At 41.9% G+C, this 144,179-nt stretch overlaps 6 protein-coding genes and 1 pseudogene across 6 annotated transcripts; 1 reads left to right on the top strand and 6 right to left on the bottom strand.

Annotated features, from left to right (window-relative positions):
• Positions 1–12,165: 12,165 nt before the first annotated feature.
• LOC139455495 (uncharacterized) lies at positions 12,166–53,486 on the bottom strand. The gene is made up of 3 exons (XM_071237045.1): positions 53,380–53,486; positions 31,172–31,265; positions 12,166–14,061 (listed from the first exon to the last, which is right to left on the bottom strand). Exons 1-3 carry the CDS (start codon positions 53,440–53,442, stop codon positions 13,409–13,411), a joined length of 810 nt encoding a protein of 269 aa, XP_071093146.1. The 5' UTR covers positions 53,443–53,486; the 3' UTR covers positions 12,166–13,408.
• Positions 53,487–93,948: 40,462 nt separating this feature from the next.
• Positions 93,949–95,827, bottom strand: LOC139454899 (uncharacterized). Its single transcript, XM_071236509.1, has 3 exons — positions 95,811–95,827; positions 94,803–95,567; positions 93,949–94,429 (listed from the first exon to the last, which is right to left on the bottom strand). The coding sequence occupies exons 1-3, from the start codon at positions 95,825–95,827 to the stop codon at positions 93,949–93,951; spliced, it is 1,263 nt and encodes a 420-aa protein (XP_071092610.1).
• A 2,358-nt stretch (positions 95,828–98,185) lies between these two features.
• LOC139455494 (uncharacterized) lies at positions 98,186–99,649 on the bottom strand. The gene has a single exon (XM_071237044.1). The coding sequence runs from the start codon at positions 99,647–99,649 to the stop codon at positions 98,186–98,188; it is 1,464 nt and encodes a 487-aa protein (XP_071093145.1).
• A 10,710-nt stretch (positions 99,650–110,359) lies between these two features.
• On the bottom strand, positions 110,360–112,756 carry LOC139455493 (uncharacterized). The gene has a single exon (XM_071237043.1). It carries the CDS (start codon positions 112,725–112,727, stop codon positions 111,264–111,266), a length of 1,464 nt encoding a protein of 487 aa, XP_071093144.1. The 5' UTR covers positions 112,728–112,756; the 3' UTR covers positions 110,360–111,263.
• Positions 112,757–120,782: 8,026 nt separating this feature from the next.
• Positions 120,783–121,490, bottom strand: LOC139454898 (uncharacterized). The gene has a single exon (XM_071236508.1). The coding sequence runs from the start codon at positions 121,488–121,490 to the stop codon at positions 120,783–120,785; it is 708 nt and encodes a 235-aa protein (XP_071092609.1).
• Positions 121,491–122,636: 1,146 nt separating this feature from the next.
• On the bottom strand, positions 122,637–125,481 carry LOC139455492 (uncharacterized). Its single transcript, XM_071237042.1, has one exon. The coding sequence runs from the start codon at positions 125,405–125,407 to the stop codon at positions 123,944–123,946; it is 1,464 nt and encodes a 487-aa protein (XP_071093143.1). The 5' UTR covers positions 125,408–125,481; the 3' UTR covers positions 122,637–123,943.
• Positions 125,482–138,684: 13,203 nt separating this feature from the next.
• Positions 138,685–142,846, top strand: LOC139455491 (macrophage migration inhibitory factor-like; annotated as a pseudogene).
• The last annotated feature ends 1,333 nt before the right edge of the window (positions 142,847–144,179 follow it).

The raw sequence follows: 144,179 nt of genomic DNA, 5'->3' as shown, positions 1-144,179 counted from the left end.
CTACCCGTTACCACAGCCGAACTGGGCCAGGGTCTGCAAAAGGAGTGGACAACAGTCTATCAAAGTGTCATTGGGAGATTAATTCGGACCATGCCACACCGTATAAATGAATGACTGACCAATCTTGGAAGCTTGACCCATAACTGACCAAGTCATTTTCTACGTCATATGTTGACTACATCACTGTCGTCTTTCTTAGTTGTTTGCACCCGTACGATATACCGCCCAAATCGACACTACTTTGTATTTCTGTAATCATCTGTTATTTTCGAATATCCACTACTTTATTTGAGTGAGTATAGGTAAATATATTAATGGCAGTGTGTCCTGCGCCATCAATTCCGACCGCGTCATACCAACATACGTTAAAAGATGGGAGGGGGCACGGGTGGCCCAGTCGTCTAAGGCGCCGCGATTCGCTGTGCAGAATTGCGTCCCTTGAACCCGCCAGAAACCTATGATTGTGGGTTCGAATCCCGGTTCGCCCCGATTATGTTTCTAGGTTTGTCAGCACCATACCCGTGCTCGTGGGTTTCAGCGAAGTGGTAAACGTCTGAGACCTGCATCACTTCGGGCTTTCCTCCCACATTAAGCTGACACGCCGTGATATATCTGGAATACTTTTTGTCAGACCGCCCGGCGCTGGGCATTAAGGGGATACAACAAGGACGTCGGCTAGGACTAAGTTTATCTGAGTGGGTTGTTAAACTGTGGCATGGTATCTCAGTGGGCATTAGTCTGGACTAGTACACGCAGTCACACACACACGCACATACGTCCATGCACGTCACTGTATGAATATAATAATCCTGAACGCGACGTTAAACCCCATTTGGACTCACTTCACCTAAAAGATCCCCAGAACAGGACAAGCATCGAACGACACTCAATTCCCATTTGGCTCTTGTCATATTATTGCACCGGCCATTATTGTTTTAGGTCATAGTTTACTTGAACTAGACCAGGTATCAAATATTGCTTAACTCTTTATATGTGACTTTTTTAATTCTATGGCAGTTTTGGATCTGACATATTTTTTAAAGAGGTAGTTGATCACGATATAAACATGTTAATACCAAGTTTTAAAAGAAGGTAAGTGTTGACGTCAATCATTCTATGACAGAACACTTACGTCTGTAAGCACGGGTGGCCCAGTCGTCTAAGGCGCCGCGATTCGCTGTGCAGAGTTGCGTCCCTTGGGCACGCCAGAAACCTATGATTGTGGGTTCGAATCACGGTTCGCCCCGATTATGTTTCTTGGTTTGTCAGCACCATACCCGTGCTCGTGGGTTTCACCGAAGTGGTAAACGTCTGAGACCTGCATCACTTCGGGCTTTCCTCCCACATTAAGCTGACACTCCCTGATATAACTGGAATAATGTTAAAAGCGGCGATAAACCCAACTCACTCACTCACTCACTGTAAAACGTAACACCAAAACACATCCTCGAGTTTGTACGTGTCTCGCGCAGTAGCGCCATTCATGGGCGTAGGCTGCCATTCCTGATTTTGACACTTTCAAGGAAGGTCGATTAATCTCTGTGGATCTTTTCGTCTGTCAGTCTTATTGATTCTTCGTATCATAAGTTGTGATTTACTTGTTATCATTCCCTGTTTGTATGAACTAGGGATGCAGTGTCTGCAACACACGTAGCGTCTACGGGCTATTGGCTTGCTGGAAACTGACACTCACAGTGCAGTGGCCAATACGTTCAATGTTTCACTGTCTGTGACTACCAGACTATGGTAGAGGTACCAACGAAACCAAAATGTTGAGGATTGAACCCATTTATGGCGTCCCAGGTCAACGACAAGAGTACAGGATCGACTGATCCGAAACCAGGCTCCACGAAATCGAGGTTAAACGGCAACGGGTTCATCAGACTACGGGTTACGGGTCACGGATCAGACGATTAGAAATCATCAACATGCAGCTTATTATCTTACTCGACGGCTACGTGTTGTCTCGCCCCTTACAAATTTCCATATTGCCAACAGTCATCAGTTGTGTACCCAAGCTAACACACGAAGTTGTGGTAAGGTTGTGGATTGGCAAGGTCGTGATATAACGTTGTCACAACGTTATAATAACGTCAACGTGCAACGTTATAACAACGTTGCACATTTACGTTGTGAAAACGCTGTGCATCGGACATCACACACCGTTTTGTAACTACGTTTCTGAAACGTCGGTGAGACGTTATAGAGTTTGCTTCTTGATAGTCATAAAGGAATAGAAGTGCATTATCAAAATCAACCTGAATTTGTCAGAATACCAAGGCAGTAATTACACAACGTCGAAACTGGGCTAATCGTCGCTGATCACGTACCATGTTTTCAGATGAATCTCGATTCACTTTGCACTTCCTTGATGGGCGTGGTCGTGTCTGGCGACGCCGAAATGAGCGTCAAGCCAATGTCAACACGAGACCTCATGATAGATTTGGCGGTCGGTCGGTTATGGTGTGGGCTGGCATCAATAATATGACTGAGCTAACTCCTCTTCATATTGCGCAAGAAAAGGTCACTGGATAGTACGATCGGGACAACACAACTTGTTGTCCCGCTTGCAAAGCGTGTGGGTCGACGTTTCCCCCATTGGACACCTCTGACTCCTCTGGACACCTCTGGACCATGGGAGACGTGTACGACAACGTGGTAGGCCGCTGACCAGGTTGGCTGAACTCTGCAAGGCGCAGCAAAAGAAGCGGGACATACTCCGTCTAATCGCCACTGGGATACTCATACGCGCTATGCCTCGTCGACTGAATGAATGTTTTTACAAATCGTGTCGGTATATGCCCTACTCATCCAAAAACGTCAACTTTGAAGTTTCCCATCTTACCCCTTTCGTCCTTCAAGATCGTCGGGGGGCGGTCGGGGAGCCTAGTGGTTAAAGCGTTCGCTCGTCACGCCGAAGACCCTGGTTCGATTCCCGCCATGGGTACAATGTGTGAAGCCCATTTCTGGTGTCCCTCGCCGTGATATTGCTGGAATATTGCTAAAAGCGGTGTAAAACCATACTCACTCACTCAAGATCGTCGGCGGTCACAACATATATTGTCATACTTCACTACCATTGTAATGTGTTCCAAAGTCGATCATTATTATAACTACTACTAGAAACTAATATCTCTTACAGTTTTGGAAATTTTAAATTATTTCCAAGTATCCCCTACTTTTTTTTAAGAGTATATGATCCAAAAGATGACCTAATCATTATTCTTTAAATACACATTGCACAGTGGACATCAGCATACTCTATGGTCGAAGAGGGAATGGATCGAGTTGCTTCCTATTGACGTGCCAGGATCCGATGCAAATGCGTAATATTTCCAGATACGCCCCGATTATGATCTTTGAGTTATTAGTACCTACCCATCTCGTTGGTTTTAGACCCGTGAAGATCCGGGGTAGAAGATTCCGGGGTAGAATAGGTCTTCAGCAACCCATGCTTGCCGTAAAAGGTGACTATGCTTGTCGTAAAAGGCGACTAATGGGATCGGGTGGTCAGGCTCGCTGACTTGGTTGATACATGTCATCGATCCCAATTGCGTGGATTAATGTTCATGATATTGATCACTGGATTGTCTGGTCCCGACTCGATTATTTACAGACCGCCGTCATATAGCTGGAATATTGCTGAGTGCGGCGTAAAACAACAAACCAACCAACCAACCAAATCGTTGGTTTTACCAGGGAGACAAAGAAACAAAGAAACAAAGCCTCCCTGGTTTCAAAGTCGTTTGGTTTGCCTCCCACTTTCAGCTAACACGCCCAAACAGCTCGCCATGATACCCTTATATCTAACATGTATATTGTTGCATAGAGGATACACTCTGTTAGAAGATCATGTTTATGCATGTAAAATGATAAATGTTTTAGTTTTCTGGAACTTAAAACCACTTTGACAATTACTTGGCCTTGAATGTATTAAACTAGTGCCTTTATGGATGAGTGTTATAAGACGTTGAATTTTCTTTCAATTTTCCTGATGACATTTTCTCGGTAATCAAATTACTCTCCTTGATGACGTCGTAATGCCTTGATTATTCAGTTACCTATTTATGACATGCATAACTCTGTTGATCAATGTTAAACATCAAGTTTTTGGCATGTAACGACACTAGTTAATAGGTCAAAGCGCCAAACCTGAACATTTATGAGGTAAATCCCGCATTACCTCTTTTTCATATCAACGTGTCGGGTATTAGGTTTATGTAACTATCGGCGATGACAGTGACTGTAAGAGTAACACCGTCCCGCGACGCGGACGCCAGGGACAAGCGTTGGACTTACAGCTCTATAAACGTCATCAATAATTCAAAGGAAAGTCTCCTAGTCCTTATGCGCTGTCAGATTCCAAGTTTTTATGTGGCTTAGATAACGGTCATTTGAATACCATGGCCGCATACCATTGTGTGGTTATACTTATTCTGTTATCTGTGTGTTGTGAGGTGAGGTGAGGTGAAATGGGGTTTAACGTCGCGTCCAAGATTATTGCACTTATATAGCGACGTGCATGTACGTGTGTGTGTTTGTGTGGCTGCTTGTACTAGTCCGGACTGATACCGATTTATAGTGCTAGCTCACTGAGATACCATGCTGCAGTTTAACATGAATACCCCACTCAGACACAGTATACTGACTCCGAGCCGAACAGTCCTTGTTTTAGGGTAACAACAAGTACCATCTTTTAACGTCTCTTGGTATGACGCTGCCGGGGATCGAACCTCGGACCTTCCGCTCTCCGGGCGGACGCTCTACCACTAGACCACGGAGGCGGTCTGGAATATGTTGTAAGGTGAAAGGTTCTTGGTTGCGTTCGAAATGTACGCCTCCTTTGTGAATATTTGCACGAAATTCTTTCACGTCTCGACCTCACCTGTTGTTACGGCTGTGGCTATTCCAGGAGGGAATTACGTCCTCTGTACCGGATGCCTTGGTGAGTGAGTATGGTTTTATGCCGCCTTTAGCAATATTCCAGCAATATCAAGGCGGGGGACACCAGAAATGAGCTTCACACATAGTACCCATGTCGGGAATCGAACCCTGATCTACGGCGTGACGAGCGACACTAGGCTACCTCACGCGCGTGCACCTCACCTCACCTCGACCGCCCCCGTGGTCCAGTGGTAGAACGTCTGCTTGGAGAGCGGAAGGTCGTGTTTTCGATCCCCGGCCGCGTCAAACCAAAAGGGGTCGAAAGATGGTACTTTTTGTTACCCTGTCTGGCGCTCGGCATTAAGGGTCTAAAACAAAGACTAGTCGGCTTGGAGTCAATATACTGTGTCTGAGTAGGGTACTCCGAGTAGACAGGTCCCTGGTACATGTCCTTGTTTGACAGTGCGTATTTCCAGTACACAGAGCCATTGTGCCCTTGTTTCCTCGTGGATCAACCAGGGGCGGTCGGGTAGCCTAGTGGTTAAAGCGTTCGCTCGTCACGCCGAAGACCCTGGTTCGATTCCCGCCATGGGTACAATGTGTGAAGCCCATTTCTGGTGTCCCCCGCCGTGATATTGCTGGAAAATTGCTAAAATCGGCGTAAAACCATACCCACTCACTCGTGGATCATCCGAATAGAATAGACCCCTCGCCGCTAGACAAAGCTATGTATTGTGTAGTTTAGTGATCAAATACCATATATATCTCCAAACATACAATCTATATTTCACTTGAATAAATTGATTTGTTTTTTAACTCAAGTGAACTAACTCTGAATGCCGAAACTACATTCAGTCTATGCAACGTCACTATTGCTTTCATGGTAAGACCATGTTAGAAATTACATATTACATAGAACATTGTCTTGTCTTGCATAGTCAACGAGGGACCTGTTAAAGTTTATATTTTCATGAGAGGCACACCCGAGGGGATTCCATTAGCATTAGCATTGGCCACTAGTAACCTAAAAAGGTCGTAAGAGACGACCAAAGGGAACGGCTGGCCAGCATTGATGACTTGAACCCTGTTCCACAAAGCGACTTCAGCGCTACGTCGCTCGTAAGCCTGTGTTAAAGTATGGTAGTTACGATCACCTTAACGTTAAAATTGCCTTGTGGAACGGGGCCCTGGATGATAGTCATTGCACCAAGACGTCGTGGTTGTTGTTCATAATATCAATCACTAGATGGCTTTGACGAGACTCGTCCACAGTCCGCCACCATATAGCTGAAATAATGCTGGGCGCGGCGTTATCAAACTACACGTAAATATGTCTCATGAGATCTCGTCCCAGTGCTGAAATCTCGTTTGAAGTTTATCATGGCAGCCTGAACGTTCCTATCTGATTTAGCCGTGTATTTCCGTCAATTGGTGTTTGTCGTTTCACAGCAGGATAGAGGAAGCCAACATGTACTCAATGTTTGTTTGCGCTAAATCAGGAAACAGTTTTCTGGGCCTATACTCTGATTTGTATAATCGAGCGCTACATACTAACCCCAGTACGAGATCGGAAACACAACGGAGAAGGTATAATTAGCCACCGCCGAATGCTGTGTTGGTTGTACATGCCATTTTCTATTGCCAACGGTAAGGGCAAATTGATTAACCTTGTCAAACAGTATTTATTTAAAGACTGACGGTGCACTTGTACTTCATCAGTTGATGAAAACACGGGCCCAAGCAAACAAATTCCGTGCAGCACGACTTAATGGTTACGTCTCCGCTACCACGAAACAGTTCCTGCTCTGATGGACACGTACATCAGCCATTATGATGAGCTGCGGGAGGTGCGTTTTGTACAGTGGAATGGTTGATTCTACTTCCTTCAGCACAATCAAAAGTTAATCAATCAATAATTATATTTACACGATTCCGCAGCCATGTCACCTGTCTAATTAATCGGTATTACATTTTCTTGTCATCAGAACACAGTGAATATTGTACTACTAAATGACTCCGCGAATAGCGAGCTGTATACGTCTCTGTGAATAGTGAGTAGTATACGTCTCCGGTAAATAGCAAGCACTTCGTCCCTGTGAATAATGTGCAGTGTATATCTCTGTGAATAGTGTTCAGTATATGTCTCTGTGAAAATGGAACTGTATACGTATCTGTGAATAGTGAGTAGTATACGTCCCTCGTGAATAGTGAGTAGTATATGTCCCTCGTGAATAGTGAGTAGTATATGTCCCTCCTGAATAGTGAGTAGTATACGTCCCTCGTGAATAGTGAACAGTATACGTCCCTCGTGAATAGTGAATAGTATACGCCTAATGTAAATAGCACACACTACGTCTCTGGTGAATAACGAGCTGTATACGTCTCTGTGAATAGTGTGCAGTATATGTCTCTGTGAAAGTGAGCAGTATACGTCCCTCGTGAGTAGTGAGTAGTATACGTCTCCGGCAAATAGCAAACACTACGTCTCTGTGAATAGTGTGCAGTATGTGTCTCTGTGAAAGTGAGCAGTATACGTCCCTCGTGAGTAGTGAGTAGTATACGTCTCCGGTAAATAGCAAGCACTGCGTCTCTGTGAATAGTGTGCAGTATATGTCTCTGTAAATTGTGTGCAGTATACGTCTCTGTGAAAGTGAGCAGTATACGTCTCTGTGAATAGTGAGTAGTATACGTCCCTCGTGAATAGTGAGTAGTATACGTCCCTCGTGAATAGTGAGTAGTATACCTCCCTCGTGAATAGTGAGTAGTATACGTCCCTCGTGAATAGTGAGTAGTATACGTCCCTCGTGAATAGTGAGTAGTATACGTCCCTCGTGAATAGTGAGTAGTATACGTCCCTCGTTAATAGTGAGTAGTATACGACTCATGTAAATAGCAAACACTACGTCTCTGTGAATAGTGTGCCTTATATGTCTCTGTGAAAGTGAGTAGTATACGTCCCTCGTGAATAGTGAGCAGTATACGTCCCTCGTGAATAGTGAGTAGTATACGTCCCTCGAGAATAGTGAGTAGTATACGCACCTCGTGAATAGTGAGTGGTTTACGCCTCATGTAAATAGCAAACACTACGTCTCTGTGAATAGTGTGCAGTATATGTATCTGTGAGTAGTGTGCAGTTTATGTCTCTGTGAAAGTGAGCAGTATACGTCCCTCGTGAATAGTGAGTAGTATACGTCCCTCGTGAATAGTGAGTAGTATACGTCCCTCGTGAATAGGGAGTGGTATACGCCTCATGTAAATAGCAAACACTACGTCTCTGTGAATAGTGTGCAGTATATGTATATGTGAGTAGTGTGCAGTATATGTCTCTGTGAAAGTGAGAAGAATACGTCCCTCGTGAATAGTGAGTAGTATACGTCTCCGGTAAATAGCAAGCACTGCGTCTCTGTGAATAGTGCGCAGTATATGTGTCTGTGAATAGTGTGCAGTATATGTCTCTGTGAAAGTGAGAAGTATACGTCCCTCGTGAATAGTGAGTAGTATACGTCTCCGGTAAATAGCAAGCACTGCGTCTCTGTGAATAGTGTGCAGTGTATGTCTCTGTGAATAGTGTTCAGTATACGTCTCTGTGAAAGTGAGCAGTATACGTCTCTGTGAATAGTGAGTAATATATGTCTCTGGTGAATAACAAGCAGTATATGTTTCTGGTGAAAAGCGAATGATACGTGTCTGGTGAATAGCGAGTGGTATATATATCTGGTGAAAAGTGAATGGTACGTCTCTGGTGAATAGCGAGTGGTATATGTATCTGGCGAAAAGCGAATGACAGTATCTGGTGAATATCGAGCAGTACACGTATCTCGTGAATAGCGAGTAGTATATGACACTGGGAATAGCGAACAGTACATGTCTCTGTGAATAGCAAACAGTACATGTCTCTGTGAATAGCAAACAGTACATGTATCTGTGAATAGCAAGCAGTATATGTCTCTGTGAATATCGAGCAGTACATGTCTCTGTGAATAGCAAGCAGTATATGTCTCTGTGAATAGCGAGTAGTATATGACACTGGGAATAGCGAATAGTACATGTCTCTGTGAATAGCGAGTAGTACATGTCTCTGTGAATGGCCAGTAGTATATGACACTGGGAATAGCGAACAGTACATGTCTGTGAATAGCGAGTAGTACATGTCTCTGTGAATAGCGAACAGTGCATGTCTCTGTGAATAGCGAGTAGTATATCGCACTGTGAATAGCGAGTAGTACATGTCTCTGTGAATAGCGAACAGTACATGTCTCTGTGAATAGCGAGTAGTACATGTCTCTGTGAATAGCGAACAGTACATGTCTCTGTGAAAAGCGAGCAGTACATGTCTCTGTGAATAGCGAGTAGTACATGTCTCTGTGAATAGCGAGTAGTACATGTCTCTGTGAATGGCCAGTAGTATATGACACTGGGAAGAGCGAGTGGTACATGTCTGTGAATAGCGAGTAGTACATGTCTCTGTGAATAGCGAGTAGTACATGTCTCTGTGAATGGCCAGTAGTATATGACACTGGGAATAGCGAACAGTACATGTCTGTGAATAGCGAGTAGTACATGTCTCTGTGAATAGCGAGTGGTACATGTCTCTGTGAATAGCGAGTAGTACATGTCTCTGTGAATGGCCAGTAGTATATGACACTGGGAAGAGCGAGTGGTACATGTCTGTGAATAGCGAGTAGTACATGTCTCTGTGAATAGCGAGTAGTACATGTCTCTGTGAATGGCCAGTAGTATATGACACTGGGAATAGCGAACAGTACATGTCTGTGAATAGCGAGTAGTACATGTCTCTGTGAATAGCGAGTGGTACATGTCTCTGTGAATAGCGAGTAGTACATGTCTCTGTGAATAGCGAGTGGTACATGTCTCTGTGAATAGCGAACAGTACATGTCTCTGTGAATAGCGAGTGGTACATGTCTCTGTGAATAGCGAGTAGTACATGTCTCTGTGAATAACGAGTGGTACATGTCTCTGTGAATAGCGAGTAGTACATGTCTCTGTGAATAGCGAGTGGTACATGTCTCTGTGAATAGCGAACAGTACATGTCTCTGTGAATAGCGAACAGTACATGTCTCTGTGAATAGCGAACAGTACATGTCTCTGTGAATAACGAGTAGTATATGGCACTGGGAATAGCGAACAGTACATGTCTCTGTGAATAGCGAGTAATACATGTCTCTGTGAATGGCGAGCAGTATATGTATCTGTGAATAGCGAACAGTACATGTCTCTGTGAATGGCGAACAGTACATGTCTGTGAATAGCGAGAAGTACATGACACTGTGAATAGCGAACAGTACATGTCTCTGTGAATAGCGAACAGTACATGTCTCTGTGAATAGCGAACAGTACATGTCTCTGTGAATAGCGAGCAGTACATGTCTCTGTGAATAGCGAACAGTACATATCTCTGTGAATAGCGAACAGTACATGTCTCTGTGAATAGCGAGTAGTATATGACACTGTGAATAGCGAGTAGTACATATTTCTGTGAATAGCGAGTTGTACATATCTCTGTGAATAGCGAACAGTACATGTCTCTGTGAATAGCGAACAGTACATGTCTCTGTGAATAGCGAGTAGTATATGACACTGGGAATAGCGAACAGTACATGTCTCTGTGAATAGCGAGTAGTATATGACACTGTGAATAGCGAACAGTACATGTCTCTGTGAATAGCGAGTAGTATATGACACTGGGAATAGCGAACAGTACATGTCTCTGTGAATAGCGAGTAGTATATGACACTGTGAATAGCGAACAGTACATGTCTCTGTGAATAGCGAGTGGTATATGTCTCTGTGAATAGCGAGTAGTATATGACACTGTGAATAGCGAGTAGTACATGTCTCTGTGAATAGCGAACAGTACATGTCTCTGTGAATAGCGCGTAGTACATGTCTCTGTGAATAGCGAACAGTACATGTCTCTGTGAATAGCGAACCGTACATGTCTCTGTGAATAGCGAACAGTACATGTCTCTGTGAATAGCGAGCAGTACATGTCTCTGATGAATAGCGAGAGATACTTTTCTCAGATGAATAGTGAGTACTACGTGTCTCTGTGAATAGCGAACAGTACATGTCTCTGTGATTAGCGAACAGTACATGTCTCTGTCAATAGCAAGCAGTATATGGCTCCGAGAATAGCGAGCAGTACATGTCTCTGATGAAAAGCGAACAGTATATGTCTCTGGTGAATAGGGGGTTGGGTCGGGGGTGGAGGGGGACTCAAAGTTTCGCAGTGCAAGGGTGTCCAGCACGGATATTGTGCTGACAAACTAAGATCTAATCAGATCTAACTTATCCTGATAGAACGCAAGGACACACAACTGCACAGCGAATTTGGCACATTAGACGGTCCGGTTTCGAAAATCATGTAAAACCATACACAATCACACAGTCTCACTCACGTACCCTTTCAACAGATCTAACTTGGCCTTCGGAACAAGAATTAGCGTATCCTGATATAACGTAAGGACGCAACTCTGCACTGCGAATTGCGGCACATTAGGCGATACGGTTTCGATTTTCACGTAAGATCGCACTCAATCACGCAGTCTTACTCACGCACTCGCGTGCCCTTACGATAGACCATACGAAGTTAAATGGCATATCCATTTATTTACAGTAATTTCACATCATTTACATAAACACAGTTTCACAGCATTGATTACACATCAGCTTTTCATTGAGCATTACATTCTTAACAACACCATATCAGTTTGATAGTGAAGTCTTACGATCCACGTTTAGATCATCCTCCCCACCCTGGGGTTATTTATCTCTACCAATCCACTACGTAACCGTGGGAAGAACCCGTTATTCCAGATAAACGGTTTTCATTAAAATCATGGGAAATAAACACACACACTGTGAATACAAATAATGGCAAATGTTGAACATCCTCGATTACCAAGGGCATTATAGCTCCATTCTATTGTGATAAAAACCCTGGACCCATTCGCGACCATAGCTTCGTATCAGTGACGTCACATCTCCATCTCTCCATAGCACAGAATTCCTTTCATACCTGAGCTCCCATGAGTTCGATTCGATTGACGCGACGCTGCATCCGCGAAAATCCGAATTAGAATTGGACTTAAGCAACCCATGCTTGTCGTAAGAGCGACTAACGGGATCGGGTTGTCAGGCTGCTGACTTTGTTAAAGCATGTCATCGTAACCCATGTCGTAACTGCGACATGGACCGCCTCCGTGGTCTTGTGGTAGAGCCTCCGCCCGGAGAGCGGAAGGTTCGGGATTTGGCTGCGTCAAACCAAAAGACGTTAAAAGATGGTACTTGTTGTTACCCTGTCTGGCGCTCGGCTTTAAGGGCTAAAACAAGGACTGGTCGGCTCGGAGTCAGTATACTGTGTCTGAGTTGGGTATTCATGTTAAACTGCGGCATGGTATCTCGGTGAGCTAGCACTATAAATCGGCATCAGTCCGGACTAGTACAAGCACACACACATACACACACACACGTTCATGCACGTCGCTATATAAGTGCAATAATCTTGGACGCGACGTTAAACCCAATTTCACCTCACCTTAACTGCGACATGGTATCTCGGTGGGCTGGCACTATAAAACCGGCATTAGTCCGGTCCAGTGCAAGCAGCCACACACACCTAACCTAACCTGCGCCAAATTTGTGAAACATCAGTCCAGGGTATATAGCATAAAATAAAATGGAAACAAACCCCGGACAATGGAGGATGATCGTTCTGTAGACTTCCTTGTTTCAAGCCATAGGCCCCATAGTAACTGCGTCTATAGGGAAATGTTAAAACGCCCACAAAAAACCGAGCCCTTATGTATACAAGAGCGAGGGTCGATAAAGAACAAGAGTGGCGATGTTTTTAGATTAGGTGTCGAATGTTTGTGTGATCGATGCAGCCAGTGAACAGAAACATATCCCTTAATACCATGTAGCTGGAAAAGTGTGTCCTTCTGATTGAAAATGCTAAATCAATGTAACGTTTGCGTGCCAGCTGTCCCACGGGTACTACATATTAATAGATGGATAATACCCTGTAACACGAGAAGTTTTCGGGAATAATCGAGGGACGCTGACATATTTAGAAACAAGAACACGAAAACTGGCGCCCAACGGATACTCGATCCTTACAAGAATGAATAAATCTGTCAAATTCAGTATCAATACCGATAAACACAATGAAATTAAAAGACCTCTGTGGTGAATTATCCTCTTTAGACCGCCTGGGCCCACTTGCACAAAGCGACCGTAATGTTTTACACATAAGTCAAGGTTAATGTGAGTCACAGTCAGGCTGAGATCGCTTTATGGAACCGGGCTTGGGGTCGTTTGGTTCAACTAGGCCCAGATGGCAAACACAAGCTTAACCAAAACCAATGTCCCTTTCAAATGTGTTTTTGATTGACTGTTTCGAATTTACGACAAATGAGAAAAGAAATATTCAATCCATGTATCTATGCTTTTACTTTAATCCCTGAATTCTGATGATTTTTAACATTGGGTATTCGACCAGATCATGCGGAGTCCCTTTGCACATTGTCGTAAACACTTCGATAGGACGGGTGTGGATACCACACCCGTCTCACACGGTGGCCGTTTAGAAGATTCCGTTTCCCCATCTTGTAACCCCCGAGGACTCCCCCAAACACTCGTTTCCTTTCACGGGGGTCCTCCCTGTAGTTGTCGTAAATTTGTCCGCCTGTCACGTAGTTTTCCGGCAGCTCTTCCGGCACACGTTTACCGAACTTGTAGTTGTTGAGCACGCTACCAAATAGACGCTTCTGGTATTCATTCATGAACTCGTACGGAATGAACTCTCTCTTGCCGAGCTTGTATCCACCGAGGACGTTTCCATACAAACCTCGCTTTGATTTTGCAGCCAAAACGAGTCGAGCGTACATACTTCGTAATGCTTCCTCCCTGTTGATGTCCGTATCGGGAACCTCGGGAGTTTCTTGGGTCTGTGGTCGAGACACTTTATTGGGAACATACCTGTTCCCAATAACCTTCCCGATCTCGTGTTGGACGGCATCCCACGTGCTTCCTGGTTGTGCCGGTGAATTACTGTACCCTTCATTTTGAAAAGTTGCAAGGTCAAGGTCAGGTTTGACATCATTTAGCTCGCTGTCCCCGTTGCTGTTTGGATCTTCGAAGGTGTATTGTAAATCTGAAAGAAGGAAGAACACGTCACCATTTGCATAAAGAGAAATTCGGAAATTGCTTTTCAAATATACACGTGTGCCTGCGTGGGTGCGTGTGTTTGTGCGCGGGCATCTGGATGTGTACCTGCCTGTGTCGGTTTGTATTAACACTTTAGACTTTCCCATACATTTGCGGCCTTCTTGCTGATCTGTTTCTTTATGTATATGAATCGGAATTGTTTTGGATTGGCACAGTAAAACAAGGTAATTTGGAAAAGAAGTTTAACATCGGCTTCAGGTATATCGATTATCTGATAGCGTTCAATAACCATCAATTAGCCAACTCCCTTCCACTGATTTATCCATCTGAACTAGAAATAAAGGAGACCAATGAGATCGCCTCGCCTGTTACATATTTAGAATTATGCATAAAGATTCAGAGCCACTAAAACCTCTCCACGAGACTGTATGACAAGAGAGATGGCTTCAACTTTCCAATAGTCATCTTTCCCTTCATGTCGAGCAATATTCCAGCAGCCCCAGCCTTTGGTGTCTAAACTGCACAACGTTTCCGGTACAATCAGCATGCTCTTACTACGCAGATGTCAAAGAGCTTCATACAACTCTTGCTCAGAAGTTGTTTGATCAAGGCTACAACATTCAACCATTTTTTATTTAGTAGAAAGGCCTTAGCCCCACTTACATTAAATGCCAATTTTAAAAAAGACAAAAAGCAGCAAAATAACAATGTTAATATAGAAAGGAGCTGCGTAAAATTAAAGCATTGCTAATATAATCTTAGTGAGACAATAAACGGGACAGATTACTGCATTGTAAGAAATGAATTCGGAAGTTTTTGTTGATTTTATAAATGTTTTGGACGAAGATCTTGATATACTGAACATTTACAGAGAAAGTGAAGTTCACCTTCTACGTTATATTTGAATTACATATTTAACCAAATACGACACTGGCTTGGAATACTATCACGTCAACCAATGTGTTTTGGTAAATGGGTAGTTTGCCAATCGGTAATAGAATGATGGTACATCGTGCATTCAAGGCCTCAGTAAAGCTTTCGAAACATTTTACGGTAGACATGTGGGGGACGAGTGATCACGCCTCCTGAAATCATTCATCTTTCGAATTCCTCATTGAGACTCTAAACATTAGAACTTGAGTGAAAGGTCTTTTACTTTTAACAAATCGTGCCTATTTTGTAAAGATTCGAACCCGAACCCCGTATGAGAACCGCAAGCACTCTAAGATCTTGCCTATCCAACCCCTGGCAAACATTGGGGTGGTACATCCGAGAGTAAACTGTTCATGATATGGCATGAGGCTTAGCTAATGTAATAAATTTGCACTCACAGACAGTCAACAGCATAAAACATCTTTTCCATGCTGTATAATCGATTCCGTCGGATTACAAGGATCTGTGTTTGGCGTCCACGTTCGCAAGGCGCAGTGACATAAATCAGCCCTCTCATAAAGGGAACTGTTCCGCTGTTATTGAGGTCAGTGTGTGTATCGTGCGTCTAAATATGTACTCGGAACTACGGGCGCTGGCACACCCGAAGGATCAATCATTAAGTTTATGTTTGATGCGCGAGGGTGGTTCTATTTCCATAGCCTATACTACAAGAATAACCAACTCTGTCACAGTACTTAAGGATTTAAGATAATCACTTCCTCCTCGGTTTGATATGGCGTAGACACTCAAACATAATTACGATGAGTCGTCAGTCTTATTAACTGAGGTGGAAAAGAAAGCACAGTAAACTACGGTTATAACGAACTCAACTATTTTTAGTTCGTTGTAACCGTAGTTCGTTATAAGCATATATACAGCATTACTACATCAAATAGTCGGGACTTAAAAGTAAGTTCGTTATATCCGTCAGTTCGTTATAAAGTTGTTCGTTATAAACGTAGTTTACTGTACAGTAAACTACGGTTATAACGAACTCAAAGGGACTACTATTTTTAGTTCGTTATAACCGTAGTTCGTTATAAGCACATATACAGCACAACTACAGCAAATTGTCGGGACCAAAAAAATAAGTTCGTTATATCCGTCTTTTCCTTATAAGCGTGTTCGTTATAACCGTAGTTTACTGTATACATGTTTGATGTTGGCTGAAAGTGAAAACCAACAAGAAATGTACACAGTAAGGAGTGAAGCAGGTATTTCAAGTGCACTCTTTTGTTTTTGCCTGTTTGGTTGTTTTATGTGTAAATGGCTTACAAGTGACCCCCGGGATCGTTACATACTGCTATATGAGCACCGGGGACCAAATGAGCTGAGGCCCACAATTTGCTTTGCAGAGTTACGTCCCTTACCCGAACCAGGATCCAATCGTAATTGTGCGGGGCTTGTATTCGACTCGATTGTGGTCCTTGTCTGCTAGCATCATACTCGTGCTCATGGCTTACACCAATATGGTAAACATCTACGATCTAGATGAAAACAATTCGCATTTTTTTTACACACGGTGATAATGTTTAATGCAGCGTTAAACTCCCTCGCGCACTTTCATTTATAAGAGGGTGGAGGGGGTAGCCTTGTGGTTAAAGCGTTCGCTCGTCATGCCGAAGCCCATGGTTCGAGTCGATGCTAAGCCTTGATCTCCCCCGCCGGGATACTGCTTGAACATTGCTAATGGCGGCATAGAACCATAACCACTCACACACATAGTGAGTGAGAGAGTATGGTTGTACGCCGCTTTTAGCAATATTCCACCAATCTCACTGTCGGGGACACCGGAAATGGGCTTCACACATTGTACCCATGTCGGGAATCGAACCCGGGTCTTCTGCGTGACGAGCGAACGCTTTAACCACTGGGCTACCCGACCGCCCCCTCACACACAGGCCTGAATCATAACGTGGAATGTAGTCTGCTTAAGGATATAGGAAGGTCATTAAAATGTTAGTTTTGTGTTTACCAACACCAAGATATGACTGGTGGTCAAATGCCAGCACATACGTATTCCGCACTTATTGACACAATGTAGAATTATAGTCCCTTGGCATCGAACGCAGCTGTAAATCCAACAGCAATGCCCCAATGGCAACCTATGGTGAAACTATCGGGATCAGTGAATAGCATCTTCTATGGCTTATTGGGTTCGCGCTGAAACCATCAAAACTGGCCCATGCCTGAATCCCGAAGCCATACGCATGTCCGTTGCTTATTGTGTTAATTCAAACTACCGATGGATCATTGTCGGAGATAGAGAATTTCGTGATCTGTGGTTTGGTGCTAACAGTTTTTGAAACCACAAGGGGTTCCTCTGCGAGTGATAAAAGTGGTTTTATCTGTTTAAAGAGCTCTGCGTGGGAGGCAGTTACCGGGAGACCTGAATTCAATCAGCATGTAGGCAGTCACAGTGAATGATTCAAGTCATCTTCTACAAACGATTGCGCCTGTGGGTAACTCTAACGGGATGCTGACATTCTGACTCTTAGTTCATTATTTTCGTCAGGAGGGAAAGCGATTCGTTTGAGTAATTGTCTTTCCAAAGACTCTTTTTAAATCAAATTTGAAAACTGTCGTAGTGGGTATATATTCAAGTAAAGAAGTGAGGGGGCGGGTAAGCACATCCTCGGTTATCCAGGGTGTTATATCTCCATTCTATATATGATATATACCCTTGACACATTCGCCCCATAGCAGGTTCCGGAGTTAGTGAATAAAGTTGAACGCTGCTTTGAACAGTATTCCAGTTACATCAGTGCGTGTCGGCTTAATGTGGTGAAACAAACGAGCACGGGTATGGTGCTGACAAACCTAGAAACATAATCGGGGCGAACCGGGATTCGAACCCGCGATCATAGGTTTCTGGCGTGCCCAAGGGGCGCAACTCTGCACAGCGAATTTCGGTGCCTCAGACGACATGGCCACATTTGCCATCTTATTTTGGAAATGACTAATGTAGCACTTCATTTCTGCCGCGTTTGAGTGTTATTTGATTGGATTGTAATTGTTGTCTCTTTTCCATTTGAATATGGATCAAAATGAAGCTATGATAGCGAAAGTGCCAGGGTATTTATTATAACAGAGTGGAGATATTGTACACTGTATAATCGAGGATGGGTTAAACAATGCATTAGACACCAGGGCCAAGATTTTCGAAACGATCTTAGCCCTAAAATTATCGTCAACGTGTCGTAAGGAAATCGTGGATTGTCGTAGCTTAATTTTGAAACTATCGTAGGCCAAAGATATCGTAAGAATGTCGTAAATCTAAGATAGCCCCATACCTGTCGTAAGTTTATATTTTATCTTTATCCAAGAAGGTGGCATACTTTGCCATATATATTTTTTCAAATAATCTGCTGCACGATCAAACACTGACATTTCGTTTTGTTAAACTGTGTGATTCAAATTGACACTTCGAAAACACGAAGAACGCATCAAAGATTTCATGTCAGAAAAGTTGTTAATCGCGATAGCGATCCACATAACTGTAGAGTCGACAGCTTACAACATATTTCTATCCAAGTCTATGGTATTGAACTAGCCTACGTGTGTTGTAGATAAGCGGTATTTTTACCGTATATACTCCGCAACGTACCCAGGATAATCCAGTGTATAATATAAATATCCATTCTATTCTGATAACATAACAACCCTGGGACCAGTTGCCACAACAGCTTCGTTTAGGGAGTGGTGACATATGTATCCCTCTTATCCCTAACCTAGCACAGAACGTTACGCGTAATCATTAGTTCGGAAATTACAGTTATTAAAACTAAAATTGGAAATTCAAACAAAATATTCATTTCTCTCACCACTGCCAACAAACTATTCATTTTGGGTATATTTCTGAACAAACTGGTCATTTACAAATTCTCACCTCCCTACTCCAATAGAAACCAAATGGAACGCGGTGACACTGCCACTACAGCTTGAAATAGCCACTTGTATCTATAGAATTTCGAGCGAAAAAAAACAAAAATATCTCGAAGCTTGATTAAGGACACCCACAATCTAATTCCTTGAGCATCCATTTCCAATTCTTGTAACATCATACAAGCACCAGCTACTCTCGTCTTTTGTAGCTAAAACAAGTTTTGATTTGTTTCGCAACACAGAATTCGAAATCAAATAACAAGCATCTGCGATTGACGTATCTGTGAAGTAAGCCAAAATAGCTTACGATAAAAGTAAATTTTCCCCGTTGAGTTTATATTCAGATACTTGTCGCGTTTACTTGCAGTGACCGCAAATATCTTAAGTTCAGGAATATCACCTTTCTGAATCGCTATTTAGAGAATATGTTATTATATGCTTATAGGTCCATTAAAGACGTATTAACGTACTTGTCATTGAAGATGAAATATATATTAAACGAAAAATGTGAAACGTAAAATAGGATCTAATATTGCACGTATCACTGATGCTGTTTTTAATAGTCCGTGAATCTTGCAATGGTCGAAACGGTAAAGTGAGCATCTTCCCGAGGCAAGAGAGTTAACTGGCTTTAAAAGTCCAGTTTCCCGAGGCAAGAGAGTTAACTGGCTTTAAAAGTCGAGTTTCCACCGAGGCAAGAGAGTTAACTGGCTTTAAAAGTCCAGTTTCCACTGGAGGCAAGAGAGTTAACTGGCTTTAAAAGTCCAGTTTCCCGAGGCAAGAGAGTTAACTGGCTTTAAAAGTCCAGTTTTCCACCGAGGCAAGAGAGTTAACTGGCTTTAAAGGTCCAGTTTCCACTGGAGGCAAGAGAGTTAACTGACTTTAAAAGTCCAGTTTCCACCGAGCTAAGAGAGTTAACTGGCTTTAAAAGTCCAGTTTCCACTGGAGGCAAGAGAGTTAACTGGCTTTAAAAGTCCAGTTTCCACTGGAGGCAAGAGAGTTAACTGGCTTTAAAGGTCCAGTTTCCACTGTAGGCAAGAGAGTTAACTGGCTTTAAAAGTCCAGTTTCCACTGGACTTTTAAAGCCAGTTAACTCTCTTGCCTCGGGAAGATGTAAAGTGAGTGAATGGGTAAGCATGATAGCCGGTGTGACAGACTCACGAGGGGTACTTGGGGTTTTATGCGTCCCGCGTTTGTTTTTATACCACGAGCCAACATGTTTTGATATGACATTGTAAAAGAATTCAAACAAATTCAAAACTGATAGAAAACATCTGTTCGATTGAGCTGAGGTTAGCTTGCGCTATGTCACGTGACTCCCATTGTCTAGGATAAAGCGTGCGGCTTTTTGCTCTGAAGCGGGTATAAGGGCTTTATTCTGCCGCTCAGAAATCCACGTGGAGCCCGACTTGCTTGTGGCGGGGTATTAGAGATTTACTCCCCTCCAAAGCGGTAGACACAATATTTTATCAAGATCACGTGAACCAATCAGATCTCATCATTCTGACATGGAGTTATGATAATAATGTTTCATTTTGAGCGTGCATCCTTTTTATACAAATATGTCATGAAAGTGTTTCTCCTGGTGTTGTGTGAGCACAGTCGTGTTTGTGTTTTGAGTGTACATCCTTGTATTATATTACCTTGATATAAGGGGCGGTCGGGTAGCCTCGTGGTTAAAGCGTTCGCTCGTCACGCCGAAGACCCGGGTTCGATTCCTGACATGGGTTCCAATGTGTGAAGCCCATTTCTGGTGCCACCCGCCGTGATATTGGTGGAATATTGCTAAAAGCGGCGTTAAACCATATTCACTCATTGATATAAAAAGATTATATGTGTACATATAACGTACATCCTGTGTATGAAAAAATAAATAATTGATAAAAATCATTTCCACTGGCTGTGTGGTATATCAGTTAGATGCACCACGGTGTTTGAAGGCATTTGCTCTTTACTATGTTTGTATCAAGGCAGTTCACGTAATCGATGTAAAAGGATCTGATATTTCATTCTGGACAATGACACAAATCAGGGTCTCAGGAGTTGTATTTAATTCAAAGGTTTCCTTACATGTCCAAGGTCTGTTTGTGTTGCCATCAAATTACCAACATATGTTTGTCTTTGTTCCCTATAATCTTTTATGAATACAGTAGGACTGCGGACAAACAACTTCTTTGGATTCAACAACGTCATCACAAATCACTTCCTGCTTGGGACAGCTCGAATTTGATTGACGTCAAATAAGATAGACTCACGTGCCAACAGATTTGTCATTGACCTTCATGTTGTTTTGAACACGTTATTGTTTACTGGATGTCCTGAAAGAATATGTGGCGTGTTTACAAAAGGTGAGGTGAGGTGAGGTGAGGTGTGGCGAGGTGAGGTGAGGTGAGGTGAGGTGAGGTGAGGTGAGGTGAGGTGAGGTGAGGTAGAAACAGTGACATCTGATAATTTTGTGCTAAGGTGTGTCTTTCTTATAATTGGTGTACAGGGGCGGTCGGGTAGCCTAGTGATAAACGTTCGCTCGTCACGCTGAAGACCCGGGTTCGATTCCCAACATGGGTACACTATGTAAAGCCCATTTCTGGTGTCCCCCGCTGTGATATTGCTGGAATATTGCTAAAAGCGGCGTCAAACCATACTCACGCACTAATTGGTGAACAGAAATGCTGACAAACATTTGGAAAACATTTACAACAGTCTTCTTTTTATCCCGACGAAGAATTCAGAAATAAAAACGAAAACGCCCAAGTAGATCACACGGAAAATCGCCAAAGCGGCTTGTTTTTTGTATATTGTAACTTATCCATACGGACTGAAGAGTGGAAGAGTTTCGCGACAAAATATGTTTTTGCATTTTGATTTGAAAAAAAGAGACACTTGATTTCACTATCATAGATGTGCTGTAGGTGAAAGAGACTGACACAAACTGGTTAAAGGTTATATAGGTTTAAATATATCGCGATCTTTATCTTCAAACACATATGATGATAATAGCCACAGCCTTTGTACAAAGGCTTGCAGCGTGAGACGTATTCAGTGACATAGTCATCACTAAGATCCTGATTAGAAATCGTATTACGTTCACAGAGATATGTCTCGAGGGCCGATCCGAATATGGCTCTAGCATGGAACTGATTAACTGTCTGATATGAGGAATCAGGTCGTCGTGAGCACGACAGACGCCTTTAAGAATATAAAGAGATTTTAAGCTTGTGGGTTTAGTTTTTAAAACTGACTGAAAGATAATTAAATATGAAAGTGATGTCAAAGAAAGTTCGCTCTTTGACCAAAGAAAACTCCTGTATAAATACTCTTGGATATGGGTAATGCAAGGTATTTAGGACTCTGAGAACTTTAAACCATTTTCAAGAGACCAATATGGGTGGAATATAATTCTATGCGTGGTAATCGTTTTTAAACGTCGACATTAAATGTGAACACAATGCAGAGTCCTTTACAGTAAACTACGGTTATAACGAACTCAAAGGGACTACTAATTTTAGTTCGTTATAACCGTAATTCGTTATAAGCATATATACAGTATAACTACAGCAAATAGTCGGGACTAAAAAGTTAGTTCGTTTTATCCGTTAGTTCGTTATAAGCGTGTTCGTATTAACCGTAGTTTACTGTATATAAAAAGGCCAGTAGATGATATGGGCCCTTGAAGTACACCCATCTCTAGAACACGCGTGGTTCCGAGCCAATTCTATGTTTAAAATATCTGTTTATTTAAGACTAAATTTGATTGAATCTTTTAAACGGTCGTATATCTTCCATGGGCCATGAGACTTTTTTTCACAAGGTGATCGAAATTAGTTTCGTTTGTTGAAACTAATAACATGTTATATATTTTCTGCTAATAATCACTACAGCTATTTCACTTCAAAGCGGGGAGAGTTTGTTGTTAACATTAAATTTGCTTTTTCAATATGGCTAATAGGAAGCCTTTTTTATTTTCTGAAAAGCATATTCTGATCTCTTGGTATGCGAGAAATAGAATAGAAGATAAACCTTTTTCATGTTCAATTAAACAAGCTTTGTGATGTAACTGTTTTTGTATCTGCTGCCAGGATCTGGATCCAGAAAACAGCCTTGTAGGGAAAAAACAATTATTCACACTGCCAAATCGCAAACACATGACACGTTCCGTCTTCCAACGCCTACAAATCCTACAATTCAGATTCGCTTGACCCGTGAAGATTCGGGTTAGAATAGGTTTTCAGCAACCCATGTTTGTCGTAAGATGCGACTAACGGGGCCGGGTGGTCGGGGTTGATGACTTGGTTGATGCATGTCATCGTATCCCAGTTTGTGTAGATCGATGCTCATGATGTCAATCCCTGGATTGTCTGGTCCAGACGCGATTATTGGCAGAGCGCCATCATATATTTGAAACTGAGTGCGGACTACAACAACACACAAACAAATCAGATTTGCGGAAACAGCTGGAGTCGTATTCAAGATAGTCATCGAGTCATACCTAAAGGCTGGAGGACCTCAAGTAACACGTGGTCTGATTCTCAATGGAATTTCATTCTGTACAACAGCTGTGCCACAACTTCATTGAACTTATCTAAAAAAAGAAACCATTAATTCTTGTAAACTTTGTCCTATCCGGTTGTATTATTACGCAAACCTGCATCGATGCCGCTGGTGAAGCAAGCGTTCGATGTCTATATCTAATTATTAAGCTGAAGGGTCCCACAATTTCACAAATTTAGAATTAAATGAATCAATCCTGTTGAGTCTTCTAACTAATTTCAGTGACGAAACCTTTCTTTTTTCGTGTTTAATACCACACCCAGTAATATTACAGCTGCATGACGCAGGCCTGTAAGTATTCGAGACCAGATAATACAGTGGTTGGGTGGGTGAGTTGGGTTTTAACGCCGCTTTTAACAGTATTCCAGTTATATCACGGCGTGTCAGCTTAATGTGGGAGGAAAGCCCCAAGTGATGCAAGTTTCAGACGTTTACCACTTCGGTGAAACCCACGAGCACGGGTATGGTGCTGACGAACCTAGAAACATAATCGGGGAGAACCGGGATTCGAACCCACAATCATAGGTTTCTGGTGTTCCCAAGGGACGCAACTCTGCACAGCGAATCGCGGCGCCGTTGACGACTGGGCCACCCGTGCCCCCAGATAATACAGTCATTGATACCATTACCAACGGCCCATGCCATCGGGATACGATGACACGCAATCAGCCAAGTCACCTGACCGTCCGATCTATTTAGTCGCCTCTTACAACCAGCACAGGTAGCTGGGGTACCATTCTACCCCGGAAGCACAACTGGGTCTGTAAGGAGGGACGGAAAACAACCGTTTGTCTTGACATTTTAGAAAAGCCCATTTCCCCCTTGTTATGCAGAATCTATTTACTGGACAATCTCTAATAAAAAAAATCCTGCTTTTATAAGAAAAAAAAATGGTTATAAATTTATTATATTTTATCTTTTTCTACCACCAACCCTAACATTTCGGAAAACAATCAGTAAAGAAATATTATAAGAAAAGAAAGACTTCTAACTAAAATAACAGCCAGGTCAAGTTTGAATGAACTTCAGATCCGCTTTTAAGCACAGATTCTATTGTCTTCACATATAAAGAATCATGGCGGCCTCACCGTCACAAGGAGCCGACAAGCCTCGTTCTGACGTCACGTATTCAATTGATTGACTTTCCCCGTATACTTTCACTCTCACTCAAACGAAACAAAAGCTATTATTAATGTACTCAATTATTTTCCGCAAATGCAGACGCCTTTTAAACAGTTGACGTAAGTCCAAGAATAATATAGTGCACTCTACTGGGTCCAGATATAATTTCAACAAGGCGTTGTGTTTAAATGGGCTCGTTAAGCTAAGCATATCAAAGAACTAGGATCATCAACACGTGATGTTTGGGAACCGTTCAAGTATTCCCGTCGAAGGAGGCTATGTTTAGCACAGGACCTGGGTCAAGCATTGTATCTACTCGTTTGGATGTGTATTAAGTCTGATCAATGTTCTCTAAATGCAGAGTTTCTTTGACAGACGCTTGGAATTGTCTATTCACTGATAAAGCGATGCTTTGTTATCCTGGTGCTATTGAGAGTTATTCTGGAAGGTTTCGTCAGCCGAGTATGTATACTGGTCATATTTTTGCTTTTTGTATTTCATGTTTAAAGGTTACCCGGACTCGAGCATAATGGTATTGACAAAAATCGTGTAATCTCGTTAATCTTGACGGTGACGGATTACAGTAAACTACGGTTATAACGAACACACTTATAACGAAATGACAGATATAACGAACTTACTTTTTTGATCCCGACAATTTGCTGTAGTTATGCTGTATATGTGTTTATAACGAACTACGGTTATAACGAACTAAAAATAGTAGTTCCTTTGAGTTCGTTATAACCGTAGTTTACTGTAATGTTTATTTGTTGTTTAACGCCGCACTCCCAAATATTCTACAGTAAACTACGGTTATAACGAACACGCTTATAACGAAATGACGGATATAACGAACTTACTTTTTAATCCCAACTATTTGCTGTAGTTATGCTGTATATATACTTATAACGAACTACGGCTATAACGAACTAAAAACAGTAATCCCTTTGAGTTCGTTATAACCGTAGTTTACTGTAGTTATATGACGGCGGCCTGTATAAAATCGAATCTGGACCAGACAATCCAGTGATTGACATCATGAACAAAGATCCACTCCGTTGGGATACAGCACCCTTTAACGGCTACAACTGTTTACACCTGTCAAGCCACGAGAAGCTATATTTTACTGGTGGGGCCCTGAGATTTTGTTTTTCCTGCAAAAGCTGCAAAACTAAATTTAGATATTTAAAAAAAATCAAAACTATGATCCTGAATGTACTTTTTAAGAAAACGAACTTGCAACAATGTATTTTTTGTGGTAGGCAATTTTTTTGTTTTGGTCAAAAGTGTGAAGCGTAAGTATTTTTTTGGGACAATTCATATTATATATGTTATGTTACAATATATTACTTTTTATGTATGTTTAATATAATGTACAGCGGCTAGGTTTAATAAAATACCTGTCTGCCTGAGGAGCGGAAAACACAAGTCAATGAGATCGGAGACGTTTATCGCGTTCGTGAAACACGTGCATGGCTATGTTTCTAAAAAAATAACTTAAGCAGAAATGATTTTGAACTCAAACACAATGTCAGCGGATCCTGGCGCGATCAGACGCCTTGGACTCATTACGAACATGTTACAAAATAAAATAAAAAGAGATTTAATTACAGTAAACTACGGTTATACCGAACTCAAAGGGACAACTATTTTTAGTTCGTTATAACCGTAGTTCGTTATAAGCATATATACACCATAACTACAGCAAATAGTCGGGACTAAAAAGTAAGTTCGTTATATCCGTCAGTTCGTTATAAGCGTGTTCGTTATAACCGTAGTTTACTGTATACAAATTTGACAAAATATCAATTTATAATGTATTCATACTTACAATCACTGACGAAGTCCGAGAAGTAGTCATTACAAAACTACAAAACGATCCCGGAGAATGAAACTGTATCACGAATCACGAACAAACCTTCATAAAAGACCTTTTTATATCAAAGACATTTTCAGATATCAAATCTCGCCCAACAGTTTGTATGTCGGTATAGAGTATCATCAATATGCATGGTTATCATTGACCTTTTTGTTCAGGAATAGATTATAATGTGCAGATTTCGTTTCAGTTTACAGACAGCCTTCAACGGTTTGGCATCATAAGATTATAATTGTTCAGTCGTAACACAGGAAGATTAGCTGTTAACGGTGAACCATGAAAAATGAAATTCATGTATCATTTCATATTTATCTTGAAGAGTTCTATGACGGCAATCAACTCATTGTAAATAACTCCAGTGCACTATGTTTCCATATCTTCTCTGCCAGTTAAATCTTATATCTAGCTTCAAACACCTCTGTTGATCAACCTTTAAAAGCCTTTTAAAGAAGCTCAATTCACATCGCCTTGAAATTAAAAAATGTTCACGTGCTTGTTAAGGTCTTCTCCCATTAGTAAGACATCCCAGTTGTGAGACACCTTAAAACAACAATGTCATACCTGGTTGCACATGTTAATCAGGTAATTAACCCCTATCATGAAAAAATGGACTTGTCTTATTATAGGCAAAAGAAATGACTCAAGATGCTTGATACCCTCTTTTTCTTTATTTCATTCAACATTTTAATTCACCCATCCCTTAAATCCATTGTTTTAACATATTCGCCACTTAGAGTTCAGTTAAAGTTAATATCGCAGTTCACATCACAGTTCACATCGAGGTTGTCACACTGACACAACCTTAATCCATCTTCAGAAGTTTGCCAACAGCATCCAAGGACTGGAGTGGTGTCTTGACAAGATGAATTAATTGTTGTTACGTGACAGATTTAGGTCTTTCAAAACACCCCCAGCTTTTACACTGTGCAGACACACAGGCGAACGAACACATGGGACCTGAAATTCACTTTACTGATTAAATCTGAGTAAAACATGTTGACGCTAGAACTTAACGTAATCGCCAGTTTGTGTCTTTTTTTAAGCAGATACTTCTTTGCCATGACATGATCAATTTATCTAATGTAATCTGTACCTTTTCCCCCAACAGTGATTGTCATATATCTCTCAGTTTTGGAAGCGACCGTTCGGCCATCTACGTTTCTCAGTTACATCTATGGAGAACATCTCATTTGACACTTCCCTCTCAAAAATAACGTTGTCCGACGTCATCAAATTGCGAGCGCATGTCCGAATCACCAGCAATGGCGTCATGATAGAACAATGTTTTATCGTGAAATAAATAGAGGGCGAAGAACCTAAACCCTAACCTAACCTAAACCCTAACCTAACCTAAACCCTAACCTAACCTAAACCCTAACCCTAACCCTAACCCTAACCCTAACCCTCGAGTGAAATATCATGTTTCTCTCATCGAGTGACGGACGAATGGAGATATCTCCTATTCCCCCGTCACATGGAATATCCTATTCATTATACACTCTTTGTGTAGTTGTCTACCGGAAAATTAAATTATTTCGTTTCAAATGTAAAACCTTGAAACGCACATTCTCCATACCTAACACACACGGACGGTTCACTACCTCTTGTTTGCAAAATCTTAAAACATATACACAAAAGTGTCCAAAAATATTTAGCTAACACGTGGTGACTGTTTAAAGCGGCGTTAGACACATCTCCGTCAATCTTATTACATCGGGATATGTTGCTGAAGATTAATACACAAAGCAACATTGATCATATATTTTCAAAATCGATCGATTTCTCAACAATTATATATCATGGCCCACATCAAACACACGTCGAACACGCATCAGTGAGTGAGTGAGTGAGTTGAACGCCGCTTTGAACAGTATTCCAATTATATCACGGCGTGTCAGATTAATGTGGGAGGAAAGCCCGAAGTGATGCAGGCATTAGACGTTTGCCACCTTGGTGAAACCCATGAGCAGGGTTGTGCTGACAAACCCAGGACATAATGGGGCTAACCAGGATTCGAACCGACAATACAGGTGTCTGGCGTGTCCAAGGGACGCAACTCTGCACGGCGAATTGCGGCGCCTTAGACAACTTGGTCACTCGTGCCCCCAGTTCATAAGTGCTTCAGTTAAACCAACAACTATAATTTACTGTTACACTTGATATGAGGATAAGTTGTTATCATACCAGCACGTGCAAGAGACGACAGGAAGATTGACAGAGCGGTAGGATTGTCACATTAATCAGTGAGTGAGTGAGTTGGGTTTTAACGCCGCTTTTAACAGTATTCCAGTTATATCACGGCGTGTCAGCTTAATGTGGGAGGAAAGCCCGAAGTGATGCAGGTCTCAGACGTTTACTACTTCGGTGAAACCCACGAGCACGGGTATGGTGCTGACAAACCTAGGAACATAATCGGGGCGAACCGGGATTCGAACCCACAATCATAGGTTTCTGGCGTGCCCCAGAGACGCAACTCTGCACAGCGAATCGCGGCGCCTTAGACGACTGGCATTAATCAGTGATATTTTGTGCCGTTCTGAAATGTCGGAATGTCCCACTTCTGTTTTCTCGTCTCGTGTTATCGTCTGAAACTGAAGGCGAGAAAGCGATGTCCCCTCTCGGCCTCCATAGATATCGGCATTTTTTTCAGTCACGAAACTACAGCGTAATTTGATTGGATCTCTTGTTTTAGCTTCGTGTCATTTTAACCGGCTTCAAAACAAACGTGGTGTTTGTCGATCTATCTTGGTTTGCAGTGAATATCTCGTGTTCACAACATGAACAATGCCGCTAGTACTTTGCTGAATGCAAACCCACACCACCGAACAACAGAAATGGTGGACAAAAGTAGATTGTGTAAGTGGAAGGTAAATACATTTCCTGAAGCAGAGAAGACCGTCTATGGTTTAAAATTGATTATTTCAAATTCCTGGCGATTAAACATGAGCAAGATTAACAATTGTTGCTAGGTAACAGCCTTTGTGCACGTTATTCAGTTTCATGAAGGGACCAATGCGGGGCTGTTCTGTCGGGAAAATATATGACAAATTACAGTATAGTAAACTACGGTTATAACGAACACGCTTATAACGAACTGACTGATATAACGAACTTACTTTTTAGTCCAGAATATTTGCTGTGGTTATGGTGTATATATGCTTATAACGAACTACGGTTATAACGAACTAAAATTAGTAGTCCCTTTGAGTTCGTTATAACCGTAGTTTACTTCTATGAACAAATGGACAAACTAAGATTGTAATAGGAGTACCGTATTCGACGTAATAAGCGCCACGGCGATATTTGCTAATATATTGGCTAGTGAACAATCCCAATTATAGCACCCCTTCCGATTGATCAATGTACACAAGACTTATTTATTCGTGTATAATACGTGTGTTATATGCATCCTTATTTATGGGAAATTAAATGCTGGAAAAATATATCTCTCGTATATAAACATTTCAGGCTGTCGGCATAAACCACGAAATTTACGATCTTTCAACTCTGTTGTATTTCACCAAAATAATATTCTAATTAGAGCTCCCTATTTCAAATTTTGAGAGCGCCCTTGGAGCTTATTATATTATGTCGAATACGGTATATGTTCAACGGACCGCCTTTTCTGAAGTTTGGCAGGTAATGACGTGCAACCCAAGCATACTAGCGCAAACACTTGTCGACCATATTATCTAGAAGTTTGCATGGATACTTTTGAATACTCACCCTAGCCTGATTAAACCCCTGTATTCTTTTTATTTCTCAAATAAACCACCAACGGTGGTAAATGTCTATATACAAACTAAAACAAGTTGGCTTATAAATATTTCAGAAAACTTGACATTTTTTTCAGGACATGTATCTTATTATTATATTTTGAAATGTTATGCCATTTATAATAATAATTACTGATAAAAGAAAAACGTCCATTCGCCAGTGCTTTACATCTGAATAAATAATGAAACTCGTCGCCAATTTTTGTGTGAATTACACAATGTACAAAATCTCTCTTCGTGAGGAATGTTCAACCAGCCACGCTTTTCAATTTTAATGAGGAAAAAATATTTTTGAAAACATGGTGAATCTTTAATGAAGGAATAGTAGAAAACTTTAGCAGAATATCGAATATCAGTTCTCCGGGGCTGCAGAAGATGGTCCTTTAAAATTAGAACTGAGATGTACCATTTTTGCTGTACCTAACAGTAACAAAAATAGACAGTCGCTAAAGCCTCGGTGAGGGCTGATGGGCAGTTACGTGGACCGTCAGGTCAAGGACCGTGAAACGGCTTGGTCACGAGATTAAGTCCATGTCGACGCTTTTATAACACTCGTATTGCATAGGGGGCACGGGTGGCCCAGTCGTCTGAGGCGCCGCGACTCGCTGTGCAGAGTTGCCTCCCTTGGGCACGTCAGAAACCTATGATTGTGGGTTCGAGTCCCGGTTCGCCCCCATTATGTTTCTAGGTTCGTCAGCACCATACCCGAGCTCGTGGTTTTCACCGAAGTGGTAAACGTCTGAGACCTGCATCACTTCGGGCTTTCCTCCTACATTAAGCTGACACGCCGTGATATAACTGGAATAGTGTTAAAAGCGGCGTTAAACCCAACTCACTAACACTCGTATTGCATATGTGTGATGATTATCAGACAACTATACTTTTGATATAGTTTATACTCATTCTAGTCCATCTGTGCTTGAATAAGATGCTAACAATATTCTGAAACTTACCATTGGTATTTTCGGAGAAGACAGCAGACGATAAAGCCGTAACCACGAGCAGCACATGCGTGTACGTATTCCATTTTCCCGCCATATTTATAATCTGAAATAAAATGAAACATGGTATTACTCTGCCAGGTAGCATTGCTGATTTGCATAACTCAACCCAACACCGTTATAGGGAGACAGTTGTTTGTTTATTTGTTGTTTAACGTCTGGACCAGTCAATCAAAAGCTTGACATCATGAGCCTCGATCTTAGCGATTGCGATACGATGACATTCATCAACCAAGTCAGCGAGCCTGACCACCCGATACCGTTAGTCGCCTCTTACGACAATCATAGTCGTCTTTCACGGCAAGCATGGGATTTGTATCTGCCCAAGGCGTTACACGGGGGCACAGGTGGCCCAGTCGTCTAATGTATCTTAGGCGTTCCAGAATTTATGATCGTGGGTTCGAATCCTAGACACGCCCTGAGTATGCTTCTAGGTTTGTTAAAACCTAAAACTTATAATACCTCAGTGATAAGCGATATGGAGATGGTCACGTCACTTCTGAAACAAAGCATTGGGGTTTCATGGTATGTATCATAATCGAATAGCGATATAATACCCTGGATACACGAGGATGATACCATGTAAACATACAACTAAAGCATATTGCTCCATGCCAACTTACATCTAATTAACATCGTATTTTTATGAAAATATTAATTCTACAACCCGTTTCATGGATATTGAAAAAATAAATGCATTTTGTGAAAGATTGATAAAGGATATATCTGCCATTAAATCTTATATACTGAACCCAAAAAGTTAAGGATCATAAATATTTGTGTTGTGAAGACTGTGTACACAATTTCATAATAAATAATCCCAAAATATTCATGATACCAAACTTTCTTAGTTCAGTATATAAGATTCAATGGCATCTGTAAAGAGATGTCGCTTCTTTAATATTTCATACATACATTCATAATTTATACATACATTCCAAGGCATATCGACGTGCAAGTAATTATTTATGGCATCCTAAAGAGTTGAGCGAGAGTTAATTTCACCGAACAATGCAATTGCGAAATGTCAGGTCTTACTATTGATTATAACACCAACTTTAACTCGCATTTCTCAGGTGAGATGATGGTTGCAAGCTAACAGTGAGAGAGATCGCATAGATCGCAGCATTTAATTAGCTTTCAGTCAAACTGGTGTAATAAAAGTATCTATTCCCTAGTTTTGTCTCCGTCGGCTTTCAGAACTGTTTGCATGCCTTTCTTATATACAGAGTCTACCGGCCTTCTGGTCAGGGTAGGGGTAGTCGGGTAGCCTAGTGGTTAAAGCGAAGACCCGGGTTCGATTCCCGACATGGGTACAATGTGTGAAGCCCATTTCTGGAATATTGCTAAAAGCGGCGTAAAACCATACTCACTCACTCACTCACTCTGATCAGGGTAGATATAGGGATATAGTGATGGTGATAAGCTTAGGGGACTTTACGCGTTAGGGCATCGACAGTCTCGCCCGGATCCCGAGTGAGTGAGTGAGTGAGTTAGTGACATTAATGTTTTCGATCTAGTTGGCAATCAGTTACTTATTTGGGGTATGGCAAGCGATGCGGTGTGATTAAAATATATTACATGGGGAAATGCACATATGTAATAAATATTGAATGAAATTTGCCCTTTTCAGCAAATGCCAGCAATATCACTGTGGGTGACCAAGAATGAATTTCCTAACCCGTTTCGTGGGAATCGAACCTAGATCTACGGCGTGATGAGCTAACGCTTTAACCTCCAAACGAGTTAGTTGTACACTGCTTTAAGGCGTGACGAGCACTGCTTTAACCTCCCGTCTAGTTAGTTATACAACGCTTTACGACGTGACAAGCCGACGCTTTAACTTCTAGTCTAGTTAGTTATGCAACGCGTTACGACGTGACAAGCCGACGCTTTAACTTCTAGTCTAGTTAGTTATAAACCGCGTTACGACGTGACAAGCCGACGCTTTAACTTCTAGTCTAGTTAGTTATGCAACGCGTTACGACGTGACAAGCCGACGCTTTAACTTCTAGTCTAGTTAGTTATAAACCGCGTTACGACGTGACAAGCCGACGCTTCAACTTCTAGTCTAGTTAGTTATGAACCGCGTTACGGCATGACAAGCCGACGCTTTAACTTATAGTCTAGTTAGTTATGAACCGCGTTACGACGTGACAAGCCGACGCTTTAACTTCTAGTCTAGTTAGTTATGAACCGCGTTACGACGTGACAAGCCGACGCTTTAACTTCTAGTCTAGTTAGTTATGAACCGCATTACGACGTGACAAGCCGACGCTTTAACTTCAAGTCTAGTTAGTTTTGAATCGCGTTACGACGTGACAAGCCGACGCTTTAACTCCTAGTCTAGTTAGTTATGAACCGCTTTACGGCGTGATGAGCCAACACTTTAGCCTTTAAGCTAGTTAGTTTAACTAACTTATAACTAGTCGACTCATATAACCAGGTATGGGTGTTCCCTTATATGGAATCGAATCTGGTCTTCGGCGGAAAGAACCGACAATTTAGTCACGCGGCTACCTATCATCTCTTGTCGTTCGAAGTAAGTGATGAAACATGGCCTCAGTTGTTGAAAGAAATCCAATATCCTGGAACAAGGAATACCAGTTAAAGTTCACATGGCTGTGTCTTGGATTGATCCAGCTTAAAAATGCAACCTGCCGACAACACAAGGGCTCACACTGTTAATTATTAACGCTTGTCACTAAGAAGCGATCTCTCAATTTCGTGATCAGGTTGTGTAGGAGGCATCTTAGTCGTTGGTTTGCGTGGCATGACGTCTATTTATCAGTATTCGTGCTTTTGTTCCGTCGTTGTTTTAAAGCTGCACTCGTCTATATTCAGTAAGTGTACTGTGTCTGAGTGGGGTATCCATGTTGAAGTGGGATAACAGTGGGATAACATTATAAAACAAGCATAGGTCAGGACTAGTACAAGCACACACACACACACACACACACACACACACACACACACACACACACGCACGCACGCACGCGCGCGTGCGCACGCACGCACGCACGCACGCGCGAGACTAAGTCCATGTCGACGCTTTTATAACACTCGTATTGCATAGGGGGCACGGGTGGCCCAGCCGTCTAAGACGCCTCGATTCGCTGTGCAAAGTTGCGTCCCTTGGGCAAGCCAGAAACCTATGATTGTGGGATCGAATCACGGTTCGCCCCGATTATGTTTCTAGGTTTGTCAGCACCGTACCAGTGTTCGTGGATTTGACTGAATCACTTAGGGCTTTCCTCTCACATTAAGCTGACAGGCCGCGATATAACGGAATACTGTTAAAAGCTCAACCCACTCAATCATTTGCCAACTGGGCACGGTGCGACAAACACTATGACTGTTTAACGTTGAAAGTATTGTTTCAAATCTCATTTACAAACCTGTTTCCGTGTTACCTCCAATGTAACCGATGCTCATGTCATCGACCAGCCAGTTGGTTGACGGCTTAGCCTTTTTGCAAACTTAAGGATTAACACGGTTGAAATTTCCAAATATATCGATTTTAAAATCTCGATTTTTTTCAGAAAGTCTTTTTTTTCATAAAATAAGGAAAAGAACAAGTGGAATATTATCCGTTTCTGATTTAGGGGAATATGTCATTATATGAAATATGTCAATGAAATAAAAAGAGCATCCGAAAGAAAAATGCCTTTTGAATGAATCGGGCCGAACATTATGCAGTGAGAAGGTTGCTTTGACGTAACAGTGACAAACATGATGTCCGATGCAATTCCCTTTTTTGACTTAAACCATATGTTCCCATGTTTTGTTCAGATGAACAAGGGGGCACGGGTGGCCCAGTCGTCATCTTCCCGAGGCAAGGGAGTTAACTGACCAGTTGGAAGCCGAACAAGGCTGGAATTCCTGGGCGCGATCGTAGCGCCACTAGTGGTCATTACGAGTTATGTCCCTTCTGAGCCTCGCCAATGGACCAATGAGATTCCATCACTTGCATTTGTTTTAATCAAAATGGCGGCGCCCTGTCAAGACGATCTGATCGATAATCAAGATCTATATTGTGATAAAACGGGTCTTACATCGCGAAGTCATCAAATCAAATCACGCGACCTTGATTAAAAACATGAACAGGTTTGAAAAATATCTGTTAACAACGAGTTGGCGGTGCACATGCTTTGCAAATCCTGCAATGGACTGAAATCTGCACGACAGTTTACGAACCGAATTTCGATTTCGTTGCGCGATTTGGATTGGACTATGCATAGACTCGTTAGTCCAGCTAAAATTTATGTCCATAATACCAGCCTAGTTCGGCAAGGGTGGAAACTGGACTCTTAAAGTCAGTTCACTCTCCTTCCTCGGGAAGATGCCCAGTCTTCTAAGGCGCCGCGATTCGCTGTCCAGAGTTGCGTCCCTTGGGCACGCCAGAAACCTATGATTGTGGGTTCGAATCCCGGTTCGTCCCGATTACTTTTCTATGTTTGTCAGCACCGCACCCGTGCTCGTGGGTTTCACCGAAGTGTAAAACGTCTGAGACCTGCATCACATCGGGTTTTCTTCCCACATCAAGCTAACACGCCGTGATATAACTACAATAATTTTTAAAAAGCGGCGTTAAACCCAACTCACTCACTCACTCACTCAGATGAACAATTGATTTGCCTTTCTTTACAACGGATGCCACCATTGGAGCAACATGTGCATCGCTAGTGATTCGTAAACACATGCTTGTTATATAGATGGAATCGTACAGCTGACTAAGAATTTAGTTTTTTTTATGGTTATTGAAAGGTTGTGTCGCTTTTATTCAAACTTTCATTAAGTACAGATCATCCTGTAAAGTCTTCTTGACGAGGGGGGTGATACTTTGTGAACACCACGCTTCAAGGCTAATACGTCTCTAAAACAATAGTGAACATGCACAGTGAAACGTTTCTGAACCGGAGCTCCCGCTCCAATGTAATCGCCCAGATTGACAAATATTGGGTAGGTTGGATTCATTCATTAAAGAAGGTGAGGTGAGGCGAGGCGAGGTGAGGTGAGGTGAGGTGAGGAGAGGTGAGATGAGGTGAGGTGAGGTTTGGTATGGTGAGGTGAGGTGAGCTGAGATTGGGTGAGGTGAGGTGAGGTCTAAACCACAGAATGCATATCAAGTGTTGTTACTAAGGTGACATAAGTTGTGGAAACGGTAATTAAATGGATGAGCACACAGAGAGGCAGAAGCGGGCAGACTGGGCGTCAGCGCGATCATCATTATCGCCATGATCGTTGAAACTACGCAGCACGTCAAACACCGGGAACCCGTTTTAATTTTTCGTTTCGTCTATTTTACGCTTTTCCGTTTTTCAAATTTAATTTTGGTCACGCATTTGCTATGTTGACTTAACATGTCCTTTAATGCAGAGCGCCAGGCAGGGTAACAACAAGTACCATCTATTAGCTTCTTTTGGTATGACGGGGCCAGGGATCGAACCACCGACCTTCTGATCTCGTGACAGACACTCTATCCTCTCGACCACTATTAAATAAGTACGTTCCCAACAGGAAATGCCTGGAATGCCTGATTTAACCCATGCACAGTACGGTTGTCACATAAAATATGTTTTAATCCGCACAAAAACATGTGTTCGGTATCCAGCTTACTTATTTCAGTAGTGATTCTGATTCTATCACACCATAAGATATCATAGCTACAAATACATTTTTGTCCCTACCTTCTGCACTTCGTTTTCGGCTCTTCCATAAATCGAATTTTCGGACATTCTGAGCACATTTTCTCCAAATAATTCCAGACTAGAAAGTGCGCGTGTACGTGCGTGCGTGCGTGCGCGTGCGTGTGTGTTTTATTTCATAAAGAGGTGATAAATAGGGTCTTTGTACATCGATTCATCCTTCATGACTATCGACTCAGAAAAGTATTTCCCACACCGTTGATAAACCACATCCGAACGGGGCGTCAACAATCGTTTATTTCTGTAGCGCCAAGCGTCAGATTATTTCATAATAACTACCAGTTCCTAAGAAAAGGGTGCAACTAAAATATGGATCAAAGGACGGAACGGACCAAAATAAGTGTGCGGTATTTATAACTCCATTCAACTAAAACAGACGGTGGGGTGGCCATTATACTGAATTATACTTATACTTATTATACTGATTATACCTCCATTGGAGATTACATTTACTGCCAGTGCTCATTTTCCAAGTGGTAAACATGTAAAATTAAATAGTGAGATAGTTATAATGATATTCAGCACAATTAGCTTGCATCACCATTAATATCACTAGCACCAAAAGCATCATCATCCTCACCGCCATCATCATCATCTTCATCACTATCATCATCGACATCAACAATATAATGGCAAGGCCTTAATTATTTACATTCGGAGCTGGACTATTTTAACGTTCATTTCCAAGAAACTAATGTCAAAGATGATGGTATGAATGCCTTGCTGAATTTAAAAGCCTCCTTGCTGATTGGCTGAAATTTTACTTGACGAAACACGCGAGATGTGTCGAGATTTCAACGCAGAGATATTATTTAAGATTGATGTGTTGTGTAATATGAAGCTTAAAGGTGGAAATCTTGTTTAAAAAGTGTCACCTAAAACAATGCCAGTTCAAGATACCCTGAAGAAGTATGAATGTTTGAGAATGTTTGAGAAAGGGTTAAGGTGAGTTAATGTGAATAGGAGACAGATCCTGAAGTTCACAAGGCAAAAACGGAGGTCGAACTGAATTTCAAATGAAAATGTACTCAAAGCTTTCTGAAAACACAAACACGTTGGTAAGTGAAACCACTCTCACCTCCCTAAACTGCTGTTCCTAGTTAACACGTTTTACCATTCACTGGGACAAACCTGCAACTTTCCGAGACTTTTTCATTTACTGAACTGAACGTAAATGAACTGAACGACAAATCACTAGCGACCAGAGCACGAGGCTGCCAGACGAGTTCCTATTTCACACCATCGCACAGTCTGATGGCTACCGATAGTCCCGTTTGTAATGATTCGGGCGCTCGGGCGTGAACTTGTTAAAGTGAATTTCTTGCTTCTCATGACCTTCCGTCCCATAATTCTCCGCGCCACTATATTCTTTATATTTATCATCACTGTTAAGAAACCTTTTCAACTCAAATTTCGTTTTCAACCTGATTTCAACTTTTCGGACACACCATGCAATTTAATGTATGCCTGGCTTACAGGGGATGCTACTCAAGGTCATCTTGGCCTCGACCCAATCTCTTCTTGCTTTGAGCCACAGTGGCCGAGACAAAAGAGGTCGCGTGGTACATTAGCATGAAGTTAACGTTTATAGATTTGTAACCTGCTAAAGAAACAAAAAAAATAATAATCTAAATTTCCCTCTCTATCCACGAAGTATTTTGTTGTTAACGCCAGCTATATGAGGACGGTATGTAACTAATTGAGTCTAGACCAGACAATCCACTGATTGACATCATGAGCATCGATCTACGTAAATTGGAAATGATGACATGAATGAACCTAGTCTGACCACCCGACCCGGCTAGTCGCCTATGACAAGCATGGGTTGCTGAAGATCAATTCTAACCCGGATATTCACGGGGTAGTCAGTTTTGGAAAGAGCCAATTGTCTCGATTATTTATAGGCCGCCGAAATACTGTTGACAGCGGCGTAAAACAACACTCACACTCTCATGGAATTACTTTCTTGGCCTGTTCAGAAACAGCCGTTCGCTATAAAGCCTGCATTTTAACGGTTCGAATCCCGGATGAGACTCAACCCCCCATCCCCCCCCCCGCCCCCCCAAAGGACTAGAATCTGTATTTACTAAGAAAAGTGTTATCCCAAATATAACATTACATTACATTTGACCACTCTGTAAGTGGCATTGTGTGTTCACTCTTTACTTCGTTAGCAACTCACACCTGACCAACACCTGTAAGCTGCTATACTTAGCGAGCCTTAACACCTAATCATGTTAGAAGCGGGGAACGAGGAGAACGGCACAGCCAGTCGGGGTCCATAGGAACTAATTAGTGTCTTAAGCCAACAGGGTCCTAGTGGGATATAATCGTATAGGTCCGTTGTGGGACGGGACAGGACTAACATCAAGTCTCTGAAATGAACATATCGTACAGAAAAAACCAGTTCAGTTATCTTAATGAAAATATAATAAAAGGGAGCCCAGTGACACTCTTCATTTTCAGAGACCTGATACTGCAGTAATCTAGACTTGCCAAACATTATAGACTTGCATGTGCTGTATTTGATATATATTTGTATCAGGGTCTGTAAGACAGACTAGGACGGACCAAGAGGCGTGGATCCATTTTAACCATTCCAGAGTGCATAAACGTTTAGACTTTCTTAAGTCTCCTTTGCGATTTTAGTTCTCGTTAATACAACGCCGAGTTTCCGTGTTTGGTTACGGTGTCGGGGCAAATTAACAGTGTAATTATAGAAGAAAATATCGACTTGCGGAGGGGTAGGGTGTCGACTCAGCACAGGGGAGTGTCACGCCTTGAAGGTCATACAATCAAGGTCAACCTTCACCAATTGTTAGCGCGGCGTTAAGGCCAGACGAGACTAATTATTCTGACACATCAGGCCCACGTAACATGCGGCGGTACTCTGGGATTGTGTCTAGAAACACGGCGGTTGGGACTACATTTGTTTGATCCTCGTGACGCAATTTGGGGATGAGGATGCTGAGTTGACGATGAGAGCGTGTTGAGATTGTGTGGACTAGTTTTACAAGGCACTGTCTCTGTAGCAGGAATAAACTGATGGTTTGTATCTGAATGATACATAGTCGCGTCTGAAAGGTAGTGTTACAAGCGTTTTGCTGCTACCACTGTGACTGGGGCGGTCGGGTAGCCTAGTGGTTAAAGCGTTCGCTCGTCACGCCGAAGACCCGGGTTCGATTCCCGACATGGGTACAATGTGTGAAGCCCATTTCTGGTGTACCCCGTCGTGATTTTGCTAAAAGTGGCGTAGAACCATACTCACTCACTCACTCACTACTACTGTGACTAGTCCACCATCTACTACTTTCACAACGGCTACTGACGCCCCAACTACTTCAGCGTCACTACACCCCAACTACTTCAGCGTCGCTATGCCGACTACTACGGTTATTTCCTCCCTAACTACGCCACTCCAACTACAACTTCGGGGAAAATACAAAGACAAGTCGGCTCGGAGTCAGCGTTCTGTGTCATTCGTGACCAACTTCGTGTTATTCCGGGACAAGCCGAATAGCGACTCGTGCCCCTCTCGTGGCCATTTTTGCGACCGGGTTCCGTCTTAGCCCAAACGGGCATACCTAAAACAATTGTCAACTCGTTGCGTAATGGTTCACATATATTTCCCCATATATTATACATATTTCAGATGAAAATTTTAAAGCATATCAGGACGTGCGGAATTATACAGTATGACTGAACACATTTATATTGGTACATTGGGATATTTTAGATGCAAGACATATGTAAAATCAAAATTTATTTCGGAGGGAATCTTTGACGAAGAACTTGAAATCATACGCGTATTCTGATTGGTTTGTCGTATTTTCGCACATAACATTCATCGATAGGGGGACGAGTCTTCTTGCAGGTTACGGAAAGGGGCGAGTGGTGACGAATGCGTTCTGTGTCTGAGTAGGGCACTGCGCGATATCTCAAGAGGCTAGCACTAGAAAACCGCCATTAGTCCGGAGTACAAGCGCACATGGTGACGTCGCTAACTACGTGCAATAATCTTGAACGCGATGTTAGGCCCCATTTCACCTCACGTCAATAGTGCTCCTGTACTACCTGAGCACACACACTTCCGTTGAACAAAACAACACATATAGGATATATGACTACAAGTGATAAACAAACTAGAGATACAGTACAACACGCAGGCGGCACTAGACTGAATAACGCTCTACCTAACAAGACCGTTCCTAGTCGCTACCGAACCTTGCAATAACATTGTTAAAACATCACTTAAACTAATTGGTAGAGATCTACGGTATAAAAGAAGAATCTCTAGACGGAAACAATTGATCGGCGTCGGTGTTATTGTAGAGGTCGATGAGTCACATTTATGTTTATTAAATTTTGAAAAAAACAATCTGGAGACAGCAGGTTTAACGCGTTCAATAATTTTTGTCAAGTACAAGTATTATCTAAATCCATTTTGACATTGACTTCCCTTCACTTGTCTTTCTAAAATAGGGGCGGTCGGGTAGCCTAGGGGTTAAAGCGCTCGATCGTCAAGCCGAAGACCCGGTTTCGATTCCCGACATGGGTACAATGTGTGAAGCCCATTTCTTGTGTCCTCCGTTGTGATATTGCTGGAATATTGCTAAAAGCGACGTAAAACCATACTCACTCACTTTCTAAAAGATATTAGTTGCTTGTATACAAAGACGTTTGGATACCTGATGCACACAGTTTCTAAAATAATACAACCTAAAACAATGTATCTAATTTATATAATGGAACTCATCTGTGATAGCGGTGGCAAAGACCACAATCTGGGCGAAGTAAAGCACCGTTGGTTGCGGAGTGTAGGTGGATGGGTGACCGTGTTTGGCCAACATGACTTGAGAGTTTCTAGGGCTTCGGCCCTGCCACACACTGAAACGCGTCACATATTGTGTCACCTTAGGCAAGAAACTTTATTCGAAATACACCTCTGTTCACTCAGCCGTGAATGGGTACCCGGTAGGATGGTAGCTTGGGACGTATACTCCCCAGTAAACTGATGATGTTATTTGAGTGTATGAGGGCTCCTTGGACCTTAGAGTTACATTACATCATACAGACGAGAGAAAGAGGGTTAAAATATGTTTTCAACAGTAACACATGACTTCATATCACAGTACATATTTTACACGGGATTTGGGTTGAAACAGAACGAGATTATTCATATGATTCTTACTACTATTTTGACGCCTAATCAATGGAATCTGTTTCGTCGGATAATCGAGACTGGTTATATTAGGCTGTACAGCGAAATCATGGCAATGAGAGCTGGTTCTCCAAACCCAAATAAAAGTTCTAAGATGTTAATAATAAGCCTGCCGTCACTTGAGACGCCAAGCCTACATGGCGTCGTTGGACCGACCATTTTGATATTTTGGGGGGTCGTATATTATATATCAAATGGTCGGTACTTAAATGTATGCCATTTGGAGACGTCTGGATAATCGGATAGCATATAATCAACAGAAGACGTCACACTTCTGTTTGACGTCAACATGACACAAGAACTTCTTAGGAATGAAATTTTAACCGTAGTCTAGAATATCAGACCAGTTATGTGATTTACGACGTGACCTTCACCACCACGCAAGAAGGTGATCAAGGTCATGACATACAGTAAACTACGGTTAAAACGAACTCTCAAGGACGGCCAATTTTAGTTCGTTATAACCGTAGTTCGTTATAAGCATATATACAGCAAATGGCCGGGACCAAAATGTAAATTCGTTATATCCGTCAGTTCGTTATAACCGTAGATTACTGTACTTTGATACATAGAAAATTCGTGCTGACTATCCAGTACTCACTTAAATGACATATGATCTCTGGTTTGCATTTATATACACTACCGTTGATGTGCTAGTTACCATGGATATTCTTATTGACCAATCAGAAGCAAGCATCTCCTTCAGCACGGTCCTAATGTGTAAAGATCAAATAATTTATTTTTATGATAATTATATAATCAGCATCTAAATCTCTTTCATCTTGATAGCCTGCACATACCTGTCGATATCCATCCATCTTTCCGTGGCCCCCATTCCACTGTCACATCATTTACTAATCCACTACCCACTGCCAGAAACTGAAGTGTGATACGTTCACGAAAGGATCCTAACCGCTTGGGACTCCAAGTCTGGCCATGTCAGATATTTCCTCATATTTACAACACTACGAGGACTCGCTTAGGCGTTGTATGGAGATTAACGAGACAAAAATCCACAGGAGAATTGGGAGTTCGTGGTTGTATGTAGGAAGCTGTCTCGCTTGTACCAGTAAACACTGGCTTACGGGGGCTGATAACTACAGACAGGCGTGTCACTAAGCCGCCATTTATTTGAGTGGATACAGGAATACTCCGCGCTGTGGGGGCATGTGTTGTCAAGTCCGAGAGTTGGAAGGTTTATCGGATTTTCGACACATCCTGAACTTGTCATTTGCGGATCAGCTGTCATTAACCTTTTACACTGGAATCTAAACTTCTGTTCTTGTTGTTGTTTTTAACACCGCTTTTAACAGTATTCCAGTTATATCACGGCGTGTCAGCTTAATGTGGGAGGAAAGCCCGAAGTGATGCAGGTCTCTGACGTTTACCACTTCGGTGAAACCCACGAGCACGGGTATGGTGCTGACAAACCTAGAAACATAATTGGGGCGAACCGGGATTCGAACCCACAATCATAGGTTTCTGGCGTGCCAAAGGGACGCAACTCTGCACAGCGAATCGCGGCGCCTTAGACGACTGGGCCACCCGTGTCCCCCTCTAAACTTCTGAGTATGGAGTACTGTAAGGTACATTCTATCTTTCTATACAGTTCAAAATGCAAAACAATGCAAGATCTCGCGTGATCTTTGTGAACAAACTCGCATTATTAGGGCTGATCTGTTCTCTCCTTAAACCTCGCAGTCAGCAATAGAAAAGTTGTGTGAGTGAGTGAGTGAGTTGGGTTTTACGCCCGCTTTTAACAGTATTCCAGTTATATCACTGCGTGTCAGCTTAATGTGGGAAGAAAGCCCGGAGTGATGCAGGTCTAAGACGTTTACCACTTCGATGAAACCCACGAGCACGGGTATGGTGCTGACAAACCTAGAAACATAATCGGGGCGAACCGGGATTCGAACCCACAATCATAGGTTTCTGGTGTGCCCAAGGGACGCAACTCTGCACAGCGAATCGCGGCGCCTTAAACGACTGGGCCACCCGTGCCCCCAGAAAAGTTGTGTGACGATTGTCAGTGAATGGTCGTGTCTGAGTCAGACAAATTAGTGGTAACGCTGTACAACGCCGGTGTACGATGAATTACTCAGCAATATTCCAGCTATATAACGGCGGTCTGTAAATGATCGACACTGGACCAGACAATCCAGTGATTGACAACACATGCATCGATCCACGCAATTTGGACACGATGACCTGCATCAACCAAGTAAGCGAACCTGGCCACCCGATACCGTTAGTCGCCTCTTACAAGCATGGTCGCCTTGTACGGATGGGTTGCTCGTAAAACTAGCATCGGGCGCTGTATACCGTCTTACAAATCGCTACGACTATCGTAAGTCTATGATTAGGTATGACATTACTACCGCCTTTCGAATGTAACTGCTTTAAGGGCATGGAAATTGCGATGGTGTTAGCGATACGGTCGTAAATCAATTATAAAGTATAGGATTTACGATCGTCTTAGCGCCATGACTATCGTAAGTCTATGATAAAGCATAGGATTTACGATCGTCATAGCGCTACGACTATCGTAAGTCTATGAAAAAGTATTGGATTCACGATGGTTTTAGAGCTACAATCGAAACTCAATGATAAAGTATAGAATTTACGATCGTCTTAGCGCTACGACTATCTTTAGTCTATGATTAAGTATTGGACCGCCCCAGCGCTACGACCGTAACTCTATGATAAAGTATGGGACTGACGATCGTCTCAGCGCTGCGTCCGCAGCTCAAAGATAAAGTACGGGATTGTCGCCCGCCCCAGCGCTACGACCGTAATTCTACGATAAAGTATGGGACTGACGATCGTCTCAGCGCTGCGTCCGCAACTCAAAGATAAAGTACGGGATTGTCGCCCGTCCAAGCGCTACGACCGTAACTCTATGATAAAGTTGCGGAGTTGAGATCGCTTCCTGGAACAGATGATTTATCCTGACCCGGGACTAAAAATATATTGGGTAGTCCGAAATATAAATGAATTGCGTTCTTTGTAAGAAACAGACCAATAATATGAACAGTTATCGTGGGAGGTTACTATGGAAAATTGATAATATAGAGGAAAAATAAGGTTTTTTGCTCTTGTAGCTATATATTGAGAACGACCAATAATTGACGATTGCAATATTTTACGGCAAAAAGTAATTATGCTTCCTATGAAGTTCAATAAAAATGAATTTATTCTGAAAGTAAGTGATGCATCTGTCAATACATATTCATGAAGACTCTCCTCGAATTTAAGGCTATGATTCACATTTTGCACGTGCATGTTTGGTCAAAGATAGAAAGTTGATAAGACGATTGACCAAATATTATGTTGCTATTTTTAATAAGATGACATTGACAATAGTTAATAGGAAGCACAGTTACTACTTCTGTTAGTATTTGATTTATTTGATTAAAAGTTACTGAATTTAGAATTTAAGTTTGTTTTAACAGGGCGTTACTACGTAATGGTTTCATAAATGTCTAACTTGATATCTGCAATTCATGTTATGTAATCAATTAGCTTCACAACATAATCTGTTCTTGATAAATAAATAAATAAATAGATAAATAAATAAATAAATAAATAAATAATGATGATGATGATGATGTTACTATTACTGTTGCTGTTACAAATACTACTTATCCTGCTGGTATTTCTACAATTATTACTATTACTGCTGCTACTACGACTACTACTAATGCCTCAATTAATTATATAACTTCTACTACTACTGCTGGTACTACTACTACTGCTGCTGCTACTACTACTACTGTTGCTGCTGCTTCTACTACTGCCACTGCAACTATTTCTGCTGCTGCTACTACTGCAGCTACTACTACTACTGTCGCTGCTACTACTATTATTGGTGCTGCTACTACTACTGCTGCTGATGCTGATACTACTACTGCTGCTGCTACTACTGCTACTACTGTTGCTGCTACTACTACTGCTGCTGCTACTACTACTACTACTACTACTACCTATACTGGTGCTGCATACTACTGTTGCTGCTGCTGCTACTGTTTCTGCTAGTGCTGCTGCTACTACTGTTAATGATGCTACTACTACTTCTGCTGCTGCTACTTCTGCTACTGTTGCTGCTGCTACTACTGCTTCTGCTGTTGTTGCTACTATGATTGCCACTACTACTACTGCTACTGATCATAATAACAGTAATATCTGGAAATAACAAAGCCACTTTTACTTTTGGCTATGCACATACTTGACTGCATATAGGATAATAAAGATGAGTAAACCGCTTAATGACATTGACCGCTTTGCAACAATGTATAGAACTACATTAGTATACATTATAGTTGGACGTCGTGTATATAGAACTACATTGGTATACATTAGAGTTGGACGTCGTGTAAATAGAACTACATTGGTATACATTAGAGTTGGACGTCGTGTATATAGAACTACATTGGTATACATTAGAGTTGGACGTCGTGTATGTAGAACTACATTAGTATACATTAGAGTTGGACGTCGTGTATATAGAACTACATTGGTATACATTAGAGTTGGACGTCGTGTATGTAGAACTACATTGGTATACATTAGAGTTCGACGTCGTGTATATAGAACAATATTGGTATACATTAGAGTTGGACGTCGTGTATATAGAACTACATTAGTATACATTAGAGTTGGACGTCGTGTATATAGAACTACATTGGTATACATTAGAGTTCGACGTCGTGTATATAGAACAATATTGGTATACATTAGAGTTGGACGTGGTGTAGAAAGAACTACATTAGTATACATTAGAGTTGGACGTCGTGTATATAGAACTACATTGGTATACATTAGAGTTGGACGTCGTGTATACAGAAGTACATTGGTATACATTAGAGTTGGGCGTCGTGTAAATAGAACTACATTGGTATACATAAGAGTTGGACGTCGTGTATATAGCACTACATTAATCTACATTAGAGTTGGACGTCGTGTACATAGAACTACATTGGTATACATTAGAGTTGGACGTCGTGTATATAGAACTACATTGGTATACATTAGAGTTGGACGTCGTGTATGTAGAACTACATTGGTATACATTAGAGTTGGACGTCGTGTATATTGAACTACATTGGTATACATTAGAGTTGGACGTCGTGTATATAGAACTACATTGGTATACATTAGAGTTGGACGTCGTGTATATAGAACTACATTGGTATACATTAGAGTTGGACGTCGTGTATATAGAACTACATTGGTATACATTAGAGTTGGACGTTGTGTATATAGAACTACATTGGTATGCATTACATTGATATACATTAGAGTTGGACGTCATGTACATAGAACTACATTGGTATACATTACATTGGTATACATTAGAGTTGGACGTCATGTATATAGAACTACATTGGTATACATTACATTAGTATACATTAGAGTTAGACGTCGTGTATATAGAACTACATTGGTATACATTACATTGGTATACATTAGAGTTAGACGTCGTGTATATAGAACTACATTGGTATACATTACATTGGTATACATTAGAATTGGACGTCGTGTATATAGAACTACATTGGTATACATTAGAGTTGGACGTCGTGTATATAGAACTACATTGGTATACATTAGAGTTGGACGTCGTGTGCGCATGCGTGTTTGTGTTTCGCGTTTAAATTAACACGCGTGTTAAAAGTAGAAGTGTTTGTCTCAACTGACTCTCATCACTCAAACTGTCTGGCATCAACCTTGACAACAACTACAATAGACAACGCTTATTAACAATAAAAAGAGATATCAATTTCCTGTCAATCAGGTCACCCTACAGCATGTTGACTCAGGTCTGCCGCCCACGCACCTCCAGAAAAAACAACATGGCGGAGCAAAGGAGTTATTCCTTGTCAGGTTCACCGCTTGTATGCACAAATCACAGCTGTACATTAACACAACAAAGGAGAAATGAGATAAAATCGGCGAACTATTGCTTGACCTTTTATTGCGTCTGAAAATAATTTGATAAAGGGTTGTTTGGGATACGTGTCAATGGGACCTGTTCTAGAGACATGCTCATGTACTTGTGGACTAGTTGTTTATTAGTCTAGAATAATAATGGTGATTGGTTGGTCATAATGAATCTATGAGGTACAAATGTACAAATGTACAATGTTTGTTTGTTGTTTTACGTCCCTCTCAGAAAGATTTCATTGTTTGTTGTTTTACGCCGTACGTGGTCTGAAAATAATCGAATCTGGACAAGACAATCCGGTGATAGTTATAATTAGCAACGTTCGACACCATCGGGGTACGACGACACTCTATTACCCATGCCCCCGAGTCTGACCAGGCAGTCCATTTAATAATAATAATAATAATAATAACAACAATAACAACAACAACAACAACAACAATAATAATAATAACAACAACAATAATAATAATAATAATCATAATAATAATCTGGATGAGACAGACCGGTGTTTGATATTATAAACGACGTCCCCGCCATTGGGTTATATTGACACGAAACCAACAAAATAACAGCTCATATGTCGTCTTGCCCGTATCTCCACGGAATAGGAATGTTGTAATCAACCGTTTCTATTAGCTGTGCGGGGAGGTCGGGGTTAAAGCGTTCGCTCGTCACGCCGAAGACCCGGGTTCGATTCCCGACATGGGTACAATGTGTAAAGCCCATTTCTGGTGTCCCCCGCCGTGATATTGCTGGAATATTGCTAAAAGCGGCGTAAAACCATACTCACTCACTCACTCATCAGTCTTAAGTGGTAGTGGCAACAAAACCCCCACTGATGTCACGTGCAGAAATGAATCCTATAGTGACGTCATTAGGTCACGTGTTACTTTAGGTCGTCGAGTCATTTGGCATCATTCGATGGCTTTCTCGAAAGCGATAGCTGACTTAGCCTCAAAATTATTCTGATCACAAATTGTCGAGAAGTGTCATGGCATCCGAATATATTTTCGTTATCGGGTTCGGTCGAGCGTGAGTTCGTATAGTGATTTTCAAAATGTCAGATGACGCATGTCGTTATTTGTGCTTGAAGCCATTTAAATAAAATATCTCGTACATTGGGCAAAATACCATCTTCACAGTTGCACTATGACGATTTACAATGTAGATAGGGACAGGTTTTATTCCTTATCATTCATATCAAGAAACCTATACTCAACAACAAAAGTTCCTCTGACACACTAATATTTAAGTGTATTTACAAGTTTTATTTTACATCTCATCATTTTGTAATCTCGTTCTATACTAATTTGTCTGTATAATAATAACAACAGAATATGTTCTTGTCGTCATGTTCCGTAAAATAATTAAAAAGGAATGGCGACATTTAGAAATGTCAGAAGTTATATTTAGGTATGAGAATATCATTTTTAAAAATAAAATCCACCTACTCGATCAATGAAGCTAAATATTTTATTTAGAAATATTGTGGCCTGACATTAGCGACTGTTTTGTGTTAGCCATCCCTGGATGCGGTTCAATGTTTCACTGAGAAAATTGTTCTTTTGCGTAGTTTTGGAATTGTAACTTTTCATAAATTATTAACTCGACGTAGATGTCAATCACACCGATCGGTCATGGCAGTTGCTTTAATAACACTTTGAGCATGCTAAATAGTGTGTGGATTTGGCGCATTATAAATATGCACATCATCATCATCATCATCATCATCATCATCAATCATCATTATTATTATTATTATCATTATCATCAATTATTCTCCCTCTTCTTCTCCTTTTTATTATTATTAATGAAAAATCTGCAATGTGATTATAAACAGTTTAGATATAGTTATCTCTGCTCAGTATTTTACAGTAGGGGTATTTTATCACAGATAAATTGCGGAGCCCCAAAACGACTTCAGAGATCAGTTGTAGATGTAAGGACGGTAAATGAACATTCTTAATACTGCATCACTTCGAAATTTCTCCGACAGCAGCTGATATGTAGTCCCTAGTTCTTCTGAGTGAGTGAGTGAGTGAGTTGGGTTTAACGCCGCTTTTAACAGTATTCCAGTTACATCACGGCGTGTCAGCTTAAATTGGGAGGAAAGCCCGAAGTGATGCAGGTCTCAGACGTTTACCACTTCGGTGAAACCCACGAGCACGGGTGTGGTGCTGACAAACATAGAAACATAATCGGGGCGAACCGGGATTCGAACCCACAATCATAGGTTTCTGGCGTGCCCAATTATCACGACGATCACACCGGAAATTGTTATCACACATTGTACCCATATGACGAATGGAACCCGTGTACCTGGCTCTATAAACAAAACAATACCCTGCATCACCACAGGCTTTACCCCCACATTAAGCTGACACGCCGTGATATAACTGGAATACTGTTAAAAGCGGCGTTAAACCCAACTCACTCACACACTCGTCGTGATATTGCTAGAATATTTCTAAAAGCGGCGTATAATAATACCCATTGCACGTGTACCAAAAAAGTTTAGCCATCTCAATATCATCCTCGATTATCCAGGGTATGATATTGTGATGTGATAAATATCATAATAGAATAGAAATTTAACAAATCGGATGTCCGTGGATCTCGCAAGAGTAAATATGACGCTAGCAGTCACTTGGGGCAATATGTCGAATTAACCAAGAAATAGACGATGACGGTCGACTTAATGTATATCGAGAAGTATCAACACAAAGGCATGTGGTGAGTGAGTGAGTGAGTGAGTACTATTTAACAATAAGTAACAATTTTCCAACCGTATTAGATTCGTCACCACTCGCATCTTTCTGTAACCTGCATGAAGGCTCGTCCCCTTCTCGAAGGTCGACACGCGCGTCAACACATGGGTAAGGAAGAGAATATATGTGTGTCAACTTCTTTATTATGAGGAACACATAATAATAATGTGTTCCTCATAATAAAGAAGTTGACATCTATATATTCTCTTCCTTATGTGAATAACTTCTAAATTCCTTTCAAAGACCTAACTATGGGTACTTCGATCACTATAATCCCGAGTATTTAAATTAATTTTGGCCATATGCATTTGTTTAAAAACTGTGGGAAAAATTAGATCGTCACTAGCACACCGCCGTGTATGCGGCTAATGGAAACGTGATCTATAAATTGATGTTGTTGCTTGTAGGGCTTGTCCGGGAATGGCACGAGTTGGTCACAAATGACCTTATTACTGCAGTGTGAGAGTGAGTGAGTGAGTGGGTGGGTGAGTGAGTGAGTGAGTTAGTGAGTGAGTATGGTTTACGCCGCTTTTAGCAATATTCCAGCAATATCACGACGGGGGACACCAGAAATGGGTTTCACACATTGTACCCATGTCGGGAATCGAACCCGGGTCTTCGGCGTGATGAGCGAACGCTTTAACTACTAGACTACCCGACAGTCCCTTACTGAAGGGAACAAAATGAATGGCACACAGTTGAGGATCGAACCCATATCTTCGACGTCACAAGCCAAATCATTTACCTGTGGACTACCCGCCGCCCCGAAACCCTGTCAATCTGACCGCCTCCGTGGTCTAGTGGATAGGGCGCCTGCCCGGAAAGTGGAAAGTCGACCCCCTGCCGCGTTATACCAAAAGACGTTTAAAGATGGTACTTGTTGTTACCCTGTCTGGCGCTCGGCATTAAGGGGCTAAAACAAGGACTTGTCGGCTCGGAGTCAGTATACTGTGCCTGAGTGGGGTATTCATGTTAAACTTCATGGTATCTCAGTGAGCTAGCACTTTAAATCGGCATCTCTCTGGACTAGTACAAGCAGCCACACACACACACACACACACACACACACACACACACACACACACACACACACACACACACACGTGCATGCACGTCGCTATATAAGTGCAATAATCTTGGACGCGACGTTAAACCCAATATCACCTCACCTCACCAAAAGACGTTTTAAGATGACACTTGTTGTTACCCTGCCTGGCGTTCAGTATTCACGTCGCTACATTAGTGCAGTAATCCTCAAACCGACGATAAACGCTATTAAACATCACCTCACGTTTATATCTTTACTTCAGACTCTTCTCTATGACAATGATTAATCAGGACATACGTTAATGTGAAAAACTGTTAATCCGGGCGATAACAATTATGAAGGGAAAATAATTATTTACCTTAAGCACATCCAATCTATTCACTCGGGTAACGGGCCCTCTCCATAACGTCATTATCATCAAGCACACAACACTAAGCACTGTTATACATGCAGGTCAGGAGATTGAAATGGGGAAGGGGGGGGAGGATATTGCGACGTGCATGCACGGGCGTAAGTGGCTACTTGTACTAGTCCGTACTGAAGCCCGTTTTTATAATGCTAGACAATTTAGACATCATGTCGCAGTTTAACATCAGACACAGTATACGTGCTCCGAGCCGACCTTTCCGTTTTTATCTCCTTAACGCCGAGCACCAGGCAGGGTTACAACAAGTGCCATCTTTGAACGTCCACTATCCATTAGACCACGGAGGTATTCGCAACATGCACATATTCAACCTAGACAAGACGTTCGTCGAAAATCCGATATCGGCAAGTTTATTTTATATTATATGTAATATATATCGAATGTGACGGTCCGAACACATGGAAAGACATATAGTTTACTACGGTTATAACGAACTCAAAGGGACTGCCGACAATAGTTCGTTATATCCGAAGTTCGTTATAAGCATATTCTAGTACACAGCATATATGCAGCAAATGACCGGGACAAAAAAGTTCCTTTTATCCGTCACTTCATTACAAGCGTGTTCGTTATAAACGTAGTTTACTGTATTGCTTAACCGTACTTCATTGTGAAAATGTTTAAAACTTCACAAGGGAACATTTATACATAATTCTCTCACTATATCCATATGAGGAATAATGTCAAATTCAAAGCCAAATCGAGAAACATGTTAACAGTAACTAATAAACCCTAATTAATATCGCTTGAGATAAATATGACTGTGAACATTTCACAATAAATTCAATATATTAATATCTTACAAACCAAGGCACGGGTCCACGCAGCGTTCATAACACTTCGACTGTCATAACTTCATAGTTTAACATGGACTTACCACAACGAACACTTTGTGGATCGGGCCCCTGTAAAACGAAATATGTAGGGAAAAGCCAGTACGATTTCAAGCAGAACATGAAAAATGCCGCATGTCTAACAAACGAACTTGGAATGAACACTGAAGACACACACAAATCAATACACTATCATATTGCCACATACCTGTCCACAAGCACGTCCGCTCACCGCTCCCGAGGGGCCAAGTTTACGAAACGGACGACACATCCGCTAGTGGGTTTATATTCTGTTTACCCCACGACTCTTATCGATTGGGATGGTCACGTGACTCGAGTGTCCGACGGTGCCATTTTGTTTCCCGCTGCGGGGTTGAACACTGTTGGCTGGTCGCGTGAACAAGGCTTATATTTTCTATGTCGCTTTGGATTAATCAGAAATCAGATAGAACATAAAAGCATAGGTGTTTATGTCGCGTGGACGTGTCGCGTTGTTACTGGCGACGGTAGAGGCGATTGGTTTAGGAGTCGGTACTGACATTTTGTGAAATGTTAACAGCGTGAGTTTTAAATGGTTTGGAGGACATTTTGGATTTGTTGTTGAAACGTCGAAGGCATTTATCTCGGTGTGGCGGGGTGACTGTGAAATACAAAATTGCTATTTAAAGAAATGTAGCTCTAAATGTATGTATGTTAATGAAAACGTGAAAGTAATGTATAGGAGAAATTGTGAAATCGATGACGTGTGTTAGTAGTTCACAGTAACAACCGAAGCTATGGGAACGAATAGGTCCAATGTATATATAATAACGGGAGATATTATACCTTACACAATAGAGGCAATGCACGCAGGCGAATCAGTGACCAGGGCCCACTTGCACAAAGCGATCTTAGCGCTAAGATGATCGTAACTCCCATACTATAACATAGGCTTACAATAGTCTTAGCGCTAAAATCGCTTTGTGCAAGTGGGCCCAGGTCAGTTACACACCAAACCTGAAATGGTTAAAATAATTTCTTTGGTGCAGTGAGTGAGTGAGTTGTCTTTAACGCCGCTTTGAACAGTTTTTCAGTTGTACCCCGGCGTGGATCACGGGTGGAAGTCTGATGTAGGTCTCTGGCGTCTTATGTTGTAATTAGAGGCAGGTTTGTCTACATTTTTGATGAAATCCACGAGCACTTGCATGTGCTTTCAAACCTACAATATAACCAGGGTGAATCGGGGATTCGAACCCACCTTCATAGGATTCCGGCCTCACCTGACACGTCTGGCCCACTCCGTCGGCCTGGTGATCCAGATTCTGTCCTGTACATGGGTAAACTGGCTGAAGCCTGTTCACAGCGTGCGTGCGTGCGTGCGTGCGTGCGTGCGTGCGTGCGTGCGTGCGTGCGTGCGTGCTTGTGTTTGTGTGTCCCATGTTGTAATTCGAGACGATTAAAATGTGTGTCCAAAGTACACCACTGAAAGGATGCTCATGCTGTCAATCTCTGGTTTGTCTGTCCACTGTCGAATTTCTTCAGGTCGTCGTGATATAGTTGGACGTTTGTTGACTGCTACGTAAAACAACATTCACGCACACCCATCATCATACTATTGCCAGAACGACTGCCAGTATACAGTGGGGTAATTCGAAACTTTCGTACCTCAGCGCTTATTTACTCACGCCCGCACACACGCACGCACGCACGCACGCACGCACGCACGCACGCAGGCACTCGCGCACGCACACACACTATCATATTCACTCCCCTCTTTCTTTCTTTTTCTCCCTCCTCTTTCTCACTCTTCTCTCTCTCTCTCTTTCTCTCTCTCTCTCTCTCTGTCTGTCTCATTCTCTCTCTCTCTCTCACACACACACACACACATCCGCACACGCTGACGCTGTACTTAACCCACACCATTCTTCGTTTCTCTCCTTGATACAAGGCGAATCGAAACAGTCCATCCATTGACGCCAGACACGCCTGTAACTGACATCCCACAGTTGCAGGAGTGTGAAGGGAGCATGCTGGCACTGACGGATTAACGCCGCCATGTCAAGAAGACGTGTTGCACGAAACTAATCTTGTAGTCATACACTCTTCCAAAAAAGAAACGCACAGGTTGAACTTTAGTAAATTTGTTGTACCTAATAAAGTCGATATATTTATTTTAATATCATAGATACAAATATGAAATTTTTGAGCTCAATAGTTACATGTTGTCGTTGTACAAATTTGAAAACTGTTTATTGTCATGTCACATTAGGCCACAAGGTTGCGCTGAACTCAGTATCTCGTGTATCCCGGGCAGCAATCACGACTCTGCATCTCCTCGGCACTGACTGGAGTGAACGAATTCTGCGCGATTCTGCTTGTAATGCGTTGGCCAGTTGTGGGAGTTTCTGCGGCGTGTTCTGACGTTGACGTACACGTCGATCGAGTTCATCCCAGAGGTGTTCGATTGGGTTGAGATCTGGAGATATTGACTGCCAGGGCAAGGCGTTGATGTTGGCATTATGAAGGTAGTCTACCGTGACACGAGCTGTGTGCGGTGCAGCGTTGTCCTGTTGAAACAATGATTGGAAGAAGCTGAGGTTGAAGAATTTGATTCATGTAGCGATTCGCTATCAAATTTCCCTGAACCACAACCAAGTCAGATCTCGTGGTGTATTGGCCCCCCTACACCATCACACTACCACCACCGAAACTGTCGAATTCACGTACACAATGTGGGGCAAAACGCTCATTTTGACGACGATAAATACGTTATCCTCCATCTCGCCGGTGAAGAAGAAATTGTGATTAATCGATAAACCACACTCGTCTCCATTTTCTCAAATTCCAAGGCTGTAAGGCATGGCACCGACGCAAGCGTCGCTGTCGATGGATCTGTTGCAAAACTGGGACGATAACTGGTTTTCTGGGTCGGATTCCAGCCTCGGGAAGATGGTTCCTGAAAGTATGGTCTGATATCCTCCTCAAACTAGGAATGGGTCCTGCAGTCTGCGTAGCTGTGGCATTGCGATGACGTAAGTGGAACGGTCGAATGTAGCGATCTTGTGCAGGGGTGGTAACTCTTGGTCGACCGGTTCTCGGACGGTCTGCAGTGAAATTGAACTGTGTGTATCGGTCCCAAAGGCGGCCAATGGTGCTGTGGTGGACGTTGAAGAGCCGTGCAGACTGCGATTCCCCTCTTTGGATACGTCATATGGCGATTTTCCGATCGGCAGCGCTGAGTCTTGGCATTTTCGAACTTGAAAAATGTTGACAATTGAATGACAAATTATTGGCTTATGCTTGCCATTTTATAGCCACTACCACGAGTTACGAATGCCATTACGTGCACCTGCATTTTGCTTCACTGTTTTTCTCCTTGACATTTTTTAACAAGTGTGAAAACAATGCCACAAATGTTCTATCGGGTTGAGATCAGGCGATTTGGGCGGCCATGGAAGTACATTGATGTTCTCATTAACAAGGAAATTAACTGTTGCAGGTGCTGTGTGGGCCGAGCGTTGTCATGTTGGAACAGCTCCCTCTGGCGGTCCAAAGTTGGGAGGGGGTGAGGATGCAGAATTTGGTCTATGTATCGGTTTGCTGTGAAATTTCCCTGGATATGGCTCCCCACACCATGACACTCCCTCCACCAAATCGGTCCACCTGTCGAACGCAGTTCATGTCGACGTCGGTAAACACGTTGTCTTCCATCCCGTCGCTGAAGAAGGAAACGTGACACATCGCCAGTTCCTGAGATCCCATGCATGTACTCTGTTGCACCACAGTGTCTTTACTTTTGCTTTCAACATTTTGCACGTGTATTGTGCTGAAAACTTTTTCTGAAAGCAATTTCCGTGCATCCTTTGCATTTTTGATGATAAACGTTTTGAGATGTGTTTGCGCGCAATGCACAACAAACATGAAATGATTAACGGGAATCAAACATAAGAATTGTCTTTATGACGATTGCTGGAAAAAAAAAATCTATTTGGAATTCTCAAAACACCTATGCGTTTCTTTTTTTGAAGAGTGTATATCCAATTTATTTACACCGGATTTTTGGTGTAGTCAGGTTCAATAAACTACATACAGCCTGTGCGGTTCATTTTTGTAGAATGTATGTGGAAGTCAGAATAGACCAGTGGCAAGTGCGCTTGCTTGCCACACCGACGAACAGGGTTCGATTCTAAGCACGGTTTGTGAAAACGCGCTAAAGGTTGCCTCATCCACTGATTCTGAATGTTTCAATATCAACGGTGCTGCCTCAGCAATCAGTGTGTGAATGAGAGTATTCCAGTTATATCACTGCGCGTCAGCTTAATGTTGTCGGAAAGCCCGAAGTGATGCATGTTTCAGACGTTTATCACTTTGTTGAAACCCACGAACACTAGCATGGTGCTGACAAACCTAGAAACATAGTGCTAGCTTATAACGTTCCTCTGGTATGGCACGGCCGGGAATCGCACCCCCGACCTTCCGTTCTCCAGACACTCTATCTACTACACCATGGATGCGGCCTCGATCCGCTTGGTTCCGCGTGATTGGGTTTGGTTGGAATGGTCTATGGGTCATCACGACATAGTAAGTGGGTATTGCTTTACCCCCTTATTCAAGCAATATCACGGCATGGGTTGTGGGTGTTTATTTATTTATTTATTTATTTTTTGTTTAACGCCGCACTCAGCAATATTCCAGCTATATGTCGAGTCTGGACCAGGCAATCCAGTGATTGACGTTACGAACATCGACCCACGCAATTGGGATACGAAAACGTGCGAGCCTGACCACCCGATCCCGTTAGCCGCCTTTTACGACAAGGATAGTCGCCTTTTACGGCAAGCATGGGTTGCTGAAGACCTATTCTACCCCGGATCTTCACGGGTCGGTTCCGCATGAGACTAGGTTCCCAACACATGCTTCGCCAAATTGGGCACTGAGATATACCTCGAATACTTTTCAACTCACTCACTCAGAATGTAGTAATGTCATAGACATCTGTAAAACTAAATAACAGGTTTTCTGAGGAGGGATACAAGATTCCACAAGTTTCATGTGAAAACTGAAACAAACGATAAAATCGTAAATCATGACAATATTTGCAAGGACGTGATTGATATGGAAATACATAATGCTGGAAACGTACGGGTTTTTTTTTATTTACATTCATTACCAAATGTTACCTTTGAGGCATAACTTGTCAAACTTGAAGTAAATAACTCTGAACTCTTGATAACCTTAGAGATTTATTGACATTTCCTTTCGACCTTTCTTCCTTTATTTTGATCATATATTAATCTCTGTTGATAGGCCTTCACAAGAAAAACAAAACGGGACATTTGACGGTCATGACAGGAAAGCTTAAAGCACATCTCATTGAAGAAATGAATATTCTATAAACAAAATCAATGGTTTGAATTATTCAGCGATGCCTTTCAGGGCCGGAAGGAGCTGCTTCTTCACTCATGGATATACATCCCATTATAGATCTCCACTCCGCATAAACAAATTTTGAGCCCGATTCCACACATGATCGAATACACATTTAGACCGGTGGGAATTGTGGGTAATGATATAGGTCCCTAGCAACATATGCAGGGCCCCGTTCCACAAAGCAATCTTTAGTTGATCGAAAGCAGCATACTTTAACATAGACAATCGTAGCGCTAAGATCGCTTTGTGAAACGGGGCCCAGAAGGAGGCGACGTGATCGATTTTATTCGTTACGTAATTTCTCCTTATTTGGAAAAACACTAATATATAATATTTGTGTAAAACAACTCACTCACTCACTCAAACACACACACACAAACACACACACACACACATACAAACACACACATACACACACATACACATACGCACACAAACACACACACACAAACACACACAAACGCGCGCGCACACACACACACACACACACACACACACACACACACACACCGAAACGCCAGTTAAAATCTACAACTGGGACAGATGACGTATTATATCGCGACCGATGCTTTGTCAACACTTTCATTTCGATTTCAAGAGCACGTGAAGCATATGAAATTGGTTCCGACATCTGTGATGTCATAACAATGTAAGCTCGTGACGACTCCTCTGCCATTGCGTAATCGCAATTAACATGATAACGCCGACAGCTGTACGGAATTATAATATATATGGCCTGGTATTGAATTATCGGTCATCCGACATTAATGTTAACTAACCGCGCATCTGAGATTACGTCCTCGCGCATTAACGTGTAAAATTGACACTTACAGTACAACTGATTCGTATAACACTCAGAAGGCGAATAAGCGTCTCTGACAGCCACAATCCCAATTAGTTTGTTGATTTGATTTTTCTGGTAATTAGAAACAGGAGCTAGGATTACACCCTATAGGTAATATTATCTGGAAGTTTGTTTGGTTCTTTGTTTGTTTAACTCAGCAATATTCCAGTTATATGACGGCGGTCTATAAATAATCGAGTCTGTACCAGACAATCCAGTGATTGATATCATGAACATGATCCACGTAAATGGGATACGATGACATGCATCAACCAAGTCAGCGAGCCTAACCACCCGATCCCATTAGTCGCCTCTTACGACAAGCATAGTCGCCTCTTACGACAAGTATGGGTTGCTGAAGGCCTATTCTAACCTGGATCTTTACGGGTCTTCATCTCGAAGTACTTTCTGACACACATACACACGTCGCAGAGCTCACGAATGTCACACGAGTCGCGCAGTTCATACCGTTTCACACATACTGACATTTAAAATAAAGTTATCTTATTATATATAAGTTTTTTTAATAAAATAAATAATATAAAATCCAAATGGAGTCCAGAACAATGCTTTATTTCAGGCTGAGCTGTGGAGACTTGCCAAATCGTTCTAGAATTGAGTTAGACTCCTTTTTCTAATTTACCCTCAAGGATCTGGGAGACATAGCGTTTCACATTCAGTGCTTGTTGACATCACCCATTTGACACACTGTTGTGATTTTTTGTTTTTTCCCAACCTCTTTTCAGAAAAAAAACAAATTTATGTGTCATTTGAAGCAGTGGCCGAAAAAATACAACCCCCATTCCCTATATCCACCCCCACCGCCAATATTAATAATCGGTCCTTAAACCATTCGCTTTAAGAAACATACGTCATTTTGTCCAAATATTAAACACTATGACGTCAGTCCCTATAAATAATGACATTGACAAGATGAGCAGTAGGGAGGTGGGCTAGTCTAGTGGTTAAAGGGTTCCCTCGAAGGCCTGGGTTCAAATCCTCTCATTGGTAAAATGATTAAAATCCCATTCCGATTGTCCCCTTTGACATTGCTGTAATATTGCTAAAAGGCGGCGTAAAACAATATTCACTAATTCATGGTGAAACGAATACCTATTCTTCAGCATGCTAACACTTTACCCACAGCCTCAATATTACGAAATACCACTTAGGGTTGATGACAGAAAGGTATGCAGCCGACAAACTGCTATCTCAACATGACCTTTAATCAATAACTGACTCGCCAAATGAGGAACTTTAAGTGTCCTCTATGTCAGGAAAGCGTGCATACGCCCCCACCTTCTCACGTGGTCGTGTTGCACAAACTGTCAAGTCCCATCGATTGATTTGGAATTTATTGGCGTGATCGATGTTTCTTAGGCAGCTGCACAATAGTGAGTGAGTTGGGTTTAACGCCGCTGTTAACAATATTCCAGTTATATCACGGCCTGTCAGCTTAATGTGGGAGGAAAGCCCGAAGTGATGCAGGTCTCAGACGTTTACCACTTCGGTGAAACCCACGAGCACGTGTATGGTGCTGACAAACCTAGAAACATAATTGGGGCGAACCGGGATTCGAACCCACAATCATAGGTTTCTGGCGTACCCAAGGGACGCAACTCTGCACAGCGAAACGCGGCGCCTTAGACGACTTGGCCACCCGTGCCCCCCAGCTGCGCAATAATTTGTATCGATAGATCTACATATGGAATGCTATATGGGTCATCACGACATAGTAAGTGAGTATTGCTTTACCCCGCTTTTAGCAATATTCAAGTAATATCACGGCATGGGTTGTGACTGTTTATTTATTTATTTATCTATTTATTTAATTATTTATTTATTCATTTATTTATTTAGTGTTTTACGCCGCACTCAACAATATTCCAGCTATATTACGGAGGTCTGTAAATAATCGAGTCTGGACCAGACAATCCAGTGATTGATATCATGAGCATCGACCCACGCAATTGGGATACGATTCATGCTTCAACCAATCAGCGAGCTTGACCACCCGATCCCGTTAGTCGCCTCCTATGACAAGCATTGTCGCCCTTTACAGCAAGCATGGGTTGCTGAAGACCTATTCTACCCCGGATCTACCCCTGTCTCACAGGTTGTGAGTGAGTGAGTGAGTATGGTTTTACGCCGCTTTTAGCAATATTCCAGCAATATCACGGCGGGGGACACCAGAAATGGGCTTCACACATTGTACCCATGGCGGGAATCTTCGGCGTGACGAGCGAACGCTTTAACCACAAGGCTACTCGACCGCCCCCACAGGTTGTGTGTGAGTTTGACTTCATGCTGCTTTGAACAGTATATAACGGCGTGTCTACTTGGTGTGGGAGGAAATACACACAACTCTTCAGACGCATTTATTGATATTAAAACTTTTTTTCCTTTTGTTAGGAAATGCCAAAACGGTAACATTTAAAAGAATGAGATCGAAGTTCTTTAAAAATAATTGTTATATGAACTATAATTTAATTTAACAACAAACTATTCTTATTATTTACATTTAACTTGGCTCTTTTTAATTCATATATTCATGTACATATTAACCGATCCGTAAATACTGACATTTCAGTTCTCAGCGAGCATCGGTTAACATCGGTTAATTACGTCTGCCAGGACGCTACTGCCAAGATTGTCTTGTACAGAGCGGACGACAATTAGACTGGCTTTATGACAATTTATTTACATTTCAACAATATCTCATTATTATCAGATCTTAGTTCTCGCTATCGCTAAACAAAGGTCTGAGGACATCCCATTACGGGTCATCTCAGAACGACCTTTCATCCGACCAATCAAAGCGTCGGTTACCAGATCATGAAAGTGACAGTCGGAATGTGTTTTCTAATTATGCAACCTCGAAAACGTTAACACGGTGTATTCCGAACGACAGTTACGGCCCGTACGACTGATTCCGTCAAAATTATCGTCTATCTCTCTCTTCTGTGGGATAAACATTTGAACGGAGGAGGCGTTGCACAGTATGTGGGAAGCACTGCCATACAATCTCAACCATATGAGACATTCCGGAATGTTCGTTTGTTAAGTTTTCAAAATTTTAATCGAGAACTGTGTCAACATATTTTGTAAGCGTAGTCTGAAATGGAAGTTGCCAGGTTGAAACAAGTGCCGTAAAGCTCGAGGAAGCTGCTTTCTGATTGGCTGATGTCGACTTCTTGTTAGTCATTTTAGTGGTCGGTCAAAGTTCGCGAATGGGTGTTCTGACGTGACCCCTAATGGGATGTCCTCAGATCTTTGTTTAGCGGCAGCGAGAACTAATGATCTGATTTTAATGAGATTGTATCACGACTGATGCCACATTTGATGTGACGTCACCACTTAAATCGCACATATCTCTTACTTAGCACAGAATTCTCTCCTTCGTGGTAGCAATTTGATTGGATGGCTGGTTTTTGTGACGTGGTGTACAAATCGGGCTCAAAACGAAATTGTGGTAGGAGTGGGTCCAGCGTATTTATAATAAAAGAATGGAGATAAAATACCCTGGATAATTGAGGATGGTGCCACCATGAGTTTCATACATTGTACCTAAGTGGAGAATCGAACCCGGAAGTCGGGGTAACAAGCGAATGCTGTAACCACTGAGCCACCTTATCGGGATGCTAACGTTTTCTTGTGAATTAATGTTATGAAGGCAACACACTGGTTGTAATATAAACTAATTTTGAACATTCAGTGCCATTTAGAAAGTTGTCAAATGTAATAAAGTGTTATATTTGGGATAACATTTTCTTAGTAAAGTACAGATTCTAGTAGTTTTTGAGGTTGAGTTCCGTCCGGGATTCAAATCCACACAGCCAGAGTGAGGCACCTAATCGCTAGCACACAGAGTCAGCGATCTAACCCACTCAGCGCCGAGTACTTGAATCAGTACTTAACTAAGAAAGTGTTATCATAAAGATAACATTTATTAAACTAATTTTGTATAAAATAGTGAGTGAGTATAGTTTTACGCCCCTGTTAGCACTACTGCAGCCTTATCAGGCGACATCAGCGTGAGTTTCAATATATAGCAATGTTGGAATAGCGCTCAAGTTCTAGAAGTGACGAGCCAACGCTTCTAACTAAACTAATCGGCAAAAGAAAGTATAGGTTGGCAATTTTCCTAAAAACAGCGATAACTAGTGGAAAGTGGGTATTGGGAATATGACTGCCCAGGAACAGGTACCAAAAAACACCTCAGCCGAACGCGCCACCATTGACGGCGCTCGTGCGGTGACAAAAAAAATGGAGAAACAGGTTTCCCGCCTATGGCATAAACTGGACGTGCATGTTAGCTGTATAAATGCGTTCGTCTGCAGGGTATAACAACACGTGTAAAAGCACACAAAAGAAATGCCACGACTGTCGCAGGAGCAGAGAGAGAGAGAGAGAGCGAGACATCGGTATGGCCGAAATGGGGGCAACACAGGTCCAAATTGCCAGAAGGTTTGGTTGTACACCATTGGCAGTAGCCAGGCTGATTCAACGGTACAGGCAGACAGGGAGGACACAGGACAGGCCTAGAACCGGACGACCCCGAGTGAAAACACCACTGCGAAACAGATTTGTAACGGCGACGGCGACGGCGACGGCGACGGCAGCAACATCGTTAGGACATCCCATTAATCAACGTACAGTTCTACGACGACTTCGTGCTGTTGGAATCTGAGCGTATCGTCCTTTCCGAGGAATGGTACTGACTGCTCTACATCGACGCCTGAGACTGCGACGGGCGAGGCAGGTTAGACGCTGGCAAGTGAGAAATTGGCGTCGAGTGTTGTATACTGATGAAAGTCGGTTTAACTTGTTTCGAAATGACGGCAGAGAACGAGTTTATCGACGCAGAGGGGAACGTTTGGGTCCGGCGTGTATTTGAGAGGTCCATCCATTCTGCGGGGGAGGTGTCATGGTGTGGGCGGTATTTGTGGAGATCAGAAGACTGATTTGGTGATAATCAGGGAAACCTGAACGCTGTGCAGTACAGAGACCAAGTGTTGCAGCCAGTTGTGCTTCCGTTCTTACAAAACCAACAGCAGGGGACATTGTTTGTACACGACAATGCCAGGCCCCATACTGCAAGACTGACTCGGAACTTTCTAAACCAGCAGGGGCGGTCGGGTAGCCTAGTGGTTAAAGCGTTCGCTCGTCACGCCGAAGACCCGGGTTCGATTCCCGACATGGGTACAATGTGTGATGCCTATTTCTGGTGACCCCCCCCCCCCCCCCCCCCTGATATTGCTGGAATATTGCTAAAAGCGGCGTAAAACCAAACTCTGAACCAGCAGAACGTTGACGTTTTGCCCTGGCCTGCCCACTCACCCGACATGAATCATATTGAACATCTGTGGGACCATCTTCACAGACAGATTAGAGCACGCCATCAGCCTCCCGTCAACAGACAAAAAATACATGGCCCAGTCGTCCTAAGGCGCCGCGTGTCGCTGTGCAGAGTTGCATCCTTTGGGCACGCCAGAAACCTATGATAGTGGGCTCGAATCCCGGTTTGCCCTGATTATGTTTCTAGGTTTGTCAGCACCATATCCGTGCTCGTGGGTTTCACCGAAGTGGTAAACGTCCGAGACCTGCGTCACTGAGGGGTTTCTTCCCACATTAAGCTGACAGGCCGTGATATAACTGGAATACTGTTAAAAGCGGCGTTAAACCCAACTCACTCACTCACTCACTGCAATCTGGGAACGTGACCTTCAGTTTGTTATTGTGATCTCAAGGCCTCGCACGATGATTTATCAAATTGTACTCAACATTTTGCCACTGAGAAAGGATCGGAAAGTTGTAATGCTTAAGAAAAGCCACACAGAAATTCTGCATGCTGCAACCATATTATTACGCGGTTTTTCTGCACGTTTTTCAATGTAGGAATTTGGCTTTGAAGTTGGGTAATTGTGTGTGATTAGTAGAGAGGCGACTCATTTCGTCGTCAAAGGTTCAGATCAGCATAAAACCTTCTATTTTAGAATGAAAACCATTGGACTTTTATTGAAGTTGTAAATCGAGTGCGATATAAAAGTGAAATGAATGTTGTTTAACGCCGTAAGTACCCCTGTCCTAGCTTTAAAGCGGTAGCTCGTATTTAGTCAGGTTTGTATCAGACAAACCTGTGACTGAAAGGATGATGAAGGATCATTCAAGTCACCGAGCCTGACCACCCGATCCACTTTCTCGCTGGTTCGCCCCAATTATGTTTCTAGGTTTGTCAGCACCATGCCCGTGCTCGTTGGTTTCACCGAAGTGGTAAACGTCAGAGACCTGCATCACTTCGGGCTTTCCTCCCACATTAAGCTGACACGCCGCGATATAACTGGAATACTGTTAAAAGCGGCGTAAAACTCAACTCACTCACTCACTCACTTTCTCGCCTCGACAAGTATCGGCAGCCGAATACCCATTCTGTTCGGAATCCCGATGGAAATGGTAAATTTCAGTGTAAAAGTGACGTTTTGTTTGATCAAGGAACATAAACTGAGTGAATCTGGGATTCGAACCCATGACCAACGAGCATTGCTCTACACAGCAATTTCCGGCATCTTAGATCACTGAGCCCCTCATATCCTCGTTTCAGAGATTTTAATCGCTTAGTCACGTCGCAAAAGATAAATTTATTTCCACTTTTTACGAAATATCAATTCAACTTTAGTTAAAATCAGCTTAATGGAATTACCAAAGAGGTGAGGTGAAATTGGGTTTAACGTCGCGTCCAAGATTATTGCACTTACTCCGAGGGTAACAACAGACAGGGTAACAACAAGTACAATCTTTTAACGTCGTGTGGTATGACGCGGCCGGGAAGCGAACCCCGGACCTTCCGCTCTCCGGGCGCACGTTCTACCACTAGACCACGTAGGCGAAGGAGTGTTACCGAGAAAATGCAAATGAAAGAACATGCCGTTATATTGAAGCTAATTCTCAGAAAAGATCGTGATTGTTAGATTTCCATACATTATGACATACATATTTTATAAGAAAAAGGGGCGGTCGGGTAGCCTCGTGGTTAAAGCGTTCGCTCGTCACGCCTAAGATCCGGGTTCGATTCCCGACATGGTTACAATGTGTGAAGCCCATTTCTGGTGTCCCCCGCCGTGATATTGCTGGAATATTGCTAAAAGCGGCGTAAAAACCATATTCACCCACTCACTATAAGAACAAATGTGTCAGCGGCCTCAAGTGACCCTTGTTACATCATAATACACTAGTGTTCTCTCTTGCGGCTGAGAGTCAGCAGGGTTAGACAAGAATGGCGGTGTTAATGTCATATGCCGTATATCTGATGTGACAAATTAACACTCCTCTTTGACAAGCCACATCTGCAAGTCAATCGGGACTCAAGTACAGCCTTTGGCGCCTCGGAAATGCGAGAAGCACATTCGTGATCACTCGTGTCAAGCCGGATCACACGCGAAAAAGCGCGAGTGGTAACGAGTGAACAGCTCACAGTGAAGTTCTTGGCTGGACATTTAATCGTGATGCAAGGCTCAACGGAAACGTGCAATTGGGATGTCTCGGGTCTCGTGGGCGGTGATTGTTGAAAAAATAAAACATTTCGAAGAGACCAAAACAAATTATTTGTTATTATCTCCTGTTTTGGTCTCCCCTCAAATACATTAACTGTATTAAAGCATATTTCATCAATAACGGCTGAAATTAACTGTTATGGGTTATAATACCTTCTCTACGTATACGAGGGCAAAAGACATTTAGCCAAGAAAGGTGATGTCCCAGTATTGATATACCATCAGTGTGGGTTATGAAAAACATTGACTTAGGGAAAATACCATAATGTTGTCATTAGAAGAACAAATCCACATGAAAAGAAATTGATTTTTTTTGTGTCGTGACTACCATATACTGTACTACTAAAAGTTAAGGACCCTCCATTGTTTCATATTTCTATAGTAATGTTATGTAAGACATTTTCAATAGAAAATCAAACACATGATAAATTCAACTGAGAGGTATATATTCTTTTGCTCCTCAGTTAATGAATGTGGAAGTTTATTTCTTTGAATCACTGAACATTTGTTCCATATACTTGTGCTCAAGTTCACGTTTAACACTGACATTGTTATTTCTGTTATGGAGTATTTGTTTGTTCGTTTGTTTGTTTCTTGCTTAACGCCGCACTTAGCAATATTCCAGCTATATGACGGCGGTCTGTAAATGATAGAGTCTGGACCAGACAATCCAGTGATTGATGTCATGAGCAGTGATCCAAGCAATTGGGATCGATGACATGCATCAACCAAGTCAGCGAGACTGACCACCCGATCCCGTTAGTCGCCTCTTACGACAAGCATAGTCGTCTTTTACGGCACGCACGGGATGCTGAAGGCCTATTCTACCCCGGATCTTCACGGGTCCGTTTGAACTAATTCCATGTGGAACGATCTTCGGTGACATTAACTGCACCCCCGGCTGCGTCACGTCGTGGCTTGGGTATTACGTGCATTCCCACTTTTTCAAAATACTCCGGATTCAGGGGGATCTCCTCCAACTCCCTTTTAAAAATGCTGGATCCGCCCTTGCTAGTCGAAGCGCCGACATCATATTCTGTATCATATACATACAGTATACACTGTCAGTGCTACCCTGGGTGTCCATGGTGCGCCCCTATTGACCGCTTTGGCTCTGTCCCGGTAGCATTTACAAAGGCAGACAATGACGGAGCAGCGCATCCATCAACATCTACGACACCATCCTCTGTACCGGTCGTCAATGCGGATAAAGCAATTTGTACAATTCATACATCTATATTGTTGTCAACGAGAAATATTAGTACACCCGCGCCATTACGCCAACAGGAAGTGATTGCCGGCTCGTTAGAGGGTCCACAGGGGTGGGCCAGCGATGCGCTTAATTCGACGACATCTTGTCTGAGCAAAGAATGGGATTTGGTGTCAGTGAGTTTGTATACTATCCTTTTAATACTGATTTATTAGAATATATGAATGGATGAAATATGGTGTAATGTATCTAATTAATGAAGGTCTTGTGGTCGAAAAAGTTAACTTTAAAACGTGCTTTTAAGGTACATGTATTGGTGTTATTATCTTAACAATTGGAACTGACGTCAATTGGGCCGTGCAAACCAGTGATTGATATTGTGAGCAACGATCCTCGCTGTTGGGATGCGATGTCGCCCAGGCTTGTGGTTTGTTTGTTTGTTTGTTTGTTGTTTACCGACTCACTCAGCAGTTATCCATCTATATGATGGCAGTTGAAGATTATTTCTTCGAATCACTGAACATTTGTTCCAGATACTTGTGTTTAATTTCACGGGGCAGGATACGTTTACACTGGCATTGTTATTTCCGTTTGGAACTGTTTGTTTGTTTATTTGTTGTTTAACGCCACACTAAGCAATATTCCAGCCATATGACTGAGGTCTGTAAATAATCGAATCTGGACCAGACAATCCCATGATTGACATCAAGAGTATAGATCCACGCAAATGGGATACGATGACATGCATCAACCAAGTCAGCGAGCTTGACCACCTGATCCCGTCAGTCGCCTCATACGACGAACATTGTGGCCTCTTACGGAAATCTTTTTGCAGAAGACCTGAATCTTACTACTCGATCTATTCAGTGTCCTCTTACGACCAGCATATGTTTCTATCGGCCTGCTCTAACCCGGAATCACCGCGGGGGCTGTCTAGAACATACACTGTTAATGGTTTATGTCTACAATGTCTGGAATGTTTAATGGGCAAAGAATAAATCGTGGACTTGCAAGGAGAAAAAGGTTTCTAAAGCCTATGAGATTTTGTATGCACTTAAAAATTAAAAAGAGGTGAGGTGAGGTGAAATGGGATTTAACGTCTCGTCCAAGATTATTGCACTTATATAGCGACGTGCATGCACGTGTATGTTTTGCGAGTGGCTGCTTGTACAAGTCCGGACGGATGCTGATTTATAGTGCTAGCACACTGAGATACCATGCCGCAGTTTAACATGAATACCCCACTCAGACACAGTATACTGACTCCGAGCCCACCAGTCCTTGTTTTAGCCCCTTAATGTCGAGCGCTAGACAGGGTAACAACAAGTACCATCTTCTAACGTCTTTTGGTATGACGCGGGGATCGAACCCCGGACCTTCCGCTCTCCGGGCGGACGCTCTACATTAGACCACGGAGGCGGTTACTTAAATAGAAGTCGTGTAGAGATACTCACTGACGATAATTGATTTCAACTGAATACAGTGGGTTTCATGCATGTCTCACGTCAAGAACAGTTTAGCGCCGACCTCGATTTGCTACGTCTACAAACAGTCAGTTTAGATTCAAGTACGATCGAGTATCTGTGAATAATATAATAGTTCGATAATTATTCCATGCAAGCTATGTAGATCGAACCAAAGACGGAGCAGTAAGCATCAATGTTCATTTATCATGCTATGTTAATTAGTATATGACCTGTTAAACGGATCTGTAACCAGAATTGTACTATGGGCTTGAGGCCTTTCAGTATGGATGGAATAAAACTTATCCTATTCAATAAGCATCATGTTTGCTACATAACGGTAGTCTGTAAGTGGTCAATTTCGGAGTCAGGCAAATCAGTGGGTGATAGCATGAGTGGCGATCGACATGGTCGGACGAACAGTGAGTGTTGCGCCATGAAACTACTGCGAGAATCTAACAATAGCCTTAACTGAGTCTGGGAAGTTTTGCGACACCCAGTTAAGGTTACCACATATCAATGCTACGTTTCAGGTGTTATATTTGATAAGTAGGAAGGGGTGTGCTAAAATGATAACTCACCTTTAGTCAGTGTGACCGCCTACGTGGTCTAGTGGTAGAGCGTCCGCCCGGAGAGCGGAAGGTCCGGGGTTCGATCCCCGGTCGCGTCATACCAAAAGACGTTAAAAGATGGTACTTGTTGTTACCCTGTCTGGCGCTAGGCATTAAGGGGCTAAAACAAGGACCGGTCGGCTCGGAGTCAGTATGCTGTGTCTGAGTGGGGTCATACCAAAAGACGTTTAAAGATGGTACTTGTTGTTACCCTGTCTGGCGCTCGGCATTAAGGGGCTAAAACAAGGACTGGTGGGCGTGGAGTCAGTATACTGTGTCTGAGTGGGGTATTCATGTTAAACTGCGGCATGGTATTTCAGTGAGCTAGCACTATAAATCGGCATCAGTCCGGACTAGTACAAGCAGCCACACAAACACACACACGTACATGCACGTCGCTATATAAGTGCAATAATCTTGGACGAGACGTTAAACGCAAATGTCACCTCACCTTTAGTCAGTGATTTGGAAACTATAGATGCATGTGTTGTTGTAGTTGACAAGGGAGGTTGTAGTATCATGTTTATCTAGCAGAATAGACTGGCTCGGTGTCACATCAACAACTTGTTGTTTAACGCATTCAGCAATATTCCAGCTATATGACGGCGGTCTGTAAATAATCAAGTCTGGACCACACAATCCAGTGATTGACTTCATGAGCATCGATCTACGCAATTGGGACCGATGACATGCATTAACCAAGTCAGCGGGCCTGACCACCCGATCCCGTTAGTCGCCTCTTACGACAAGCATAGTCGCCTTTTACGGCAGGCATGGGTTGCTGAAGACCTATTCTACCCGGATCTTAACGTCAACAACTTGACGAGATGTAGCAGGTTAGTGAACTTAAACTAATCAGACCATTGACACTAAGTGACAATGTGTTCTTAGTGAAACACAGGATGTGAGTTATTATTTGTTTAATCATGTACTGGCTGGGAACGTAACGTGTGGGAAGTTAAATAAAGAACTCTGCCTCCTTCATCTTTTGTTTGTTGTTGGTCTGCAAAAATGACTGTGACATGAAAGTATTGCGAGTGTGTGTCACTCACAGTTTTCTCGTTCGCTTGAATTTCCATATTTATATCCCCCCCCCCAATGAATACAAAGTATATGTCTGGAAATCCACACAGGAAGACAAAGATTATTATTATTTACAGATTAACATAAAAAAATGCAACAAAGAGGGTTTGAGTGATCCTGGCACAGTCAGGCTGGTTAGGCTCATCATCAGCTCAGGGCCCTTACCCCTTCTACACCTACACGCAGCCCAGACAGCGAATGGGACTTCTCCCAGGTAGCGCTGCCTAGTCGAACTCACCGAGAACTTTTCGGAGAATATGAAGACTCCCCAACACTGCAGCCTTCTGCATTACCCAGATTGTCAGAAGGGCTGTATTCCTTGCAGCAAACCCAGGTACTCTCCCAATGCCAGCCAATAGATTTGGGAGGTACCCAACCTAAGGCACCAAGAACAATGTGGAGTCGGACAACTTTGTACTTGGGATGCAAGTCTGACATTTTGAAAGCGAGGTCCGCATGTTTGCACTGCTTTTTCTTAATCCTGTCAATCACGTTAGTGTCAAAAGGGACAGAAAAGTCAATGATATAAATTACATTTTTGAGATTTAACGTGCGCTTTCTGACATTATGTGTATTTCGCACACGGTTGATATAAATGATATAAACAATTCATTGCATAATCTACACTTCATATTTACATTGTGATGCAAAACCACACATTGACGGTTTCGAGTGGGAAGTGACTGGTCCTGAGCAGCAAACAAAAAACCTTCTGTTTCACTTTTTAGGCCAGACGACTTCATCCAAGCGAAGGACTCTGCAGGGTTGCTGATACTCTCAACACACTGCACATGAACAGTGGTCTATGCAGTGGTCTTTCAGATAGCCTCTCCTTAAGAAAACAGTCTGGGCCGATTTGATATGGCATTTCGCTAGGTTGACACTCATTTCTGTACCGTCCAGCAGTACAGAACCATCAACAAAATCAACATTGACATTGAGATTATGTCCCTCATCCTTGGCTCGTTTAAGAAAACTGTGGAATGCCTTGTTTTCACCATGAGTATTGACATGCTTCACAAGAGGATCATCAGACAAATAGATGTGTGCAAAAGTGCACAATGCAGTTCTGTCATGAAGAGCCTACACGTTAATATAGATGTTCGTAACGTGGATGATGTCACCGTGCCCCGGTGGCGCGGATCGTTGCTCATGCTTTCAGTCAGTGGTTTGTATGGTCCAAACTGGATTATAATACCGTCGTGATATAGCTGGAATATTGCGGCGTCAAACAATACTCCCTCACTCACTCCTGCACGCGTTATCAAACGGAAGATGTGACGATAGAATAAATTTGTTGCAAACATATAATAGTGTTGTTTGTACACTTGTTTTATCAAAGGAGAACATATGAAAATGTCCTTTTTGACCAACACGATCTGCACTTTTAAGAAATTGGCAATCTAAGGCTCAAATCTGTCGAAAATGCTAATTTTAGAGGTTTTCAGTCAGCCTTTTAAAGATATTTAAACACGAACAAGTCTTTGACCCAAGCTTATTTTTCTTTTTTGTTTTGTTTGTTGTTTAACGTCGCACTCAGCAATATTCCAGATATATGTTTGCAAATGATCGAATCTGGACCAGACAATCCAATGACTGACATCACAAGCATCGATCTTAGCAATTGGGATACGATGACATGTATCAACCAAGTCAGCGAGCCTGACCACTCGATCCTGTTAGACGCCTTTTACGACAAGCATGGGTTGTTGAAGACCTATTGATTTTCTTATTAGATATAGATAAAGACAAGACAAATATATGGTCGAAACATCATCCTGGGTTACGGACTTGTTAGATTATCTCTTGAATTTTGAAAAGTCGGCCTTTTTCGCTCATAGAAGCCATTCTTGTGTACTTGAACACGCCTGAAATTAAAAGCGCAAGAACGCAAAACTAGTTGTCAACCATTTGAACGTGTCAGATAATCTTGATACCATACATTTACTTTTTAAAATTAGACATTTCGAGTGGGCTGAAATGGCCCTTATATACCACATCCATTGTTTACCGTTACAATAATATGCACCAGACTTACATGTGATAAATGGGGGGCACGGGTGGCCCAGTCATCTAAGGCGCCGCGATTCGCTGTGCAGAGTTGCGTCCCTTGGGTACGCCAAAAACCCATGATTGTGGGTTCGAATCCCGGTTCGCCCCGAATATGTTTCTAGGTTTGTAAGCACGATACCCGTGCCCGTGGGTTTAACCGAAGTGGTAACCGTCTGAGACCTGCATCACTTCGGGCTTTCCTCCCACATTAAGCTGACCCGCCGTGATATAACTGGAATACTGTTAAAAGATAAGCCCAACACACCCACTCACTCACTCACTCACATGTGATAAATAAAAGTTGGACAGTATCAGGTTTTTAGAATCTGATTTACAATACAATGACATCTGGACGAGGCGGGACAGCCCCATCAGGAACCCCTTCACCCAAGTCTTGTTGAACTGTGGCGGCGCTCGTGCAGATGGACACACATGGACCATTACCGGTATCGTGAACAACTGCTTGTTATGGAAATGTCACAGTTTAGAAGGATGCATTACTCCTGACAATGAATCACATTTTCCATATTCCTCCCCCGGTAAGGACAAAAAACATCCGACTTTCAATGGAGCTTAAAACGTGTGTCGGCAATGTCTGTGAGACGAGGCTTAATGGCATTAACATTGGTGAACAGAAGCGACGGCGGGGGTTGTAAAAGAACGCTGTGTATCTACAGCCAGAGTCGCGCTTCCTGAAGGACCGACCATGTCATATTGTTGGAGGTGAGTGGGGATGGTGTTGAAGTTCTTTATATTTTCTAGAACAATGAACTTGAGCGAGTGAGTGAGTGAGTTGGGGTTAACGCCGCTTTTAACAGTATTCCAGTTATATCACGGCGTGTCAGCTTAAAGTGGGAGGAAAGACCGAAGTGATGCAGGTCTCAGACGTTTACCACTTCGGTGAAACCCACGATTACGGGTATGGTGCTGACAAACCTAGAAACATAATCGGGGCGAACCGGGATTCGAACCCACGATCATAGGTTTCTGGCGTGCCAAAGGGACGCAACTCTGCACAGCGAATCGCAGCGCCTTAGAGGACTGGGCCACCCGTGCCCCCTTGAACGTGCGAGTTGACGTGGTGATGTATAGTTAAATACAAGGTGGGTGGGACTGGGGCACAAAGCCAAAGATACGGACACTTGATTATCGAGGATGGGGTTGGCGAATGATTAGTCACACATTATACTTCGTGTATTGCCGGGCTACCGATACTGAGACTACACCTACTATTCAAATAACGGCGTCTATTGTATTACCGACAAGCTCGTTGATTGTAGTCAGAAAGTAATCAAGTCGGATGTTGGTACCTATTTTTATTTATTAATATAATCTGCCGGGCAGTGCAGAAATTAATACAAAGTTGTTCAGTATTTTCCGTTTGTCCAAAACATAAATTGTACCTTGACTACTGCTTGAAATTACCACCCAGTGAGCATGATTTTTTCACGAGCAAATGAAAAGAATTGAAGACACCCACACAGTCACATACATACATGTACGTATACATGACAAACAACCTATAGAAAAGTGAGCAGCACGCAAGACTAGCAGTAAGATTAAAAGAGATATGTTATTTCTATTTATTTGTGAGCCTGAAGCAAGATTTTAGTTTTTTTAAACTCCGTTTTATGACCTAGAATGTGAAAACACAATCATACCAGATGCTGAGATAGCATGATATTAACACCAGATCTCGACTTTTAAAAATTCTCTCGTTTCGTGGACAATACTCTGAACTTTCCCTCAAGGTAAAAATAAAAGGCGTTTCAAAAAAGGGAGAGAAAATATAAATCCATATAATCCAACAGCGTGTATTGCCTTGCTTGGTTTCATGCAGCTGGGTAGCGATATGCGTGTAACTTGTTAGGCTTATGTAGACGTATACTACACTTGGCTGGTATGTATAAGCGTGTAGATGGCCCAGTGAGTGTGTGTGTGTGTGTGTGTGTGTGTGTGTGTGTGTGTGTGTGTGTGTGTGTGTGTGTGTTTGTGTGTGTGTTTGTGTGTGTATGTGTGTTTGTTTGTGTGTGTGTATGTGTGTGTGTTTGTGTTTGTGTGTGTTTGTATGTGTGTGTGATTGTGTTTGTTAGTTTGAGTGAGTGAGTGAGTTGTATTATACAAATATTAGATGAAAGGCGATATTGACTACATATTGGGATTGAAACTGATGCCTTCTGACAATCATTGTGGCCAAGTTATCTAAGGACCCTCAATTCGCTGTCCACGTTTGCGTCCCTTAGGATTCCCATCGATCTCCGTTCCAAATTTATCATTCTTGGGCGCAGGTTTCGTATCGACCTCCGTTCCCAATTTAATAATCTTGGGCGCAGGATTCCAATCGGTCATCGTTCCCAATGTACAAATCTTGGGCGCAGGTTTCGCATCGATCTCCGTTCCCAATTTAATAATCTTGGGTGCAGGATTCCAATCGGTCATCTTTCCCAATGTACAAATCTTGGGCGCAGGTTTCGCATCGATCTCCGTTCCCAATTTAATAATCTTGGGCGCAGGGTTCCAATCGGTCATCGTTCCCAATGAACTAATCTTGGGCGCAGGTTTCGCATCGATCTTCGTTCCCAATTTAATAATCTTGGGCGCAGGATTCCAATCGGTCATCGTTCCCAATGTACAAATCTTGGGCGCAGGTTTCGCATCGATCTTCGTTCCCAATTTAATAATCTTGGGCGCAGGGTTCCAATCGGTCATCTTTCCCAATGTACAAATCTTGGGCGCAGGTTTCGCATCGATCTCCGTTCCCAATTTAATAATCTTGGGTGCAGGATTCCAATCGGTCATCTTTCCCAATGTACAAATCTTGGGCGCAGGTTTCGCATCGATCTCCGTTCCCAATTTAATAATCTTGGGCGCAGGGTTCCAATCGGTCATCGTTCCCAATGAACTAATCTTGGGCGCAGGTTTCGCATCGATCTCCGTTCCCAATTTAATAATCTTGGGTGCAGGATTCCAATCGGTCATCTTTCCCAATGTACAAATCTTGGGCGCAGGTTTCGCATCGATCTCCGTTCCCAATTTAATAATCTTGGGTGCAGGATTCCAATCGGTCATCTTTCCCAATGTACAAATCTTGGGCGCAGGTTTCGCATCGATCTCCGTTCCCAATTTAATAATCTTGGGCGCAGGGTTCCAATCGGTCATCGTTCCCAATGAACTAATCTTGGGCGCAGGTTTCGCATCGATCTTCGTTCCCAATTTAATAATCTTGGGCACAGGGTTCCAATCGGTCTCCGTTCCCAATGAACTAATCTCGGGCGCAGGTTTCGCATCGATCTTCGTTCCCAATTAAATAATCTTGGGCACAGGGTTCCAATCGGTCTCCGTTCCCAATGAACAAATCTTGGGCGCAGGTTTCGCATCGATCTCCGTTCCCAATTTAATAATCTTGGGTGCAGGATTCCAATCGGTCATCTTTCCCAATGTACAAATCTTGGGCGCAGGTTTCGCATCGATCTACGTTCCCAAATTAATAATCTTCGGCACAGGGTTCCAATCGGTCATCGTTCCCAATATAATATTTTTGGGGCAGACCTTGGGATAGTCTGTAGCCAAGACCCTAGAAAAATATATTAAAAAGGGAACCAAGTCTAGAATGATTTGGCAGGTAAGGATTGCCTCACCTCTACTCTGGAACATTTGTCAGAGATAAAATATTTATTCCAAATTACAGTTTTCTCTTTGAAAGAAGCAGCCAAACAAGTTTGGGTGTTTAGTTGGTACGTTGTACGCGGTGAGTAGATGAATGCTTGGCCTAGGTTAAGTTCCTGGATGATGTTGTAGATGTTGTATATGGGTTGAAGAATGCTTGATTCTGATTGGTCCAAATAAGATTAAAATCGGGCATCTTATTGCATTCGATACCTCAAACTTAACATGCCTTTTAACACGAAAACCCAAAGAGCTCGGATCCAAACTGAATTGAGAGGTATCTAATCTACAGTTAGACTACCTCAAATTTCAAAACACATTAGCATGAATAACATCACGATTAGTTGTAATGTCATGATATATACTGCCGACATAAAGAAAGTATACATTTTTAGAATGCGAATAGGTTTCAATACCATGGCTAAGGTAAGATGAATCTAGGTTGAAAACGGTGGCCCAAACACACCCAATATCGTCCGTGCATTTTGAGAAAAAATGATTTTCTTGAATATTGTATCAAATAATTTTTGATGATATTTCGAGGGGAAAATGCACGGTGGAGGATATAACAAGTTGGGGAGTTTTGTATCGGGATTAGTTTTTTACACCCATTCCCCTATACAACATTTCGCTGCGGTGAAACGTTGACCCATTTCCGTGTATCGAGGTATCAGCATTTTTGTACATTATGAATAACTGACGTGACCACAGGAGTAACTATTATTAGCATTGGGGAGGTAACTCTCATGGAGAACACTCAAAACGTTGTGGGTTTCAATTTAAACACTATCTTCATGTCTCCACTGATCTACTTTGTTATAAAATAATGAGCAACATCTTGCTTTGAACTTGATAACTAGCTACTGTTTACCTTCATTCAATACTTCAAATACAAGATTAGCAAAGTCATTATAGGAACATATGCGTCAATTATAAGATATGAGATACGAAAGATGACGGTTAATATAGCCATAATTAGTTCCATTTGGCACGAAACTGTGTTTAATGTTGCATTTCCCTGAACCCGATTTCCAATCACGAGTAAAATGGTGTCTAGCACGTGCAAGGCTTGTAGTGGGAAAGGCATGCAGCGTCATGTGATCAGCGGTTGTCATGGTTATGCTCATGAATTTCGGGGTTCACGTGGAGGAAGTAATAGAAAACTCCGCGGCTCGGAGCAACTCATCTTCCCGAGGCAAGAGCGTTAACTGGCTTTACAAGTCCAGTTTCCACCCTTGCCGAACTAGCCTGGAATTCCTGGGCTCGAACGTAGCGCCACCAGTGGCCATTCTATGCCTCTCCCATATGTACCAATCAGATTCCACCTCTCGTATCACATGCATTTGTTTCAAACAAAATGGTGGCGCCCAGTCAAGACGATCTGATCGACCATCAAGATCTAGTTTGTGATAAAACGGTTCTTGCTTCGCGAAGTACATCAAATCACGTGAGCACCTTGATTAAAAACATGAAAAGATTTGGAAAATATCTGTTGACAACGAGTTGGCGATGCACATGCTTTGCAAATCCTGCAATTGACCGAAATCTCATGACAGTTTTCGAACCGGATTTCGATTTCGGTGCGCGATTTTGATTGGACTATGCAAAGACTCGTTAGTCCAGCCAAAATGTAACTCCATAATCCCAGCCTAGCTCGGCAAGGGTGGTAACTGGACTTTTATAGTCAGTTAACTCCCTTGCCTCGCGAAGATGGGAGCAACAGAAGAGAAGAAATAAACTCGGACCGAAAGAAGGTCGTATGAATTGATATACATGTCGTGTGCGCGTGTGCTGCTTGTACTGGTCTGGACTAATGCCGGTTCTATAGCGCTAGCGCCCTGAGATACCATTCCGCAGTTTAACATGGACACCCCACTCAGACACAGTATACTGACTCTGAGCCGACCAGTCCTTGTTTCAGCCCTCTAATGCCGAGCGCAAGGCAGGGTAACAACAAGTATAATATTTGAACCACCGAGGTTTCACATTCAGGGCAGACGCTTTACTCACTAGACCACGGAGGCGGTGGCGAGGCAGGCGCTTTATTCACTAGACCACGGGGGTGGTGGTGGGGAAGGCGCTTTATTCACTAGACCACGGAGGTGGTGGCGGGGCAGACGCTTTATTCACTAGACCACGGGGGCGGTGGTGGGGCAGGCGCTTTATTCACTAGACCACGGAGGCGATGGCGGGGCAGACGCTTTATTCACCAGACCACGGGGGCGGTGGCGGGGCAGACGCTTTATTCACTAGACCACGGGGGCGGTGTCGGGGCAGACGCTTTATTCACTAGACCACGGAGGCGGTGGCGGGGCAGACGCTTTATTCACTAGACCACGGGGCGGTGGTGATGAAGGCGCTTTATTCACTAGACCACGGAGGTGGTGGCGGGGCACACGCTTTATTCACTAGACCACGGACGCGGTGTCGGGGTAGACGCTTTATTCACTAGACAACGGGGGCGGGGGCGGGGCAGACGCTTTATTCACTAGACCACGGAGGCGGTGGTGGGGAAGGCGCTGTATCCACGGAATTGGAGTTGAAAGGTAGTTTCTTTTTGGTGATTTACAATATCTGTCATGTGATATTTACCTGTTTTGTGTCGGCACAAGGTTTTCACTTTTGTACGTGGAAAGTGTGCCAAGTATTTTAGGCAAATTGAAATAAAGTGAATGGTTCTCAAATGAATCCCCTCCTCATATCAAAATTTGTAAATTCATGTGAGAAAACTAACGATTTCCTGCTTGAAATAATATGGAAATGAAGGTTAGAAAGTTGACAAACGTTTCTGTACAACTGGTCAAAGCGGCGTTAAACCTCACTCACTCACCCAAACACCCATCCACTCACTCACTAACCCAAACACCCACTCACTCACTCACTCACCCAAACACCCACCCACTCACTCACTCAAACACCCACCCACTCACTCACCAAAACACCCACTCACTCATTCACCCAAACACACACTCACTCACCCAAATACCCACCTGGTCACTCACTCACTCACCCAAACACCCAGCCACTCACTTACTCAAACACCCACCCACTCACTCACTCACTCACTCACCCAAACACCCACTCACTCACTCACTCACCCAAACACCCACCCACTCACTCACTCACTCACTCACCCATCCACCCACTCACTCACTTACTCAAACACCCACCCACTCACCCAAACACCCACCCACTCACTTACTCAAACACTAGCTCACTCACTCACTCACCCACCCACTCACTCAACCACCCACTCACTTACTCAAACACCCATCCACCCACTCACTCACTCACTCACTCACTCACTTACTCACTCACTCACTCACTCAAACACCCACCCACTCACTCACTCACCCAAATACCCACCTGGTCACCCACTCACTCACCCAAACACCCACTCACTCACCCAAATACCCACCTGGTCACTCACTCACTCACCCAAACATCCACCCACTCACTCACTCACCCAAAAACCAAAACCGCCCGTCCGTCCGCTCGCTCGCTCGCTCACTCTCTCGCTCACATACATGTATGCGATGACACGTAGAACAGATGGTATAGTTTGGGCGACACAACCAAACACGCTCAATGGCTAAAACTATATTATTCCATACCCAACCAGGAGAATGACTTCGTAGTTATGTGGTTTGATAACATAACGAACTACTAACTCAGCTTAAGCTATAACATAGAAATACGGCACCTCCACTGACGCCCGTAATGTGGCCACCTTCATACATATTCAGCGGGTGTGACAGGGTTGAGGAACAGGCACAGCGCTAAACCAGCAATGAACGAAACAATGTGTAAATAAATTGCTCTTTTGGTTTGCAAGCTCGACAAAAAAAGTACACATTAATGCCTATTGGACAGATCTTAGATTTTTTCCATTCGTTGTTCATGTTGATTTGGAAGTAAAACTACCAAAAGAAAATATATTTTTGCAAGTTAACAGTAGGAATTGAGCTGTGGCGTGGAACATCGTATTGAGAACAAATTCACAACTCCGGTTGCTCTCAACATATTAGACTTGTGAAGATCCGGGGTAGAATAGATCTTCAGCAACCCATGCTTGTGTAAAAGGCGACTATGCTTGTCGTAAGAGGCGACTAACGGGATCGGGTGTCAAACCAGCCAGTACATGATTAAACAAATAATAACTCACATCCTGTGTTTCACTAAGAACACATTGTCAGTTAGTGTCAATGGTCTGATTGGTTTAAGTTCACTAACCTGCTACATCTCGTCAAGTTGTTGACGTGAAGATCCGGGGTAGAATAGGTCTTCAGCAACCCATGCTTATCGTAAAAGGTGACTATGCTTGTCGTAAAAGGCGACTAAGGGGATCGGGTGGTCAGGCTCGCTGACTGGGTCCGGACTTGTGTCGAACGCCGTCATGCAGCTCTGATATTGCTCACAACAACACATGTAGAAATGGAGTGAGTGAGTGAGTATGGTTTTACGCCGCTTTTAGCAATATTCCAGCAATATCACGGCGGGGGACACCAGAAATGGGCTTCACACATTGTACCCATGTCGGGAATCGAACCCGGGTCTTCAGCGTGACGAGCGAACGCTTTAACCACTAGGCTACCCGACCGCCCTGTAGAAATGGAGATAAATAGGTAGAATGGTCACGGTGGTTCCAGCACTGATTGATTGATTGATTGATTGATTGTTGTTTAACGCCGCACTCAACAATGTTCCAGCTATATGACGGCGGTCTGTAAATAATCGTGTCTGGACCAGACCACCCAGTGATTGACATCATGATCCACCAAATTAGGATACGAAGACATGCATCAACCAAGTCAGCGAGCCGGTTCTGTTAGTCGCCTCTTACGACAAGCATAGTCGCCTTTTACGGCAAGCACGGGTTGCTGGAGACCTATTCTACCCCGGATCTTCACAGGTCGGTTCCAGCACTGACGTAGACGTTCATTTAGAGTGAGTAGATGTTGTTTTACGCCGCCATTGAGTGCACAAGTAATAATAAACGCCGCCAGGACACGATGAGTACCAAATCACCAGGTCCCACTTTTTAACGTTTTTAACCTACCGACCCTCAAACCTTTGTCCTCCGCCTCCGTGGGCTAATGGAGCGCGGAAGGTCGTGGGTTCGATTCCGAACCACGTCATACCAAAAGACGTTAAAAGATGGTACTTATTGTTACTCTGCCTGGTGCTTGGCATTAAGGGGCTTAACAAGGACTGGCGGGCTCAGTGGGCTTGCACTCGGAATTAGCACGCACGCACGCATACACGCACACACACACACGCACACACGTACACACACACGCACGCACGCACCCACACACACACACACACGTCGCTATATAAGTGCAATAATCTTGGACGCGATGTTAGGCCCCATTTCACCTCACCACTTGAACACCTCAAACGTTGGTAGGTTATGACAAGCACAGGCTCTGGACCTCATCTGCCGGTAAGTTTTGATTGAAGGAATGAGTGAGTGAGTAAGTAAGTTACAAGCTCTTTGCGTCTTCCAATAGAATACGATCACCCATAATATTGATTAAATATGATTTCACAATTCATTAAGTCATCAAAGGGTTAAGTATTCGAAATATACTAATAATCTGATTTTCACAGTGAACTATCGTCACAGAAATAACAACTTTCAAGAGTGAGTCTTGTTTTATACCGTCAGCAACATTCAGCAACATCGCGGCGGACATCAGTAATGGGCTTCACTCATTGTACGGGGGCACGGGTGGCCCAGTCGTCTAAGGCGCGCGATTCGCTGTGCAGTGTTGCGTCCCTTGGGTACGCCAGAAATCTATGATTGTGGGTTCGAATCCCGGTTCGCCCCGATTATGTTTCTAGGTTTGTAAGCACCATACCCGTACTCATGGGTTTCACCGAAGTGGTAAACGTCAGAGACCTGCGTCACTTCGGGCTTTCCTCCCACATTAAGCTGACACGCCGTGATATAACTGGAATACTGTTAAAAGCGGCGTTAAACCCAACTCACTCACTCACTCATTGTACCCATGAAGGGAATCGAACCCGGGTCTTCACCGTGACGAGCGAACACTGTAACCACTAAACTAACCAACCGCCCCCTCAATTCTTCCTGTCAGAAAGCAAACGCGTGTAGACGAATACACTTATTACCAGGTGACATTACAAAGCATGTGATACAATGCAGATTGTTACACTGATACTCAGAATATAATCAAGGACATAATGCAGGCGACAAATCTCGCAACAAGAGAAATCGAAAGTAATGAATAATTTACCATAAGCAGATTATATTGCCCCGCGTTCAACCTTGACCGCCTACGAATCATCATGTATGTTTTGATGTTTATCTGCAATCTCGCCCAGACCGGAAGCGCGCCATTATTCAACAATTTCAGTCGAGATAATTAATAAGTCTCCGGAGGAATGGCTAGATGCTGACTAGATAAACATGGCTGCCAGCCCAGCAAAAGTGACACACGCGAGTCAAGAGGGTCATACCACCAGCGATGGTGGATGAATCAAGCGACCCCGAGTTCAAGCCAATCCTCGGAAAACGCGCTGTTTTCGTATCATATGTTAATCAATTTGTGTCTTTGTTTATGTATCGCCGCGAATAGCTGCAAAATTGCTGATGCGGCGTTATGCAATATTCACTCACTCACTCTTTGTTTATGTGAAAATAAAAGTATCAGCATACAACCTCAACTGTTAGTTGCATAAAGAACGTTTAGTACGGCGATATAATAATAACACACACACACACTTACACTCACACACACACACACAAACTTACACACACACACTCACTCACACACACTCTTACACACACACACACACACACACACTCTCACACTTACACACACACACTTACACTCGCACACACAAACACACTCACACACAAACACACAATACACACACACTCGCACGCGCGCACGCACGCACGCACACACACACACACACACACACACACACTTTAAGCATTATTGTACCATATCACGGCTGGGGACACCAGGGCTTCACACTCGTCCTAATAACTCGATAACTCGTAACTTATGACCAAAATTATATGCAGTTATATAATTTCGTTGAAAAGATTAGAATTACATCTGAAAACGAGAGATACAAGAGTATTAATTGGAAGCATTCTTAGAAGTGCATACTACTCCTAAATGAAGATAACGGTACTCCCAGGTCTGAGAAGTTCTTAAGATCTATTTATAAAGCCTCTTCAGATGTTATGTTGCACAAAACGTGAACTACATGTACTGACAACATGGAAGACGTGTAAAACTACCCCGAGTTAATATAAACTCGGTTCATAGATCTCTAGTAATAGACTCATTTACACCATGCACGTATTGAAACAGAGAGAGAGACACTCACACACCAAAACACACACACATTGACAGACACACACAGATAAACATATAGCGTAGAGATTCGTATAAGAATTCCATGCTATTCGTAAGAGGCGATTAATGCCTGTATATTGGATCACGCTAGCTGACTCGGTATTAAGCATGGAGACACTAAACACTAAATGTAGACCAACCTGAGTCCAAAAGCATCTTGCAGAGGCAGGGGAGTTAACGGACTGTAAAACTGAACTTTTACAGTCAGTTAACTCCCTTGCCTCGGGATGATGGTCAAAAAGATGATTTAAAGGTTTCAGAAAGCGTTTTACTCTCATTTTTATCATAAGCAAATCCTTGACCCATGCTAATCTTCTTAGGTGATGCATATATAGACAAGACAAATCTGCGGTAAACAATTCATGTAGGGTCATAGACTTGCTTACAGACTTTTTCTTGAAAAACGAAGCATCTGTCTTTTTTCTCTCAATTCAGACATACTGATGTATTTGATCATTTGATTCTGTAAAGGGGCATGGGCGTCGACGAAAGCAGTATTGTGCAGAGTTGCGTCCCTTAGACGTGCCAGTAACCTATGATCATGGGTTCGAATCCCAGATTTGCGTGATTATATTTTTAAGTTTGTCAGGACCATATCCACCAAAGGGGGAAGTCAAACGCCTCCCGCATCGAGTTGACTAGCCACGATATTACTGTAATAAAGTTGAAAGCGGCGTTAAACCAACCCCACTCATTCTATTGGTCATGACAAGGTGAGTGAGTGAGTGAGTGTGGTTTAACGCCGCTTTTAACAGTATTCCAGTTATATGACGGCGTGTCAGCTTAATGTGGGAGGAAAGCCCGAAGTGATGCAGGTCTCTGACGTTTACCACTTCGGTGAAACCCACCAGCACGGGTATGGTGCTGACAAACCTAGAAACATAATCGGGGCGAACCGGGATTCGAATCCACAATCATAGGTATCTGGCGTGCCCAAGGGACGCAACTCTGCACAGCGAATTGCGGCGCCTTAGACGACTGGGCCACCCGTGCCCCCTTGACAAGGTGAACTATGTAACATATTCATATCCATATATAGTAACCCGTTTCTTTGACAGAAATCATAGTTGACTGGTTGGTCAGGCCGAGGCTCATGCTTTCAATCATTGGTTTGCTTGGTCCAGACTCGATTGTTTACAGATGCCTGTGATACAGAAGAAATATAACTGACTCTGACAAGGAAAAAAACGGTTGTTACTAAACCAGCACTATAGATTCATGGTTGGAGTGAGTGAGATTGGTTAACGCTGCTTTTAACAGTATTCCAGTTATATCGCGGCGTGTCAGCTTAATGTGGGAGGAAAGTCCGAAGTGATGCAGGTCTCAGACGTTTACCACTTCGGTGAAACCCAAGAGCAGGGGAATGGTGTTGACAAACCTAGCAACATAATCGGGGGGAACCTGGAATCGGACCCACAATCATAGGTTTCTGGCGTGCACAAGGGACGCAACTCTGCACAGCGAATTGCTGCGCCTTAGACGACTGGGCCACCCGTGCCCAAATCAGGTTCAGAGTGAGTGAGTGAGTATGGTTTTACGCCGCTTTTAGCAATATTCCAGCAATATCACGACGGGGGACACCAGAAATGGGCTTCACACATTGTACCCATGTCGGGAATCGAACCCAGGTCTTCGGCGTGACGAGCTAAGGCTTTAACCACAAGGCTACCCGACCGCCCTCAGATTCAGAAGTAATCACAGTTATATATGGGTATCATTCTGATTCGGTGATATAGTAGTAGGAACGTTAACATAGTTCATGTAACTTTCTGCACAAATATTAAAAATACAGGTTTGCTATATTCCAGCAGCCCCAGTAGGCCTACAGCTTTTATGCCTACATTTGAGGTTCAGTAGAGCCTGCTCTTTATACGAAGATTTCAAGGAGCGTCTTACGACCCTTGCTCAAAAAGTGTTTGATTAGGAAGACACCATTCAAGGCCTTAGTTTTATTGTAAACATGTCGAGGACATTTCCTTATTTGACGAATCATAAACACACATGGTGTCTGGCGGAAGTAATTCCCCATTATGATTTGTACCACATATTCCCGTCTTTATTTTTTTCAGACGAACACTGAACTTGCCTTTGCATGTGTTTGTGATGAGTGCCACCGGTGAGGCAGGATACGCTAACCTTCTCGCAAACACTGGTTTCATGAGTGAGTGGGTGAGTGAGCATGGTTTTACGCCGCTTTTAGCAATATTCCAGCAATATCACGGCGGGGGACACCAGAAATGGGCTTCACACATTGTACCCATGTCGGCGTGACGAGCGAGCGCTTTAACCACTAGGCTACCCGACTGCCCCTACTGGTATCATGACTATTTGGAGGTGAGGTGAAATGGGGTTTAACGTCGCGTCCAAGATTTTTGCACTTATATAGCGACGTGCATGCACGTGTGCGTGTGTGTGTGGCTGCTTGTACTAGTCCGGACTGATGCCGATTTATAGTGCTAGCCCACTGAGATACCATGCCACAGTTTAACATGAGTGAGTGAGTGAGTTGGGTTTAACGCCGCTTTTAACATTATTCCAGTTATATCACGGCGTGTCAGCTTAATGTGGAAGGAAAGCCCGAAGTGATGCTGGTCTCAGACGTTTACCACTTCGGTGAAACCCACGAGCACTGGTATGGTGCTGACAAACCTAGAAACATAATTGGGGCGAACCGGGATTCGAACCCACAATCATAGGTTTCTGGCGTGTTCAGGGGACGCAACTCTGCACAGCGAATCGCGGCGCCTTAGACGACTGGGCCACCCGTGCCCCCAGTTTATTATGAATACCCAACTCAGACACAGTATACTGACTCCGAGCCTACCAGTCCTTAGCCCCTTAATGCCGAGCGCCAGACAGGGTAACAACAAGTATCATCTTTGAACGTATTTTGGTAAGACGCGGCCAGGGATCGAACCCCGAACCTTCCGCTCTCCGGGCGGACGCTCTACCACAAGACCACGGAGCATGACTATTTGGAAGGGACCATAACCCCATGCTCTTGAAATAGTCGGACTAGTACAGTTGAGGTTTCTTATGGTTACGGAAAGGTTATTTCGCTTTTATTTTCAGAATGTTACTGTGCAAAAAAGCGCGTCCTGTGAATGAGCTTATTATTGCCCAGCCTATGCCAATAGTTGTGACGTCATAGATGGCCTATTACGGCCTACACGTTAAGTCTAATTTGAAATATGATACCAATCCTTTTGCTTCTGGTAATATATTCCAATGTGATAATTTTGCCTTGGCAACTAAGAAAAGTCGATATCATCAATTTGAACAGAAGACAACAACAATATGATGCTGATGACGTCAGTGATACCCCCGGTGTAAGTGAGCAGAATCGATCGTTGTGTACAGCGGCACCGCTTCCTCCTACTTTCATGGATCGATTCATTTGTGTTTATGAGAGAGACGAGATGACCTAATCACTATATATATTATCAGCACTGTAAAGTACACTCTTCTCCTCAATTATTACTATAAACAACATCAATACCACTATGACTTCTTTTACAAACTGTTACAACTGTCATTTTTTTCGATGAAACATCAGTACTTAGTGGTAACGGTACACACCGACTAAATCCGGACGTGCCCCCGAAAAGATACCATGTATACCGTTAACACTTTCACTTCTCATATCATTAATACCGTTCTAAACGCTATCATAATGCACGCCACTAATACCGCTATAAAAGGTTTCACTACCAATACCACTATGAACACTTTCACTACCCATACCACTAATCTCGCTGTAAACACTTTCGCTAACCATATTTATAACACCACTATGAACACTTTCACTACCCATTCAACTATGAACACTTTCATTACCCATACAATTATGAACACTTTCACTACCCATACAACTGTGAACACTTTCACTACCCATACAACTGTGAACACTTTCACTACCTATTCAACTGTGAACACTTTCACTACCCACACAACTATAAACGCTTTCACTACCCATACAACTATAAACACTTTCACTACCCATACAGCTATTTACACTTTCACTCCTCACATAACTATAAACACTTTCACTACCCATACCACTATGAACACTTTCAATACCCATACAACTGTGAACACTTTCACTACCCATACAACTGTGAACACTTTTGCACCCATAGCACAAATGTCGCCATAAACACTTTCACTACTAACACACCTATAAATATTTGTACTGCGCATACCACCAATGACACCGTCATAAAGATGGGATATTACTTAGTGTGGCGTTGAACAACAAACAAACAAACAAACAAACACTATCCATACCATCAATACCGCTATTAACACTTTCGCTACTGAAACCACTATAAACTCTATCACAACGCATACTACGTATGTTACTATATGAGGTGAAATGGGGTTTAACGTCGCGTTAAAGATTATTGCACATAGATAGCGACGTGCATGTACGTGTGTGTGTGTGTGTGTGTGTGTGTGTGTGTGTGTGTGTGTGTGTGTACTTGTACTAGTCCGGACTAATGCCGGTTTTATAGTGCTAGCACACTGAGATACCATGCCGCAGTTTAACATGATACCCAAATAAGACACGGTATACTGACTCCGAGCCGACCAGTCCTTGTTTTAGCCCCATAATGCAGGGTACCATCTTTTAACGTAATTTGGTATGACGTTTTCGCTATCCGGGTAGATACCACGCGCTGTGCCACGAGACCCCGGGGGCGGTCTTTTACTATAAAGACTACAATTCCACAAACTTCTTTAATACCTGGGGCGGTCGGGTAGCCTAGTGGTTAAAGCGTTAGCTCGTCACGCCGAAGACCCGGGTTCGATTCCCGACATGGGTTAAAATGTGTGAAGCCCATTTCTGGTGTCCCCCGCCGTGATATTGCTACAAACATTTCACTAAGTATACCACTTAGTATAAACACTTTCACTAATCATCTGCATAGTTGCTTTTAGCAATACTCGAAAGAATATCACGGCTGGGACACCAGAAATTCTCATATGGGGAATCGAACGCAGGCATTCGACTTGACGGGCTAACGCTTTAACCACTGGGCTACCCCGCCGCCCTACACTATGAGTGAGTGAGTTGGTCTTTACGCCGTTTTTAACAGCATTCCAGTTATATCGCGGCGTGTCAGCTTAATGTGGGAGGAAAGCCCGAAGTGATGCAGGTCTCAGACGTTTACCACTTCGGTGAAACCCACGAGCACGGGTATGGTGCTGACAAACCTAGAAACAGGATAATGCACGACCAAATACCGCCAGCACACTGAGATACCATGCCACAGTTTAACATGAATACCCCACTCAGACACAGTATACTGACTCCGAGCCGACCAGTCCTTGCTTTAGCCCCTTAATGCCGAGCGCCGGACAGGGTAACAACAAGTACGTATGTTCAAACCCTCTCATCCAAAACTTAATTAACCAAAACATTAGCCCAAGAAACCAAGCTCTAGCTCGCAAACACCCCTTACTCACCCCAATATCCCAAAGAATAACTAACTACCTCAATGAACACCAAACTCTAAATCTTAAACAAAACTGCAAAAAATCAAATATCTTCACCCCTAAACTCAAAATACCCAATATAGACACAACGCTAGCTAACCAAATAAATAAACAAACCGACCAAAACATAGCTAAAACCACCACACTAGCATACATACATGAAAATTGGTCGAATTGGTGTCACATATACACGGACAGATCTTCAGACCCGATCTCCAACCACACACGCTTCGGAGTCCATACCACACAACCAGTTAAAACCACACAATCTTACCGACTCCCTAACAACCAATCTATATTCACGGCCGAACTTATGGGCATGGCCTCAGCCCTGCACAACCAATAATCTAAAAAACAACAATAAAATCCTAATTCTCACTGACTCCCTTAGTGGACTACAAGCCCTCCAAAACAAAAATGCCAAAAACCGACCTAAATTAATAAACCAAATGCTTAAAAGCTCCAACGACCTTACAAAAGCAGGCAAACAAATAACCTTCTTGTGGATCCCCGCCCACGTAGGAATTAACGGCAACGAAAGCGCCGACAAAGCAGCTAAATTATCTCTCAAAATACCAGAAATAAGCCTAAACCTACCCATCTCAAAATCAGAAATTAAAAGTGTAAACAAACAAAAAATTACCGAAAAATGGCATAATCAATATCAAAACTCAAATAGCCAAATCAAAAAAGTACTCAGGAAACCACTAGCCAAACCTAATATCCTACACACCTCTAAAAAAATTGACAGATTAATTACAAAGCTCCAAACAGGACACACAAACCTAAATAACCACCAAAAAAAACTTAAAAGACACACCACAGGCAAACACTGCAAACAACCCGAAACCACAGAACACGCACTCATCCTCTGCACCCACTACCAAACACACAGAACCACACTACAAACCACCCTCAATCTAAATATGGTTCCTACTCTAGATGAAATACTAAACCCTCAAAATAAACTAGAAAACTTCAAGGCCCTAGGCATATTTCTAATCAAAACAGCTCTAATTAAGCGCATCTAAAAACATATTAATCTACCAATCCAAAATCAAATATACATACAAAACACCCACCACAACGGCTCCTTTAGTTCCCCCCTCCACCCACTTCGGCATTAAAAAAATTCAATATAAGCAACCCCTAAAAGCTCCCTCTTGGGTTGCACTCACCACCTTCACCCTTTTCGGAACACACTAAATGGCCCGGCCAGGCCCGTGTGCGAAATACGCTACAGTCGGAAAGCGCACGTAAAATTTCCTATATCAGTCTGTCAGTCAGACGTGTGTGTGCGTGCGTGCGTGCGTGCGCGCGCGTCCAAGATTATTGCACATATATAGCGACAACTGTGAGTTTGTGTGGCTGCTTATACTAGTCCGGACTGATGCCGATTTATAGTGCTAGCACACTGAGATACCATGCCGCAGTTTAACATGAATACCCCACTCAGACACAGTATACTGACTTCAAGCCGACCAGTCCTTGTTTTAGCCCCTTAAAGCCGAGCGCCAGACAGGGTAACAACAAGTACCATCTTTGAACGTCTATTAACCCCGGACCTTCCGCTCTCCGGGCGGACGCTCTACCACGAAGCCCATGTCACGAGGGGAAAACAAACATGCGGGCGCTGAGGAAGTGTTTTATTGATGTCTCAAGCAAAATGTTGACATGTCATGTAATTCGAACTGTGTTGTTATATGCCTTGTCACGTCTATTTATTATTTTATGAAGAAATTAAAAAAATCGAAATATATTATATTTTGCAACTGTTGCTGCTTTGGGCGACAGAATTTTGCCGTTTCATAATGTAGATTCGCTGTCCTGCTTGTAAAGCTCGACAGGGGAGAATTTAATGTAAAGTGCCGGATTTCTGTTAAATTTTGATCAAATAACATTTTCAATGAAAATATTAATATTTTTCTGCAGAACATAGAAATGATGTTTTTCACTAAGAGCGATAGATATGTTTACAAGAGAAGTATTTCGCAGTGATTGCCAGATTATCGAGTTACATCTTTAAGACAAAGCTTTGGGTTAATTTGTTAAAAAAATTGTAGTACAGATGGCATCTGAAGTTTACTGAGATAGATTTAGGGATGAAATTATAAATTATAAATAATATTGTTATACGGCTGTAATTGTTAAACAATAATTGTAACTGTATTACATTGTTTCCGTTGAGATTCGGTAGCAGTTCATTGCATTAAATTTGGACAATGATCAGTTGTCAGGAATGTAGTACTATTGAATGTAAGCAGTGGCGAGGAAGTTATTATATTAAGATGCTCGATTTATCTGTAAACTTCCGGAATAGCATGGATGGATGTCAATCGTTATAGAAACATGTGGAATATTCTGCGATGTTCTAGTGACACTGGACTGTACTAGCACTGTGTGGAAAGTGCTGGAAGGTAGTTAGACTCTATTAGTGGAGCGGGCGCGTCCTTGTCTCATCTCACATTTCATCTGGCATTACATCAAGACCAGCTGTGAAGTCAGCTTTTCACCCTGGTATTCAGCCTAGATCACTGTTGCGGCGAATTGATTATTATTATTGTCATTATCATTTCCACTGCTTTCACATTGTGTACTGCAATTGAATATTGTATTACCACTCTCCTGTGTACTGCCATTGTAATTGCTGTGCATTGATTTGAATTGATTTGTAAACCTGGTTAACTAGGTAATACAATTGTTGATTGTATACCATTTGTTGATTGTTTTTTTGATTCACACTAAATTCTTATACATACATATTTCTCGGTTAACATAATGTTATGCTTATCTTACCGAGGCAAGGGAGTTAACTGACTATAGAAGTGCCACCCTTGCCGAACTAGGCTGGAATTCCGGCATTTTGGCTGGACTAACGAGTCTATGCATAGGCCAATAAAAACGAACTAGGCATCCGGTTTGTAAACAACATGGATTTCAATGTGCAGATTTCTGTCGGCTACAGGATTTGCAAAGCATGTGTACCGCCAACTGGGCGTCGACAGATATTTTGCAAATCTTTTCATGCTCAGGTGATTTGATGCATTGCGCGAGATTAGACCCGCTTTATCACTGGTGGCGCTTCGATCGAGACTGGAAATTTCAGCCTAGTTCGGCAAGGGTAGAAACTGGACTTTTATAGTTAGTTAAAGCCCTTGCCCTTATCACAAAGTGTCTTCTTTACTCTGCCACCAAGTATCTTCTTTACTCTGCCACCAAGTATCATCTTTACTCTGCCACCAAGTATCTTCTTTATTCTGCACAAGTATCTTCTTTATTCTGCACAAGTGTCTTCTTTAGTATGCCACCAAGTGTCTTCTTTATTCTGCACAAGTGTCTTCTTTATTCTGCACAAGTGTCTTCTTTATTCTGCACAAGTATCTTCTTTATTCTGCACAAGTGTCTTCTTTAGTATGCCACCAAGTGTCTTCTTTATTCTGCACAAGTGTCTTCTTTACTCTGCCACCGGGTGTCTTCTTTACTCTGCCACCAAGTGTCTTCTTTACTCTGCCACCAAGTATCTTCTTTACTCTGCCACCAAGTATCTTCTTTATTCTGCACAAGTGTCTTCTTTATTCTGCACAAGTATCTTCTTTATTCTGCACAAGTGTCTTCTTTAGTATGCCACCAAGTGTCTTCTTTATTCTGCACAAGTGTCTTCTTTACTCTGCCACCGGGTGTCATCTTTACTCTGCCACCAAGTGTCTTCTTTACTCTGCCACCAAGTATCTTCTTTACTCTGCCACCAAGTATCTTCTTTATTCTGCACAAGTGTCTTCTTTATTCTGCACAAGTGTCTTCTTTAGTATGCCACCAAGTGTCTTCTTTAGTATGCCACCAAGTGTCTTCTTTATTCTGCACAAGTGTCTTCTTTACTCTGCCACTGGGTGTCTTCTTTACTCTGCCACCGGGTGTCTTCTTTACTCTGCCACCAAGTATCTTCTTTACTCTGCCTCCAAGTATCTTCTTTATTCTGCACAAGTATCTTCTTTACTCTGCACAAGTGTCTTCTTTACTCTGCCACCAAGTATCTTCTTTACTCTGCCACCAAGTATCATCTTTACTCTGCACAAGTGTCTTCTTTAGTATGCCACCAAGTGTCTTCTTTACTCTGCCACCAAGTATCTTCTTTACTCTGCCACCAAGTATCTTCTTTACTCTGCTACCATGTGTCTTTTTTACTCTGCCACCAAGTGCCTTCTTTACTCCGCTACCATGTGTCTTCTTTACTCTGCCACCAAGCGTCTTCTTTACTCTGCCACCAAGTATCTTCTTTATTCTGCTATCAAGTGTCTTCTTTACTCTGCCACCGGGTGTCTTCTTTACTCTGCCACCAAGTATCTTCTTTACTCTGCTGCCATGTGTCTTCTTTACTCTGCCACCAAGTATCTTCTTTACTCTGCCACCAAGTGTCTTCTTTACTCTGCCACCAAGTATCTTCTTTACTCTGCTGCCATGTGTCTTCTTTACTCTGCCACCAAGTATCTTCTTTATTCTGCACAAGTGTCTTCTTTACTCTGCCACCGGGTGTCATCTTTACTCTGCCACCAAGTGTCTTCTTTACTCTGCCACCAAGTATCTTCTTTACTCTGCCACCAAGTATCTTCTTTATTCTGCACAAGTGTCTTCTTTATTCTGCACAAGTGTCTTCTTTAGTATGCCACCAAGTGTCTTCTTTAGTATGCCACCAAGTGTCTTCTTTATTCTGCACAAGTGTCTTCTTTACTCTGCCACTGGGTGTCTTCTTTACTCTGCCACCGGGTGTCTTCTTTACTCTGCCACCAAGTATCTTCTTTACTCTGCCTCCAAGTATCTTCTTTATTCTGCACAAGTATCTTCTTTACTCTGCACAAGTGTCTTCTTTACTCTGCCACCAAGTATCTTCTTTACTCTGCCACCAAGTATCATCTTTACTCTGCACAAGTGTCTTCTTTAGTATGCCACCAAGTGTCTTCTTTACTCTGCCACCAAGTATCTTCTTTACTCTGCCACCAAGTATCTTCTTTACTCTGCTACCATGTGTCTTTTTTACTCTGCCACCAAGTGCCTTCTTTACTCCGCTACCATGTGTCTTCTTTACTCTGCCACCAAGCGTCTTCTTTACTCTGCCACCAAGTATCTTCTTTATTCTGCTATCAAGTGTCTTCTTTACTCTGCCACCGGGTGTCTTCTTTACTCTGCCACCAAGTATCTTCTTTACTCTGCTGCCATGTGTCTTCTTTACTCTGCCACCAAGTATCTTCTTTACTCTGCCACCAAGTGTCTTCTTTACTCTGCCACCAAGTATCTTCTTTACTCTGCTGCCATGTGTCTTCTTTACTCTGCCACCAAGTATCTTCTTTACTCTGCCACCAAGTGTCTTCTTTAGTATGCCACCAAGTGTCTTCTTTACTCTGCCACCAAGTATCTTCTTTACTCTGCTGCTATGTGTCTTCTTTACTCTGCCACCAAGTATCTTCTTTACTCTGCCACCAAGTATCGTCTCTACTCTGCCACCAAGTATCTTCTTTACTCTGCCACCAAGTATCTTCTTTATTCTGCTGCTATGTGTCTTCTTTACTCTGCCACCAAGTATCTTCTTTACTCTGCCACCAAGTGTCTTCTTTACTCTGCCACCAAGTATCTTCTTTACTCTGCCACCTAGTGTCTTCCTTACTCAGCCACCAAGTATCTTCTTTACTCTGCCACCAAGTGTCTTCTTTACTCTGCCACCAAGTATCTTCTTTACTCTGCCACCTAGTTTCTTCCTTACTCTGCCACCAAGTATCTTCTTTACTCTGCCACCAAGTGTCATTTTAATATTTTTCCCGGGCACTCTGCGTGACGAGCAAACGCTCAAACTGCCAGACTACCCCAGCACCCCAGCCATCATGAGTTAATTCTGAAAACCTTAATTTGAATAATCGGATTGATGTAGCGTTTGAAAATCTCCATTCGCTTTACACATTATCCTCCACTGTGTATATTTAACAAAATGGTGTTCATATGTCAATACGAAACTCTTCCTTTCCAATTTAACGATTGTTGTGCAACCTTTTAATTCAATGACACAAAACTGGCCTTCCTCTTTTAAACACGTGTCGCCACATATATTACGAGCACTTGTCTCACTGTTGGGTTGTCGGACATGGCGGTAAGAGTGATCTCCCCTAGCTCACAAGAGTCTCAGGTGAATTGGGGTCTCACATCGCGTTCAAGAATATTGCACTTAAAGAGCAACGTGCTTGTGTGCTTGTACTTTACATGGCTACATATATGCCTCTGGTGATTTGCATTAGAAGTTTTACACCATCAAACTTGAATGAGAAGGGTGTAAGAGTCTACATGAAAACTTCGTTAATGCAATAAACCAGAAGTTATCATTCATGAGGTTGAATATTTTCATATTTACTCACCAACGAACGACAATCAAACCTCTGATGAAGAAATAACCTCTGGGTTGCCTGGTCCAGACTATTATTTACAGACCGGAGCAAGCTGGAATATTTCTGAGTGGAGCGTTAAATCCACAAACAAAAACAAAACCAATAATCTTAGTGGCCCGAATTGAGTGGTGTCAGAGAGCGTTTTGGAACCTTGTTCATGCACCATGGCTTTCCTGTTTTATTTGTTTGAAGTTCCAAGACTGCAGGGGTCATGGGTGGCCCAGTCGTCTAAGGCGCCGCGATTCGATGTGCAGAGTTGCGTCCCTTGGGCACGCCAGAAACCTATGATTGTGGGTTCGAATCCCGGTTCGCCCCGATTATGTTTCTAGGTTTGTGAGCACCATACCCGTGCTCATGGGTTTCACCGAAGTGGTCCAACGTCTGAGATCTGCATCACTTCGGGCTTTCCTCCCACATTAAGCTGACACGCCGTGATATACTGGAATACTGATATAGTATACGCAAATTATACTGGCACTTTAAAGTGATTTTTGGTATACCGACAACGACTGATTACTCTTGACGAGGTCATTGGACCCGTGGACCCGACGACCCAACCCCTTCGTCAAGAGTAAGTATTTGTATAATGTTCTAGGGCTATGTCTTCAGCCTCAGCTTCAAAACATACAATGTATTTCTGTGAAATAAAGAGCCGAACAATGAAGGTTTTTCACATTAGAGTAACTTAAAAAAATCCAGCACGCTCCAGGCGATTGGCTTTTGGGGAAAACCTGAGGTCAAATTGATATCTTCCATTTTTTTCTGGAACATATTATTAGTTCAAAAACTACCCAATGACCCTCCCAGAATATAAAGACGGTGGGTGCCTTAGTGTCAGTAGAGGTATTTCGTATAGAAGCTTGCATTGTTATGTGTAAGTTGGAAAAACGGATAATAGCAATGGAACTATGAAAATGTATTTATTGATAAAATCTTACAGTACATATCACCGACTTTACAACCTAAACTTAATTATATATCAAACCTATAATCCCCAAATCACTATATCAGGGACACGATGCTGTACAGTAATATTAACTCTTTTGCCGACTTCAAATAAACGAAATGGACATATATGGAGGTTCAAATATGCGTGTGTTGGAAAATGTAGGAGATACACTTACTGTGTTTTCAATGTAGAGCTAGGTTACATGTAGATTTAACCGCTCTAAATTGAATTTGGAACCGAACGCTCATCGTACCGAAATATGCCTACCGTCAATGATTTAAAACAGTACTATTCTATTAATATTAGCTTCCGCGGTGATGCGGCCGTCAAATCGGCTGTTTCAATTAGAGGGGCTTTATTGTGATATGACAACCTCTGATTAACCAATCAAAATCGAGTAATTTCCAAATTCATGATGGAATAAGAGATAAACGTATATGCTCCTCACAGCGATGTAAGGTGTCACGCGCTGGGAAGGAGCTTGACAAATGTACTGTGTTTTAATCCACGCAGCGCATACATATTATCGCTCATTGTGACGCAAATGATGTGACGTCACAGTCGGATATAGAAAGGTGCCTAATTTAAGCTAACTGTTGTCCCCAAAACTGGAAATACACTCGCTCAGTGCTTTGAATGGCGGAACCTCTGCACTTTGTATCGTATGTTGGTACAATATAATGTACAATAAAATGTCTACCAACAATGACTGGGAAAAAGTGTTCGATAAATATCAGTTTCCATGGTGATGTGGACGCCAAATCAGCTGTTTAAATCAGCTGTTTGTTATTGTAATTCGAACTTACTGAGTTGAGTATTTTCCAAATTCAAAGAAGAATATCTATTGTAGAATTCAGGGAATCAAACACATAAGTAAAACAGTAGCACCCTTCATGGGTATTGACTGGAGAGTGTGTGCAACAGTGTTGTATGTCACATCCACTGCACCTACAATAGGAGAACTATAGCAAGTGAAGTAGATGGTGCCTCTATACAGTCTCATGTTCCAGGGGATGGCGCTCAGTGTGGTCACCTCTGTACTCACATTAGTGGACACTGTCATCTTCATCAGTTTCTTCTCAGTGTTATAATACAACACACCAGCTGTCTGATCTAGGGTTACAGCATACATGTTACATCCTGTGACTAATGTTGCCAGACCTTGACCATCATAGGTCACTGTGAACAGTGTCCCCTGATTACACCCATATATCCTCTTTCTCCTTGTGTCAAGAGTTATTTGCCTTAGATGGCTTCCGCACTTGGACAAGTCAATGATGGCAGTAAAGTCTTTCCCCTGTGTAGACATGCGGTTGATTGAGAATCCTGGTTGATGAGTGGCTATGAATACAATGTCTCGATCTTCATCCACTGCCATGCCATATGTCCCTACACCTTCTCTTAGCACCGCCACGTGACTTGTATCCAGTGTAGATGACACTATTTTATCAGGGTAGGCTAGTCCTATCAGAAGTTTCTTTGTCTTAGCTATGTATGCAACATATGTCACCTGCTTCATGGTGTGATACTGATAGACACTAAGTGAGTTACTGTGAATGTTGATTTGACGGAACTGGTGCTGGGTCTTTGACCAGTATGGAGCAATCAGGATCCTACTTTTCTCCTCCTCTGGGCTGGGTGTCGTCACTGACGTGGTTGACACTGGAGATTTGGGGATAGAGGTGACATTTACAGGGGCGGGGGTTGAAGCAGGCACAGCAAGAGCTGTTTTGAGTTGTGATATTTGGGACTGGCATGTCTCGTTCAATACGATGAATCGTTCAATATTTTTCTGTAGATCAGCAACACAAATATCCCTCTTCCGTAGTTCTATTTCCAGTCTGTGTTTATCTCTGACACAGGTATCACTTGAGTTTTCCCGATTCCACACATCTGCTTTCTTCAGCACAGATTCATGAAATTCACCCGTCTCGTCCTGAAAGTCTTTGAGGGATCTAGAGACATGACGCAAGTGCCTCTTCATCTGATGGTAGCCCTGTTTCAGATGCCGCACTTCGGAGACGACCTGACTTTTCACCATGTCCTGAAGAGACTCTCCTTGTAGAATCTCGGCCATGGCTTCTCTCACTTGATCCCGTATGTTTTCCTTCAATTCTGCTCTCAATGATGTCTTAGCGACATCTATGATATTAAGTATCCTTTTCTCCATACGGATCATATCATCCTTGTTATCAAGCAGTTCCTCCTGAAACTGATCTAGTCTCTGTATGACAGACACAATACTGTCCTGGCAGTTACAAAGACAGATCAGGTAGGTACATGACACCAACCAGGAAAGACATTTAAACTCGGCCATTCTCAGAATGTACAATATCCCTTGAGATGTCCTGTCCGTTAGCGTGATGTGTGCGTGTACCTCTTGGTACGACACGACGTTTTCTGCTACTGAGTGGCTGGCGTGAGGTACAAGTACATGTATACACATATTGGATTATCATTACGCAGTCAGTGTCACCGTGTCCCGGGTGCAAAGAACGCTAAGTTATCTCAACTTACCTGATGTGGAATACAGTCCTATCATTGGTGATCGAAGTATGTAGCAGCATATACTTAAACACTGCACTTTACATGTACTGTATTCACATATATTAGATTAAACAGTGGTCGCCCTTATTAAAATTACGCATGGTTTAGTTCATCACAGCAAACCATGGTAACAACTTCTTCTCGCCCATTCAGACGTTAAGTTTACTGCACTTTCTCCCTTGCCCCTAAAATTTAAAATCTGCATTTTTTCATCACGTTTTCTAATCAGAATATATTTCCAAATATAATTTGATTTTTTTAGTTCTCAATCTGCAATTCTTCCGTTTCCTCACTTCTCACTTTACAAGACTGACGATAATAAGTCCATTATTATTTTCTATGCTTATAAATGAGTTGGCAATGGATATAGAATTATCTTGTTCAACAGGCATACAGCTTCATCCTGAACGTATTCAACTATTTTTGTTATTATTTGCAGATGATGTTGTTTTGCTTTCTGACACTGTTTCTGGTCTCCAGAAACGTATTGATACGTTAAAATATTTTTGTGATACCTACCATTTGTGTGTTAATCTGGAAAAAACTAAAGTCATTGTTTTTAAAAAAGGTGGTGTTTTATCAAAGTATGAGAAATGGAACTTTGATGGTTCCAGTCTTGAGTGTGTAACCTCGTACAAATATTTAGGTTTATCTTTTACAAGAACTTCATCATGGGGTAAACATGTTAAGGTTGCAGCACTACAAGCTAAGAAAGTACTATGTGGCATACTGAAATCTCTGTCCAACTTTAAGCCCATACCCTTTCATTTATTTTTTAAAATATTTGATACCAAAATTAGCCCAATTTTGCTATATGGAGCAGAAATATGGGGTCTGAGTCCCGAAATTTGTAATGATATTGAAAGTATCCACATGAGGGCTTGTAAGCGCTTTTTAGGTGTTAAGGTCTCCACCTCAAATCACGTTATAAGAGGTGAATGTGGCCGATATCCTCTATACATTTATTCTTATAAAAGAGTTGTTAAATATTGGTGCAAAATTTTGAAAATGCCAGAATCTAGATATGTAAAGAAATGCTATAATATGCAACTGCAAGCTGTAAGTAATGGTAAAGTAAACTGGGTTTCCAAAATTAGACACATAATTGTGTCAGCAGGATTTGGTTTTATATGGGATCAACAGTGTGTTGCAAATATACCTTTGTTCATAAAGGATTTTTTTGTGAGGCTAAAATTATCGTACCAACAAGACTGGCATTTAGCTATACATGAAAGTTCGAAATCATATTATTATTCTTTGTACAAGCAAACATTTGGTGTTGAAATGTATATTACAAGGCTATCATGTGATAAATTTAGAAGTATTATGGCACGTTTCAGATGTAGTTCTCATCATCTAAGAATTGAATCAGGTAGACATAACAAGGAACCTAGAGGAGAAAGAGTTTGTACTGTCTGTAAACATGGTTATATCGAAGATGAGTATCACCTTATTTTAATTTGTGATTGTTATCAAGCTTTGAGGTCAGAATATATATCCTTGCATTATTATGAGTTCCCGACAAGACATAAGTACAATATTTTAATGTCATCTACCAACCCATTTACTGTTAAGAAACTAGCCATGTATATTCTGAAAGCTATGAATCTAAGGCAAAGTTTGTTGGGATCTCCAACTCCCATTACCACACTGTAACCATTGTATCATGGGCCTATGGCCTACAATACATCTGAATAAAGTGAATGGACTGACGAACAAATTTTTGGCCTAAGGAAGTACTTTGATCTATGATCTGACGTTTACCCTATGCCCTATGCCCCCAGTATCACATGCTTGTCGAGGGAGCTAACTGATAATAAACAGGGCGCTCGTACCTGTGACCTACGCCAAGGGGCAAGTTTACTCTCAAAGTCATACTCGCACAATGTGATTGTTCATGTGCTAATCTCAAGAAGAAATGTGTCCTGTTTGTACATACGACATAAAGACAGACAAATAAACAAACAGACAAACATGTTTATTCAGTTGTAGGGCACAATAGCCAAAATTACTAATACAATGCAATAACTTTAGCTTCCAGTTCTGAACATAGATATATGAAGCTTACATAAAAGTGTTTACAAGGGACATAGCTCAAGACAACTGCAAATTTACATGTTCAATACATGGTTTTATTAAATAGCAACATCTGTGATTGTACGTTGCTGCTATGACTGTAAAATACTTACAAGGTCTTATTTACATCGTAAGGACGAGCAGTATTTGGTAAATACTTATTTTGTCACAACAGGTATTTGTTTTACTCTTAAATATAATATGATACGCATCTTACATTTAACCACAATCACAATCTGTAAACAATCAGACTCCTGTACAATGGATCCTTTTCTCGGAAAGTTTATTTTTAAATTGTGCAAAGCTATCTTAAATTTACAGAGGGGCCGTCTAAAGGATTTAAATATCATTTACATTTTTCTAATGAAGTGTTTCTTCATATTAAACTTCAAGGTCACATAATTAGTAAATAAGGAGTCATCGTTGTTCTGGAGAAAGTTGTCAGTAGTAGATTGTGTTATGAGGAAATACTCAGTGTGCAACTATGAACATTAACACAATGAGTGCGACACACAGAGACATGTTAACACAATGCATACGACACACGGAGACGTGTTAACACAATGAGTGTGACACACACGGACAAGTTCACACAATGAGTGTGACACACGCAGACATGTTAACAGAATTAGTGTGACACACAGAGACATGTTAACACAATGAGTGTGCCACATGGAGACATGTTAACACAATGTGTGTGCCACACGGAGACATGTTAACACAATGGGTGTGCCACACGGAGACACGTTAACGCAATGAGTGTGCCACACGGAGACACGTTAACACAATGAGTGTGCCACACGGAGACACGTTAACAAAATGAGTGTTCCACAAGGAGACATGTTAACAGAATAAGTGCGCCACACGGAGACACGGTGACATGTAAATAGAATGAGTGTGACACACGAAGACATGTTAACACAATGAGTGTGACACACGAAGACATGTTAACACAATGAGTGTGACAAACGGAGACATGTTAACACAATGACTGTGATACACGGAGACATGTTAACAGAATGAGTTTGCCAAATGGAGACATGTTAACACAATGAGTGTATTTCAGAATAAGGGCGTTTGGGGAAAATTATACTGGCACTTTAAAGTGATTTTTGGTATACCGACTACGAATGATTACACTTGACGAGGTCATTGGACGCGAGGGCCCCTTCGTCAAGAGTAAGTATTTGTATAATATTCTGGGGCTATTTCTTCAGCCTCTGCTTCAAACCATGCAATGTATTTCTGTGAAATGAAGAGCCGAACAATGAAGGTTTTTCACATTAGAGTATCTTCAAGAAACACAGCCCGCTCCAGGCTCACCGACTTTACAACCTAAACTTAATTATATATCAAACCTATAATCCCCAAATCACTATATCAGGGACACGATGCTGTACAGTTATATCAACTCTTTTGCCGACTTCAAATAAACGAAAATACGACGTTAAGACAGACAGATAGACAAACAGACAAACACACAGGCATGTTTATTCAGTTGTAGGGCACAATAGCCAAAATTACAAATACAATGCAATAACTTTAGCTTCCAGTTCTGAACATAAATTTATGAAGCGTACATAAAAGTGTTTACAAGGGACATAACTCAACACAACTGCAAATTTACATGTTGAACACACGGTTTTAGTAAATGGCAACAACTGTGATTGTACGTTGCTGCTATGACTGTAAAATATTTACAAGGCCTTATTTACATTATAAGGACGAGCAGTATTTGGTAAATACTTATTGTCACAACAGGTATTTGTTTTACACTTAAATATAATATGATACGCATCTTACCTTTAACCACAATCACAATCTGTACACAACCAGACTCCTGTACAATGGATCCTTTTCTCGGAAAGTATATTTTTAAGTTGTGCCAAGATATTTTAAATTTACAGAGTGACCGTATTGAGTATTTATATGTAATTTACATTTCTCTAATGAAGTGTTTCATCATATTAAACTTTAAGGTCACACACTTGGTGAACAACGAGTCATCGTTGTCCCGGAGAAGGTTGTCAGGAGTAGATTGTGTTATCAGGAAATGCTCAGTGTGCGACTATGAACATTAACGCAATGACTATGCCACATGGAAACATGTTAACACAATGAGTGTGACATACGGAGACATGTTAAGAGAATGGGTGCGACACACGGAGGCATGTTAACACAATGCGTACGACACACAGAGACATGTTAACACAATGAGTACGACACACGGAGACATGTTAACACAATGACTGTGACACACGGAGACATGTCAACACAATGAGTGCGACACAAAGAGCCATGTTAACACACTGATTGCGACCCCACTCCCCCAACCCCCCCAACACCCCCACCCACCCCACCCCCACCCCCCACGCACACTATCACACCGTACATGTTGAGACACACTCAATCATACCAACAACCTTGCGCTGTGTTCGGAAAACCGTGCATGTTTGAAGCGTTTATTTTCGACTTTTTTTAATTAAGGGTAATCCTGTTTTACAAGTAGAGGTGGCATGTCAAACAAACATGACACACGAGGGACCGTCAGGCCAAGCGGGAGTGGGCTAAACGCTGCCATGTTTAGTGTAACTTATTTACTGAACATCATTCACGTGATTGATATGAGTTATATATGATTACAATTCTGTCTGTAAGGTATGATACAAATATTCACCATCGTTCATTATCACATGATCATCACTATCAAAAACGCGCTTCGTACTGAGACAGGCAGACAATTTATTCAGTAACAGGCCACCTGCCCATAACACATTAATATATCCTAAACCACACATGACGGAGTAAAGTATATAACAGTATATATATGTAGGCTTTGTCTAAGAACACATCCATATTATCAACAACAAGATTATCACCTGTTTGCATTAGCAAGATGAACTTCATCACAGAAGATTCAGTGTAATATGGTTAGAGGTACTTTCTTCCTACAGTGGCACAGTATTCACATATAAACATAACATGGTATTCATATTAAATATAGATTTACTTTTTGGAGCCACGGAAATAGCAAAATCGTTCATAATGAGGAATTGAACTCTGTCTTACAAGCTCTACACTTGAATGGAAAATGTTCCATCTCCACTCTGGGATACATATCTTAGACAATGGGGAATGCCGCTTTTCAAACAAAGATTTAAACCGCCTGTTATATGACGGTCGAGTTTCACGACCTACTGGAGAGTACATATAGTAAATGAAGTGACTGTTAGGCCTTTTTCACTGTACTCAAAACACTTTTCAACATTTTATTTGGATGCCTATATGTAGCTATAATTTGCAACTCTCTTTTCTTGTAGTACAATATGCTCGTACACGTGCTGGCATGATTGACATGTATAGGTGTTACCAAGAATAGTTATTAATTAATCAATAAAATATTTCAAACTTTCTCGTGTTTTATCAACTCCACGAAGACTACCAGACGTGTTAGACAATAAGTTTCTGTTCAGGCACAGTTCGACGTACACATACGAACAAGTATTTTATGCAAATTCGCAAAACATGCCAACCCATGTCAATATTGTGTGGTCGCATTCTTGAGGGGTGATAAATGAATGAATACTCTTTATTTCCCCCAAGGATTCGGAGAGTAGTACATATAATTACATTACATAATTTGACAACGGCAATGACAAAATACATATAAATACAACAGATTGAGCTGGGTAAGCAGTAATGAAGTGATGCGTGAAACTATATTTACATGATGTGTGACATAGCTTCACAAATACAATATGGATGTTAAGTTCCATGAGCTGACATGTTTAGCCACGATACTCATGAATGTTGCCCAGCTGTCAAGTGTCATGTCCTGGACCACAGGCACGTGCCAGAAGCTTGACGTTATCACTAGACGTGTCCTCAAGTCTGAGATAGGTGTCAAGGCTGACATTGTCAAATAGAGACTCGCTAAGCACATTTCTCTGTTTCATTAGGCCATCCAGTAAAACAATTGGTGCTTAACAATGCCATCACATTCACAGTTACAGATAAGACACAGTCCTGACGTTACAGGTAATATGCCGAGCTTTACAAGAGCATATACAGGGGGAAGCAATATCATACCATACACACAGAGACTAGAGACGATGTGGTGCAAGGCAGGTGTGGCTAGAACTAAACCTATGCATGTCTGGACGCTGTTGCAAAGTATTTCTCCAATTCATATTTTCAGACTCACTAATAGCTCGTTGTACCATGCTTTTCCATACACTTTTAGGTGGAAATTCCCCAGAGTTGATTAGTTTATCTAAGACGCCTGAGAATCCATACTTTTGAGGGGCGGTCGGGTAACCTAGTGGCTAAAGCGTTCGCTCGTCACGCCGAAGACCCGGGTTCGATTCCCGACATGGGTACAATGTGTGAAGCCCATTTCTGGTGTCCCCCGCCGTGATATTGCTGGAATATTGCTAAAAGCGGCGTAAAACCATACTCACTCACTCACTCCATACTTTTGAGCCACATTCAGTAGATCGTGTGTTACGGATCTGGCACTGTGTGAGAGAGTGGTGACATACTGGGATAATCTGAGATAGAAAATCGGCTTCACAATGGTTGTGCTTGCAACTCTACAGAGTCGTCCCAGAAAGAGAAGCTTCATTTTCTCCACTTTGACCAGCATTGACCATAATACTAGAACCTGAGTTGTAGCAGCTGGAGAGGATCTCCTGTGAAGGTTTTGGACTCGTCGAGCAAAGTAGCGCTGTTGGGTTTCGCAGTATCGAGCCCAGTATCGATGAAGATACTAGGCTCAATCCTCCAGCTCTAAGACCAACATTTCTTAAGGAGTTGATTGTCTGTCGCGCCTTAGCACAAGCTCTAGTAGTTCGTTCATTTGTTTTTTCCGTGTGTAACAGAGAGCCGGCATAAATCGTACTACTTTGGTACTTCATTGTCACAACGCCAATTCTGAACACAGGTCTATTACAATGTCTTCTGTTATTGCTAAAAGACAAGGCACAGCTCTTATTGGCGTTATACGTCAGTCTCCAGCGCCGCGCATACTTGTGGATAGTATCAAGAGACATATTCAGTCCATGTACACTCGTACTAACAACAGTAGTGTCATCAGCTCCTTACCAACAATTAGTCCACATTGTAGATTATCAAACTGAGATATCAGGTCATTAATATAGACAAGAAACAATCATGCTGAGAGCACGCGACCTTTTCCTACTCCTTGATGAACATTGAACAAATCACTTGTCCTCTCATTGTATTTAACACAAGCACTTGCTTCTTGGTAAGATTGACGGATAATGTGCCATGCACGGCCTTTCACACCAAGATTGTATAGTTTCAGTAGCAGCCCCTCATGCCACATCCTGTCGAAGGCCTTTTTGTTATCCAGAAAGGCAACATATATATTTGAGTGTCTATCTTGTTAATGGGAAATAGCCTCTTTTAACATATGTAGCAACACTGGCGCCATGCTCTTTCCGGAAGCCGCACTGGAGACGATGTGGGAAATCAGGATTACTGGTTTTGATGTAGGATTCCAGTCTGTCTAGCAACAACCTCTCAAAAACCTTCCCAATATTGGATGTTAGAGTGATACCGCTTTAATTAGCTGGGTTACATTTATCTTTATTATTCCCTTTGTAGATGGGAATAATAGTTCCAGTTCTCATCATGACAGGCGTGTAACAAGTACTGATCATCATATTGTAGAGGTGTGCCAGATGTTTAAACAGAAGATTGTCAGCATTATAGAGGCGTTCTACAGTAATACAGTCTGGTCCAGGAGACTTATTGTTTTTCAGCCTCTTAATGGTTGATTTCACTTCATTAGATGCAACAATACTTGTCGTCAGGATTGGATCGTTCTCAGATATGTTACTGTTTGCTATATCACAAACCTTTGATTTTGTTTCCTCATAAAAGTCCGTTTCAAACTCAGGTCTACCGAGAGGAGACAGCAGATCCCCATAATAACCAGTCCACATATTGCAGATGTCCTCGGGTGTGCTGGCCGTCTTGTCTTTATACAGTAGAGATGTACATGTTGCATTAGTCTTCCTCTGTTTCCTGACACTTCTATAAAATTCACCAATGTCCACTTCACAGGCAGAGTTCGGGTCTGCATACTTGTGTCTGTCCGATTGCTTTTCTTTTCTGTCGAGGGAAGTTGCATCTTACTGCCATATACTATTGATAAGAGCCATGTGCATCTCCTCCAGGTTTACCTTGAGATATCCATTGTCGTCTAGCATGACGAATCTGGTAGTGGTAGTAGTCTAGACTAGATCCTCTCCAATAAGGGTCTGTAGTATCCTGTTGGGATGTACATTGCTGTTGACGTGTGGAGAGTGCTCAATATAGCATCAAAATAATATTCCATCATATCGCTGTCAGCATGTGTCATGTCTGGAAGGGTGTCATCCTTCAGTTCAAGGCCATTCGCCTTCTGCCATTTGTAAGTTGGGGGAGTCCATAGATTTTGCTCTGTTAAGAACGCATCCCTAAGGAATGATACCACTACTGGTGAATCATCCGATATCTCGAAATCGATGTTGTTATTGACAGAGGTCGTCAACACAGATGATTGAAGAGCATCTGGCAAGAATATATTATCAATCAGAGATGACTGTGTTCCAGCCTTGTTGCACAATGTCTTGAGTTGACCTTGAATGACACCACAGTTGTATGATGTTGGTACCATGTTTCCTGTATTCAAGTATGGATGCAGTACAGTAGAGCGAGGGGATGCTGGGTAATTTACAAGATCTGTATTAAAATCTCCACAAAGAACAACATAACTGATAGCTCATCAACAACGTCGAACACTTCCTTGTCACTCTCCTCATACACTACTGTGTTGTGATTAGTGGAGGGGAGCAGAGCACACACTACATACATATCAGCACACTGGGGACGGGAGAGTTTCACAGCTACAAAACTATCATACTCACATTCACATATATCAGTGTACCTGTGTATAATTTTCTTAACTAAAATTGCCACACCGCCCTCCCCTCTACATCCTCGCTGGTTAGCCTTAACCTTAGTCGCGAAGTCAAACCTATCATTAAGACAGTCAAACCAGCTCTGCGTAGTATAGATTAGGGTCAAAAGATCATTACCTCTTTGTGTATCCAGCAAACTATCTCCAAGTACGTTGTAGGGACGTGCGTTTGATTTGCCTTTGTTGAGTACTTGTTTTTCCAGTATATGAGAGGGGATTGTGTGTGTAATAAAACCATAGAGGCAATATACATCAGACGCATATTTCTCAGTCACAGACTTCCTGGAATGTTCTCTTTGTACATGTTTTGGTAGATATCCATTTGGGGTATCGTGTCGAGTCTCCTTGGCTACGTCATAAAGACTTTGTCTCACTTCGTTTAGTTTTTCTTCATCATCATTGTATGTGTCCAGAAGTTCAGTTTCGAAAGAAATTCGATCTAGTTTTCCAAGGCGTGTGTGTATTTCAATGAAAATGTTATTCTCTATATCATCCACACTTTGTGTAGCGTGTCGAAGGTCATCTTCCTCGCTGACAGGGCCACTCAATGCTTCACTGACTCTGTTTGGGCTGACCATTGTTTGTTGATTAATCGGACGCTCAGTCAATCAGCACTAGTCCACTTGTGTAAATTCTCCTTAAACATTTCTACATATTTTGGACACTTGATTTTAAGCAAAACCTAAAACCATCTTCATGATTCACTAACATGAGTCCATTGTAGGTATCTTCATAGTCACCTTACCTGATTTTTGCGTCACAGTATCTGATAATGATACAGATATAAGATGATTTTGGTGGAGAAGACTTTTCAGCGACTTGCTGTTCTGACGCATGCGCATTCACCGAAGTGGTAAACGTCTGAGACCTGCATCATTTCGGGTTTTTCTCCCACATTAAGCTGACACGCCATGATATACTGGAATACTGATATATTATATGCAAATTATACTGGCACTTTAAAGTGATTTTTGGCATACCGACAACGACTGATTACTCTTGACGAGGTCATTGGGCCCGAGGACCCGACCCCTTCGTCAAGAGTAAGTATTTGTATAATGTTCTGGGGCTATGTATTCAGCTCCTGCTTCAAAACATACAATGTATTTCTGTGAAATGAAGAGCCCCCACAATGAAGGTTTTTCACATTAGAGTATCTTCAAGAAACACAGCCCGCTCCAGGCAATTGGCTTTTGGGGAAAACCTGAGGTCAAATTGATATCTTCCATTTTTTTCTGGAACAAGTATTAGTTTAAAAACAACCCAATGCCCCTCCCTGAATATAAAGACGGTGGTGCCTTAGTGTCAGCAGAGGTATTTCGTACAGAGTCATGCATTGTTTTGTTTTAGTTGAAAAAACGGATAATAACAATGCAACTATGAAAATGTATTTATTGCTAAAATCCTACAGTACATATCACCGACTTTACAACCTAAACTTAATTTTATATCAAACCTATAATCCCCAAATCACTCTATCAGGGACACGATGCTGTACAGTTATATCAACTCTTTTGCCGACTCCAAATAAACGAAATAAGTCCAATTAACCTACTGCTATATGATGGACATATATGGAGGTTCAAATATTCGTGTGTTGGAAAATGTAGGAGATAGACTTACTGTGTTTCAATGTAGAGCTAGGTTACATGTAGATTTAACCGATCTAAATTCAATTTGGAACCGAACGCTCATCGTTCCGAAATATGCCTACCGTCAAGTTCTATTCTATTAATATTAGCTTCCGCGGTGGTGCGGCCGTCAAATCGGCTGTTTCAATCAGTGGGGCTTTATTGTGATATGACAACCTCTGAATCGAGTAATTTCCAAATTAATAATAGAATAAGAGATAAACGTACATGCTCCTCACAGCGATGTAAGGTGTCACGCGCTTGGAAGGAGCTTGATAAACGTACTGTGTTTTAATCCACGCAGCGCATAAATATTTTCGCTCATTGTGACGCAAATGATGTGACGTCACATTCGGATATAGAAAGGTGCCTAATTTTAGCTAACTGTTGTCCCCAAAACTAGAAATACACTCACTCAGTCGGTTTCCATTGTGTTTTACTTCCACTATCTATTGCCACTCGTGCTTTGAATGACGGAACCTCTGCACTTTGTAACGTATGTTTGTACAATATAATGTACAATAAAATGTCTACCAACAATGACTGGGAAAAACGTACTTCTATAAATATCAGTTTCCATTGTGATGTGGACGCCACATCAGCTGTTTATATTAGCTGTTGGTTATTGTAAGTCGAAACTACTGAGTGGAGTATTTTCCATATTCATGGTAGAATATCCATTGTAGAATTCAGGGAATCAAACACATAAGTAAAGCACGGGCCCCCTTCATGGATAATGACTGGAGAGTGTATGCAACAGTGTTGTATGTCACATCCACTGCACCTACAATAGGAGAACTATAGCAAGTGAAGTAGATAGTGCCTCTGTACAGTCTCATGTTCCAGGGGACGGCGCTCAGTGTGGTCACCTCTGTACTCACATTAGTGGACACTGTCATCTTCATCAGTTTCTTCTCAATGTTATAATACAACACACCAGCTGTCTGATCTAGGGTTACAGCATACATGTTACTTCCTGTGGCTAATGTTGCCAGACCTTGACCATCATATGTCACTGTGAACAGTTTCCCCTGATTACACCCATATATCCTCTTTCTCCTTGTGTCAAGAGTTATTTCCCTTGGAAAGCCTCCGTACTTGGACAAGGCAATGATGGCAGTGAAGTCTTTCCCCTGTGTAGACATGCGGCTGATTGAGTATCGTGGTTCATACGTGGCTATGAATACAATGTCCCGATCTTCATCCACTGCCATGCCATATGTCTTTACACCTTCTCTTAGCACCGTCACGTGACTTGTATCCAGTGGAGATGACACTATTTTATCAGAGATCCGTAATCCTATCAGAAGTTTCTTTGTCTTAGCAATGTATGCAACATATGTCACCTGCTTCATGGTGTGATACTGATAGACACTAAGTGAGTTACTGTGAATGTTGAGTTGACGGAACTGGTGCTGGGTGCCTGACCAGACTGGAGCAATCAGGATCCTACTTCTCTCCTCCTCTGGCCTGGGTGTCGTCACTGACGTGGTTGAGACTCGTGATTTGGGGATAGAGGTGACATTTACAGGGGCGGGTGTTGAAGCAGGCATAGCAAGAGCTGTTTTCAGTTGTGATATTTGGGATTGGCATGTCTCGTTCAATACTATGAATCGTTCAATATTTTTCTGTAGATCAGCAGCATAAATATCACTTTTTCGTAGTTCTATTTCCAGTCTGTGTTTATCTTTGACACAGGTATCACTTGCGTTTTCTCGATTCCACACATCTGCTTTCTTCAGCACAGATTCATGAAATTCACCCGTCTCGTCCTGAAAGTCTTTGAGTGATCTGGAAACATGACGCAACTGTCTCTTCATCTGATGGTAGCCCTGTTTCAGATACCGCACTTCAGAGACGACCTGACTTTTCACCATGTCCTGAAGAGACTCTCCTTGTAGAATCTCGGCCATGGCTTCTCTCACTTGATCCCGTATGTTTTCCTTCAATTCTGCTCTCAATGATGTCTTAGCGACATCTATGATATTAAGTATCCTTTTCTCCATACGGATCATATCATCCTTGTTATCAAGCAGTTCCTCCTGAAACTGATCTAGTCTCTGTATGACAGACACAATACTGTCCTGGCAGTTACAAACACAGATCAGGTAGGTACATGACAGCCACCAGGAAAGACATTTAGACTCGGCCATTCTCAGAATGTACAATATCCCTTGAGATGTCCTTGTCCGTTAGCGTGATGTGAGCGTGTACCTCTTGGTACGACACGACGTTTTCTACTAATGAGTGGCTGTCTTGAGGTACAAGTACATGTTTACACATATTGGGTTATCATTACGCAGTCAGTGTCACCGTGTCCCGGGTGCAAAGAGCACTAGGTTATCTCAACTTACCTGATGTGGCACACAGTCCTGTCATTGGTGATCTAAGTACGTAGCAGTATATACTTAAACACTGCACTTTACATGTGCTGTATTGACATATATTAGATTAAACAGTGGTCGCCCTTATTAAAATAATGCATGGTTTAGTTCATCACAGCAATCCATGATAACGACGTCTCCTCCCCATTGTGATGCCAAAGATGACTGCACATTCTCTCTTGCCCCTAGAATGTAAAATCTGCATTTTAATCACGTTTTCTAATCAAAATATATTTCCAATATAATTTGAATTTTGTAGTTCTCAATTCCCCATTGCTTCCGTTTTCTCACTTCTCACTTTGTACGACTGACGGAGGGAGTACTTTTATCTATGATCTCACCTTCAACTAAATGCCCCCAGTAACACATGCATGTCAAGGGGGCTAACTGATAATAAACACGCGCTCGTACCTGTGACCTACACCAAGGGGCAAGTTTACTCTCAAAGTCATACTCGCACAATGTGATTGTTCACGTGCTAATCTCAAGAAGAAATAGTTCCTGTTTGTACATACGACGTAAAGACAGACAGATAGAAACACAGACAAACACACAGGCATGTTTATTCAGTTGTAGGGCACAATAGCCAAAAGTACAAATACAATGCATGACCTTAGCTTCCAGTTCTGAACAGTAAACATAGATTTATGAAGCGTACATAAAAGTGTTTACAAGGGACACAGCTCAACACAAGTGCAAAATTTACATGTAAGGACGGGCAGTTTTGGGTAAATACTTATTTCGTAACAGCAGGTATTTGTTTTACATTTAAATATAGTATGATACGCATATTACATTTAACCACAATCACAATCTGTATACAATCAGACTCCTGTACAAAGGATCCTTTTCTCGGAAAGTTTTTTTTTGAATTGTGCAAAGATATTTTAAATTTACAGAGTGACCGTCTTTAGGATTTATATGTAATTTACATTTCTCTAATGAAGTGCTTCTACATATTAAACTTCAAGGTCACGCAATTGGTGAACAATGAGTCATCGTTGTCCCGGAAAAGGTTGTCAGGAGTAGATTGTGTTATTAGGAAATGATCAGTGTGCGACTGTGAACATTAACACAATGACTGTGCCACATGGAGACGTGTTAACACAATGAGTGCGACACACGGAGACATGTTAACAGAATGGGTGCGACACACAGAGATATGTTAAAAGAATACGTGCGACACACGGGGACATGTTAACAGAATGAGTGTGACACACGGAGACATGTTAACAGAGTGGGTGCGACACACAGAGACATGTTAACACAATGAGTACGACACAAAGAGACATGTTCACACAATGACTGCGTCACAAGGAGACATATCAACACAATGAGTGCGACATTTGGAGTTATGATAACACAATGAGTGCGACATTTGGAGACATGTTCACACAATGAGAGTGACACAAGGAGACTTGTTAACACAATGAGCTCGACACATACACACACGCACACGCACACTACCACACACACGCACACACGCACACACGCACACACGCGCACACGCGCACGCACGCGCGCACGCGCACACACACACACACACACACACACACACACACACACACACACACACACACACACACACACGCGCACACACTATCACCGAACATGTTCAGACACATTCAATCATACCAACAACCTTGCGCTGTGTTCGGAAAACCGTGCATGTTTGAAGGGTTTAGTTTCGACTTACAACCACCCCGAAGGGAAATTCAGGATAATCCTGTTTTACAAGTAGAGGTGGCATGTCAAACAAACATGACACACGAGGGACCGTCAGGCCAAGCGGGAGTGGGCTAAACGCAGCCATGTTTAGTGTAACTGATTTGCTGAACATCATTCACGTGATTAATACGAGTAATATATGAGTACAATTCTGTCTGAAAAGTATGATACAATTATTCACCATCGTTCATTTTGACAAGACTATCAGTATAAAATACGCACTTCGTACTGAGACAGGCAGACTGTTTATTCAGTAACAGGTCACCTGCCCATAACACATTAATACATCCTAAATCACACATGACGGAGTAAAGTATATAACAGTATATATGTGTAGGCTTTGTCTAAGAACACATCCATATTATGAACAACAAGATTATCAGCTGTTTGCATTAGCTAGGTGAACTTCATCAGAGGAGATTCAGTGTAATATGGTTAGAGGTACTTTCTTCCTATGGTGGCATAGTATTCACATATAAACATAACTTGGTATTCATATTTAATACATATTTACTTTTTGGAGCCACGGAAATAGCAAAATCGTTCATAATAAGGAATTTAACTCTGTCTTACAAGCTCCACACTTATCGAAGGTAATGTGGAATGCTGCTTGTTAAACAACGATTTAGACCGCCTCTTATATGACGGTCGAGTTTCACTACCTACTGAAGAGCGCTGGCATGATTTACATGTATAGGGACAGTTTTACCAAGAACAGTTATTAATCAATCAAGAAAATATTTCAAACTTACTTACTAGACGTGTTAGACAATAAGTTTCTGTTCAGTCACAGTTCGACGTACACATACGAACAAGTATTTCATGCAAATTCGCAAAACTTGCCAACCCATGTCAATATTGTGTGGTCGCATTCTTGAGGGGTGATATGTGAACAAAATGTAAAGTGCACTGAAAGGCTTGCATAAGGCCAACCTAGGCCTGTTCTGAATTAGGAATAAGCTAGTTTGTTTTCAAAAAGAGAAAGTCCGGTCACGAGATACCCAAATGGTCCTGTGGCAGTGGTGTGATGTTAGGGTATCACTGTACCCGAGTGTTCACCCACGAGGGAAAATTCCTGTCACGTGGTATGCAACTTAATTTGTGGCAGTTGTGTGATGCTACGTCATCCGGGGTGTGAACGCGCTTCAGAATTCAGCAAGTGCCATCCCAAAGGGCTTTTTGTTGGAAACCTCAACAGTCATTGCCAAAGCCATTCGGAAACCGGAAATTGTAAGTTCAAGCTTACACGATCAAGGATATATTTCTCTATACCACAATATGTGTTGTGACCAATCAATGTTCTTTATACTAGTATTTTTGAAACACTTATCAGAATATTGTCAAACTAATAGTGCGAATACTTTCCTTGAGAAATTGACCTGGCGTCAACATATATCGTATCAGGATATGTTGGACATTATTAAAAAAGATTAAAAACCCCTCTCTAAAACTCACATTGACATGGAAATGTAGTAATTGATTGATATTTGCCAAAGCAGTGTTAATTGTAATAATTGTTTGTTTGCCTTAATGGTGTGTTTATTCAGTCAAATTCTGTGAAAATGAATTGTTTAACCCAATGAACCCAAAGTGGGTGAGTTTCCTCGTGGTATGTGAGGGTGAAATGTCCCATTGACAAGGCTGCACTGTTATATATACAGTATATAAAAATATTCCTAATACAGGCTAATAAATATCACTCGCTTTAAGTTTATACTACGTATACAAGATCCTAACAAATTTAAATAAATTTACATTCATTTCGCTTAATGTTCATGGTATGATCCGGTTTATGTACACAGCAGGCTGACAATCTTCGCTGTAGGCTCAATTAGAAATCCTTCAGGAAAAATAGTTTGTCCCGTTGTGTGGTATTCCATGCACATTGTACCATTACCATGAGGGCTGACTTGCAAATTGTACCATTCATTGTATTGAGGACTGACTGCGATTGTACTTTTGGTAGTTTGACATTGGATGTTTACACTGTTATCCCAAGATGTTATGAGTGAGTGAGTGAGTATGGTTTTACACCGCTTTAAGCAATATTCCAGCAATATCACGGCGGGGGACACCAGAAATAGGCTTCACACATTGTACCCATGTCGGGAATCGGACCCGGGTCTTCGGCGTGACGAGCGAACGCTTTAACCACTAGGCTACCCGACCGTCCCCAAGATGTTATGCCTTAAGGAAGTAGTTCTGAAGACATATGAAGGAAGCGAAACTGTGCAATATGTACAAGAAGTAAAGCCTACCGCTTTTTTCATGGAGTTGATGTAACAAACTGCGTAAATAGTGCTGTCGTAGAATCTGTGGTGAAAAGGGATTGATTTTTTTTATTGTTATTATTGCAGTGAAGGTAAAATTCACAGTTCTGGTTGCTCATAATGTAGACAACGTCATTTGGGAAAGGGGATGCCTCGCAGTATTTAGGACGAGCAGATGTATCGTCATCATTTGCATTGTGCAAGAATAGACTAAGTGCTGGGTGTTACCGTCAGACTTGAATATGTGATGTATACATTTCGAGGTCATTGGAAATGTAAGTATGTTTTGAAAACTTTGAGACGACAGTTTGTTTTGCAGAGAGGTGTGTTAACCCTTTGCGTGTGATGTCACGATGACATCTCCGTTGCGAGGGTGTAACATTGTCAGTTGTGACCTCTGATAACAAGGCTGTGTTCCATGGACTGGATAGATGCAGGTTACCGTATTTCCTCAATTAAACGCCGGCGTAGGGGTGTCTGAAAACAATAAATGCAGGATCTCCATTAAACGCTGGGCCTCGAGATTTAGAGAACTTTTATACTGCGGTGCCGAAGATGAATCTGAGAAAACTGTCAGTCGGAAATTAAAATTATAAACGCTGGGCCCAATTCCCTATGGGTTTTTAACATATTTCTACTTCCCGGGGGCTGTTCTGTTGGGTATTAATGAACCAGTGAGTTAGACAATAATTCTGCTTTGGGTGCTGTTTCAGGTGACTTCTAAGTTGCATCTGTTCGTGTATACATGATGCGTTTATTCGTTCAGTAGAAACGGCCTGTGGGACATAGAGGAGTACGAACTAAAATGGCTACATTGGCCATTAGTCACTTTTGTTTTTTATGCATATTTGTAAACATTTGAAGAACTCAAAAGTGACTGGGTAACGGTGACATAGTGTGCGTATTTTATGCAGCTGTGGGGTACCCTGGGGGATTCCTGGACACCATACACATTTCTTTTGACTGTGAAAGATGACCAGTAGTCATAAAATATCATTCATTTGATATGTAAGGTAAAGAAGCCGCGCATCGACTGCATGTAAATGGTTCATTCTAAGTTTTGAATGAATGTATTTTTGGTACTTACCCTCAGTCATTCACCTAACCTACACAATCATTCACTCATCTTAATCATTCACTCATCTTAATCATTCCGTCAACTTACTGAATCATTGTGTCAACTTGCTGAATAATGTACTCAGCTAAGTGAATCATTTACTCAGCTTACTGAATCATTCACTCAATCATGAACTCAACTTCCTCAATCACTAAACTACTCAATTGCGCGATTTACAAAATGCTTCCCGCAATCATTCACTCTACTTGTTCAATCTTTCACTCATCTTACTCAATGATTTGATCAGCCTACACCATCATTTACTCATCCGAATGATCCTCCCGGCTTACTCAATTATTTACTCAACTTACTCAATCATTCAAAATTCTTTCACTAAACTTAATAACTCATTTACACAAGTATTTTGCTTTATTTCAGTATGTGACGGTGAGGATTCATCCAGATCAGCTGATGAGCCACGGGGGTATCAATTATTCACTCAATCATTCATTATATCATTTACTCCACTTACTCCATCATTCAAACATCATAGTCTTTCACTCAACTTAATAACTCATTTACTCAAGTATATTTCCAAAAGGGTTAGAAATAGCACATGGTTCTGTTTTGAATTGCTGAAGTATCGGTCAGGTTGGTAGAGTTCTGAGGGAGAAGAAATTGCGAACTTTATGCTTGTGGTAAATCAAGACAACACGTGGCCACTGCTTATGGCTAGGGGATGTCATGATATACTTCTTTACATGACAATAGATATCTTGATAGTCTGGTAATTTATTTAATGTTTTTTTAACACAGACCTCTTTATTTGACCTGATACACACTGTTGGGGAGTGAATGACACACAAGCACTGATACACTCTGGTGGGCTGTGAGGACTTACAAGCACTGATACACACTGTTGGGGAGTGAATGACACACAAGCACTGATACACACTGTTGGGGAGTGAATGACACACACGCACTGATACACACTGTTGGGGAGTGAATGACATACAAGCACCGACACACACTGTTGGGGAGTGAATGACACACACGCACTGATACACACTGTTGGGGAGTGAATGACACACAAGCACTGATACACTCTGTTGGGGAGTGAATGACATACAAGCACTGATACACTCTGTTGGGGAGTGAATGACACACAAGCACTGATACACACTGTTGGGGAGTGAATGACACACAAGCACTGATACACACTGTTGGGGAGTGAATGACACACACGCACTGATACACACTGTTGGGGAGTGAATGACACACACGCACTGATACACACTGTTGGGGAGTGAATGACACACAAGCACTGATACACACTGTTGGGGAGTGAATGACACACAAGCACCGGTACACACGGTTTTAATCGTTGTGTATATGTTCTGTTAATATTCTGCTAAATGTGCCAACAATCGCAGGTAGAGAGATGGTCCTGCTGGGAGTTCTATGCAGGTGGCAGAAGACCCCATGGTGCCTAGTTTGGTGGCCTTACTTTGTTTGCTTGTTTCTTCAAGTTGTATTGTCCTTTCATATTATGATTATGATTTTTTTATTGTTATTATCATTATTATTATTATTATCATTATTTACAGATTAAAATAAAAAATGCAGCAAAGAGGGTTTGGGTGATCCTGGCACAGTCAGGCTGGTTAGGCTCATCATCAACTCAGGGTCCTTGCCCCCTCTACATGCAGCCAAGACAGCGAATGGGACTTCTCCCAAGAAGCGCTGTCTGGTCAAACCCACCCAGAACGTTTCGGAGAATGTGAAGACTCCCCAACACTGCAGCCTTCTGCATTAACCAGATTGTCAGAAGGGTTGTATTCCTGGTAGCAAACCCGGGTACTCTCCTGATGTCAGTCAACGGATTGGGAGGTACCAAACCTAAGGCACCGAGAACAATGGGGAGTCGGACAACTTGGTGCTTGGGATGCAAGCGTGACATTCCGAAAGCGGGGTCTGCATATATGCCATGTATTTAATATATTTTAATAGTATTAATATTACTATTATTATCAGCATTGTTATTATTTGCAGTTTAAAATCTACACGCAAGCCAGACAGCGAATGGAACTTTACCCAGGAAGCGCTGCCTAGTCGAACCCAACACAGAACCAGAGAATGTGAAGACTCCACAAAACTCTAGCCTTCTGCAGTATTATACTTCAAGAAAATAGGGATGCAAAATCAAGCCACATTTAGGTATCCGAATGATTATAATGTTAAAAAGTGTTAAGAGCACAGTGAAAGATCGCTTCATTTTTAATACAAAGTACTCTTCAGAAGGTTAGTGACATTAAACCGTCATATAAAAGACCGTCTAATCGCTGTTTAACATTCTACATTTCATTAGGCTTTGTATCTTAGAAATCAAAATCATTTAATGAGTATATCATTTTATATATTCTAGCAACACCATAGTATCTGTGTATTGGAATTCTGTCATAATCCTAATCACCCTATTGAAACACCATTTCTGATTACTTCTATTTGATAAGTAAAAGCTGATAACAAATATCACATAAACAAAGAAACATCTCAAGTCTAGACATACCACGAGTGGTGGAGTGAGTCAGCACTATTTTATCCATGTCATAAGACATTGTGACCAGGTATGGAGCCTCGCCCCATGTTAAGCCAACACAAATGACAAGCAAAACAACAAACAAAACCTGTTCTGACTCCGAATCCGATCAGGAGTGTGCACATACGAACAGGCACTGCATGCAGATTCACATAATGTGCCAACTCATGTTAATATTGTGTGAGCGCATTCTCGTGGATTAAAGTGCGGGGTAGCTTGAACCTGTCACAACAACGCACATCAGAAACACAGAAGCTCGACAACACACCAAGTATCTTCTTTACTCTGCCACCAAGTATCTTCTTTACTCTGCCACCAAGTATCTTCTTTACTCTGCCACCAAGTCCCTTCTTTACTCTGCCACCAAGTGTCTTCTTTACTCTGCCACCAAGTAACGTCTTTACTCTGCCACCAAGTGTCTTCTTTTCTCTGCCACCAAGTGTCTTCTTTACTCTGCCACCAAGTGTCTTCTTTACTCTGCCACCAAGTCCCTTCTTTACTCTGCCACCAAGTGTCTTCTTTACTCTGCCACCAAGTAACGTCTTTACTCTGCCACCAAGTGTCTTCTTTTCTCTGCCACCAAGTGTCTTCTTTACTCTACCACCAAGTGTCTTCTTTTCTATGCCACCAAGTGTCTTTTTTACTCTGCCACGAAGCGTCTTCTTTACTCTGCCACCAAGTGTTTTCTTTACTCTGCCACCAAGTAAAGTCTTTACTCTGCCACCAAGTGTTTTCTTTACTCTGCCACCAAGTAAAGTCTTTACTCTGCCACCAAGTAACGTCTTTACTCTGCCACTAAGTGTCTTCTTTACTCTGCCACCAAGTGTCTTCTTTACTCTGCCACCAAGTCCCTTCTTTACTCTGCCACCAAGTATCATCTTTACTCTACCACCAAGTAGAGTCTTTACTCTGCCACCAAGTGTCTTCTTTACTCTACCACCAAGTATCTTCTTTAATCAACCACCAAGTGTCTTCTTTACTCTGCCACCAAATGACTTCTTTACTCTGCCACCAAGTCCCTTCTTTACTCTGCCACCAAGTGTCTTCTTTACTCTTCCACCAAGTGTCTTCATTTCTCTTCCACCAAGTGTCTTCTTTACTCTGCCTCCATGTGTCTTTTTTACTCTGCCACCAAGTATCTTTTTTACTCTGCCACCAATTCCCTTTTTTAATCTGCCACCAAGTGTCTTCTTTACTCTGCCACCAAGTTCCATCTTTACTCTGTCACCAAGTGTCTTCTTTACTCTGCCACCAAGTATCTTCTTTACTCGGCCACCAAGTGTCATTTTAATATTTTTCCCGGGCACTCTGCGTGACGAGCAAACGCTCAAACCGCCAGACTATCCCAGCACCCCAGCCATCATGAGTTAATATTGAAAACCTTAATTTGAATAATTGGATTGATGATAGCGTTTGAAAATCTCCATTCGCTTTACACATTATCCTCCACTGTGTATATTTAACAAAATGGTATTAATATGTTAATAGGAAACTCTCCATTTCCAATTTAACGATTGTCGAGCAACCTTTTAATTGAATGACTCAAAACTGGCCTTCCTCTTTTAAACACGTGTCGCCACACATATTACGAGCACTTGTCTCACTATGGGGTTGTCGGACATGGCGGTAAGAGTGATCTCCCCTAGCTCACAAGAGTCTCAGGTGAATTGGGGTCTCACATCGCGTTCAAGAATATTGCACTTAAAGAGCAACGTGCTTGTGTGCTTGCACTTTATATAGCTAGCCTGGAATACTGATATAGTATACGCAAATTATACCTTACTTTAAAGTGATTTTTGGCATACCGACAACGACTGATTACTCTTGACGAGGTCATTGGACCCGAGGACCCGACCCCTACGTCAAGAGTAAGTATTTGTATAATGTTCTGGGGCTATGTCTTCAGCCTCTGCTTCAAAACATACAATGTATTTCTGTGAAATGAAGAGCCCCCACAATGAAGGTTTTTCACATTAGAGTATCTTCAAGAAACACAGCCCCCTCCAGGCAATTGGCTTTTGGGGAAAACCTGCGGTCAAATTGATATCTTCCATTTTCTTCTGGAACAAATTATTAGTTCAAAAACATCTCAAGGCCCCTCCCAGAATATAAAGACGGTGGGTGCCTTAGTGTCAGCAGAGGTATTTCGTACAGAAGCTTGCATTGTTTTGTGTAAGTTGGAAAAACGGATAATAACAATGGAACTCTGAAGATGTATTTATTGATAAAATCTTACAGTACATATCACCGACTTTACAACCTAAACTTAATTTTATTTCCAACCTATAATCTGCAAATCACTCTATCAGGGACACGATGCTGTACAGTTATATCAACTCTTTTGCCGACTTCAAATAATCGAAATGAGTTTAATAATCTACTGCTATATGATGGACATATATGGAGGTTCAAATATGCGTGTGTTGGAAAATGTAGGAGATGGACTGATTGTGTTTTCAATGTAGAGTGAGGTTACATGTAGATTTAACCGCACTAAATTGAATTTGTAACCGAACGCTCATCGTTCCGAAATATGCCCACCGTCAATGACTTAAAACAGTACTATTCTATTAATATTAGCTTCCGCGGTGATGCGGCCGTCAAATCGGCCGTTTCAATCAGTGGGGCTTTATTGTGATATGACAACCTCTGAATCGAGTAATTTCCAAATTCATAATAGAATAAGAGATAAACGTACATGCTCCTCACAGCGATGTAAGGTGTCACGCGCTTGGAAGGAACTTGATAAACGTACTGTGTTTTAATCCACGCAGCGCATAAATATTATCGCTCATTGTGACGCAAATGATGTGACGTCACAGTCGGATATAGAAAGGTGCCTAATTTAAGCTAACTTTTGTCCCCAAAACTGGAAATACACTCACTCAGTCGGGTTCCATTGTGTTTTCCTTCCACTATCTATTGCCACTCGTGCTTTGAATGACGGAACCTCTGCACTTTGTAACGAAGATTCATACAATATAATGTACAATAAAATGTCTACCAACAATGACTGAGAAAAAAGTACTTCTATAAATGCCAGTTTCCATGGTGATGTGGACGCCAAATCAGCTGTTTAAATCAGCTGTTGGTTATTGTAATTCGAAACAACTGAGTTGAGTATTTTCGATATTTAAAGTAGAATATCCATCATAGAATTCAGGGAATCAAACACATAAGTGAATTAGTAGCACCCTTCATGGGTAGTCACTGGAGAGCGTATGCAACAGTGGCCGCCAAATGAGCTTTTTAATCAGAGATGTTTTTTTGTGATTCTAAACGATTCAGTTGACTCTTTCCAAAATTCATGGTAGAATATCCATCATGGAATTCAGGGAATCAAACACATAAGTAATACAGTAGCACCCTTCATGAATAATGACTGGAGAGTGCATACAGCATTGTTGTATGTCACATCCACTGCACCTACAATAGGGGAACCCCAGCTACTGAAGTAGATGATGTCTCTATACAGTCTCAGGTTCCAGGGGACGGCGCTCAGTGTGGTCACCTCTGTACTCACATTAGTGGACACTGTCATCTTCATAAGTTTTTTCTCAATGTTATAATACAACACACCAGCTGTCTGATCTAGGGTTACAGTAAACAGGCTACCTCCTGTGACTAATGTTGCCAGACCTTGACCATCATAGGTCACTGTGAACAGTTTCCCCTCATTACACCCATATATCCTCTTTCTCCTTGTGTCAAGAGTAATTTGAAAGGGATAGCTTCCGTACTTGGACAAGTCAATGATGGCAGTAAAGTCTTTCCCTTGTGTAGACATGCGGTTGATTGAGTATCGTGGTTGATACGTGGCTATGAATACAATGTCTCGATCTTCATCCACGGCCATGCCATATGTCTCTACACCTTCTCTTAGCACCGTCACGTGACTTGTGTCTAGTGTAGATGACACTATTTTATCAGGGTTGGCTAGTCCTATCAGAAGTTTCTTTGTCTTAACTATGTATGCAACAGATGTCACATACTTCATGGTGTGATACTGATAGACACTAAGTGAGTTACTGTGAATGTTGATTTGACGGAACTGGTGCTGGGTGCCTGACCAGCCTGGAGCAATCAGGATCCTACTTTTCTCCTCCTCTGGGCTGGGTGTCGTCACTGACGTGGTTGACACTGGTGATTTGGGGGTTGAGGTGACATTTACAGGGGCGGTGGATGAAGCAGGCATAGCAAGCGCTGTTTTCAGTTGTGATATTTGGGACTGGCATGTCTCGTTCAATACGATGAATCGTTCAATATTTTTCTGTAGATCAGCAGCACAAATATCACACTTCCGTAGTTCTATTTCCAGTCTGTGTTTATCTCTGACACAGGTATCACTTGAGTTGTCCCGATTCCACACATCTGCTTTCTTCAGCACAGATTCATGAAATTCACCCGTCTCGTCCTGAAAGTCTTTGAGGGATCTAGAGACATGACGCAATTGCCTCTTCATCTGATGGTAGCCCTGTTTCAGATGCCACACTTCAGAGACGACCTGACTTTTCACCATGTCCTGAAGAGACTCTCCTTGTAGAATCTCGGCCATGGCTTCTCTCACCTGATCCCGTATGTTTTCCTTCAATTCAGCTCTCAATGATGTCTTAGCGACATCTATGATATTAAGTATCCTTTTCTCCATACGGATCATATCATCCTTGTTATCAAGCAGTTCCTCCTGAAACTGATCTAGTCTCTGTATGACAGACACAATACTGTCCTGGCAGTTACAAAGACAGATCAGGTAGGTACATGACAGCAACCAGGAAAGACATTTAAACTCGGCCATTCTCAGAATGTACAATATCCCCTGAGATGTCCTTGTCCGTTAGCGTGATGTGAGCGTGTACCTCTGGGTATAACACGACGCTTTCTACTACGGAGTGGCTGGCGTGAGTACAAGTACAAGTATACACATTGGGTTATCATTACGCAGTCAGTGTCACCGTGTCAAGGGTGCAAAGAACACTAGGTTATCTCAACTTACCTGATGTGGCACACAGTCCTGTCATTGGTGATCTAAGTATGTAGCAGCATATACTTAAAGACAGCACTTTACATGTACTTTATTCACATATATTAGATGTAAACAGCGGTTACCCTTATTAAAATAACGCATGGTTTAGTTCAGCACAGCAATCCACAATATCAACGTCTCCTCGCCCATTGTAAGGCAAAAGATGACTGCACATTCTCTCTCTTGCCCTTAAAATTTAAAATCTGCATTTTAATCACGTTTTCTAATCAGAATATATTTCCAAATATGATTTGATTTATTAGTTCTCAATTCTCCATTGCTTTCGTTTTCTCACTTATCACTTTGTACGACTGACGAATAATTTTTGGCCTAAGGGAGTACTTTTATCTATGATCTCACCTTCAACTAAATGCCCCAAGTATCACATGCTTGTCGAAGGAGCTAACTGATAATAAACAGGCGCTCGTACCTGTGACCTACACCAAGGGGCAAGTTTACTCTCAAAGTTATATTCGTATCAAGTGATTGTTCACGTGCTAATCTCAAGAAGAAATATATCCTGTTTGTACATACGACGTAAAGACAGACAGATAGACAAACAGACAAACTCACAGGCATGTTTATTCGTTGTAGGGCACAAGAACCAAAAGTACAAGTACAATGCAATAACTTTAGCTTCCAGTACTGAACAGTAAACATACATTTATGAATTTTATTTACATAAAAGTTTTTACAAGGGACATAACTCAATACAGCTGCAGTGTTACACCTTGAATACATGGTTTTAGTAAATAGCAACAGCTGTGATTGTACTTTGCTGCTATGACTGTAAAATACTTACAAGGTCTTATTTACATTATAGGGGCCACGGGTGGCCCAGTCGCCTAAGGCGCCGCGATTCGCTGTGCAGAGTTGCGTCCTTAAGGCACGCCAGAAACCTATAATTGTGGGTTCGATTCCCGGTTCGCCCCGATTATGTTTCTAGGTTTGTCAGCACCATATCCGTGCTCGTGGGTTTCATCGAAGTGGTAAACGTCTGAGACCTGTATCACTTCGGGCTTTCCTCCCACATTAAGCTGACACGCCGTGATATAACTGGAATACTGTTAAAAGCGGCGTTAAACACAACTCACTCACTCACTCACTCACTTATTTACATTATAAGGACGAGCAGTATTTGGTAAATACTTATTTCGTAACAACAGGTATTTGTTTTACAATTAAATATAATATGATACGCATCTTACATTTAACCACAATCACAATCTGTACACAAACTCCTGTACAACGGATCCTTTTCTCAGAAAGTTTATTTTTAAATTGTGCAAAGATATTTTAAATTTACAGAGTGACCGTATTTGGGATTTTTATTTACATTTCTCTAATGGAGTGTTTCATCATATTAAAGGTCACACACTTGGTGAACAATTTCGGAGAAACTTGTCGGGAGTAGATTGTGTTATTAGGAAATGCTCAGACACACTCAATCATACCAACAACACAGGTTAACACACTGATTGCGACACTCCCCCGCCTTTCTCTCTCTCTTTCTCTCTCTCTCTCTCTCTCTCTCTCTCTCTCTCTCTCTCTCTCTCTCTCGATCTCGACCGTCAGTCCACGCGGTGTTGGCAAAACGCTGCCATGTTTAGTGTAGCTGATTTCACCATTGTTCGTTTTGAGTAAGTGAGTTTTAACGCCGCTTTCAACAGTATTCCAGTTATATCGTGGCGTGTCAGCTTAATGTGTGAGCAAAGCCCGAAGTGATGTAGGTCCCAGACGTTTACCACTTCGGTGAAACCCACGTGGAGATCCGGGTTAGAATAGGTCTGCAGCAACCCATGCTTGTCGTAAGAAGCGACTAACGTGATCGGGTGGTCAGGCTAGCTGACTTGGTTGATGCATCTCATGGTATTGATGCTCATGATATCACTTAATCTGGTCCAGACTCGATTATTTACAGACCGCCGTCATATAGCTGGAATATTGCTTAGTGCGGCGTTAAACAACAAACAAATATATCCTACACTCTAATTCCTCGCCGCCATGCATATAGTTCCCACATACAACCACGAGCAAGCCCAACCTATACGTCCTGACACACCAGAACACCACTGCCCACAAAGATTCACCTCTCCAATCCATATTTTCCTGACTAACGCTTCCAAACACTAAGGGCAGTATTTCGCCCATCTGCTTATAAATGTGTAATATTGATATAAGCGCAAGAGAATAACACATTAGCCATCTACTTTCATGCACTACTCTCTCTCTCTCTCTCTCTCTGAGTTTTAACGCCGCTTTCAACAGTATTCCATTTATATCGTTTACCACTTCGGTGAAACCCACGAGCACGGGTATGGTGCTGACAAACCTAGAAAACATAATTGGGACGAACCGGGATTCAAACACACAATCATAGGTTTCTGGCATGCCCAAGGGACGCATCTCTGCACAGCGAATCGCGGCGCCTTAGACGACTGGGCCACCCGTGCCCCCTCGTTTGTTTTGACAAGACTATCAGTATAAAATACGCACTTCGTACTGAGACAGGCAGACAATTTATTCAGTAACAGGTCACCTGCCCATAACACATTAATACATCCTAAATCACACATGACGGAGTTAAGAATATAACAGTATATATATGTAGGCTTTGTCCAAGAACACATCCATATTATGAACAACAAGATTATCACCTGTTTGCATTAGCTAGGTGAATTTCATCAGAGGAGATTCAGTGTAATATGGCGAGAGGTACTTTTTTCCTATAGTGGCATAGTATTCACATATAAACATAACTTGGTATTCACATTAAATATATTTATATACTTTTTGGAGCCACGGAAATAGCAAAATCGTTCATAATAAGGAATTTAACTCTGTCTTACAAGCTCCACACTTATAGAAGGTAATGTGGAATGCCGCTTGTTAAACAACGATTTAGACCGCCTCTTATATGACGGTCGAGTTTCACTACCTACTGAAGAGTACATATAGTAAAGGAAGGGAATGTTAGGATTTTTTCACTTTGCTCAAAAACCCTTTTCAACATAATTATTTGGATGCCTATATGTAGCTATATTTTGCATCACTATTTTCTTGTATAATTCGCTCGTACACGCGCTGGCATGATTGACATATAGCTTGACTACTGCTGATTGCGGCGTCAAACAACAAACACAAACCAGTGATTGACAGCACAAGTAGCGAAACACACTTTTTGGGTGCGATGACACATAAGCACCGATACACACTGTTGGGTGCGATGTCACACAAGCACCGATACACACTGTTGGATGCGATGTCAAACAAGCACCAATACACATTGTTTAGTGCGATGACACACAAGCACCGATACACACTGTTGAGTGCGATGACACACAAGCACAAATACACACTGTTGGATGCAATGACACACGAGCACAAATACACACTGTTGGATGCAATGACAAACAAGTAACTATACACACTGTTGGATGCGATGTCACACAATCACCGATACACACTGTTGAGTGCAATGACACACAAGCACCGATACACACTCTTGAATGCGGTGACACACAAGCACCGATGCACACTGTTGAGTGCGATGACACACAAGCACTGATACACACTCTTGAATGCGGTGACACACAAGCACCGATGCACACTGTCGAGTAGTGATGAAACACAAGCACTGATACACACTGTTGAGTGCGATGACACACAAGCACCGATACACACTGTTGAGTGCGATGACACACAAGCACCGATACACACTGTTGAGTGTGAAGACACACAAGCACCGATACACACTTTTGGAGAGTGATGACACACAAGCACCGATACACACTGTTGAGTGCGAAGACACACAAGCACCGATACACACTTTTGGTGAGTGATGACACACACGCACTGATGCACACTTTCGGGGAGTGATTACACACACGCACCGATACACACTGTTGAGTGCAATGACACACAATCACCGATACACACTGTTGAGTGCAATGACACACAAGCACCGATACACACTGTTGAGTGCAATGACACACAAGCACCGATACACACTGTTGAGTGCAATGACACACAAGCACCAATACACACTGTTGAGTGCGATGACACACAAGCACCGATACACACTGTTGAGTGCGAAGACACACAAGCACCGATACACACTTTTGGGGAGTGATGACACACAAGCACTGATACACACTGTTGAGTGCGAAGACACACAAGCACCGATACACACTTTTGGTGAGTGATGACACACACGCACTGATGCACACTTTTGGTGAGTGATGACACACATGCACTGATACTCCGACTCGGGGTGCGATGTTTTAAATGTTTTTTTTCCCAGAGAATCAATGTATTGTTCTTTCAATACTAAAGCTTCATTAGTCTTGTTTATGTCCTTAGGCGAACGTTCATTTAATGATCTGTGAGGTCTATGATTATAATCATTCACCAAGTCTTGTAACATATCCTCATAAAAATAGCTCTGTTTGTAAGTAAAATACCTGTACATAGTTGTTTCCAATGATCTGATCACTCGTTCAGCAAAGGAAGCTTTAGTTTCATTCTGTGTCGCATAATAGGTTATTTCGTTACTTTCTAGAAAGGCTTCCACATGATTATTATTATATTCTACCTCTTTATCCGATCTTATAGTCTTAGGCAGTGTTGCCTGAGAGAACATCTTCTCCAAGGCCTGAATGATTCAGGTCTTTTTATTTCTCAACGGTTCGACCCACATATACCTTGTTAACACGTTGATAGCTGTGAGTAGGTATCTGATTCCTTCATTTTCTGAAGCTATATTGGAGACATCAGCCAAATCAATGTCCCATCGATTAAGTAAGCCTGAAGACACGACCCATTTTCGTTTGAATCTGTAATGTAAAGGTCATTGCAGTGAATAGGCATCCACTTCTTAACGTGATGTAACTGATATCAAATTTCGCATCCCTTTTCACAACGTGATACAGCTGGTTGGGACCAGAGGAGGCTGGGTGTTTTGAATTAAAATAAATATCATACAAATAAACTTTCAAACCATCAGCCGGCATGGTTGCATGTGAAATGAGACTTAAACGATGTGACGATGTGAGCAGAGCTTTTGTATTTACCTACTGCCGAGCCATTCATAACTATTGAGCGGGACTCGGTTACATTCATTCACAAAACCCTACCTGTGTATGTGTATGACCTCGTGGAAATACTGGAATGTTTCCTTTATTCAAAATGAGGAGCTCATGGAATGATAAGTAGGCCGCTGCGTTATTCAGAAGCATTTGTTTACACAGTTGACAGACGACTGGCTGTGTGACCCTATTTCACGCTCTCAACCAGTTTATATGTGTTACCGTTGCTGGTCCATCACCGCTTATATCTATTTTCAGTGTGACATCATTCCTATTCATAATTGCAGATTGCATTTGATGTTGAACTGGCGTTTCCCTTTCGTCAAATAGCTTTAACAATAGATGTGACATGTACCAGATAGCTGGGGTCTATCAAGATCTATAAGTAAGTAAGTAAGTAAGTAAGTAAGTAAGTAAGTAAGTAAGTAAGTAAGTAAGTAAAGTTAAGTAAAGTTAAGTAAAGTTAAGTAAAGTTAAGTAAAGTTAGTCTCAAATATGTTGGAAGTAAAGTTAAGTAAAGTTAAGTAAAGTTAAGTAAAGTAAGTCTCAAATATGTTGGAAGTAAAGTAAGTCTCAAATATGTTGGAAGTAAAGTAAGTCTCAAATATGTTGGAAGTAAAGTAAGTCTCAAATATGTTGGAAGTAAAGTAAGTCTCAAATATGTTGGAAGTAAAGTAAGTCTCAAATATGTTGGAAGTAAAGTAAGTAAGTCTCAAATATGTTGGAAGTAAAGTAAGTAAGTCTCAAATATGTTGGAAGTAAAGTAAGTAAGTCTCAAATATGTTGGAAGTAAAGTAAGTAAGTCTCAAATATGTTGGAAGTAAAGTAAGTAAGTCTCAAATATGTTGGAAGTAAAGTAAGTAAGTCTCAAATATGTTGGAAGTAAAGTAAGTAAGTCTCAAATATGTTGGAAGTAAAGTAAGTAAGTCTCAAATATGTTGGAAGTAAAGTAAGTAAGTCTCAAATATGTTGGAAGTAAGTAATGGCCTCTCATAACACGAGTTTGTTCAACAGCCTGGATGGATGCAGGTTACCGTAATTCCTCGATTAAACACAGTCCTTGACAAAACGTTGGGGTACGGAGTATCTTGTAACAATAAACGCCAGGTTTCGATTTAACGCCACCGGGTAGTTTTTATGCATGGAATTATCAACGCATAGTATGTCAACTATAGAAGCATTTTAGAAAACGTTTAAACTACGAAGATGGGTCTGAGGAAATAATTAGATGAAATTATAAACGCAGGGCCTCGATTAAACGCCGGGGTTAAAGAATGTCTGAACTAAGTAAACGTAATGGCGTTTAATGGAGGAAATGCACCACTACCATAAAACTTCCAATATGTACTTGTGCTGCAGATACATGTTTAGGGCCATTGGGTATTCACTCACATTATCATTCATATTGGGTATTGACAGTTCTCTTTGGGTATTCAACATATTGTACTTCTTTGAACCAATGAGTACGGGTAGACCTTTTTAAACAATAATTCTGCTTTGGATGCTGTTTCAGGTTACTTTTGTATGCATGATGCCTTTATTCGATCTGCAGAAACGATCTGTAAAGAAATACGGAAATACAAACTTAAAATGCTGCATTGGCTAATTTAGGCACAATATTCGTCCACTATTGGGTTTTTCATGAACATGTACTGTACTTATTCAATCGTTAACAACTTACTCAGTCATTCACTCACCTCACTCCGTCATTCACTCAACTTAGTCATTCACTCACCTTACTCCGTCATTCACTCACCTTACTCCGTCATTCACTCACCTCATTCAGTCATTCACTCACCTCACTCAGTCATTCACTCACCTTACTCCGTCATTCACTCACCTTACTCAGTCATTCGTTCAACTTAGTCAGTCATTCACTCACCTCACTCAGTCATTCACACAACTTATGCCGTCATTCACTCACCTTACTCAGTCATTCACTCAACTTAGTCATTCACTCACCTTACTCCGTCATTCACTCACCTTACTCCGTCATTCACTCACCTTACTCCGTCATTCACTCACCTTACTCCGTCATTCACTCAACTTAGTCAGTCATTCACTCAACTTAGTCAGTCATTCACTCAACTTAGTCAGTCATTCACGCTCAACTTAGTCAGTCATTCACTCAACTTAGTCAGTCATTCACTCAACTTACTCCGTCATTCACTCAACTTAGTCAGTCATTCACTCAACTTAGTCAGTCATTCACTCAACTTAGTCAGTCATTCACTCAACTATGTGAGTGAATGTTGTTTTACCCTGTAGTCAGTATTATTCCAGCTGTACAACGCCCGTAAATATGATCAGCGCTATATGTCAGCCAGTGATTGATCCCATGGGGATTCCGGGGTTAGAATAGGTCCCCAACAACCTATGCTGGTTGTAGGAGGTGACTTAATGGACCAGAGGTCAGACTCAGTGACTTGGTTGATGGCGTGACAACGTACCCCGACCATGAGGGGTTCGCTGCTCACAATATCAATCACAAGATTGTCTGGTCCAGACTTGATTCGCTGTCATGTAACTGGACTACTGCTGAGTGTGTCGTCAAACGACAAACACACATCAGTGATTGACAGCACAAACACTGATACACACTCTTGGTACAAGATGGCACACAAGCACCGGGTGCGATGATACACGCTTTTGGGATGCGATGACACACAAGCATTGATACACACTGTTGGGATGCAAAGACACACAAGCATTGATACACACTGTTTGGGTGCAATGACACACAAGCATTGATACACACTGTTGGGATGCGATGACACACAAGCATCGATACACACTGTTGGGATGCGATGACACACAAGCATCGATACACACTGTTGGGATGCGATGACACACAAGCATCGATACACACTGTTGGGATGCGATGACACACAAGCATCGATACACACTGTTGGGGTGTGATGACATCTATCAACAGATTAGGAGGTACCAAACCCAAGGCACCGAGAACAATGGGGAGTCGGACAACTTGTCACTTGGGATGGAAGCTAGCATTTCGAACGCGAGGTCCGCATATTTACCATGCTTTTCCTGAATCTTGTCAATCACATTAGTATCAAAAGGGACGGAAAATTCAATCATAAGAATGATTCAATTGGATCTATCGAAAAGGAAAAGATCAGGTTTGTTGGCCTGGATATGTCTGAGGCAGTACACGCGCTATTCCAAAGATAGTTGCATTTATCATTTCTTCTACATATTCTGGGTCGTACCATGAATGGACCTTTGTGTCAAAACCACAAGCGAAGACGGTAATAAAATGATCGAGCTACACCGTCATGGCATGAAGATACTGTGTTTGTGGCAAGGCTGGGCATCCACTGACAATGACTGTGTTGGACAGTCTCATTAAATTCATTGCATATTCTTCATTTCGTATTTACATTTTGATACAAAATCCCACATTGAAGGTTTAAAGTGGGAAGTGACTGGCCCTGAGCAGCAAACGGAAAGCCTTCTCTTTCACCAGCCGACTTCACCCAAGCTTAGGACTCAGCACAGAACAAGGTCAAGGCCGATTTGATATGGCACTTTTCAACATCATAATCATTCGGATGCCTATAGAGAGAGAGCTTTATTTCAGTAAAGGTGCCACCGGCCCATTATACAATACATGATATCAGAATTAGACAATTACAGCGCCAATGAGAAAGTTATATAGTTATAAAGCAAGAAATATGAATTAAGCTAAAGCATTAATTATGAATGGGGTTTTAGATGTACAGAGTGTAACAAATTTATCAAAATAATAAGGTAGAACATTACGTCTCAAACTATCATAATATGGACATTGTAAACAAAAATGATTTTCAGATTCCACTTCAGGTCTTACACAAAATGGACATTGTCTCATAGCTCTAGGTATATTGTACTTTCTTCCATTTTCAATGAGTAAAGTATGACATCTCCATTTACTCAAATCAATACGATAGGCACTTACCGAAATACAATCTCGATAATTTTCAAATACATTATATTGCTTAATACAAGAATAAAAAGAAAGTTTTGAGTAAGTTCTTAAACTGCTAGACCACTGTTGGTTATCTATATCAATACATATTATTTTAAAGTTAGCAATAAAACAAATATGATTTACTCCTTGGCTATCCAAAACATTGCCAAAACCATATGAATAATTATGAAAAAGTTGTTTTACTTTTAGTGCCCAGCAATTTATTACTTTTTCTGCCAGATTGTTTTGATATGAATAAGCATTTCTAAGGATTATATTAGTCTTTTAAGATACAAGTCGGAGCCAATATTTGACAATTTGACGAACATGCTGATTGACTTTAAGTGAGTAGCATCCAAGCTCACCACGAGCAACTATATTGGCGACAAATATCCCATATTGTAAACTATTCTTACAGAATCTATCATGTACATTGATGACATCCTGAGACGGATGAAAGCCCCATAGCTCTGAGCAGTAGAGAAGAACAGGTAGTATTTTGACATCAAATATCTGTAAAAGTACATTATAAGGAAGTTTCATAAAATCCTTTGAGCCTGATTTTAAAGCGAGAAGATATTTCATCGCTTGTAGTGCTAGTGTCTTCTGTGTAAGGTACCAACTACAGGATGATAAAAGATGAACACCTAAATATTTATAAGTAGGAACAATCTCTATAATGTCAGTGCCAAACCAAAACTTTCCACGTCTTCGAAGACGACCACAAGGCCTAAAGACAATAACTTGACTTTTGCTTATATTAATAGGCAATTCCCATTTATGACAATAAATCTTCATTTTGTCGAGACGTCTTTGCAACCCCACGACTGTACTATCGAATAAAGATCATATCATCTGCAAACATTAGAATAAAAAGTTAAATCATTCCTAATTGGATATTACGTTGCCCGTCTGAATTAAGAAAATCAACAATATCATTTACAAAGAATAAAAACAGAAAGGGAGACAACTCACATCCTTGTCGTACACCTGACTGGCAATGGAAGAAATCTGTATAGCCACCATTAACAAATATACAAGATTTAACATTTTCATATTATTTTAATACATATTTTTAAGTATTCTAAATATTTTCCCGTTAACATTACCTCCAGAGTTTGTAAAATATATTTGTCCTACACACTGAAAAGAACGCTGATGAACGCACAATAGAATCTTCTTTGTGTGAAAATAAGTATTTTTAAATCAAAGCATTGATAACATACACATTATCAGATGTTCTAAATCCTTTTCTAAGCCCAGCCTGCCCAGGTCATTATGAATTTATCTTATGTGTTAGACAATAGTTTTCTGTTCAGTCAAAGTTTCAAGTCAAGTACTTCATGCAGATTCGCATAAAATGCCAACACATGTTAATCTGGTGTAAGCGCATTCCCGTGGGGTGATATGTAAACAAAATGTAAGCGCACCGAAAGGCTTAAAGTTGTGGCAGTTGTGTAATGCTAAGTCATCATTGCGCGGGTGTGTGAGCGCGCTTCAGAATTTCGACAGCGAAGCTCTCCACGAGGACAGTGGTCTGTGTCAGCAGAAAAGTTTGTATAGTCAGTATAGTCATGCCGTGTTTGTTGTTTTGCTTGTCATTCGTGTAATCTGTGATTGGGGTTAGGCTCCATGAATTTGCATACCCGGTTCATACATGTAACCGGTTCATACCTGGTTCATACCTTGTCCCAATGTCTTATGATACAGATACAATGGTGCTGACTCACTCCGCCACTCATGGCATATCCTGGTGTTTATGTTTCTATGATATTTTTTATTAGCTTTCACTTATCAAATAAAAGCGATCAGAAATAGTGTTTCAATAGTGTGATTAAGATTATGAATCAAGTCCAATGCACAATGGTGTTGCTAGAATACAAAAAATGATATACTTGTAGTTAAAGTCAAATAATTTTGCCTAAGTGGGATTTGAACCTGGGAACTAATTGTAAGGCCAGACCCACCATACGGAATACACTGACATCAAAAGAATCGCGCATGCGTTTGTGTGCGTGTGTGCGTGCGTGTGTGCATGTGTGTGTGAGTGTGTGTGTGTGTCTGTTCAAGTGTCTTTCTCTCTGTCTTTAGATGTGTCTGTCTCTGCCTGTGCAGTGATTGCTATAAATTGATGTAACTAATATTGCATTATTGCACCATTTGACAGTATTACTATTAATGATATCATGTAAATTGAATTAGAAAATAGATAAAAACAATAAATACATGTATAATGAAAAGAATAATTATGCTTTTAATCCAGTGACTTATATGGGTAATCCACACAATTGGGATACGATAACACACAATCGACCGAGTCACAGAGTCACTGAGTCACAGAGTCAAAGAGTCAAAGAGTAACAGAGTCACCGAGTCACGAGTCACAGAGTCACCGAGTCACAGAGTAACAGAGTCACCGAGTAACAGAGTCACCGAGTCACCGAGTCACCGAGTCACAGAGTAACAGAGTCACCGAGTAACAGAGTCACAGAGTCAACGAGTCACAGAGTAACAGAGTCACAGAGTCACAGAGACACCGAGGCACAGAGTCACAGAGCCACAGAGTCACAGAGTAACAGAGTCACCGAGTAACAGAGTCACAGAGTCAAAGAGTCACCGAGTAACAGAGTCACAGAGTCAACGAGTAACAGAGTCACCGAGTCACAGAGTAACAGAGTCACCGAGTAACAGAGTCACCGAGTCACCGAGTCACCGAGTCACAGAGTAACAGAGTCACCGAGTAACAGAGTCACAGAGTCAACGAGTAACAGAGTCACAGAGTAACAGAGTCACAGAGTCACAGAGACACCGAGGCACAGAGTCACAGAGTCACAGAGTCACAGAGTAACAGAGTAACAGAGTCACAGAGTAACAGAGTAACAGAGTAACAGAGTCACAGAGTCAACGAGTAACAGAGTCACAGAGACACCGAGGCACAGAGTCACAGAGTCACAGAGTCACAGAGTAACAGATTCACAGAGTCACAGAGTCACCGAGTCACCGAGTAACAGAGTCACAGAGTCACCCAGTCACCGAGTAAGAGAGTCACCGAGTCACCGAGTCACCAAGTCAGAGAGTCACTGAGTAACAGAGTCACCGAGTAACAGAGTAACAGAGTCACAGAGACACCGAGGTACAGAGTCACCGAGTCACAGAGTCACAGAGACACCGAGTCACAGAGTCACAGTGTCACAGAGTAACAGAGTAACAGAGTCACAGAGTCACCGAGTCACCGAGTCACCGAGTAACAGAGTCACCGAGTCACAGAGTCACCGAGTAACAGAGTCACCGAGTCAAAGAGTCACCGAGTAACAGAGTCACCGAGTCACCAAGTCAGAGAGTCACCGAGTAACAAAGTCACCGAGTCACCGAGTCACCGAGTAACAGAGTCACCGAGGCACAGATGTCACCGAGTCACAGAGTCACCAAGTCACTGAGTCACTTAGTCACAGAGTCACCGAATAACAGAGTCACAGAGTCACCGAGTAACAGAGTCAAAGTGTCACCGAGTAACAGAGTCACCGAGGCACAGATGTCACCGAGTCACCGAGTCACGAAGTCACTGAGTCACCGAGTCACCGAGTAACCGAGTCACAGAGTCACAGAGTCACCCAGTCACCCAGTATCATAATCCTAATCACTCTATTGAAACAATATTTCTGACAACTTCTATTTGATAATAAAAGCTGATAAAAATATCACATAAAGAAAGAAACATCTCAAGTCTAGACACACCACGAGTGGTGGAGTGAGTTTTATTTTATCCGTCATAAGACATTGTGACCAGATATGGACTCTACAAAGTCAGGGAGCCTCGCCCCATGTTCAGTTAACACAAATGACAAGCAAAACAACAAACAAAACCTGTTCTGAAACCGAATCCGATCAGGATTGTACACATACGAACAGGTACTGCATCCAGATTCGCATAATGTGCCAACTCATGTTAATATTGTGTGAGCGCATTCTCGCGGATTAAAGTGCAGGGTAGCTTGAACCTGTCACAACAACGCACATCAGAACGACAGAAGCTCGACAAAGAAGCTCTCCATTTAAAAAAGCGAGCACAGCGGTGTTTGTCAGCAAAAAAGCTTCAGCTTCGGTCACGTGATATGCAAATTGCCCTTGTGGCAGTGGTGTAATGCTAAGTCATCACTGCCCAAGAGTGTGAACGCGCTTCAGAAGTTCCACAACTGAGCTCTCGATTTATCAAGCGATGACAGCAGTGTGTGGTAGCAGAAAAGCTTGAGTGTCGGAGTCATTAAAGCCATGCCTGTTTTTCTTCTGTTCACGAATCTGCCAGCAAGTGCCATCCCAAAGGGTTTTTTTGTTGGAAACCTCAAATGTCATCGCCAAAGCCATTCGGGAACCAGAAAGTGTAAGTTCAAGTTAACAAGCAGAAGAATTTTTTTTTTCCAAACCGCATTATGTGTTGTGACTAGTAGTGGTAGTATGGTAGTATTGTATAAACAAAACCAATAGAATATTACAATGTATTATCAAACTGATGGAGGGAAACATATTTTTAGAAATTAATTTTGACATTAAAAAAGACATTTTGGCCATTAAAAATACCTCATATATTCACAACCGCCTCTATAAGGTAGAGCGTCTGCCCGGGGAGCGCAAGATCCGGGGTTCGATCACCGGCTGAATAATACCAAAAGACGATAAAAGATGGTACTTGTTGTTACCCTGTCTGGCGCTCGGCATTATGGGGCTAAAACAAGGACTGGTCAGTACACCGTGTCTGAGTGGGGTATACACGTTAAACTGCGGCTTGGTATCTCAGTGGGTTAGCACTATAAATCGGCATCGGTCAGGACTAGTACAAGCAGACACACACAAACGTGCATGCACGTCGCTATATAAGTGCAATAATCTTGGACGCGACGTTAAACCCCATTTTACCTCACCTCACCTCTGTCTGTGTGTATATGTCTGTAGATGTGTCTGTCTCTGCCTGTGCAGTGATTGCTAAAAACTGATGTGACCTTTATTGTATCATTTGACAGTATTAGTATTGATGATATCATTTAAAATTGAAGCAGAAAAGAGAAAAAAAATACATGTATCATGAAAATAATAATAATGCTTTCAATCCAGTGATTGACATCATGAGCATCAAATCCACACAATTCCACTTACCAAAAGCACCAACATGAAGCTTCTTTTGGATGATTGTGTGTGAATGCCGTTTAATGCCGTAAAGAAACAATTAAGTTTGGACCCGGCATTTAAAGATTGATATTATGATCATAATCTCACAGGGTATGATAACACAATCAACTACGTGACCGAGCCTGACCACACGATCCACGAAATCACCTCCTACGACCCAGCATAGGCTATTGGGGATCAAAATATATTGAGGACTGACTTGCACATTGTACCATCTATTGCGTTGAGGACCGACTGCGATTGTAGTTTTGGTAGTTCACACTGTAATCCCAATATGTTATACCGTAAGGAAGTAGTCCTGAAGACATATGAAGAAAGTAAAACTGTCCTTGAAGTATAAAGAGTAAAACCTGGATGTAACAAACTGTGTAAATAGTGCTGTCATAGAAACTGTATTATTGCAGTGAGGGACAAATTCACAGCTGTGGTTGCCCATAATGTAGACAGCGTGATTTGGGAAAGGGGGTGCCTAGTAATATTTAGGGCAAGCGTATTTGCATTGTGCAAGAATAGTGTTGAGTTTTACCGTCAGACTTGACTATGTGATATTTACATTTCGAGGTCAGTGGAAATGTAAATATGTTTTGAAAATTTTGAGACCATATTTTGTTTTGCTGAGAAGTGTGTTAACCCTTCAAAACTGGTTGTATTTTGTCTGATGTTTAATCCTAGAACTGAATAAGAAATTACGGCGACCTATTTTAAAACTGTTGACCCAGTTTAATGATGTTAATGTTACACAGATAGTGTAATTATCAAGTCACAACGTTGTGATGCAAGGTTTTGTGTATGATGTCACGATGACATCTCCGTTGCGAGGTGTAACACTATTAATAGTGACCTCTTATACCAAGGCTGTGTTCAATGACCTGGGCCCACTTGCACAAAGCGATCTGAGCGCTAAGATCATCGTAACTCCCATACTTTAGCATGGCTTACAATAGTCTTAGCGCTAAGATCGTTTTGTGCAAGTAGGCCCTGGTTGGATGTATGTTACTGTATTTCCTCGATTAATCGCCAGTGTACGAGGTATCTGAAAACAATAAATGCCGGATCCCCATTAAATGCTGGGCCTCGAGATTTAGAGAACCTTTAAGCTGCGGTGTCAAAGATAGGTCTGAGAAAACCATTAGTCGGAAATTGAAATTATAAACGCTGGGCCTCGACGTCTTATGGAGGAAATATGGTATTACCATATTTACTCACGTTATCATTCACACTGGGTACTGAAAATTCCCTATGGAACATATTAAACATATTTTACTTCTTTGGGGCCAGTCGGTTGGGTATTAAGGAACCAATGAGTACATATAGACCTCTTTCAACAATAATTATACTTCGGAATCAGTTTCAGGTGACTTTTGAGTGGGATCTGTTCATGTGTACATGATGCGTTTATTCCTTCAGTAGAAAAATTTTGTAAGACACACAGGAGTACCAACTGAAATGGCTACATTGGCCATTAGTCACTATTGGTGTTTTCATGCATATTTGTACACATTTGAAGAAGTCAAAACTGACTAGGTAATGGTGATATTGTGCGTATTTTGTGTAGCTGTGGTGTACCCTGGGGGATTCCTGGACACCACAAACCTTTCTTTACTGTGAAAGATGACCAGTAGCCATTAAAATCATTGATATGAAATTTAAGGTAAAAAAAACACACTGTCGCTCTCCATGTAAATGGTTCATCCCAAGTTTCAAATGAGTGTATTTTTGGCAGTTAAACTCAATCATTCACTAAACTCAATCATTCACCCAACTTAATCATTCATTTTATCAAAATGATTCCGAAAACTTACTCAATCATTCTCTCAGCTGAATCCTTCACTTAGCCTATTCATTCACTCAATCATTAAATCAACTTCCTCAACTACTCACTTGCGCGACTTACTAAATGATTCCCTCAATCATTCACTCTACATGTTTCATCGTTAACTCATCTTACTCAATCATTTACTCAGCTTACCCAATCATTTACTCAATCATTCAAATAGCTTTCACTCAACTTAATAATTCATCCACCCAAATATTTTGCTATATTTCAGTATGTGACGGTGAGGATTCATCCAGATCAGATGATGAGCCACGGGGGTACGACTGATCCATGTGCCAACTCCGAGCTGCTGAGTATCGGACACACGGGGAATGAGGAAAACATTCAGATGTCCAAAGAAAATTCAGAATTCCTGCAACAAAGCTTGGTATTGACCCTAAAAGGTTAGAAATTATACTTGGTTCTGTTTTGAATTGCTGAAGTATTTCAACAATCTGTCCATAAAATACAGTTGGTGTTGAGGCAGAATAAATCGCTGTACTTTATGCTTGATGTAAATCAAGGGAACACGAGGCCACTGCTTATGAGGTACCATGAAATATTCTATCATGAGAGGAAGTGAATGTGAAGCCTTGTCGTAGAGTCCATTGACTTTTCGGCAACCTCATTGTCCATCTTAGCCATGGTAATCTATAGGTATATAAACATTTTTGTTGCAGTAATGGGCGGTTGGGTAGCCTAATGGTTAAAGTGTTCGCTCGTCACGCCGAAAACCCGGGTTTGATTCCCCACATGGGTACAATGTGTGAAGCCAAATTTCTTGTGTCACCCACCGTGATATTGCTGGAATATTGCTAAAAGCTGCGTAAAACCATGCTCACTCACTGACTCACTGTGAGAGTGAATTATTCATTGCGTATTGATATTCATAAAGTTGTATTGATACAACATAGACATTTACTGAGATATCTACATCACAACACATGATTACATCCTGTGATCTCGGCCAGTATTTGAGTGATCAGTTGCCACACACAGAACCACAGTTGAGCAGAATTCTTATTTCTGGTTTTCTTTATTTTCACAAACTACATCAAATTCACCAACCTGAAGCCACTTGACGTTGGGTATGAGGGACCAAGTTTGCGGTCTTGTGGAAATAAATGAATTGTCTGGGCAAAATATTAACTAAAAAAACTTCCAATAAACTAATGATGATCCATAGTATCAGTGGTGAAGACGTATTACTTTGGCTTCATTTGGCACTGTAAAAAAATATATGGATGGGTACACTCAGACATTGTATTCATGCGTTATTTCTACATTTATTTTAGCGGTACAAAACGTTAGAGCAGCGAAATTATGAATACAACTGCAGGGAGTCTATATATCTTTGTATAGTCTTCTTGAGATGTCGGTGTGCACCCAGGGCAAATTTGGATTGTTAACCGATCACAAGTGACACTATCACTATCGACGATTCGATCCATGCACTGACTGACAGCAACAGTAATCAATATTCTACAGCAATCTTTAAATTTACTTCAGTGACTTTTTGACACATCCTTATAATCACTTTTGAATTATCTTGAAGATTATCAAGGATGACTGACACCTAATCGGGACTGATACATTGACAACCTCGACCCGTGGAGGTTCGGGGTAGAATACGTCTTCAACAACCCATGCTTGCCGTAAAAAGCGACTATGCTTGTCGTAAAAGGCGACTAACGGGATCGGGTGGTCAGGCTCGCTGACTTGGTTGATGCATGTCATCGGTCCCAATTGCGTGGATCGATGCTCATGATGTAAATCACTGGATTGTCTGGTCCAGACTCGATTATTTACAGACCGACGTTATATAGCTGGAATATTGCTGAGTATGGCGTTAAACAACAAACAAACAAACATTGACAACTTCGGAAATCTCACCGCGTCACGATGATCGTGTCGGCCATTTTGTCGTCTTTCAGTTGAACGAAATGTATTATGACAGTGACTGTGGTAGGGGTAGACATTTTCTCATGACGATATTATTTAAATCGTACTTGTTAATCTTAGCAAACAACAAATGAGTTGACTGAAGAACAATTTAAATCGCGGAACTATCGGTTTCCGGATACAGCTGTTTGTTTGTGTCAGTATAAACATGAAGTCACGCTTACTTATTGGAATACGTGTTTCGTGGTCCAGAGTAGGAATATAAAAATATAAAAAAGTGTATGAATGTCGTCGCAGGCTCCGAAGTTCACAGTTTGGCCCTCACCCAATGAAGGTTCATACTCAAGGGCACTCCCACAAAGTGAAAGCCAATTCTTAAAACACACCGATAAAGTGTTGAAAGTGCCTTTTGCTGTTCATTTTTAAAATGTTTTTATTGTTTGCGTTAAATTTCCAAGGAAGCAAGTCGGCCTCATATGGAAATGGCGATTGCTTTCATTACTTGTTCGATATTAATAACGTCAGACAAGGGACGAATCGATGTCCATCACTGGGCAGGAGTATAACAGCCTGGTTCCCTGGGTATGC

Source organism: Haliotis cracherodii, unplaced genomic scaffold, assembly GCF_022045235.1.
Source record: "Haliotis cracherodii isolate W230 unplaced genomic scaffold, xgHalCrac1.p SCAF_11, whole genome shotgun sequence".
NCBI classification, from domain to species: Eukaryota; Metazoa; Mollusca; class Gastropoda; order Lepetellida; family Haliotidae; genus Haliotis; species Haliotis cracherodii.
Note: the sequence above shows the minus strand (reverse complement) of the source record. Positions and strands in the feature narration are given on the sequence as shown.

What these genes read in the sequence shown, in the direction of transcription:
- LOC139455495 (XM_071237045.1), bottom strand. Translation starts at nt 53,442, where the DNA reads ATGTGTCGTCCGTTTCGTAAACTTGGCCCCTCGGGAGCGGTGAGCGGA. An exon ending in GCGGACGTGCTTGTGGACAG is followed by an intron (nt 31,266 to 53,379) that starts GTATGTGGCAAT and finishes ATTTTATTTCAG; the next exon opens with ATTATAAATATGGCGGGAAA. An exon ending in CTTCTCCGAAAATACCAATG is followed by an intron (nt 14,062 to 31,171) that starts GTAAGTTTCAGA and finishes TCCTTCTTTCAG; the next exon opens with ATTTACAATACACCTTCGAA.
- LOC139454899 (XM_071236509.1), bottom strand. An exon ending in AAAGAAGACACTTGTGCAGA is followed by an intron (nt 94,430 to 94,802) that starts GTAAAGAAGATA and finishes ACTTGGTGGCAG; the next exon opens with AGTAAAGAAGACACATGGCA.
- LOC139455494 (XM_071237044.1), bottom strand. Translation starts at nt 99,649, where the DNA reads ATGGCCGAGTTTAAATGTCTTTCCTGGTTGGTGTCATGTACCTACCTG.
- LOC139455493 (XM_071237043.1), bottom strand. Translation starts at nt 112,727, where the DNA reads ATGGCCGAGTCTAAATGTCTTTCCTGGTGGCTGTCATGTACCTACCTG.
- LOC139454898 (XM_071236508.1), bottom strand. Translation starts at nt 121,490, where the DNA reads ATGATACTTGGTGGCAGAGTAAAGAAGGGACTTGGTGGCAGAGTAAAG.
- LOC139455492 (XM_071237042.1), bottom strand. Translation starts at nt 125,407, where the DNA reads ATGGCCGAGTTTAAATGTCTTTCCTGGTTGCTGTCATGTACCTACCTG.